Source organism: Chiloscyllium plagiosum, chromosome 28 (assembly GCF_004010195.1).
Source record: "Chiloscyllium plagiosum isolate BGI_BamShark_2017 chromosome 28, ASM401019v2, whole genome shotgun sequence".
Taxonomy (NCBI): Eukaryota; Metazoa; Chordata; class Chondrichthyes; order Orectolobiformes; family Hemiscylliidae; genus Chiloscyllium; species Chiloscyllium plagiosum.
The window spans coordinates 18,370,722-18,514,457 of NC_057737.1; the positions used below are offsets into that span (position 1 = coordinate 18,370,722).

General features: G+C 39.8%; 3 protein-coding genes across 7 annotated transcripts in view; 1 reads left to right on the plus strand and 2 right to left on the minus strand.

The window, feature by feature from the left end:
• nsrp1 (nuclear speckle splicing regulatory protein 1) overlaps window positions 1-17,525 on the plus strand; it is a 49,993-nt gene extending 32,468 nt beyond the window's left edge. The window contains exons 3-7 of the mRNA XM_043718423.1: window positions 2,750-2,806; window positions 5,421-5,549; window positions 9,343-9,550; window positions 11,572-11,683; window positions 16,314-17,525. Of these exons, the coding sequence (XP_043574358.1) occupies window positions 2,750-2,806; window positions 5,421-5,549; window positions 9,343-9,550; window positions 11,572-11,683; window positions 16,314-17,406 (1,599 nt within the window). The 3' untranslated portion in view covers window positions 17,407-17,525. The remainder of the gene's footprint in view (window positions 1-2,749; window positions 2,807-5,420; window positions 5,550-9,342; window positions 9,551-11,571; window positions 11,684-16,313) is intronic.
• Window positions 17,526-30,838: 13,313 nt separating this feature from the next.
• On the minus strand, window positions 30,839-89,249 carry LOC122564004 (sodium-dependent serotonin transporter-like). 5 transcript variants are annotated; one of them, XM_043718424.1, is made up of 15 exons: window positions 88,805-89,247; window positions 87,164-87,246; window positions 85,499-86,048; window positions 80,520-80,654; window positions 75,795-76,014; window positions 73,511-73,649; window positions 64,137-64,271; window positions 53,332-53,435; window positions 51,846-51,973; window positions 47,972-48,084; window positions 46,209-46,340; window positions 41,744-41,843; window positions 39,375-39,475; window positions 33,791-33,958; window positions 30,839-31,006 (listed from the first exon to the last, which is right to left on the minus strand). In XM_043718424.1, the coding sequence occupies exons 3-15, from the start codon at window positions 85,908-85,910 to the stop codon at window positions 30,929-30,931; spliced, it is 1,965 nt and encodes a 654-aa protein (XP_043574359.1). In that variant the 5' UTR covers window positions 85,911-86,048; window positions 87,164-87,246; window positions 88,805-89,247; the 3' UTR covers window positions 30,839-30,928. The 5 variants fall into 5 exon arrangements, 4 of the variants coding, with proteins under 4 accessions (XP_043574359.1, XP_043574361.1, XP_043574360.1 ...); XM_043718426.1 differs by lacking the exon at window positions 88,805-89,247 and adding an exon at window positions 88,284-88,792; XM_043718425.1 differs by lacking the exon at window positions 88,805-89,247 and adding an exon at window positions 88,097-88,792.
• Window positions 89,250-131,586: 42,337 nt separating this feature from the next.
• blmh (bleomycin hydrolase) overlaps window positions 131,587-143,736 on the minus strand; it is a 91,588-nt gene continuing 79,438 nt past the window's right edge. Inside the window, exon 12 of the mRNA XM_043718428.1 lies at window positions 131,587-134,774. Within this exon, the coding sequence (XP_043574363.1) occupies window positions 134,626-134,774 (149 nt within the window). The 3' untranslated portion in view covers window positions 131,587-134,625. The remainder of the gene's footprint in view (window positions 134,775-143,736) is intronic.

Below are 143,736 nucleotides of genomic sequence, written 5' to 3' on the forward strand. Positions count from 1 at the left end.
GTTGAAAGATTGGAGCGACTGGGCTTGTATACCCTTGAGTTTAGAAGACTGAGAGAGGATCTGATTGAGACATATAAGATTATTAAAGGATTGGACACTCTGGAGGCAGGAAACATATTTCCGCTGATGGGTGAGTGCCGAACCAGAGGACACAGCTTAAAAATACGAGGTAGACCATTTAGGACAGAGATGAGGAGAAACTTCTTCACCCAGAGAGTGGTGGCTGTGTGGAATGCTCTGCCCCAGAGTGCAGTCTAGGCCCTGTCTCTGGATTCATTTAAGAAAGAGTTGGATAGAGCTCTCAAAGATAGTGGAATCAAGGGTTATGGAGATAAGGCAGGAACAGGGTACTGATTAGGAATGATCAGCCATGATCATGTTGAATGGCGGTACAGACTCGAAGGGCTGAATGGCCTACTCCTGCACCTATTGTCTATTGTCTATTATAAGACAATTATGTCCAATAAACGCCACCCCCCAACATTATGCTGTTGTTTAGATTGAATGGTTAGTTTCATTGATATGAATCTAAGCATTATGAATAACCTGTTAGATTGGGCCTGATCTAATATCTGTATTCTTTGGGTGTCTGCAGAAATAATTATTGGCAAACTGTTTTAATCCCATGTTATGTTGTGACTAACAAGACAGAATTCATACATAAGCCATTATTATTTATTTCATTTTTGTCACAGCTTTGGGGTGATATGGCCAGCTAATTGACACAGAATACTAGGAAAAAGAATGCAGTTAACTAACAGCTTTTATCCTTTTGGGAAACTTTTGTGACTACTTTCTTCTTTTCCTTCCTTTGCTAAACACAGTGAGGTTTCTGGGGGTGGTAAGGGGGGAAGCGGTAAAGGTCCATAGGTGACAGTTTGAGTCACCTGGTTAATCTGTTTGTTCAATTGTACACTGAATGAGAATACTCAGCCAGTGGGAAACCTATTCAGAAATGGCTTCCAAGAATGACTTAAAACTGTTGGCATCTTACCATTGTCTGGTCAATTACGATTGAAGTGTAAACATATGGTTAAGTAGCACTTTAGTTCATTGTGCTTAAAGTTAAGTTTAGTTTATAGACATCCTGTATATGCCTCCAGCATGTGGATACTGAACTTGCCGTATGATTGAGTGCTTAGTCCCTGATACGTGTAAAACACTCTAATGTTTAGTGTGAGCCAGTGAAGGGTTTTATTAATTAATTGACTTACTTTGCTGAAATGATCATTGCAGAGTGCATGCAAGAAGCACATTGAAGTTGTGATAACTTTCCTGGTTTAGGAAAGTTATTTCATATTTTATAAAGCACTCATTGAAATTTTGCTCCGATCAATGCCAATTTTTCAGCCTACTTTAAAACTCCCTGGATTTTAAGATTTGCCCCCTCAAAAATTAGAACATTTGATTTTTCTTTTGGAAACAACTTTCTTCAAAGTAAATGAAATTTTTTTTAACCAGTTCCTCTTTTAAAAATAAGTCAATCATGTGAGATAAAGAAACGACCAGAGCTAACTATTAATCCAGCAAATCACCAAGAATTGTTTGACAGTATCTTCCAAGACCAACAGGTATATGGCAACATCACCACTTGCAAGTTCTGCTCCAAACCATAGATATCTATTCGCACTCTAATATAGAACTGTAACACTGTTGCTTGGTCAAAATTCTGGAACTTTTTTCCTTCCAGCACCTTTTGTGGGGCAATTGGGGTGGATGATAAATGCTATTCCCACCTACTTCATCCACATCCTTTGAAAAAGTTTTATTTTAAGAAGTCCAGTTAGGTAAAGTCCAAAAAATCAGAATGAGAATCAAATGTATTTGGTAAATTTATTCTCCAAACCTTTGATTACTATTTAGAATCCAAGTGGGATTTGAAACTTTTTATCAGAGGTTCAAACCTGTGATTATTCATACTGTTGGGAATTAAACTAATAGTAGGTAATTCTGTGAATTTGATATTGTTGACCTGTCCCACCCCACAGTAAAAATTCAGGGGTCAACTCAACTTCACTGAATTCTGACTTTTGGTTGCTGCATTCTGAGTAGAAATTATGCAGCAAATTGGCATTTCTTGAATGTGAGGGTGAATAACTTCAAGCTATCTTGTCTAGCTGCAGTTTAGAACTCAACAATATAGCTAAGGACTTGAAATATGTCCCTGTCTTCTGTGTGATTTGGGATAACCTAGATCCTGATGGACCATGCTTAATAAAATGGGATTTGTAATTCTGCTGATGTGTAAATTAAGTTGCTCCTTTATTATTTGCATAATTTGTTTGCCTGTTCTTTCAAATTGTGGTGTGGTGGCATGTGTCATGGAAAGGGTGCCACCTTAATGCTTGTTTTATGTTATGAAGTTTTAGCTGTATTTCTTCCTGAGAAAAAAAATCAATATTGAATCAATTTTGAGAAAGTATAGACCATGCATCTTCCTTGAAAAATATTTATTTTGTTGAAGTGTGTATTTAGATGAAGAAGTAAATCATCTTCACAATATTGACTTGATGCCATGTTTAAAATTGAGAAAGTCACATTATAGCCTAAGTAAAATGCAATTTTAGTGTAGAAATACTTAATATATTTGTGTGAAATTAATATTTTTATATCTCTCCATTGGATTAATTAATCTCCATATAAAAATTATAGTATGTGTTATTTATCTTTAAACTTAAAATAAATTATCCCATGTAGCTAAGACTACATTCAGGTGTTGTTCAGCACATTTTTCATTTTATGCTCGCAGACTTCAGTCAATGAAACCCTTCGAAAGGAGTCACTGAAGAAAACAATGATGAAGCAGGTATGTTTCTGTACAAACATTAAACTATTATTTTTAACCTATTGAAAAAAGTATTCATTTTAAATGAATCTAACTGTGACAAATACTAATGATTTTAGCAAATGCCACAGATGGTAAAGCCTCAGTGCGACTGGTGTAACATTGTGATTGACATTCAAATACTGTACAAGAAGATGAGTTTGTACATTTCATATGTAATTACAATAACTTGCATATGCCAGTTTCCTCAACCAAGGAGACATAATAGGGAAGGGAAAGGGTCTGGAATAACAAAGAAAAAAGTTCAGTTATAATGAAATTATATTAAAATGTGATGTTATAGTATTAAATCTGTATATTGCAAACGTGTCGCATCTTGGTAAAATCTGAAGCTACTGTGGTCATAATAGTGGCTCATCTCAAGTGGCTATACAACATTGTTGTTAATGACCAAGATATCCACTAGATTGAGTGCATGTTAAGCTCTCTTATGACCATATGCACATCATGTTGCACTACCCTTTTTTATTAATTTGAACTGCTGTTGATGGTACTACTGATTTTCACATTTTTCACTTTCTCTCTGATATGTATGCTACTTTCAACTCGTCAGCATATCTTCTAGTTAAAAGACGCTGGTAATTCAGTACCAAACAATTTGTTTTGAATGAATAGTCTAATATTTAGATGGGAAACTTGAAATGTCTTGTTGAAATACTAAGATGAATCACAATAAGGTCTTTGGGTTCAGCTTATTTGATTAATTACATTGCACAGTTATACTCTCTAATGCCAAATGCTTTCAATTTAGACTATTTGTGGTTAAATACTGGATTTGTATTTAAGTGACCAAACATGGATTTGTGCCATTCAATTTCAATGATATTTACAAATACAATTTTGATGTGCCTTTGTCAAAAGAAGGCTAGTCATTATTATGCTCATTGAGAAAAGTTAGTTTCCTAAAGTAATTAATCCAGAGAGAACATCTAATTACAATTGAATCTGAAATCGTACAGTAATTCATCCTGTCATAGCAATTGAATGATCAGTGCATGTGTATTGTGGGCATCTGTTTTAAAAAGTATGTAGTTTTGGATGTAGGTTTGCTCACTGAGCTTGAAGGTTCATCTCCAGACGTTTCATCACCCTACTGGGAAACATCTTCAGTGGGCCTCAGGCGAAGCATTGCTGAAAAATTCTTGATTTCTATTTATATGTTTGAGATTTTTTCTATAAATAGAAAGCAGGAATTTTTCAGCAGTGCTTCAGTTGAGGCCCACTGAAGACGTTACCTAGTAGGATGACGAAACATCTAGAAATTAACCTTCAAGCTCAGCGAGCAAACCTACATCAAAAACCTCAACCTGAGTTATAAATCTTCTCAAAACTGGCTAAGTATGTAGTTTTGGTTGTGCAGTTTTGATTCGGTAAAAATAATTTCCCAGGAAACTGCATGGATAAGACAGTCCAAGTAGCCATTTCAGTGCTAAACAAGGAAGGGAATTATTTAAGTAACATAAGGCATCTCAAAATTATTTGCACCTGATTGATTGTTTTGGTGAACAGTCACTTTCAAATGTTCAACTTCTTGAAGTTGCATTTTTATAGTGTTTTTCACAGCTCCAAGTTGCCAAAACTTACTTTCTGAAATGTTGTCATTTACATGAGGCAAGTTAGTGGTGATGGTGATTAAAAGATGGAAGTTTGCTATGATTGTAAGATCATTTTTAATGTTACCAAGTGATTCTAATGAAGCCTTAGACTAGACTATCGGTTTACAATGTGATCAAGCTATACTGTATAAAAACTGCCTTTTGTTTTCATTGGCAGAAAATCACTGACTAATTTTTTAAAGGACGAAGAGAGCAAACTGTAAAGATAGCTCCTGAGGGTCATCTAACCTTTGAAATAAGTCTCCAGAAAAGGTCTTAATTAAATGGCCTAGTGGAGGTGCCCTTCCTTGAATAGCCATGTAGAGACAAAATCATCTGTGGAATTTGCACTTTTTATTTTCTGTGGATCTGCCAAAACCCAAGATCCCTGGCTTCCAGCCTCATTGTGTTTCCAAACTGAAAACTGATCAGAGAGGTATGGTGAAACCAGTTCATCTTGAGTAGGTTTGAATAACCCCGTTGAGTAATAATGACTCTGAACTCTAAATCATACAGGTGGACAGTGGAAGTATTGATCAGATGATCATATGACCAAAACTGACTAGATTTTTAAAAATCCTTTCTTCAAAAAAGAAAGAAGAAACAAGCCAGGTTGGAAAGAGCAGCACACCTCTGTTGGGGAAGTGGGTCTTTCTCCATCTACTCTTACAGTACCATACTGGCTGTTTTTGACTAGCTATGTGGCATTGGCAAAGACATTTTTAAAGTGCTCAACCCAGCAATTATTGCTTCCAGAAGAACTGATAAATAAAGATATGCATCAGCAGAATAGACTTCACATTCTAGAAATGATATGCCTAAACCTTTTTGCCTATCCACCTCCCTCTTCTTTTTGAACATATTAGTATTTCTTTGAATTATGTCTGTGTATAGCACTGGTATAGTTTTAATGTTTCCTGTTTTATGAAGAAAGTCTTTTTCAATGATTAGCTACCAAACATAGACCTTTTTTTTAACAGACTAAGTTAGAAATACAGAAGGCACTGGAGGAAGATTCCACAGTCTATGAATATGACAGTATTTATGATGAACTTCAACAGAAGAAGTTGGAAAGCAGCACAAAGTTGTTGTCTGGTACCAATAAAAAGGTAGATTTTGATGTATGAAATTAACTTTTTTTTTATACAGCTGAGCTTCCCTGTTCTTAAAACAAAATTCCAACACACTTTCAATGCCCCAATCTTCTTCCTTAAACTTTCCATACCAAGGGTGTAAGAGAGCTGTTAGCGAAGCACGTCATTAGTCGTCTGACATACTGCTGTGAACAACCCATTAGGTGGTACATTAAACTAGAATGCAGTTTTATCCAGTGTTGTTTTGTCTTTCTGATCTTATAAATGTTGAATTGAATTGAATTTATTGTCACGTGTACTGAGGTGCAGTGAAAACTTTGTCTTGTGAGCAGTACAGGCAGATCACAGAGTTAAGTAGCATAGATAGTAAATAATAGGTAAACAGCGGCAAAAACAAAAACACAGGTACAGGTGAAAGTTAAGAGTTTGAGAGTCCATTCAGTATTCTAACAACATAGGGTAGAAACTGTTACGAAACTGGCTGGTGCGTGTGTTCAGGCTTCTGTACCTTCTCCCCGATGGTAAAGGTTGTAGAAAAACATTCTTAAAGATCCCTCCCAGGGTGGGATGGATCTTTAAGAATACTGACAGCCCTTCCTTGACAGCGGGCTTGGCAGATAGTTTCTGTAGATGGGAGGTTGGTCTTTGTGATTGTCTGTGTCGAGTTCACCACTCTCTGTAACCGTCTCTGATCTTGAATGGTACAGTTGCCATACCAGGTAGTGATACATCCAGACAGAATGCTCTTAATGGCGCACCTATAAAAATTAGCAAGAGTATTCACTGTCATGCCAAATTTCCTCAGCTGCCTGAGGAAGAAGGGACGTTGTTGGGTCATTATAACTAGTTTGTCCACATGAAAAATCCAAGAAAGCTTGTTGTGGATGATCACTCCCAGGAGATTGAAACTCTCCACTCATTCCACCTCTGTGCTGTTAATGTGTAGGGGGGCATGAGTAACATCCCACTGAAAATCAATAAGGAGTTCCTTGGTATATAAATGAGTGGACACCTGAAAACCTTAAGTTAAATCAAAACATATTCGGACGTAGCAAATTTAATGTGCAAAATATTTTGTTTCACGCAGTCTGGAGTGTCCTGACTGGAATCCTTTTCTTTAACTTTGTTCATGAGATGTGTCTGTTTCCATGCTGTACATCTCTATGACTATAACCACATTGCAATGCATCTGAAATCGCATGTAGGCTAGACTAGGTCAGAACATTGGTGAACCAGGTGGAGGCTTACAACAATTAGCAGTGGTTGTGTAGTTACCATTGGCTAGCTTTTTATTCCAGATTGTTATTAAATGCAAATTTCACAATCTGTCATGGTGGGATTCGAACCCATTCAAACCCATGTCTCCTGAACATTAGCCTGGTGTTCTTGATCACTAGTCCAGTGATGTTGCTGTTACACCATAGGTTCCTATTGAGACAGGTTCTGTTTAGATGTCCATGAGGGCATTGAATTCAAGTAATGTGCAAAAAAGGGGAAAATGCACAATGTTTAGATGCAAAATATTTGTAGGAAAGAAGTGCAGACACAACTGTCCAAATGACACTTCCTGTGCCATAACCATTCTGAGATATGCAGGAGATTAGACAAGACTTGTGGAGAGGGAAACAGGTTTAATGTTCAGAATTCTCTCAGGTTGACATGGCTGTCGTCTATTGGTCAGGTACCTGATTGGGAAGGCTTAACAGAATTGCGTGACTTTCCTAGCCATATATGGTCTTTTGCATGATTTAGGTCCATGACGTTGGAGGTCTTGTCATGGAGAGTTGCCAGTCGTTCAGAGACCAGTAATTCCTCATGCTAATTCCAGCAGTGGCAGCCAACAACATTGCACCTGCCAGTGACCCAGGATCATCATGCGATTTTAAGTTAAAGATATCTGAGGCTGGATGGGATTACATGAGGGGAAGGAACAGAGTTGAGGGGGCAGCACAGTTATCAACACCCAGGTCAAACTTGGGCCCGTCAATCAAGCCAGATTGCCTAATAATCCTGTTCCCCATCCCCAGAAGCCACTGGCAATCAGTAGGGCTTGCTGAATGGTTTTCCAAGGGTTCAGGAATCTATGAATCAGGACTCACTGAACTGCATGCGCTCAGGGTCAATTGACTTATTAATGAGCCTAATATTTCGGCAGTAGTAGCCAGGAATCTCACATCAGCTGTTGTCATGCTCCCACCAAATCAGTTATGTTTCACTGCCACTATAAGTGCATTGGGGCCCCTCTGGTTATTAAGTGCACTCAGCCGCCATGTTTCTCACTATGGGGCTACATTATATCCAGTAATCAGCCTGAAACATGAAGTCTGGTTCTCTCTTCACAAGTATTGTCTGACATGCTGAGTACTTCCACTGTTTTCTGTTATTTAATATTTGATCCTTGGCAGAGGAAGCTTGATATATATTAAACATATGTGTGAAAAATCCCATAACCTGCTGTGCAATTATAAGCATTATGCTGCCAGGGAGATGACTCTTTTTTTAAAATAAGATGAAGTAATCCATCTGTTAATGAAGTTAACCGACTCATTTTGCTAATGTCTTTAATTGGTGAAAAATAGACTGAAAGGCCATTTAAACTTTGGTTATTGAGGTGCTTTAAGCATGAAATATATTAGGAAGAATTGATAAATAGTAATAAAATGCTCTGTGAAATTACTATTGCTCAATAATTATTTTGTTTTGGATATTCGTATATAGTTAGAAATTTCTCAGAGAAAGTGATTGTGCGTGTAATTTGCTTGAGGTACAAAGTTTTACTGCTATTTATAATTTTATTTTTTTCCTAACTTTTGTTTCTGAGCATTGATGCAAGGCTGGGACATTCTCCATGGTAATAGTACCTCTACAAATCAGAATCCACTTGCCGGCCATCCACATTCTCCTCCTGTACAATATAAATGTTATTTAATAGCAAACCTTGGGAATTTTTGTGAATTGTCCTGATGCGTTCAAGACAGTTGTCTTTCAGCAATATTCAAGTTCTGTGTAGTTAAACGATTATTTAGTTTTCTTTCAAAAAAAACACTTGAAATTTGTTTTTAAATTGAAACTTATTTATAGATAGTTTAACTACTTTCCTTTTTGTCTAGATTACTTCGCGAAAATAAATGTTTATTTTTTGCACAATTGACCATTTAAGCTAAACTTAAAGCATTTGACCCAGATTTTAATGTAGTAATATCAATGCTGGTCCATTTCAAAACTATTAGTTATACTCTAGTATTCTGAAGTGAGAAAATGGGCAAGCATCTGGGTAATAAGTCTGAGCATTTCTGCAATGCTGCCTTTCTTTGAATAATATTCAGGAAATTATTATCTATTTTGTCCCCGAGACCAAACTGCAAACCATTACTGACGTTTATATAAACAGTATAATTGGGAGGCTAAAGCAAATTTGAAAAATAATAGCTCATATGTCACAAAACTATGCCTTCAATACCATCCTTTCGTTAAGAATGTCCGTTATGGAATGCAGATAATACTTTTATGTCCTGTTTTTCAATTGACCATCTTTTCACTTCAGGATGGGATTTTGGTCTCCTCCTTTGCAGCAATCTCTACCTGTAATATAACATTTTCATTGTAGTATCAGTTAATAACAAAGACACTAAGTATTCTGGGAATAGTTCATGCGTAATATGTGGCAGTTAGAAATAGACTTCAGACTAATAATTTAAGTTTTATCAATTTCTGTTCTTGGTGGTCTGTGTTCATATTTGTAAAATTTAAAACCCGATTTTAGTTCAAGACTAAGTTACAATTTCTATCCCCCACATTATCTTTAAAGCCCAAGTACATTGATAACTTACTAAAAGCTGTAGGAGAGCGCAAAAAAGAACAAGACAGAAGGATGGAACGAAAAATCCAAAAGGAAAGAGAGGCTGAAGGAGAGAAGTATATGGACAAAGATGCATTTGTCACTTCTGCATACAAAAAGAAACTCCAGGAGCAAGCAGAGGAGAAGGAACAAGAACGCAGAGAGGCAGAAAGAGAGGGTGAGCTATAATATCTGTACACAAAGAGTGCTCAGAAACACTGTTCCCAGCTTTTATAATCCAGGTATTTCAAACAGCGGGATATAACCAGTATTCAAAGTATGCTCAAGATTGCATTTGTTTTGAAAAGGGATAATCATCTTAAAATATTCTTTTCAGATAGTAGGTTCTGACTTAACGTTTTATGCTCCAGAAGAGTTACAACTTTGAGTGTATGTAATAGAGGACTAAACAGGAGTTTATTTGCCTAAAAATAACTTTCTGGTGATCTCTGCAAATGATTTGCGTGACCCCAGATCAGCAAGGTGCACCTAAAGAGGTAATACTGACCTTGGACCTTTTTGAGGGATGCATTGAATGTGCACCATATAACCTTGCAGGTGAGCTGTAACTCCTAAACAAAAACTCCACACAAAAACTAAAAAGGCCTCCTAAGAAGCAATCTATTTGGGCCTCCAAATGCAATCTTATAGCATTCCTTTCATTATTCATTGCATGTTATAGAGGTGTGCTAAGATTTCATTAAAACTAATGAGTTTATAGTTTTTAGCACAAGGATTTGCTTTACTTCGCTAACACAGAAGAAGCACTGATTGCAATTATAAGTAGCTACGTTAAATATCATCATAGCTATAAATACAATTAGGAATTTTCATTTGTTGTTTTTCTTTACATTGAAGGCTAGTACCAAGGCAACAAGTGGTGTGGCACAACAGAATAGGAAGAAAATGTCTGAAAAGTAAAACAACAGTTATAACAAGGCAATGCTAACAAGCAGAGGGCAGTGTAACTACACATATGTGCACAAAAACTGCAATGCCTGAGGAAAAGTACAGATAGAGAAAAATTGTGCAATGCTAAGGAAGTAGTGTATGCAATTTCTATACCTTTTACCACTGTAAAGCTACCCAGGCACGCCACCTAATTCAGACTTAAAGCTGATTTAGACAACGGAAGAATATGTTTGCTAAGTTTTGAAGTAAGACATGAGAAAAATATGCAATATGTTATGCAAATGCGATATCATTTTGGATTGTTTTTAACAACGTCATTAATGTAACACAGTGTTCTATGAATTGCAAACTTGTAGATAATTTCTGTGCTGAGAATGCAGGGCCAAGTGATTGGAGTCCTCTTAATTTTGTAATGTAAAGTTATATATTTATTTGAGAGATTTTTTTTCCCAAAAGGCTGTTTTGGCTGCCAAGAATATAGGAAGTCAGTAATACCTTGCCTGATTGTCATTGTGTATATACTTAGTTATAAATCAAATAAATCAAAAATTTTCAAGGATTTAATACCAATCATTCTTTCATTAAATTAGAAGGTATTGAAGCTGCTTGACACAATATATTTTAGTGGTTCTGTGCAAGTAGAAATGTTTGCTATTACAAACTGATCCACTATTTGAACTTTCGAATGTAAAAAGCAGCGAAGCAAATTGTTTTCAGATCTTAAAATTTTGTTGGCTGTATTCTAAATGCTGCATTTTAAGGAAATGTTAACACAGAAGATTATGTTTGAATATTTGCTAAAAATGTTCAAAAAAAGTGCAGAATTTGTTTGGTCCCATTATTTCACTTTTGAAATAAATATATGGAATTCGTTATTTTTCTTATCTATCTTTTTTCTAAGAAAAGTCAGTTTCCAATCATAACTGTTTGGCTACTTTATTGTAGTTTGAGCTTGAAGCCTAGAAATACACAACATTCTTGCCTTAAAATTAACTGTGAGACTGCAATTGACCTGGCATATTATTTGAGAGAAGTTAAGAATATGTGGCCTTTAGAGTAATCAAATTTAGTAACAGAATATTACTTGTGTGACACAATACAACCATACTAATTATAAAATCATGGCTTCCCATGAGTGGTATCACTGGAAATTTCCTGGTTTATTATTAAATTAGAAAGTATTGAAGCTGCTTTACGTGATATATTTTAGTGATTCTGTGCAAGTAGAAATGGCTATTACATACTGATGCATTATTTGACTCTAATATTTTATTTTATTCTTATTAGCTTCTTTGGATGTAACAAAACAGAAAGACCTCAGTGGTTTCTATCGGCACTTCTTGAATCAGAAAGTGGGTGAAGAGTCAATTCCAGAATGCAGCATTCGTGGAACCAAAGGGTAAGTTGTACAGTTTTACTGCAGTATTAGAGGAGAAAGTGAGGTCTGCAGATGCTGGAGATCAAAGTTGAAACTTTATTGCTGGAACAGCACAGCAGGTCAGAGCATTCGTGGAACCAAAGGGTAAGTTGTACAGTTTTACTGCAGTATTAGTCCATTCCTGAAGAAGGGCTTATGCCCAAAAAGTCGATTCTCCTGCTCCTTTGATGCTGTCTGACCTGCTGTGCTTTTCCAGCAGCACATTTTTAAACTCTGATCTCCAGCATCTGCAGTCCTCACTCTCTCCCTGCAGTTTTAGTCCATCCAAGCAAGTCTCCCAGAATTTATATGCTGAAAGCTAAAGGTATCAAATTACAACATAGGACTTGCATAAAATATTTGACCCCATAAAACTAAACCAAATATGGTATTTAGGTCATATTTAATTCTCACAAGCTATTTCCAGGAATATGAGAATTAATTCCATAATGCTTAATTGCATATCAATGTGTTTCATTAGATGCAGGTGAAGGACTTCCAATACTTTTGAGCGTCTGTGTGAAGGTTTAGCCTTACAATGTTTCATGTAAACAAGTGGAAGACTGGCTCCAGTATCATCCTTCTCCAGCTAGTTATCCAGATGAGAACAACACCTTTCCAAACCATCCATGAATTTCAATGATGAATATTAAAAGATTGATTTCTCAAAGTTTGAATAATTCATAACTACGAATTCCACTTTATCAACCCAAAAAATTGGTGATCCTGAGCTTTCTTTGTTTAATTTTTGTTTACTTAATGCATTGTCACAATTACTATAGATCTTGGCGTCTTAAGATGACTAAATCTTTCTTGCCCACTTAGCATGTAAGTTGATTTATTTTTCTCTCAACTCCTTTTAGCCATGGTCTGTATTATTAGTGGATCTCAATTTTTCACCCTGCAAAAGGATGTTTTACTTCCTAATATTTTTAAAATTGGGTCCAAATGGATCAAACAGGCAATATCAGCCTTGTCGCAAAGATGCAGGAGAGTTTTAAGATGCATCCACAAAGACCATATACTGTGCAGTGAACAACAAAATGGCATGCAACCACAATATTGTTTCATATATATATATATATATATTCAGCTTATAAATTGACCTGTTTTTATGAGGCTTTGATAGTAAATGTATACGCTGACATCTAGAGTATACTGATATCTTATGTGATTCCATGTAGCCCTTTCTGATCAGAATAGTGCAGATATCAGTTGTTGAATGGGTTTTTTGGAGAATAAGTTGAAGATAGAACTTTCTGTGCATTACCCAAACCCCAAAACTGCCTCAAATGATATTTCCAATTTCTACAAAAATTCAGAAATTTTGATTAGCCTAATTGTGATTGGTACTAGTGGAGACTGGCAGCAGCATCCTGCCAATAATTATCTCTTATTGGTATTATGCATTAAACCATGTTAGACACTAATACTTAACCACCAAGTTACAGTTAATAAAGTGAAAAGTCATGTTAACAGAACTGTTCACTAAATCTGACCTATTGAAAACATCCACTGTTGGTAAGAATAACTACTAAATCATTGTGAATGTTGATTTAACTATTCAGATACTGAGGTGTATAAATGTGATCCTATCTTTTACCACTTAGCAACTTTATGGGGAAAAGTTGATTATTCTATTGTCGAAACGTTTTCTTCATCATCCTGTTCAGACCTTTTTTGACATGTCTCTGGGATGGGCAGGACCTAAACATGGACCTTCTGACTGAGAGGTCAGGCATTATCATTGCATCACATGTCTTAAATACCAAACTTTATATTAATGTAGTATATTTACTGAATTAAGTCAAGGAAAACAAGAATTGTATCTTAATATAATTCATATCAAGTGCTAATCCGACCCACTCTAAGGAGCTAAAAATAGAAGAACCAGAAAATCGACTTGCAACTGTTGAAAGAATGGCAGAAATAATGCCCAAGATTAAGTCACCTTCATACCCCCTCAACCATGAGGCCATTATAGCATGGGAATGCCAGGTAGTGGAGAAAAGAAATAAATCAATTGAATATAATATTGATTTTAAAAATATGAACAGATTGGTTGAATACCAATCTATTGGTTTCTGGTCTCTAGTAAATTCTTCATTCTTGGCTTACTGCTACAGAATGGGGATTGAAAAGTGCTTTGTTGACCAGGAAGATCAACCTCTGTCGTCTTTGATGAGGTCGAGCAGCTAGTGGCTTCAGAGAAAGTTGGGGAGAAATGTTTTAAATATAGATGCAACTTATTTATTTCTTTAAATGATTTCTGATGAGAATAGTTCTCCAAAATGTATTGCTCAGAACAGATTAAGTCTGTACTTATCGGAAGTGTTACTTGATAAAAATTATGTGTTTGCAAATTTCTACAAAACTGCTTTTGTTCCAGTGGTCATATTTAATGGTTAGTCTGATTGATTTGACTCCTATGGTCTATCCCTGTAAGGTTCAGGGTGAAGCTATAAACTTACATACAGTATATAAATTAGAAAGTTGTGAACACTATTAAAACTGTCAGTATTCAATCTCAATTTTTTTCATGTTTTGTGTCAGTTTACTACTGAATTGCAGTGGGTTGAAATAAGCAGCCTGATGTGAGCCCATGTCACTTTGTGGCCAAGAAATAAAAATCCACATGTTTTGAGCAAAGAACTTCACCTCGCACATGAACTGAATTGGAGAATCTGAAACCATGAGCACTCAGAGAATTTTGTTTGCAATGTAACACACTCTAGTCTATTTCAAATAAGATTATTATGGGCCATCGATTGAGGGAAAAGTATTATTGGAGTGATTACTTTATTTAAAATAACCACCTGATCAATTAATATATTTCAGAGTCATGTGAAATCTTTTCCACAACAATTCTAGGCTGACGCGAATTTTTAAAATTGGTACTGCATTATTGGCTTGCAGAACAGAAAGCATTGATGCTTATCTTGTTGTGATTGGCAGTGTAACTATTTCTTATCCATTAAATGAAAAATGGTAGATAAAGTGGGTTCTGACCTACACCGTTGCCCAACACCCAAGTGAGGAATCAGCCCAATATCTGTTCAGCAAAGTCCCTGTGAGAGAACCCAGATTAAGTAATTTAATGAAGAACGAAAGCAAAATACTCCAGATTCTTGCAGTATAAAATAAAAACAGAAAGTGCTGGAAAGCACAAGCCTTACAGCATCTATGGAGAGACAAATTTAATTAACATTTTGAGTCTAATATTATTCCTTCTTAGAACTCTGTGAGAAGTAGCCTGTACATAACATTGAATGTACGTACATAGAGCTTTGATTTAACTGTCCAGTAGTAGTAACCTACTAGATTTATATCGCATTGTTCAGCATGGTGTTTGTCACACATCTAATGAAGCCTGAAATTTTAGAAATCAGACATGTGATCATGTTCAAATATCCGTGATTTAATGCTTAGCTTGATTAGTTTGTATAAATGCTGACAGTTACTGCTGAAACCTCTGTAGGATGAAGTAGATGAGCTCTGTTGCTGACCTCTCGAGAGAACTAGGTAGTTGTCCTATTTTGCCATCCTGTTCATTAATTTCTGTCCGCACGTTATGGACAATCCCATAACTGTCTAATGATTATTTGATTGGAGATTTGGGATAGAGGGAGAAGTGAGTAAGCAAGATCAAATTGGCTCCAAATGATATTGTTGGCAGTAGGAGATTGGAAGTGAGTGGTTCATTATTAAACTGAAAAATAAGATAATTAATTTAGCTCAAAGAACATACTGCAGTTTGGCAAGGGCTAAGCATCCGAAAACGTGTGAAGAACTGCTGGCTTTTAACTGATAAATAGGCTGATAAGTATTGCCTTAAGAGTACTGCTAAATTGGCTGGCTTATTTTTTAGTTTAATAATGATGAATCTCCTGTTGCCAATGATGTCACCTTGGAGTCAATGTGGCTGTTGTTTTGGAGTCTTTTACATCATGATGGATCTTTGCATGCGAAGCACATGCTTCACTAAGAGTGATATCATGTATGCATGTGCTGTTAGCAAGCTAGTCTCCAGGTGGATTTTTTTCCCATCTAGTGAAAATGAATTTGTTATTGTGTGTTAAGCAATTGATAAAGCTGACCTTAGAATAGTGGATGTCATTAATTTGACAGTTTAGTATGCTGTGAAGTTGTTGACAAAATTTAAATTTGATCTGGTTAAGGTCAGAAAGTTAAAACATGATCTGTTTTACAGCAATAACATTCTGTACCCTGAGAACACACAGGAATTAAAGCTGGAAATTGTGAAATCTAGCTGGCACCAGAGCAATTTCTTAACTTTTGTTCACATTGGATTTTGTGTCCTGTGATGCAGTTTCTCTGAATTAGAGTTGATTTCCTGAAAGAGAAAATTTCTTTATGTTTTGTTTAAATCATTTTTTATGTTTTCAAAATCTCAAGAAATGTTCTTATTTAATATATACACTAAAAGATTGAAGCTACATCACCTTCTGGAAAAAGCTTTTATCAGGTTCCTTTAATTCAATTGATTCTGATCATTTACTTAGTGAATAAAGAATATTTATAAGGTGGAAATTTTAAATACCTGACAGTGGTTTTATTTATTAGACCTAATTTTCTTTATTTGCCTCCTCAGTGTGAAGGAAGAACAATCTGTAAACTATCCTAATGAAAGTGACTGTCAAAATCCTGCTGTCATATCAAGGGGATCAATGTCTGTGAATGAACAAAACCCTGATGCAGACAGTGACTTTGAAATTGATAGTGAAGATGACAAAGCTAAAAATGGTCAGAGAAAATTGGCTTCCAAAACAAGAAATGATGACAGTTCTGATAATAATGAAGAAAAGGGAACAGCTCGTCAATACAGAAGGCATGTTGGGTCCTCTAGTGAGGAAGAACAAAGTCATCATCAACATATGAGTTATTCCCATAAAGAAGGAAAAAGTGAGAAAAGCAAGAGGCATTCTAAGAGCTATAGAGATAAGGAAAAAAGCTTCAGAAATAAGGAAAGTTCTGGTCATAAAGCGCACTCACATGTAAAGGGCAAGTATAAAGAAAAAGATCATCACAGAAAGGAGAGAGAACATGAAAGATACAAGGATGGCAAAGAACAGAAGAGAATCAAGGAGGAAAAATGTAAAGATAAGGACTACAACAGTGGAAGGGATGTGAGACACAGAGATTATGGAGAGAAGCATAAAGAAAGGGATGAGCAAACAGATGAAAAACTCCAAGAACGAGAGCGAAGCAAAATGGAAAAGTATGCAAAGAAAAATGACAGAAGAAAGGAAGAAAAGTACAGAGAACACAAAGAAGAGGGAAAATGGGACAAGATTATTAGTGAAAGGGAAAAAGAAAAAGACACCTTTGAAAGAACTGATAAGAAATATGGAAGCAGTGATATGAGGGAAGATAGCTCAGAGAAAGAAAAACATGGAAAACATGATCATAAGAGAGCACTATCTGAAGAGAAAAAAATTGAAGAACTGAGTGTGGAAACCAGAGATAATGAAGAAAAGGGAAAAAGTATGAATTTGCTGAGTGAGCAAAAACCAAAAGATGATACAGAAAAACAAATAGATGGAGCTGCGATGTCCCAACCAGTTAGTAAATTTGTGAAGCGCAGCAACCAAGAGACTATTACATCCGCAAAAGAGCGATACCTTGCAAGGCAGATGAACAGAGCTTTAACAAAGTCATATATCGAACCAGAAGAAACTGACTAATTTTATTAGGACTGCTAACTACAAAAAATCAGATTTTAAATATATAAAATAACCTTTTGAATGTTTTTGTGAAGTCTTGTATGAAACCATGGCAACTATTAAAAATGATTTTCACTTAATAGCAAGAGAAATTCATTGTGACTACACGAGTATAAAATAATTAACATGTCACTTTTGAATTGGAGGTGTCGGTGTTGGACTGGGATGGACAAAGTTAAAAATCACACAACACCAGGTTACAGTCCATATGGACCTATTGGACTATAACCTGGTGTTGTGTGGTTTTTAACTTTGATCAATTTTGAAACCTCATTTTACTGTATGTATATAAGAACATTTTAAGGCAAAGTATCTATTATTAATTGTCTAGTAACTGCAGAAGTATGCACTTTGGTGTTTAAACATATCCTACTAAACTTAGAACAAAACTTCTTAAAAATACTAGCAAAGATACTGCAGCAATTGCAGATGATTATAGATCAATGTGATTTTATATGCATCATCAAACTAAACCTGTGCAGTGGGAACCTGTTGTAGCTTAAATATTTTGAGTTTTCCCATGAGGTTGATATTCTTCAAAGTGGAAAAACTTTGTCACCTGGTGTTTTATGACGATAATAAAAAAATGCTCGAACCTCGATCTTCAGCTTGCTTCCTTAGCAGGCTGTGCACACACCATACAATTCATCGGTAGCAATATTTCTCTTGGTTGTGTTTGTGATGCTTCTGTTTCTAAAGAGTATTTTCAAGGTGCCAAGCACAACTTTATTGTTTTTTAATTGAAGCTGCAATAGTAAATGTTTGGTTTCATTTTGAGTAATGTGACAGATCTCTGTCTGAATAAATGAAAAAAGAATCCAAGAGTAGGAAAAGATGATGCAATCTGGACTCCCTTGTAGATTCCTACAGGCCAGCCTACTGCCTTCTGTGTCCTGGTTCCACACTTCCACATTGTCCTTATTTGGCAAACTGGCAGCCATCAATTAACACACCATGATGGAAGCACATCACTCTAAACCTCCAGTTGCTGTCAATGCAGTATTAAATGTACTTCCCACATGAATGGATATATTTCTTCAACTACACTTCCTTCATAGAGTCATACAGCACAGAAACAGACTCTTTATTACAATCGATCAGTGCTGACTGTAATCCCAAACTAAACTAGTCCCACCTGCCTGCACTTGCCCAACCATTTTTTATTCATGTACTTATTTAAGTATTTTATAAATGTTGTAACTGTGCCCACATCCACCATTTCCTCTGGAAGTTCATTCCACACGTGAACCATGCTCCATGTAAAGAAAAAAAATCCCCTCATAGCTTATGAAATCTTTTCCTCTCACCTTAAAAACATGCCTCCTAATTTTGCAAACCCTCATCCCAGGGAAAAAGACATCTGCTATTCTTTTTATCTTTTTCACTCATGATTTTATAACCCTCTGAGGTCACCCCCTAAACCTTCTTCGCTCCAGTGAAAGAAGCCCCAGCCTATTTAGCCTTTCACTATAACTCGAACCATCCATTCTTGGCAACATCTTGGTAAATCTCTTCTGAACTCTCTCTAACTTAATAATTATCATCTTATAACAGGATGACTAAAGCTGGACACAGAAATCCAAAAGAGGCCTCACCAGTGTCCTGTACAACTTCAACGTAATGTTCCAACTCCTTTAATCAAAGGTCTGAGCAATGAAGGGAAGTGTATTATGTTATGGACTAGGCAGACCACTCAAAACATTCTTAAGCAGGCAGCCCAGACCATAACTTTGCAATTTGTTTCGGTAAGTGCACAGTGAAAATTACTCAGAGTAAGTTAGCAAGGTTGACAACCAGGTTTTAAAACAGACAGAAATTTATTCACAAAATTACACAATGAAACACAAAGAACAGAATAAAGAACCCCTACAGTACTCAGTCTATCCAAACTATACTTAGTTATGCTGATCCGAATATATACAACAGTACCTTCTTGAAAGCAAACCGTCTTGAAAAACAATATAAATGGAACAAATGCTTACAGGTTGAAGTTAGAAGGGGAGAGAGAGAGTGAGTCTATTTTCACACAGCTCACTGTTGAACTCCTAATTAGTTCTGGACTGAACTATACTGCTGCTAGAGAGCTGACTACTCCCCTTTCATTATACAGGTCACTTCTAAAACATGACCACGTTGGGCTGAAGTCTTATCTATTTACATATAAACAAAAAGGCCTCTCAATACTCTTATCTGTGTACCAAACCAGTCTTATCGACATCAGGAGATGTTTACGACTTCTCTGAAAAAATCCAAGCACACGGTATCCTTGCGAAAAGGAACAGCTTTTAGAAAAAAAGGATCAGCTTTGTGACAACCCCACTAAAAAAAATGAACCATCTATATCAAAAGAAGGCTTAATTTTTAAAACCCTTCTAAAACAAACTGGTTAATCGTCTAAAACACACATACCCTATACTGACTATACACATGAAAACATGCAAAACCATATGCAAATTCAGGCCACAGCGCACCCACCATCAAACGCCCCCGTATCCCATTCGAGTCTTGATAGTGCATTGGCAATCGCGTTTTCATGACCTGCAACATGCACAATTGTCAAATTAAATGGCTGCAGCAACAAGCTCCATGTAAACGGTTTGGTATTTTTGTCCTTAAAATATTCCACAAATGTCAATGGGTTGGTTATGATCAGTGTGTATGATTGTCTCAGATGCATTGCTGGTAATATAAACACTGAAATGTTGCAATGACCAAGCTCAAAGTCTCTTTCTCCACTTTTGAATATTTCTATTGATGAACGTTCAACTTGCTGGAAAAATACCCAATGGGTCTTTCTATTCCCTTGTCATCATCCTGCAGGAGCAGCGCACTGAAACCCACATCGCTGGAATCGATAACCACCTTGAAAGGCATTGTGTAACCCGTTGTGGCTACTACTGGGGCAGTGGTTAACACAGTTTTTAGGCTGTCAAATGTTTTTTGACAGTCAGCTGTCCACTGAAACTTCTTGCCCTTTTTTAACAATTTGGTGAGTCGAGCAGCAACATTGCTAAAGTTTGGTACAAGCTTTTGGTAAAATTCATTCAATCCCAGGAACCGTAGTACTGTTTTTTTTGTCGATGGTGTGGGAAATTCCCCAATTACTTTAGTTTTTGCATTCCATGGGGCCATTTGTCCATGTCCAATAATATGGCCCAGGAAGGTGATTTGGGCTGTAGCAAATTCCCTTCTAGCTAGATTTACCACCAAGCCTGCCTTCCGAAGTCAATCGAACAAGTCCAATAAATGCTGTAAATGTTCCTTCCATTAGTGACTAAAAATCACTAGGTCATCTGTATATGCCACACAGTTGGGCAATCCAGCTATGACCTTATTAGTCAGTGTCTGAAATGTGGCTGGAGTGTTTTTCATACCAAATGGCATGACTTTGAATTGATATGGTCCATTTGGCATTAAAAAAAACAAAATTGCCTTTGCTCTCTCTGAGTAGCCTCTGACCAAGTCCAACTGAGGAATGTTAAGTTGTTTGTCCCACTTTTTTGGCACAGTTCTCCAACTGTGGAATTGGATAGGCATCGGTCTTTGTAATGGCATTGACTTTGCGATAGTCCACACATAGTCATTGGGTACCCTCTGGTTTTGGCACCATGACTATGGGTGAGCTCTAGTGTAACTCACTTTGATTATGCCATCTTGGAGCATGTGCTCTATCTCCTTCTGAGCCTGTGCCAACTTTAGAGGTTATGCCTATCAGGATGTTGCTTAATCAGCACACTATATCTCCTATACCTACATAATGCATAATTAGGTTAGTACTTCATGGTTTATTTCCGCACATCTCCCCATGTGATAGTAATAACTCTTTGTGGTCATTTTGATTTTCTTGTGGAAGGTATAATTTATCCCAATTGGAATAATTTATCCCAATTTTTGACAGCTTCCTCATTGTCCAATTTGATTTGAAGTGTGTCCACTTCAGAATCCCCTGAACTTGGATCTTCCTTCTGTGCTGTAATCTTTAACACCTTCTCCTCTTGCTTTCCTTCCCTATCAAAATACCTTTTGAGCATATTCACATGACACACTCTGTTAGATTTCTTCCTAGTTCACTTCACTCAGTTTCTTCTCAATTTGATAAGGCCCACTAAACCTTGCTTTTCAAGACTCACCTGTTACTGGAATTAACCTTATTCCCAATAGCAAAATTGCTAATTTGTGATTTCTTATCTGCCTCCTGTTTCATTGTATGCTGTGATACTTCTAAATGCTGTCCAGCCAATCTCCAGCTCTATTTAATTGTTCTCTAAAATTTGATATATCATCCAAATGGGTGGTTTCTGAATTCTGACTTATTAATTTCTCCTTAATCAATTTTAACAATCCTCTTACTTCATGACCAAAAATTAATGTAAGTGGACTGAATTTGGTCGATTCATTCGGTGCATCTCTGATTGCAAAAAGTACAAACAGAACTCCCTTATCCCAATCATCTGGATAATGCTGACCCTAAGCCCTCAACATGGTCTTTAGTGTTTGATGCCATCTCTCTCGCATTCCCTGTGATTCCGGATGGTACGCAGGAGATTTGAATTGCTTTATTCCCAAGTTATCCATAACGTCCTTGAATAGTTTGGATGTGACGTTTGATCCTTGGTCTGACTAGATCTCTATTGGCAGTCTGTATCTAGTCAAAAATTTAAGTAATTCTTCTACAATCCTTTTAGTTGTGATGTTGCGTAATGGGATTACCTCTGGAAATCTAGTCGATAGATCCTTTATTGTTAATAAATAACATCCATTATTCCCACTTTTTGTTTGAGATAGGGGACCTATGCAATCAATCAAGACTCTTGTGAAAGATTCCTCAAATACTGGAATAGGTATTAAAGGCGCAGGTTTTGTTACTGCCTGTGGTTTTCCGTTTAGCTGCTATGTATGACACATCAGTCAAAATTCAACTGCATCCTTGTGTAGTCCAGGCCAGTAAAAATGTCTTTGTATTTTAGCCTGTGTTTTCCTCACCCCTAAATGACCTCCAAGTGGTAACTCATGCGCCACTCGCAGCACCTCCTTTCTATACTCTACTGGCAAAACAATTTGATGAATCTCTGCCTATGTCTCATCTGCTTGAATGTGTGATGGTCTCAATTTCCTCATTAAGACATCATTTGTTAAGTAATAACACACAAGGATGCATTCACACTCCTCTGTAAATGCCTTTTGATATAACTTTTAAGTTCTCATCTTTCTGCTGTAACTCAATCAGCTTAGGAAAGCGAAAGATGACTGCATGCTTACCTATTTGCTCTTGCTGTGCCACTTTTCTGATCAAAAAAGGTTTCTGATAAAGCTGTGTCAAATTCCTTATCTGTGTCTTTTGATCTCTCTTGCTTCAACTTGTGCCTCTGTGATCTTGTAACCACACAATCAGGGAAAATTCCTGGAAAAACATCCTTCATTTCTTCAGTTACCTGCGTCTCCACTGACTTTTCAACTAGATTAGGCAGCACGCCTACCCAGTGAATCAGCTATATCATTTGCAAAGACAAATTGTATTCCTGGAGATGAGAGTTTGCCCAGTACTCCTACCACAAATTCTCCACTCTTCTCTGGAGTCTGTAGCCTTAATTTACACAATTGAGCACTTTTTGTCTCACCATGAATTCCTGTTACCAGTACCTTTTCTGACAGTAGTCCCTCAGGAGTACATATCTCCTCATCCCTCAGCACTATAGACTGAGAGGATCCTGTGTCCCTTAATATTGTAACCTCCTTACCTACTACTCCTGGCCTTTGTGAATAAACTTTATCCTTGCATGAATTTTTTTAAGCAAGTCGGGCACTTCCTCCTTAATCAACCTCTGATCGTCTTGTACACTCTGAGGCAGTTGTCTAACTTCCCTTGTGCCTTTTGTTACTAGTCCAACAAAACCTCCAGGCCTGTCTGGTTTTCCTACATCTGGCTTTCTCCAAGCCCGCCAGTACTGTGGCCCATTTTATTACAATGAAAACACCAGAGCTTTTTGACTTCTTTGTCCCTCTCAAGGGTTTCTTCTTTACTCTGTGGTAAATTATCCATATGATCTTCACTGGGATCTACCTTTCCCTTTCCACGTGAGGATTTCTCTTTGCCCCAATTTCTACCCCTCATGGACCGAAATTAATTCTGGAAGCCAAACCAAGTTTTGTGGACCAGTTCATAATCATCAGCCACTTCAGCTGCTAACCTTGCTGCTTCAACTCTCTGCTCTTCCACATGAGTTTGCACTAATTCAGAGAGTGAATTTTTGAATTCCTCCAAAATAATTACCTCTCTATATGTTTGCTCGATTTTTAAAGCTCTTATCCATCTATCGAAATTACTCTGTTTGATCCTTTCAATCTCAATATAGGTTTGACCAGGATCCTTCCTTAGATTCCTGAACAGTTGTCTATAGGCTTCTGGTACAAGCTCATATGCACTTAAAATGGCTTTATTTACTTCCTCGTACTTCCCAGATACCTCCTCTGATAATGATGCAAATACCTCACTAGCCCTACTTATACGTTTCATTTGGATCAACAAAACCCACATTGCCACTGGCCACTGCATTTGTTTAGCAACCTTCTCATCAACTTTAGGCTTGAACATACTTAACCAGTTTCTTATTAGGCTTCTGACTACCAGGGGCTTGCTCACCCTCACTCCCTTCCTCACAGAGCCTACCCTCACCCTTTATCCCCAGTCTTTTAAGCTGACTTTCCTTTTTAAGTGTAAGTTTTGAAGTTCAAAAGCTGTCTCTTTTTCTTTCTCTGCTCTCTTTTTCCCTCTCTTCTGCTGCTCTCCCTTTTTCTCTCTGTTCTGCTGCTCTCTCTTCTCTCTGTTCTGCTCTCTTCCCTCTCTTCTGCTTTTAACCATAACTCAAACTGTTTCATTTCTGCTGCCCTTTCCTTTTCTCTCCCCTCTAACTCAAGCTGCTTCATTTGCGATTGAATTCTTGCCGTCTCTATTGATTCTGATGATTTCCCCAGCAAGTTTAAATGCTGAGCCACTGCTATAATTCTCCTCACAGAAGCAGCCAGTTCCAATTCCAGCATCTCTGCTAATTCCTGCAGCTTGGTCTTATTCACCTTTTGCAAAATTTCTGAAGTCACGTATCCACATCCAGAAAACGTCTGGCAACTGCAAGACCCATTACTATCCCAAACTTTGTCTCCCAACCAAACCAACAACCGAAATAAAGACACTAGCACCTACCACTCGCTGTTTAAAATCCCAGACGAGCCCCCAGTCTGTTATGGACTAGGCCAGACTACTCAAAACATTCTTAAGCAGGTAGCCCAGACCATAACTTTGCAATTTGTTTCAGTAACTGTACAGTGAAAATTACCTGGAGTAAGTTTGCAAGGTTGACTACCAGGTTTTAAAATAGACAGAAATTTATTCACAAAATTACACAATGAAACATGAAGAACAGAATAAAGAAACCCTACAGAACTCAGTCTATCCAAGCTATACTTAATTATGCTGTTCCAAATATACAAAACATTCCCAATAAATAAACCCTCTTGAAAAACAGTATAAATGGAACAAATGCTTACAGGTTGAAGTTAGAAGGACAGGAGAGAGAGAGAGAGAGCCTGTTTTCACACCGTTCAATTTTGAACTCCTATTTCTGGACTGAACTGAAGTGCTGCTAGAGAGCTGACCACTCTCTTTTTCATTATACAGGTCACTTCTAAAATATGACCACTTTGGCCTGAAGTCTCATCTATTTACATATAAACAAAAAGTCTCTCGGTACCCTTTTATCTCTGTACCAAATAAGTCTAATCAACACCGAGAGATGTTTCCGACCCTCTGAAAAGTCCAAGGATACAGTATCCTTGAGAAAATGAACAGCTTTTAGAAAAAAGGGACCAGCTTTGTGACAATTAAAACGCTTTCTTATCCATTCGACCATTCTCAATCATTGCTGACAAAATATCTCTATATATAACACTATCTAGGATGATACTATGGCTTGAAGAGAGGTATTTTGTTCTTTTTTTTATGAAGCAAGGTTGAGAGAGAGGTGCTGAATGGTCTGCTTAAAGTCAATAAACAACTTGGGGAATTTCTTAAAAATTAGAACAAGCAGTTCGAATGGATGGAGTCAAGCTCCCACAATACCAGGAATTTTAGTTTTAGCTTTCTGTAGTTGCTGGAGTCTTGAAGCTGGATGTGCAAGCTCTTTTCCTCTCTCTCTCACAGCTATTAAGCTGGAATTTTTGCTGCTAGAATTGTATGTGAGACAATCTATTTTACTGAATTTGGCTTTGCCAATGGTGTGTTTATGGGATGTTACTATATAGTTAGTATATATTATTAAACATTTCAGTAGTTAGTTAAGCCAATTTTCTTTTTTTATTTTGTCTTTATTTTAACCGTAGTGTAACAATAAAGTATGTTTTGTTTAACGTTTAGTTTGACCAATCGAATTGCATCCAGAATACGTCTTATACTTACCTTGAAAATAACAAGAAGTTAGGCTCTGGGCTATCTTCTGAATATATTTTGAGGGGGTTTGGTCTGATCCACAGCACTATCCAAATGTGTACCAATGTATTAACAAACTAAACCACAATTGTAAACTTGGATTTTGCAAAATAACTTTCAAAAATGTAAATAGTGTAGTGTTTGGTTTGTGATTCTCCATCATATAGTAATACTTTTTATATAGAATAAAATATCAATTCTGAATTCATGATTGGTATCACATTCCAGTATATTAATGCTATTCTGGTAAGGACCATCAGTGAATTAATCACAGTGCAACTTGGAAATTTTCTGTTTTCCTTGCACAAGGGTATGATTTGTTTTGAAACGTGAAAATAGTGTGCAGCATCTTTTCTTCTGTTATTTTTTTGAACAACAGTCTACAAAATGAAAATAATTACTTTAAACAGCAGGATTTATTTCTTGTTCTATGCGGATGATGGTCTCTCTTATATATAGTAGAGAACTAAATCTGGTCAGCTCATAATGGAAGCTTTGTGGATTGAGCACTTGCCTTTTAGAGTAACTTATTGATATTTCTTTATCCTTGTCTTAGCAACAACATTGCTGTCTTCCTCAAAGGCTTGTCAGAGTATCAAAACTTCCATTTTGTCACAGGAAGAAATTGAAATTAACTTGGCCATTTTATAAGTCTCTCCAACTTGCAGGAAATTAAATTCACTTTTGAACAATGTTTTAAATAGGATATTTTAAATACTATTTATTTAGTCTGGTGTTTTCAAAAACAAGAAAAATTGCCACTTTCCATGATCCTACAAATGAATGTTGTGGTTGGGCAGGAAGCAATTAGATGTGCATGTAATATTTTTACCTCCATACAAATTTATTAAGTCATCATTCTAGTTAATGGAAATCATAAACTTTTATTTAATCATGTAAAATAATAGTAACTGTAGGCACACATTTGCAAGATATAATTACTACAACAATTTAGAAATATAATTTGCATACATACAAAAGCTAGACGAAGACATTAGACAGTAATATATAACTGACGCAGTCAATAAACGTACAGACTTGTGCAACAAATACAGAAGACATACAAAAATGGATTCATACACTGGCAGTTGCATAAGCAACCTCACAAATATGAAAATACTGTACTTAACAAAAATGAACGAAGCTGTGTGCACTGTAAAGAGCATTTAATGATCTCTTTAATGTGCAACATATCCCAAGTACATTTTATAAATGACTGGAATGCTGTGAAATCATAATCAGCACAAGATAATGTTATCTTAGTTTATCAGCCATCACTCTGACAATTTGATCTAAAGCCAGTTTATTAGTCCCAGTTTATACTCAGCTTTTCTATGTGTCTGGTTCTCATATTGTGCGAAGTTTTGTCGATAACCCAATATGAAGAAAAATTTTAATTAGCACTGGACAGTGCAAGCTATTCAATTACAGGCACTTATCCATGGGCTGACTAAGGGAATAATGGTTCATAGTCCCATTACTGATGGAAGGACATCAATATAAATGACAGACAAAAAAACCCCTCACATTTTAATGACAATAAAAAAGGCAAATATTATGATTCACAACTATCTTCTCATAGACATAGAGTTATACAACACAGAAATACACCCTTTGGTCCAACTCGTCCATGCCAACCAGATATCCTAAATTAATCCCATTTGCCAGCACTTGGCCCATGTCCTTCTAAATCTTTCCTATTCATATACCCATTCAGATGCCTTTTAAATGTTGGGGATGTTCACAGCTAGTTCACTTAAATGATAATATGTTGCTGTTGAGGGACTTTGGCTTTCTTTCCAAAATATGTTTGCTGCCTAACTTGTACGAGAATTTGGTTTGCAGGAAAAATTGACAATTCCAAAATTAACCACCCACTGCATTAAGCAATTTCTTATTAGCCATAAATACGATTGTGCCCCCGGCTGTTGACCCCACCCCTGCAATGGGAAAAGATCTGCTCCACCACTGTCATAAAGGAATTTGTGCCTTTTGTGTGGATAGATTGGTCTGGCTCGTTGTGCCCTGAATGGTGGAAGTGGTTAACCAAGTTGTCGAGGCAGATTTGGGCAACAGGAATAAGATCAATTGGAATTTAATTCAGCAGAAAGGGATTATTTAAACTTAACCAAGGTAGAAAGGGCAGAGGCAGTTTCATCACAATCATAGCAGAATGTTTTCAGGTGTTTTAACATTGAATTAATTCGCAGGCCACCAGATGGAGTGTTTTGGTGCACTGTATATAATATTTAGAATTTCTCAAATGTGCTTACAATCACAATATTCATCGTTATTGAATACTTTTGAGGAAGTGTTAGAAACATTCCTGACTAACAAGGGTGTCTAGTTATTAGTAGTAGGCTGGAATATAGAGTCAAGGCCACAAGCAGCTCAGCAATGATGTTATTGAATGCTAAAGCAGGCTACTGGAGCCGACTGACCCATTCCTATCCAAATCTGTGTGTTCTTATTCAGTTTATTGTTTTAGTGGGCTCATTCATCTTCTGGGTCTCAATTTAAGTAGATTTTAATTAGATTCTTAGCTAATGATTTTCAATTGAACAACACAATCCAGTGAATCATTTATTAAATGACAAAACCCCTCAACAAAAACATTTAAGGGAACAACTTCACTGATATAAATTCAAGATTTGGTCAATGTGGATCACTTTTGAGTGTCTTGTTTGATGCAAGATTGTTCTTTGTTTTAGTAAAAAAAATTCTATTTTAAAATATTTTTCATTTTACTGTGTATTAACTGGTTTCTTTTGGCAGAAGCAATACCAGGGGAGACTGTAGCCAAATTGTTCAATCCTCTCTGGCTGTACAATGAAATAATAAGCAGCTGAGAAGAAAAAGTCAAAATATTTGTTGCTGTTGGGAAATCAATCTGTTTTCCTTTGTTACAATCAATACTTTCAATTCATCTACCTCAGAACAAAATAATTTGGTCTGGTCATTTTTTTAAAAATGAAATTTTAAATATTTACATTTATAGCAGTTCACATTTGCCCGCGAATAGTGCTTTGATTAGAAGAAACTTAATCTGCATGGTCAGATGCAGCAGAAATGTGCCATCATTTTACGTAACTATAGGAAAATAACTGCGAATCGGTCTCACATGAGACCTGAGCAAACAACATCACAGAGAGTATAAAGACAAAAACTCTGATTCAAACAGTAGTCAATTAATGTCTTGTTAATTGATTGAATTATGTAGCAGTGGCTTTTTAAGAGAATTGTGATGAATGTTGCTAGAATAATTATGCGAATGACTGATGATGCCTTCTAAAATGTCTAGGTATAACACATTTTATTTCATGACCCAATGTAAAGTGATAACTGCAAGGTAAATGGTTTTGTAGGTTTCCTTTCTTTGCAGTAGAAATCTTCACCTAACATAGAATTGGACTTCTACATCAAAAGGGAAGTTTTTCTTTTGCATTGTGTAATTCGTCTCTCTTTCTACAATGTTTTGATGGAAAATTAAATTCATACATTACTCAACTACCATGGGCAACTTTATAAGCTCAGAACAACAGCTGTAGTATCATAGTCCTGAAAGAAGTAAGTAGGTTGGGTAAAAATGCCACACACATTGATGTGTATCAAACTTTAGCAGCTCAGTCATCAGATATGTGAAGACAAAGGATTATACTACCACCTGGATGTAGTTTGAATTACAACAATCTTGTCAGTGGATGTTCAATTAATTTTCAATGCTTTCAAGTTGCTACTTGACTACAATGCTGAAAATGTGTTGCTGGAGAAGCGCAGCAGGTCTGGCAGCATCCAGGGAACAGGAGAATCGACGTTTCGGGCATAAGCCCTTCTTCAGGAATCTTCGGGCTTATGCCCGATACGTCGATTCTCCTGTTCCCTGGATGCTGCCTGACCTGCTGCGCTTCTCCAGCAACACATTTTCAGCTCTGATCTCCAGCATCTGCAGACCTCACTTTCTCCACTTGACTACAATGTCCAGGGTAACCATCACATTAAGTTTGGACAACAGTAGAGCAGTGAAACAGACCAACTCATTCATGCCAACCAGATATCCTAACCTAATCTAGTCCCCTTTGCCAGCATTTGGTCCATATCCCTCTGAAACTTTCCTATTCTGACAGTCCAGGGAAAACAGCCCCAGCCTATTCAGCCTCTCCCTATAGTTCAAATCCTGGCAACATCCTTATACAGCTTTTCTGAACTTCCAATAGGAAGGAGACCAGAATTGCACACACTATTCCAAAAGTGGCCTAACCAATGTCCTGTACAGCTGCAACATGACCTTCTAACTCCTGTCACTCAATGCTCTTACGTGAGTACTTAACAGAGTCTTGAAGCTTCAAATATAAAAATGTATGTATGAAATGGTTTATAAAAATTACGATCAATATTTTAAATGATTTGTTTTGAATGTAGTATTACAAAAATCTGTTTTTGCTATTCCAGCTACCTCTTCCTTTTGGTCACTTTATTTCCCATTTATCTGCAGTTTTTTTTAAATATAAAAGCAATGATTAATATTGAAATACAGCATATAATGGATAAGGCACCCTGAACATAGATGTGAAGTCTTCCATCAAATACATCAAAAATCAGGTTCATGACTACACTTGGACTAAAAGTCAACAATTTACACTTTTGAACAAATACACAAGCCAATTACAATGACTTCATGTAACCTTTAACAACCAAACCAAACTCCATCTTATGTTAAAATTAAATTTCTAATTATCTTTGAAATGTTGCTTTGGCAGCTTGGTCATAAAAAATTCTGATGTTGTAATTCAACAATAAATTGCTTGACTATAATTACAATACCAATTGCTTCAAAATACACAAAATACATCATTTTAGGACATAGCAACAGTCTCCAGTCACTGGTACTCATTTATTATAAAAACAATGTGTAGCATAATAATTTGGGGTATGAGTTTGACCTCTCAAATATCATTGACTGATCTGAGCAGTCAGTCCAAGAAGGTAAGACCCATCATGGTTGTATCAAACAGAATTCAGGTGGATACCAGAATTAGGAGTTTCATTTTCGTCAACTTCTGGAGTGATACTTCTTAACAGTCGCTGTTAAAATACAAGTTTTAAGTATGTTATTACATATAATTTCTTTGGTATACAATTAAAAAGTCACTCTTTGAATCAACATTGTGTAAAATACATGAATTACTGACTCATACTTATAAAACAAAGAAAATCAGCTTTCTTATACTGTCATGAAATTATAATGGAATACAAGCTGTAATAGCACAATAATGTAATCTACAATAGTGCTGTTTTAACTTTACAGACGTGTCTGTCTGACAACAGTCCAATAAAAACTGCGACCATTCTGCACACACTAAACCTTTACAGGATGTGTTGCTATTCTAATGTGTCTGTTGCGTTGTTCACGAGCCAAAACATTTATTTCTCCATCATGAATATAGTTACAAATTGGTATGGTTCTCTGGGCCAAGTATGGACGGTCAATAAATGTAGTCATGTCTATAACCCTTGATTGAATATAAAAGAAAATATGCCTTGTCAAATTGCTTCAAAAACAATGTTTGTAACAAGTTTTCAGAATATAACCTAAAATTATTGGGTGTAATATACTGTACACACCAATTCTTCCCAACAGTGGAGAAATGAATAGCTATCTGTGATACTGAACCACACAGGTCAGAAATTTGCCTTAATCCTTGGAGAGTCAATTAGGTGCTTGAAATGACCTTCAAATTGTCCCCACAGGCATGGGGAGTTGAAAAAAGTTGATTGTAATCCAGTGGCAGTAGAATGTATGAGCTGTTTGCCACTGCTGGTTGAGGACAGAACTGAATAGACTGGTATTATATCTAGAATTAAACATATTAAAAGTAGACACTTCAGCATGGTATCTTAGGCACAGTACTTTCAGTGGAACATCACTAATGTCCATTAACTCCTTTTGAGGAAAAAGCATGATTGCTGTGAATGCTAAAGGAAAGAAGTGCAATCAATGATTCAGGAAAATTTAAAACAATCACTTACGATATTTACATATTTCATTTATCTAATGGGCATAACCATTTCATGACATGATCATTTTATTGACTATGAAGCTGAGTTCCTTGTATGTAACTATTAAACCATTAGTCTGAGTGGGATTTATTTGTCGAGGTGAACAATCAAATTGCTGCAGTTTTAACTGAAGGAGGAAAGCAAAAAATTGTCAAGCCAGACCATCACCAAGATTTTAGCTGACAGTCTTTGGACCCCATTGTCCAGCTCAAATGGGCATCAGATGCCTGCACTATGTGAGAAAGCTGATCAGCTGAGACTCTGTGCCAGGCTTATTATCCAAGTAAAGATGCTTGGAGGGTTCCCAAAGCAAACACTGATGAAGCAAACGATAGCCTCCAAAGATAAGAGACAGAGGGCAGGTAGACCTGTAATTTGTTCATATGCATCTGTGAAAATAGCCCAGTGATTGGATGAAATCAGGGATCCAGCATGCTAGTGGGCTTGTGAGGTTTCCTGGCTAGTTGCCTCTGTGCCTGCTTCAATTAAGGCTTAATAATTCGGTTCCATGTTATAAGGTCTGGAATGGGCCTTAAAACTGTAGTGATGAATCAAAGTCAGGAGTCTGGCAACTGGACTAAAACAACACCCAAGGTCTAGATTATAGTGGTGCTGGAAAAGCACAGCAGGTCAGGCAGCATCCGAGGAGCAGGAAAATCAATGTTTCGGGCAAAAGCCCTTCATCAGGGCTTTTACCTAAAACACCCAAGGCAAGTGGACAATACCAATCCCTCAGGATGTTCCCTACTTCAGTATTTGGTCTGTGCTAAGTTCATTCATCTCAGCCAGGATGTTGGTTCCGGTAGTTCAATTTTTGTTCCTGAGTTTCTTTATTCCTTCAGGGGATGCGGCTTTCACAGCTAAGGTCAGCATTTGTTACACATCCCTAATTTCCCTAAGCAGCTTCCAGGCCATTTCATAGGGCAGTTAAGAGTCAACCAAATTTCTGGGTGTCTAAGGTGTATTTTAGGCCAAACTGGATAAGAAAGACAGGTTTCTTTTCCTAAAGGAAATTAGCAAACCAAATGGGTTTTTATAACAACGATTGTTCGTGGTCACGGACATCATTACTGGGATTAACTTTATATTCCAGGTTTATTAATTGAATTGAAACAGCACCAGCTGCTGTGACAGTGTCTGAAATTGTCACTAAAGCATTAGCCTGGGCCTCCGCTGTCTCTCCCTCTTTCCCTGGAATGGAATAATTAGCTCATGTTTCTGCTTCTTAAAGCATTCCAGCCACTCTTTCCAAAATGATCTACACTATTTGAGTAACAGCAGGAATGGGTTCAAATTTTTACTTTGTACAAAACTTGGTGCCATGCAGCACTCCGGGCTTTGAACTTTTAACTTTATTTTTCAGTTACTACATTTGATTAGGTTCATACTGAAGTCCTGAAATTGTGAAGGACAGGCAATTCAGAGCTCCCACTGACTGAGTCTCTGTCTCACAATTATGGGGCTACCAAGAATGTAAAATGGGTAAGCTATTGCGAAGTGTTTAATGCCTGTGGAGCTTTTACCCCAGAATTTTAAAAATATATTCCACAAAGCAGATGAGAAAATTGGCAGAAAACGAACAGGAAGCTAGATATTAATTCCTTCTACACTTAAACAATGAGGAGATATCAAACACACTTCTGAAAATAAACAAATGAATCAGCAAGCAAGCATTTCAAACAGTCGGTCAATCTGTGACACTTGCATAGTTCCCTTGGAATAATCTGAACATTGTTTGCTTTCCAGGGTCTTGTCCCCACTAGTCACCAAAACTGAGTGTGAAGACTCACTTGAACATCTGCCACATACCTGTTTAAATGTTCCTGGAGTAATTATAATTTTGTAAACCATGTAGGACGGAACACAGATAAATGTTGAAGTACCAATGCAGTAGCCAACTACTGTAGTCCAATAAGGATATGAATAATTAAAGAGCTTAAGTTCTAGAGGGGTTGACAGGAAACTGCCAATGATGAACTGTTGAAAAATAGGACAGCTGTTGTTAACAGAAAGAGAGAAACAATCAAATACAGATTTACAACAATTTGTATCTATCCTTTTTCAGTGATGCCAAAGAGTCGTTTATTGAAAAGTTTGATAATGCTATGAAGTATTCCCACAGTTAGAGTTGAATAAAGTATCATCTGTTTAAATATGGCTACAGACACATTTAATTTGCATTTAATTCCCAGATCAGATATAACATGGGTTAGATGGTCACTTAGGACAGAGTTGCCCTAAGTCTTCCAATTTCTCCAAATTCAAAAGATACTTTGTCACAACAGTCCAGCAGTACACTAAATTTCCTTGTTCAACACTTCTCCCTTTTATTTATTTCCAAATTGAGTTTCTTTAATAAAACTCAGGAAGCTTGTACAATGTTCTGTTCTTTTTGAATACTTTGAGTAATGATTTGTAGTAAAGTATATTATACTTTAAAGAATATTTAACATCATTTCCTCTTTGTAATTATTTACATTTAGTGCCAATGTCATTCCACTATCAAGAATATGTCCTTGCTATGGACAAAAAATAACCACTAATTTTTCTGAAAGGAGATTGGCAATACAGAACTTGAATGTTGATTTAAAAAGACTTTTACCAAAGCTTTTCATTTAGCATGTTCCTTCAGATATTTATGATAGGCAGAATACAGATTGTACTCAACCAACCTAAGCTTGTTAAATCCAAAGAAAATACCATCTATTGGATATCATTCCATAAATAGGTAGCATATGGTAAATAATCTTAAGCGTGCATCAATGAACAATTTAGGATGATCAGTTGAGCTCAGTGTTGCTCATTTATTCTTGCTTGAAGCTTACACAAAGACCTGTTCTCTGCAAACAAAAGGAATATGTTCAAGTCTTGCACTTTTAAAAAATCTTACATGGGAGCACAGACAGCTGGTAACTTGTTGCCTCCTTTTGAGCAATAGTTAACTATTGTTTTCTCCTGTAGTATTTCTTTAATTTGTCCTGATAAGAACAAAATGAAAAGCTTCAGCAACATATCTCCATTTTCAGCAATAATTTTTTTTCCTCACAAGACCTCCTAAAAATGGTACAAGTGTCCATGACCATTACTCATTCAGGCATCAGTATGTTGGGTACAAATCACAGCAACAGTTCATATTAAATGGTGTAAGGATGGTATTGCTTGTTGCTCAGATTTATTGGAACCAATGCCCATTTGAACTGAAATATAAGTGTATGCACATATATATATACAATTTGCTTTGTTTCTATGAATATTAATTTGATAGGACTTCTATATTTCCACCCAATGGATGTAGCCTTTCATGAGCTATGAACTTTAGCAGACCTAACCTGTGTTACGCAATGAGTTAACTTCAACAAAATCTTTCGCAATGTAACACTGCAGTTACAAAAATAATGTATTTAGCTTAGCAGTAAATTAATTTTATTATGGTTGTGGTATTTAGATAATGAATTGATGGGACAGCTTGGGATCTAAAACCATTATCAACTGATTGTCAAGTGGCTTTATTTAATGGGTTCATTCAAGTTAAATATCTACTCTTGAGTCTGCCAAATAAATCTTGTTCTGAAATATTCCCTTCCAAGATATTTGACCTGATTTTTAAACATTTTCTTGCTCTTAATTTTATGCATTCACAGTTTAAATGAGAAAAAACTTGAGCCAACACATCTGCAATTCTGTAGGGTAATGTCCGTAAACGGCTATGAAAAGGATACTAAATTGGTTTAGTATATTCAGGCTAAGGTGGAGAGATCAATTGAAATAAAGTCAACTCAAACATAAGCTGCGATTTTGTTCCAAGTTGTAGTGCCATAGGTGTGGGTCTCTGAAGTAAAAATCAAGCTGTATTGAAATAGATACTTTCAATTCCAGTAGTTAAAGAGTGAGCATTTTCAACAAACCGTTTCTTTAAATGATGAATAGCAATAGCATCATTAAAGGAACATGTTGAGAGATTTTAATGAATTTAAGGATCCAAAGGCAGTTACTATATCAATTAATAATCAGTAACCCACAAGGATTAGCTTTGTGTGCAATTCGTCAAATCAGTTTTGCCCATGTTGCAAGGTGCTGGCATTCCTCCAAAGCTGTTTCACTGACGCTAATACTGGAGTTTAAATATATATATTAAAAAAATCACCAGGAAAAGATCCAAACAGAGATGCTGATAAAAATCTTTATTGGAAGATTTTATAAGTTTGCCATGAAAGTACCAATAACATTTTAACTTCCAATTTCTGCTTTCCACTTTTGTAATAAGTAAGAAAGATGGTCTTTGACACCTCTGTAAAGGAGAAGTTGCCATAGTTCCAGATAGCCATGAGGCTGCTCTCTCATTAGAGAGAATTTAACCTGACGGTCACCACACCTCAGGTGAGGGAACAGGTTAAGAAGGGGGTAACCTCGGCTGATGTGGGAATTGAATCCACACTGTTAATGTCACTCTGCAAAGCAAACCAGGTGTCCAGTCAAATGAACTAACTGACCACCAGCTTTGGGTGGGGTTACAGACTATAATGTACCCTTCTGATACTAATTAAATTTCTAACCAACCAAAATCACTGATGCACAGTTCCTAATGGAATATAGGGGAAAGCCACTGCTAATTTGTACTTAGAAAAGTGTGACAAACAAAAATGAGGTAAATGCTGAGAGAACCTGGCATGGGTCTGGTGTTGGCACAGTCAAAATTAGAGTGGTGCTGGAAAAGCACAGCAGGTCAGGCAGCATCTGAGGAGCAGGAAAGTCGACGTTTTGAGCAAAAGCCCTGGTTTGACACTGCTGGTTAAGGGGCAAATAGTGGCCTGGGAAAACTTCCTGCTCTCCTTTCAAATTATTACAGGTATCTTTAATGTCAGTTTGGTGCTATCATTAATAACATTCTCAATGCTCCATGAGAGGATTCGCATGGTAAAATCGGGCTGAGTCAGCACAGCTTTGTCAAGGGGTGGTAATGCCTGACAAATCTGTTAGAATTCTTTGGAGGGCATAACAAGCACATTAACAAAGGAGAGTCGGTGGTTGTGATCTATTGGTTTTCCAGAAGGCCTTTAACAAGGTGCCACACAGGAGGCTGCTAAATAAGGTATCAGCCTATGGCATTAGGGGCAAGATACTGGCAGGGATATAGGATTGGCTGACAGGCAGAATTCTTTTTCAGAATGGCAGCTGGTGACTAGTGGAGTTCCCAGGTGTCAGTGTTGAGACCATAACTAGTCATGTTATGGATTAACAACCCAGTTAAGGAACTGGAGACAATGTTGCCAAGTTTTCAGATGACACGTAGATAACTGGAGGGCCAGGTAGTTTGAGGAGGCTGCAGAAGGACTTGAACAGGCAAGGAGAGTGAGCAAAGAAGTGGCAGGTGGAATACATCGTGGGAAAAATGTAAGATTATGTACTTTGGTAGGAAAAATAGAGGTTTGGACTATTTTATAAATGGGGAAAGGCTTCAGAAATCTGAAGCACAAAGGTTCTTAGGAGTCCTAGTTCAGGATTCTCTTAAGGATAACATGCAGGTTTAGTTGGCAGTCAGGAAGGCAAATGCAAAGTTAGCATTCATTTCAAGAGGGCTAGAATACAAGAACAGAGATGACTTGCTGAGGCAGCATATTCAGACACATTCAGAATATTGAGAACAGTTTTGAGCACTGTATCTAATGAAGGATGTGCTGGCCTTTGAGAGGCTCCAGCAGAGAACGATCCCGGGGATGAAAGCTTGTTACGTGAGGAGCAGTTGAGGATTCTGGGTCAGTATTTGATGGAGGTTAGGAGGATGAGAGGGGGATCTGATTGAAACTTACACAACACTGACAGCCTTGGATAGAGTAGACATTTCCTCTAGTAGGAGAGACTCGGACCAGAGGGCACAACCTCAGAGTGAAGGGGCAACCCTTTAGAACTGGGATGTGGAGGAATTTCTTCAGCCAGAGAGCGATGAGTCTGTGGAACTCATTGCCACAAACGTTTGTGGAGGTCAGATCACTCAGTATATTTCAGGTAGAGATAGACAGGTTCGTGGTTAGTACGGGGATCAAGGGTTATGGGGTGAAGGCAGGAGAATGAGATTGAGAAACATATCAGCCATAACCAAATGGCAGAGCAGATTTGTTGGGCCAAATGATTTAATTCTGCTCCTACATTTTATGGCCTTGAGACCTTATTTTAATATACAAGTAAAAGTTAATAGTGTACCATAACTGAAGGGTGACACTTAAAATATTCTTTGACACTTTACAGGAAATCTATAATGCCATGGCTATCAATATAAAAGCTTTGATTCACAGTAATTAATTGCTTTACTTAATATACCTTTAATTAACAGAAAATTGATTGAGAAATTAATGAAGTCTAAATGCATGTGAATGCACAGAGTATAATAAATAAGATTGGGGAAATTACAGGTGCAGATTGCCATGTGAAAATATGATGTTATAGTGATAACACACATCTGACTCAAGGAACTGCAAGACTGGATGGTAATAAATTGAATAACTGGAATAAAATTAGTAATCACATGGGTTGATTAGGAAGGGCTAGCCTGGATTTCTAAAGGGGAAACTGAGTTTTTGAAGAGGTCAATAGAAAGGGTCAATGCTGTTGATATAAAATGTATGGACTCTCAAAGAGCACAAATGTGGCATGAGAGAAGACATTTTCACACAAGTGGTCCCAGTCTGGAATGCACTGCCTGGAAGTGTGGGGGAAAGCAAGCTTAATCGAAGCATTCAATAAGGTACTGGATGTTTATTTAGATAGAAACAATGTGCAAGGATATGGGGAAAAGGCAGATGAATGCTGTTCAGTCAGAATGCTGGTTGGAAAGTTAGTTCAAACGCAAAGCATGGCTTAATTCTGCACCCTAACAATTCTGAGATTTTGTGGCAAGGAACAGTGAGAAAATATTAAAAGCCTTCCAATCAAAGAGTTCTATCTTTGAGTATCTAAGCTCTCTAAAGGCTGTTTGATTTGCAAAGGTCAGTAAATTTCTTTACAGGGATTGTGTATTGAAGCACATTTTAACACAGATATTGCATCTTGGGTCCATCCAAAGGAGATGAAAGGGCCTTTATATCTTACATTAAATAAATCATTTCAATCCCAACGGATACACAGTAAACATCTGCTTTTACATTTACAAATCGGAATGTTTGTTCAATATGACAGAAGTGCGCAGAAACAGAAAGATCACCTTGATCAAGCACAGGGTATATTACTGAAGCTCAGAATTTGTGCTATTGCTTCAATGCTAATGCAAATGTTAATGTGATCGCTGTTACACCCATATTGTCAGTTTCCTGTGCCTTGAAATGAGTGCCCCATCTTTAATTAGTACTAGATATAAATCAGTAACAAGTTGTTGAAAAACTGCCGTCAAGGCTAATCTTACCAGTAGGAAAAGTGGACTAATCGCAAACCAGCATATCTGCCAGTACCAGCCAGGGCTAAAACCAAGCATTTCTTTAACATCCCTGCAGAAACGTTTCATTCCTAAAGTAGTAAGACCAGAATGGAAAATGAATAGGAATTAATTCAAACAAATGGAAGCTCTATATACAGCAGTTCTTTACTGACATGTTCCCTCTTGGTAATCCTATATGAGAGTGCAACAACTGATTTTTTTTATCAAAAGATCTTCCTAGTCCATCTCCTTATGGGGGTCAAAACCAAGTGAAGTTTTCAGGTGGAGATTATAGGATGGGGCACGTGCAAGTTATGCAAATGTAACTTGGTCACTAAACATATATAACTTTGATTCTACATTATTCTTCATAATTAATTATCAAAACATCCTGCATCATTCTCGCATTTAAAAAGTCCCAATTCAACAAAGGTGCGGGTAAGTAAAAAAGACACTGACATAAAGTTAATGTTGGCAGGGATGACCAAAACTTTGATCAAACTGATGGATTTTAACGTGGCTCTTGGAGGACAATGGAGTAGTTGGGAGGCTCGACTTTGTTTGGTGGATCATATAATAAATGTTTTCCTGATACCTGTGCTGAAGTTTATTTGTCATCAATTTCCACTTATTTAAAATAATCTGTGTTTAGCTTATCTAGAATATTTATTTTATGTTTCTAATTTAGCCATCTCCCTAACTCTTCTTTCAAGGCTGCATTGCTCAAGCTGTGATTTGGAGACACCTGATGAAGGAGCAGCGCTCCAAAAGCTAGTGCTTCCAAATAAACCTGTTGGATTATAACCTGGTGTTGTGAGATTTTTTTTAACTTTGCTCAAGCTGAAATGCAATTTACAGAACAGAAAGACATTTGGTCCAACTGGTCCAAACAGCACGGTGGCTCAGTGGTTAGCACTGCTGCCTCACAGCGGCAGGGACCTAGGTTCAATTCCTGCCCCGGGCAACTGTCAGTGTGGAGTTTGCACATTCTCCCCATGTCTGTGTGGGTTTCCTCCGGGTGCTCCGGTTTCCTCCCACAATCCAAAGATGCACAGGTTAGGTGAATTGGCCATGCTAAATTGCCCATAGTATTTGGTGTAGGGGAATGGGTCTGGGTGGGTTGCTCTTCGGAGGGTTGGTGTGGACTTGTTGGGCCAAAGGGCCTGTTTTCACACTGTAGGGGAATCTAATCTAAACTAGTATTTATACTTCACTCCTCCCACTCTTCATCAACCATCCCTATCAATATATCCTATAAACCTTTTTTCTTTAACTAGTTTCCTCCTAATGCATCTATGCTTTTTGCCTCAACTGCGATATACAAAGACAGGAACAGAAGTGAGCCATTCAAATGATCTGCCATGCTATCCTATATCATCGTAGATAATCAAACATTTTCAATGCATTTTACCCTTCCCAATTGCCATAATCCTCTCTATATGCCATTGGTCATCAGAAATCTATAAATCTCTACCTTAAACATACTCAAACACTGAGGTTCCACAGTCCTCTGGCATGAAGAAACCCAAAGGTTCACAGCCCTCTGAGTACAAAAAAAACTCCCATCTCGGGGTTAAGTGGCATCCCCTTTATTTTTAGGTTGTTCTGGATGTACAACTGGCAGAAACATCTTCCCTGAGTCTATCCAATTATGTATTTTGTAGGTTTCAATCTAATCATGTCTTATTCTTCAAAACCCTAAAGAATACATGCTAGACTTGCTCAATCTCTCTTCAAAGGACAATCCCGTCATCCCAAGAACAAGATTGATGAACCTCCATTGCAGTTCCTCTCTGCCAATAACATCTTTCTGGAGTTGAGGAGGCTAAAATTGCCCACATACTTCAGATGTAGGCTAACCAAGCTCCAATACAATTGAAGCATTACAAATATTCATTCTTAACACATTCTGGTTAAAGGAGTGTATCTTGAGGTCCTTTTTGGACTCCTTACTAATGATCATATATGTGCTTCCTAGTTTGGGATTCTTCATAAATAGTAACATCTTTGCTAAGGCTTCAGTCACAGTTCTTCACTATCACATCAATGTTATACCTGGGATTGCTCGTAACAGATTTTTCTATCAGATCCTTTATCACGGGAGTAGATCATTTTGTTACCTGGTTACCAAACTAATCATTTTAAGCATAATCTGATCAACATATTGTAAAATCTTAGCAAAAGAAACATGATGAAAGGATACATTTTTAAAAAGGACAATCCATTAAAGCCATTTAGGTTCTGAACATCCTGTGCTCCTCAAATGTATAATGATGAGAAATATGTTCAGCAATCTATCTTACTGAATTCAAGTTCCCCCAATGTTGCACACGATTCTTCAGTGTAAATTCACTTACCATAAAACCAAGACACTGCTATTGATTCTAGAAAAACAACAGCAATGATAGCAGCTCCAGTAGCATATTCTTCAAAAAATTTCACCACAAATGCCCCACCCTGAAATAGCAGAAATATATGACCATTATTCATCATTTCAAAACAATTATGAGATGTGGGCATCATTGGCAAGTCTTGCACTTGTTTCCCACTTCCAGTTACCCTTGAACAGAATAACTTACTCTGCCATTTCACAGGATGGTTAAGAGTCAATGTTGTGAGTCTAGAGTCTTAAATTGGGTTAGAATGGCAGGTTTTCTCCCCAGAGTAGTGAACCGAATTTTAACAACAACTTTGCTAAAACTAGCTTTCAATTCCAGATTTTACTAATTTAATTTAAATGTCACCAAGATGGTGTCCCCACAGCATTAACCTGGGCTTGGTTACTACATTATTCCCTAAATGTAAATGCATAACAGAGTCTTGAGGACCTGTCTCTATTGTGTTATTCACCTTCGCAATACAACTAACAAAAGCAACAGTTCATCAAAATACCATTGCATCAACGTTTTGTAGCTATAAGAAAGTGGATGGTACAGTGGTTAGCACTGCTGGCTCACAGCGCCAGGGACCCAGGTTCAATATCTGCCTCGGGCGACTGTCTGTGTGGAGTTTGCACATTCTCCCTGTGTCTGTGTGTGGGTGCTCTGGTGTCCTCCCACAGTCCAACAATGGGCAGGTTAGGTGGATTAGCCATGCTGAATTGTCTGTAGAGTCCTGGAATGGGCAGGTTAGGTGGATTAGCTATGCTGACTTGCCCGTAGAGTCCTAGGATGGGCAGGTTAGGTGGATTAGCCATGCTGAATTGCCCATAGTGTCCTGAGATGGGCAGGTTAAGTGAATTAGCCATGGGAAATGCAAGGTTATAGGGCAATATACAAGACACTTTCACAACAATTAAATCATTTCTTTCCATAATGCTATAATGACACCAAGGTGCCCCAATGTGCTTTACAGACAATTAAGAACTTTTGAAGCGCATAAGCATGGCAACTAATTTGTGTGCAGAAAAGTCCCACAAGGAGATAATGAATAGATAATTTGTTTGGATGACATTGGTGATGGGATAAATATTGGTTAGAACATTTGCAGGGTTATCAGATCCCTCATGTACAAAGTACAAAATCCAATGTACACAACCATTAAAAACAGGAGTTTGAAACTTTAGAATTGGAGAGATACACACATGTAAATGCAAAGGTGAGAGGTGGTTTGACTGATAGAGGTATTAATGAGAAGAATAATATGAATTCTCAGGGGTGTGCAGACAAAGCATGAATGATTTGACAAGATCACAGGTTACAGAGAACAGAGGCTCATTGTCAATTCATCATTTTATTTGATCGGTGGACCACCAGGAATTAAAATCCAGCTAAAAATTGGTATATTGTACAACAAATCAGGAAAGGTTTTTTGATTGCACAATTGTGATCTTGATATCTAAAAGCAGGATAATCCTACACTGCTAAAAAATATGGATAATATTGTCCATGTGGAGGGAGGTCTGGTTTATCCAGAATCAATAGTTTTCAACCAGTTAGTATGTAGGAATAACCCTCTTTAGTCCTCTGCTCATAGAATGATAGTGTCACAGAGATATACAACACGGAAATGGACTCTTCAGTCCAACTCGTCCATGCCAACCAGATATCCTATTTATATCAATTTAGTCCCATTTGCCAGCATTTGGCCTATATCTCTGTAAACCCCTCCTGTTTATATACCCATCCAGAGGTCTTTTAAATGGTGTAATTGTACCAGCCTCTACCACTTCCTCCGGCAGGTCATTCCATAGACGCACCACCTTCTGTGTGAAAAAAAATGCCCCTTAGGTCCCTTTTAAGTCTTTCCCATCTCACCCTGAACCTTGGCTCTCTAGTTTTGGACTCCCCCCACCCCAGGGAATTTTGCCTATTTACTCTGACCATGCCCCTCATGATTTTATAAATCTCCGATGCTGCAGGGAAAATAGCCCTAGTCTATTCAGCCTCTCGCTAGATCTCAAAATCTCTAATCCAAGCAACATCCCTGTAAATCTTTTCTGAACCCTTTCATGTTTCACAACATTCTTCCTATAGGAGGGAGACCAGAATTGCACACACTACTCCAAACGTGGCCGTACCAATGTCCTGTACAGTCGCAACATGACCCCCCAACTCCTGTACTGACCAACAAAGGGAAGCATATCAAATGTTCTTCACTATCCTATCTACCTGCAACTCCACTTTTGATGATCTATGAACCTCCACTCCAAGGTCTCTTTGTTCATTAACACTCCCAGGTCCTTACTATTAAGTGTATAAGTCCTGCCCTGATTTGCCTTTCCAAAATGCAGCACCTCACATTTATTGAAATTAAACTCCATCTGCCACTCCTTGGCCTATTGGCCCATCTGATCAAGATCCCATTGAACACATGCCAGGAAACAATGAGTCAAAATGATAAGCAAGTGTCATTTTGCTCAACAATTTAGAATTGACATCATTCCAGGCATTCCAATTACAGTTAAGTAATAAAGTGTTTGCCTCACATTATGAAGTGCAATAAAAGCAGTTGTGTAACACACTTTCCCAGAAAAAGAAATCTGAGTTGTTTAATGAATGGGGTGGTGAGAAGGATGAAGAAAATCGGCAAGGATTTGAATCTTGAGATTTACCCAAATATTACAAGTTTAAATGATCTGCTTATGATGGGAGCGGTTAAGTCAATGGAGGAGTCTACAGGTTAAACTGAGTCATTCCTCTAACCAAGGAAAGTAGCATGTAGCTGCAATGCACAATGTAGCTAAATGTTTAAATCAATCTGTTTGAATTGACATTCATCAGTGAAACAAAGCAAAATTATAAAGAAAACTTTCCATTTTGGTTACTTGCTGTTGTGAATGCAAAGCTTTCATTCTGTTTTCCCATGTCTTCAAAAGCCCTTTCTAAGACCCAGATCAGACAAGATGTGACCCACATATCTTCCCAGGATTTTTTCAGGTTCAACTTTGATGCAAGTACAATCCCAACAGTGACACTAAGCAAGTCATGCAGGCAGCAAAGGAATGGACCTTCATAGAAGCTACATGGCGATGGCTGCCATGTTTCAGTGAGGAAATACTGTTCAGAGATCCCAAAGTCATTTGAACACAACGGAGATGAGGTAGGTGTGTGAAGGAGGAGGGTGACAATTGGGTTAATGAGCGGGTGAGGATTTAAACAATGATTTGTCAAAGCATAGCCAACCAATAGCCCTCTCCTCTCCTGCAGCTTTAGCGCTGGTTTTGTCTCTCGGTTTGGTATTCTTGCAAATTTCTTTTGACGAGTGCAAGTTTCAAAGTGTCTCTTTTTTCAGCAATATTCAAATTGGCTACAGGTTAGAACAGGTTTTAATTCGTCAAACATTTTGTGGCTAACTATTAAGCTAACGAAGAACCCCTCTGAACTCTCCAACTCTAACTCAGAGTTGGGACTTTGTCAGAGTAGTCCAGACACTGGATCTTTGCCCATGGAAAGTGTAAACTTCCATGGTAATTACCACATAGTCTGTGCATCCAAACCTCCAGGTGGTTCTGGCACACATCTTTCAAGGGATGTCTAATCTCTGACTATTTGGAGACTGGAAGATCTGAGGGGAATTAGGAACTGGACAATACATGCTGCCAAAGCTATCCACACCCACAACGCACAAACAAATATAAGACACTATGTGGCTCATGGCTAACCAATCACATTTTGCATTATGAATTCACAACTGCTGACTTCACCAATTTTCAACTAATACAACAGCAAGAAAAGCTTTTTGTAAGCAATATTTCTGTTTAATAGATGTTTACGCTCTAGAAGGTGGTCATTCTGCCTACTGTATCTATGTTGGTATTCTGCTTTAGCAGTTCAAAGCTAATCCCCTGTCCCCTTCTCTTGTTGCTGCTCTCCAAATTCTTCTGCTTCAAATGTTTGCTTGTCTGGGGGATGAATTTTATGAAACGGTTTCAGCTTTTCCAAAAATGTGTGAAGAATCAAAGAAGCGTTTACAACACAGAAGAAGTCATTCAGCACATCACATCAGTGCTGGCTTCTTCCAACCTCAACTTACCCAGCTCCCCCCATCCTTGTCTTTTCCCTGCATGTTTATTTAAAAGTGGCCATAAAATTAGTGACACTAAAGCAAAGATATGAAATACTAAGTTGCCATAAGGTAAGGACCAGGTGAATCACCTCGTGTACCAATATTAGTAATTTTGCAAATGGTAAACGGCAAACAGGCAAAGTACACACTATGTTTACACATCTTGAATTTATTAAAACAAATGGCACCAAAGTAAATATAATCCAATATTAAACTGAAACTGAAGTTAACAGATATTAAGGAGGCTCTAGTGTAATTATAAGAGTGCAATTGGTATGCAGTTTACGATGATTAAGGTTAAACCTTTCAACTTACATATGTAAGGGTGCTCAAAGCTCCCAAATAGCAGACTATGAGCAGGCCAAGCACAAACCATTCACGATGTTTTCGAAGTAACTCTGAATATTCATCCAGTAGTGCCGTTATCACTCCTTCCAGGCCTGCAAACTGAGGAACAAAAGCAGAAGATCTGATCAAAACTCTTTTTATTTTACATGAACATCCATACTTAATGAATTTTCGAACTCACATGGAAACCATTCATGAATTGTTACTGTTTCTATTGCTGTTAATCCTGCATATATCATTGTAAATGGAAGATGATGATATACAATTCGTTAAAAATAGTGAAAACATCAGTATGGTTTGGAAGGAAGATTAGACACTTTTAAAATGGCTTGAGATCATGGAGGTTTTAGGGTAGTCAGTAGACTCAATTGGCACCTACCCCTTAATTTTGCTGGGGGGAGGGGAACGACTGATAGGGGAGGTGGCCAATCAGGGATCTGAATGGGCCTTCCACTCTACTTGCCCAATCAGTAGCCTGGCTACTCTGGAGCCATAGCATTGAGATTGGTGATCACCACTAAGGAAGTAGGGACAATGTGAGGGCACCTCCACCTTATAGGGACCTGCTGAAATGTGGGTATTAAATAATTTTTGACATGCGGGAAGCCGGCAGGGCCTGAAGTGTAAATGGGAAGCTCTTCCAGTGCCAGCAATGAGCTAGGGTGGGTGCAGGTGCTTGAGGATATCATTTGTAACTAGCAGCTCTCTTCCTGATCCATGGAGTCTTCATGTCAAATGACCCAAACAGGAAACTGCTAAGAGGGAAGCTCCTTGCAGCTAGGGGCCTCTCCACATGCTGAAGAGCTGAGTGGCCACCAAAGAATGCAAATTGCCAGGACAAAAGTGCTCTTCATAGGGCCAATGACCATTTAAATTCACTGCCCACCTCAGTTTGCCATCCAGCCATTCCTGCCTGCGAGAAATTTCACTCTCAGGGGGACGGTGTCAGGATGCTACCCAAATGCTGATTTCCAGCATTTCATCAATCTCCCTGGTCTCTACTCCTGCCATCCAAGGCCAATAAAACATCATCCTTTCTTTCAAAACAGTATATGTATTTATTTAATAAGATGTAATCTCAGAGTGATTCCATTAAACCAACTAAGTATTCAGACAAATGTTTAGGTCCTCTGCGGTAAGGTGGTAATGAGTGTGTTGCTGGAAAAGCACAGCAGGTCAGGCAGCATCCAAGGAGCAGGAAAATCAACATTTCAGGCTGGAGCCCTTCATCAGGAAGAGCTCTGGCCCGAAACGTCGGTTTTCCTGCACCTTAATGCTGCCTGACCTGCTGTGCTTTTCCAGCAACACACTCTCAACTCTGATCTCCAGCATCTGCAGACCTCACTGTCTCCCGTAAGGTGGTAATGTCCCTATCTCTGAGGCAGTAGATCGGGGTTTAAAGTCCCACCTGCTCCAGAGATGTGCCATAACATCCCTGAACAGGGTGACTGGAAAATATTTATCAACGAATGTTGAAGGGCCTGGTGGTGTAATGGTAATGTCTCTATCTCTGGGTCAGGAGGCACGAGTAGAAGTCATACCTACTCTAGAGGTGTCTCTTAACATCTCAGACATGTGATTAGCAATGATCCATAAACAAATTTTAAATACTTTCATATCAAATATCATGCTGTCTGCATGTTGAAATATGAAACAACTCAATACTAGTAAGGCAAAAAAAAAAAATTCAGCAGGTGACTAGTATCGAGGCTCTCTGATCTTTTGCTTACCGTGCTGTCCAAGCCTAATGTGATCAACATTAGGAAAAATATTATAGCGAAAAATGTGGATGCAGGCATATTGGTGATTGCCTCAGCATAAGTAATGAAAAGTAGACTGGGGCCTAGGAGGAGAAAAGCAGAAGCAGATATTATAAACCGATCAGAATAATAAACATACTTTCAATACTTTCTTCCTTTTTAAACCTTTGCATCCTAGCCTCTTGCTTGGAGTCTGCCTTTCTAAGGTACCGGACACATGTAAGGAAGCTCATAATTTCATCGTTCTTACTTTTCTACATGAATTAGTCAGTGAGGCTTGAAGATTAGACTGATAATCAGAAAATACTTTGAATAGCATTCACTCAGTTACTGCTGGAAATCACCAAACTCTGTGCATGCATTTGACTGGAACATTTAAATCAGTTACCACCGGGATTATAAACAATTTACAATCAAATTGTCAAACTATTTATTCAAACTCTTCGATTTGTCGTCCTTAAGGTGAATCCCATAAAGTATATTGCGATTAAATGAAGTTTTTAATTTAGAGGAGGAGACATAGAATTGTTATATATTAAAAATATTTTTAAATATTGTGACAGAAGCTTCAGGTCTCATTGTCAATGTTATTATTAAGACCTTTCATCCAGCTGAACTTCTTCTGTTGACTTGGCATAACATCTCCTCTGACAATTTGAAATAAAGTCCTGGAATTCAGTGGATCCATGATATTAGCAACAAATAACATTAATTAGGTAATTGTGCTGTCTGATACCCCACTGTTAAGTAATTTGAATACACCACAGTCAGGTAGATGGGAGAATTGGAAGCTGCATGGCCAATGGCCACTGTATAAAACCAATGAGATGTGAGGCTGCCTGGCACCAAAATTTACTGAAAATAGATGTTTTGTGATCATGCAGACAGGCAGACACTAGCACAAACCTAAACTGTGGTAATTTGATTTACCTCATGCACTGCCTTATGCTTGTTTAATTCATTAACAGTGACCCCTTCCATCCATTTCACTCCCCCATCCCAACCCCTGCCAAATTTCCTTTTGATGTTGTCTAAATAACATGGAAACTATAGACTTTAGGTCTTCAGTTTCTCAAGTAGTTTGCAATCCCTGTGTCAGTTTGATTTGCTACTAAAGGTGTAAATGGGCACTAACAGCCATAACGTCTAAGATTAACAACCTGCTTTGCATATAGAAAGTCACATTTGGATGTAGGTTAAGGCTAAATCAACCAACTTCGGCCATCTTTTGAGCTGACTTGTAAATGACCCTTGGCATTCACAAAACTTCCAAGATAAACATCAAAATGCACCCAATGAGGGCAACATGATTATTTCTCAATATTAGTAGTTACCTATGATTGACTGCAAAGATTTTAAGCTCAAGAGTGCCATTCAGCAATGGCTTAGGCGACTGTAGCATTCACAATGGCTTAAAGTCAACAACTTCAATCGTGTTGTTGATTTTAATGGGGGGGAGGAGCTATCAGAGTCAGTTTTTCAACTTTTCTGTTTGGGTCTGAAGAAATTATAGCATGTTGTATGTAATGGTTTCCAGGAGTTCTGCACCTGGGACATTATGCTCTAGTCCAACATCACTTCTTTGTTATTTTCTCAATCTTGGCGATTGAAAACGATTTTTGAGGAACTCTAGAACCATGTGGACTGCTGCTGTTCAAAGCGTCAGCTGGCCGTTTCCATCGCAAGGGCAATTAAAAATGGACACAAAATGCTGAGCTTGCCAGCGATGCCCTCATCCCATGAATGAGTTCAAAGAAATTCTGATATTGGCAACAAACCAAAGTCAATCATTTTTACTTGCTTGTTAGTGACTTATCTTGTAATATAAGTTGATTAAATTACTCTCCTGAAAATCAATCTCAGTTATCAATAGTTTATTTAATGTTAGATATTAAAGGAAATAATCATATCTATGAAAGCAATAGTTCTATAATTTCATTTACATTTAGAAATCTCTCTTAAATTTAAAGATTTAATTTTTAGCTACTATATTGTTATAGTCAGCAAATGTTTCAAATAAATGCACTGAAAGATCATGGTTCATAGGAATGGTTTATTTGTCTTTATGCTCCTCTGAGCAATCAGATCAGTGAAAATTAGCTGTTTTGTACAATGCATATGCTAGTATATTTTAGATGGGATCTCTATCTAGCTGAAAATATTAAAACATTATCTCAATAGATTTTTTTAATTAGTTCTGTGATATTAATTTTCATAAAACAAACTATAATTGCGAAAGCAGTTCACTGGTAGTGACCACGTTGTAAATAAATATATTATTTTCTGTATATGTCAGATGTAAGCATGTTGAGGGACCAGGAATCACAACTGTTCAAAATAATTGTCTGTCCTAACCATGAATGGGTTTACTTTGTGAACAGTCTATGGGTTAATCTTTCTCACACTAGGAAGACAGGTACATGGACCACAGGGATAGTAATCAAGGAGTCTCCATCCCTGCTATTTTCCAACAGTTACAAGGTTATCATGTCTGATAATTTTTAAAGAGTTCTTTATAGTATTTTAGTACAGATAGTGAAATTGGCTAATTAATAGAAGATAGCTAAAGGAGGCAAGCAGGGTAAGGCATTTTCAGGATGGCAGCCTATAACTAGTGGAGTGCCACAGGGACCAGTGCTAGAGCCACAATTATTTATGTTTATATTAATGATTTAATGATAGAAGTCAATGTATTATTACCAAGTGTGTGTATGAATCAAAAATAGGTGGGAAGCAATGACTAAGCATGATGCAAAGAGTCTACAGTGACAGACAGATCAGGTGATGGTATATAATGTGGGAAGATGCGAGGTGGTGTACTTTGGCAGGAAGATTGATAAGATGAATATTAATTTAATGGGGATTGACTGCAGAAAGCTGCAGCACAATATAATTTGGAAGTCCTTGTGCATAGGTCACAAAACACTAGCACCCAAGTTCAGCTGATAATAGGGACTGTTAAGTTGACTGATGATCTTTAGTTTAAAGAGAATGGAGTATAAAAATAGGGAGGTGTTGCTAAAACTAGACATAGCACTAGTCAAACCATACCTAGAAAACTGAACAGTTTTGGACTCCTTATCTAAGGAAAAACACCCTGCTACTGGAGGCAGTCCAGGTAAGGTTCACAAAATTGATTGAGTATGTTTGGACTTTCTTATGAAGAGAGATTGAGTAGGTTAGGCTTGTACTCATTGGAGTTTTGAAAAATGAGTGGAGACCGCATTGAAATGTAAGATTCTTAAGAACTTGACAGGGTAGATGCAGAAAGGGTTGAATCCACTTGTGGGAGAATCTAACACCAGAGGGCACTGTCTCAGAGTAAGAAGTTGTCCATTTAAAACAAAAATGAGAACTTTTCTTATCTTAAGACAGTAGTGAATCCGTGGAATTCTTTACTGCTTAGCACTGTGAAGGCTGGATCATTTAACAAATAAAGGCTAAGACAGACATATTTTTAATCAATGTAGGCACCTAGAGTAATTGGAATAGGCTAGGAACGTAGAGTTGAGGATTATCAAATCGGACATTAACTCAATGAATTGTGGAGCAACCTCAATTGGCCGAATGGCTCTGCCTGTTCATGCATCTTACCGTCTAATAAGTGGTGTTCATGTTATTCCTGAGAGACCACAAGCTTTTAGTGATTGGAAAGCAAATTATAAGTCGCCTCACCAATTACTTTCTCATCAGAACTCTCAATCTATTAAAAACTACCCTTCTGAATAATAAAAAGGTACACAGTGATTCGAATTGTACATTTTGAGAAACACACCATTGTCACTGGTTATGAACTTCTGGAACTGTCGGAAGTTTGCATTTTATTATTGCAATGTCATCCTACCGGTGTCTTTGGCCACATCTGCCACTTCTTCATTCCTCTTTTCTGCCATGTAGCCAAGGACAGTAAACATAACACAACCAGACATGAAACTGGTCAAGCAGTTCACAGCGCTGATAACCAAAGCATCCCTAAAGCAAGTAAACAAGAAATAGTCCATTGCCTGAATTCAATTTAGGTCACATTTTAATTTCTCACAAATTATTGTTGAGTAAACTTTTTGAATTTTGTTGTAAAATCATCTAATTATTATACAGAACACTCACTGCATGGTTTTAATGCATTCAGAGACCTTGTTAATTAAGCTGGGATGCTATTCAGTTTGCTCACTAAAATGGGTATCTGAGTTTTACTCAATGTCCCACATCACAAAATAAAATGCAATGGTTAAAATGTAAAGCAGGCATTCAGCTGCATTATACAAAGTTTTTTTTAGATACTAAAGGCTTCAAGAGTATTGTGAGAAAGCAGGAATACAGCACTGAGATAGAAGATCAGCTATGATCATAATGAATGGTGGAGCAGGCTCGAAGGGCTGAATGGCCTACTCCTGCTCCTGGTTTCAAAATGGAAATGGTTCTTTCATAATGTGTGCAACAGGTGCAGTTCCTGGATAGCCATCATTTATCATCTGCAAATCATTTTTTTCCAATCCTATTGACTCTCCTCCCTTATGCTTTAATGAAGCATGTTGATACTATAATCCTAAAATGAATAGTTAATCAGATGAGAATGTCACTGGATAGGAATGACTTAGCTTTTTGGTAAAACACCTACACATCCAAAAATAAGAACTGAAAATGCAAGAAACACTCAGCAGATCAGACAGTACCTGTGGAGAGAGTAAGACTCAGATCATTTATGAAAGGTCACCAACCGCATACATTTAACTCTACATTTCTCTCCACAGTGCTACTCATCATTCTGAGTATTTCGGGAATTTTTTGGTTTTACTTTAGAGTTCTAGCATTTGCAATATTTTATTTCATATATTCAATTTTGTAACTCGACTGAATGTTTTATCATTGTTATTTTTATTAGTCTGATACATTTTCTATCAAAACCTTCATAATGTTCCCAATTGATAGGAGCTGTGAGTTGGCATTATCCCATCGTCTGCCCAAATAGATGGAGTGAAAATCTCAATTTACTTTGCTACAGGAATGGCCCTGTATCCAAAGTCTTAGTCTATGTATTTTCCAATGATTGAAGACACACTCAATTTATCACAAAACTGGTGCAGTGTTATCCAGTGCACCTTTAAGTATAGGAAATGTTATTGGGGTTAAACTTGCTCATCTGCCTGGCCCTTATCATAATTGACTTTGATCTGAACAATGGGAACTAAAAGTGGATTTTGTTCTTCATTTGCCTGCATTGGCACACACAATCCTACCGGGAGCCAAGCTTCAATAATTGCAGTGATAAGTGCAAGCCTAAACAAGATAACTTTCTGAAAAGAACTCCATATATTGTTTAACAGACTGACTTGTAACAGTTGTTATTGAATTTGTTGTAGCTGGCGAATGCCAAGAGCACACCAAATCCCGGGCCAAGCGAAAAGAAAATCTGTGCAGCAGCATCCACCCACACCTGGAAACAAAAGAAGAGAAGCTATTCAAAACATTATTAAACTTTACAGCTATAAATCTCAGCATTATTACAATCATTATTAAACTTCACAGCTATAAATCTCGACAGTGCATCAGACCACCAAAAGATATATTAAACTTTTAATTCCAACATGCATTTTTTTTTAAACACCAAGAGGATTATGACAGCTGATTGCAGATGTAAATCCTGTGCAGATCTATGGCAAGGCACATAGGGGTGTCTCAAAAAGAAAGATTAAAAAGGTAGAGATGCAGGTCGTTCTGCTATAATGGCATGTTTCGTTAATGCAAATTTGCTGTAACGCGATTGATGAATTGGGAACATGGTTTCTAAAGCGTGAGCTTTTAAAATACGTGTTGGCTGTAATGCGATTACATCGCCAATACTTTAAGCGCTGTTTGGAAAGCACCATTGTTCTATATTGCAGGGTTGCACAAAGATACAACAATTGTGTTATAGAAGAACCACCTGTAATGAGAGGCTGATTCTAGTTTAGAGTGGTGCTGGAAAAGCACAGCAGGTCAGGCAGCATCCAAGCAGCAGGAAAATTGACATTTCAGGCAAAAGCCCTTCATCATGCCTGAAACATCGATTTTCCTGCTCCTCGGATGCTGCCTGACCTGCTGTGTTTTTCCAGCACCACTCTAATCTAAACTCTGATTTCCAGCATCTGCAGTCCTCACTTTCGCCTATGAGAGGCTGATTGCCTTGTCCCCTCAGCAGGGAGTGAGCTTTTGCAGACGTGTTTGTGTTCCTTTTCTGAAGAGGTTAAAAATATAATCCCTGGTCTATGTGCTAGTGGCCTGACATGCTAGTGTGTGGTCTGGCATATTGTGAAGGGCATAGCTTGAGAAAATCCATTAAAACACTCCTGCAAAGCATTACAAGAATAGGACACTTTCTTCCTTAACTACTGGCAATCAGTCACTATCAAAAGGAACCAGGACAAAAGAGTTTCAACAAAGCCAAAAATTTGAAAATCATCTACTCAACTACAAATACTGATACTACTGTATCATCCAATGTAACAGCCACAATATTATACAGTCCACTCTTCATGAATCACTCAGAAACTGACCTATATATTTTATTTTTTGCTTTCATCATTTCTTTGGACTCACGTTATTTTTGTTATCTGTTTGTGTGTGTGCAGAGTTATTATTTCTTCTTGTGTTCAGTAACAAATAAGCCCAATTTCTTTGTAAATTCAAGAATGTCTGGCTATTTGGTCCCTTTTAAAACATTAAATCATTTGCTCTGGGCGAAAGGGATCCTATTCAAATTAGCCTTGTTGCGACCAATGAGGGGTCAGGTAAAGAAAGAATGGGAGCCAGTTCAGTCCTTGTCAGCTGAGAGTTTAATGATTTGAGGTAACCCATGTGGAACCATAAGAAATGGAGAAACCTCTTCTGAAAACTGCATAAAATAACGGACAAAGATTTGCCCCATTATTTCAATCCTTAAATCCACAAAGATGTAAACTATTCCCTTCATATTGTCAGCACCTTCAGCAAATTGCCCTCAAAGTCTCTGCTTTTCTAAAGAAAAGAATATGGACTCAGCTATATTCCATAAAGGAGACGTGTTAAACTGTAAAGTAATCCTGTATAACAACATTTCATCAGTAATGAGGTGGTCATATCACTGTGCACTTCATGAATCAAAGATTTTTCATGTTTTTCCAATTAAGTCATCCCAATCATGGTACTCATTATTTAACAACTGTACTGACACCGATGATGGCAATACACTGCATAAAATAACTCATCGTTCTTTGACCCATCCAAAGACTTTTCAGTCTTTTGCATCAAACGGGGTCACTACTGCAGAGATAAAAATCCAAGTGTCATGGTATAACAGGTAAGAATTGAAGTGGGAAGTTAGGTGGTTAATCACTGTCAATAAATTACAATTTTAAACTGAGTGAGTCTGACAATCTCAAATCATAACCATGAAGGTTAATGACTGACACATTTTGCCTATTTCTGTGTGGGGTGTTGCAATGTTGCAAAGAGGCAATATTCAACTTCCACCATCAGGTGCTGCCACCTGAGCTTGTGCAGTTCAGAAAGATCAGTGATGTATAGATGAATCTATACCTGAGTATTACATTCGACATCCCTGATAGCCTAATGTAGTACCAATCTGGATAACAGATTCATTTGAAAAATAAGGCTCTCTTATCCTGTCACCATCAATCAGTTTGAATCCACAATTCGGGACACACCACCTTATGAATCTTTCACCTTCTAACTCTCTTTGAACAATATTGCCAATTCTACGCCCAAGAGTGGCTAATTATGGCTCAGCATTATTCATGCTAATGTCCTCAGATGATGGTTCAGATTACTCATTCTCCATTATTGTAGCACAACGTTGTAGTGTCCCTATCTCTGAGCTAAGAGGCCTGGGCTCATGTCCCACCTGCTCCAGAAGTGTGCAACAATGTCTCTGAATAGAAAATTACCTGTAAATCACAAAGAGGCAGAAAAACATCCTTCCTTGACTACAGACCTAAAGATAACACTGATTTAATCCACCATGTGGCCCAATTTTGGATTTGAATGTCAGCTAACTTTTAAAAGGTAAAAGGTAGAAGGCTAAGAGGATAGTTGAGGAGAAACATTATTCACTCAGAGAGCAGTGGGAGTCTGAAAGGATAAGTCAGATGCGACTCATAATATTTTAGTATTTAGCCATCCACCTGCATTGCCATAGCCTCTTGGGCTATGAGCCAAAAGCTAAACAGGATTAATATGGTCAGATCTCTGTTGACATGTACAGACGCAGAGGCTGTTTGACCTCCTGTGATGTAAATGTCTGTAGGTCCAAATGGGCAACCACTCAGTGTACGCAATCCACCTATTTTAACCAGGCAGTGAACAGCTCTACCAGCTGTACTCCAATGTACTCTTTTGGATGTATATCTCAGATCCAAGAGATTGTGAAAGGTGTTATAAAAATGCAAGTCCCTTCTTTCACTTGGTGTTATATTTCTTTAATATAATCCAAGATAACTAATGTTCCATTATAATACTTATTGAACGGTCAGTCAATCAGATAATAGTGTATGCTGAGATACTGAGTAAATTTAAGGAGGAGGCAGACAGATTTTTATCTAGTAACTGATTGATGGATTATGGGTAGCAGATGGAAGAGTGGAGTTGAGGCTGAGATGAGATCAATCAAGATCCTATCAAATGGTGGAACTACCTACTCCTGCTCCCAGGACTTCTATTCTTATGAGATCATTACAATTACCTGCCCTTCATAATCCTAGATTTCTGGCTTTGTGTGGATCCCCGGAGACAGGCAATGGTTTGTGATAAAACCAGAGATACAATCAATAAATTATAATATCCTGAAAACTGGGATTTCTGGAGAATTGACATAGTTACGCAAGTAATAAATAATAGTACCTTGTTTGTTTGCTGAGTCATTACTTGTCATTTTATATTGATATTGAACACAAACTGACAAATCCCATTTAATTAAAGCACAGATTAAATCGCCACTCCTGAGTTATTATGCATTTCCAAGTAACGCAGTGGGTTAATAATTCCATGGCCATATTTCCATTTGCTGTCTGGGATGCTATTTTTGAGAGACTGTTTTGTTTTTAAACAATAGCAACAATTAAACCACGTCAAAAATTACAATGAAGGTTTTCATACACAGGAAAGGCAGATAGCTACCCAGGAATTAAATCGTTTACACATCTAGTTATATAGACTTGCTGTACAAAGCTGATGCTGCAAATTTCTTTAAAATAAGGTCTGTGACATGATGAACTAAATCATAGACACCCTACAATGTGGAAGCAGGCCAATCAGCCCATCAAGTCCACACCAACTCTCTGAGAGCATCCCGCCCAAGCTCATAACCCTACTCTATCCCAGGCTAAACCATCTAGCATGCATATTGCAGGAGACTATGGGCAATTTAGCATGGCCATCCATTTAACCTGCATATCTTGGGACCGTGGGAGGAAACTGGAGCACACCGAGGAAATGCATGCAGAAACAGGGAGAATGTGCAAGCTCCAGTGACAGTCACCTGGGTCCCTGGGGATACAGTGAGGAAGCAGCATTAACCACTGAGCCACCATGCCACCTTCCACTGAGTCACCATATCAATAAGAGGGAGTGTGGAGTGGGGTAAATCTCTACTGCAAACACAAGGTGAGGTGAATCCCTTTAAATAATAACAATTCTTAACTTCTGTTCTAGTGGCAGATTTTCATATATAAGGCTTTACATGCTGTAAAATAGCTGTGTGTCTTGAGCATTCATTACTCAGAGCCCTAAAGCTTCACCATCACATTTCTCTCAATAAAAGGTAGTTTGAGAAATGACAACCAATTCTTACACTTTACATCTTCTTATCAATGATTGGAAGAAAGGAGATGCAATAAACAACCTTGGTGGAGATTAATATAAATACCCATCATTTACTCTTGATATTAGTAATATTGACACCAATTTTGGAAAAGTACAATAGTTTCCATCTCTTTTTTTGAAATACCACGCATGCAAAATAAAAACCAAGATCCAAAAAGTGCCTGGAGCTCACCTTTATATAGTGGGGAGGGATCCTACTAAGTAGATACCATGTCTAAGTGCTATGACAAATACAGGTTATTTCCTTTTTTGAAATTTGTAAGCAATGCTGACAAGGCAGTGTCTCTTACCCGTGTCAAGTTCTTCTGAGGATGTTATGAGTCAGCCACATCTTGTGGATTGTAGACTTCTGTAGCCAAGCTGGGTAAGGGTGACTGGCTGCCTTCCCACAAGGACATTAACGAACCAATTTGTTTTTATGGTGATCCAGTAACCATCATGGTCATCTTCTCTGGTGCCAAACCTCAAATTACCAGATTCGTTGAAATCAATTTTGTGACTTATTACTGTCTCTGGGTTGCTAATACAGTCCCTACCACTTATAATGATCCAATCATTCCATTATAAGCATTGGACAATGTATCGTCTTGACAGAGACTAAACTTTTCTCTCCAGCAGTCTAGTAACCACCTTCCCTTCCCCCCCCCCGCCCAGTGCATTTACCGCCTTCCTTAAATAAGATAAAAACTACATCAAGTTTTTGAAATGCTAGTTTCTCTAATGCCCTTTATGTCGAAAACAGAAAGATCCTTATTTTTATATTTAATTTCCCTCAATAATAAAAGACAACATTTCATTAGCCGTCTTAATTACTTGTAGTATCTGCAAACTAACTTTGTGACTCATCCACTAGATCCCTCTGTACCTCAGAATTCTACAGTTGTTCTTCATTTAAATAATGAACTTTTTTTACTGTTCCTGCCAAACAACTTCATATGTCATGTTATATTCATTGTGCCAGATTTTTACTCACTTACTCAACTTTTCTACATCCATCTGCAACTTTTGTCCTCTTTTTTTCACAACACGATCACTTTTCTACCTATTTTCACGTGATCTTAGCTACTGATCTTTGCTCCCTTCATTTAAGTCTTTGATATAAATTGTAAAAAGCTAAATGACCAGAACAGATGCCTGCAGGACTCTGCTTGTCACATCCTGCTAATCAGAAAAAGACTCATTTGTGTATACTCTGTTATCTGCCAGCCAGCTAATCAGCTATCCATGCTAATGTGTAATCCTTTAATAAAACTCAGAATCATGAGCATAGAATAGAAGGGATTTAAATACAAAGACAATATAGTAATGAGATAGGAAGACCTTCCGGAATTTCCAAAATGACCTAACTTCAATTCATGATTATCTAATCATTAGAAAGTGAACTAAAAAGGCAGCATGAAAGAACTTCCATCACTACGCCAACAATTTCTTTACATCCAATTAAGTACTTTTGGAATGTATTCACTGTTTTAATGGAGGGAAACATGCAATTCAATTTATGCACAAGTTCTTGTAAAGCAAAAATGAAGTAACCACCAACTATTCTACATTTAGGGACACCGCATGTGGAAAAAAGGTGTTTTGTAATGGTGGGACAGCTGAAGCTCTTAGATGCACTAAATAGCCTGCTTCTGTGCAGTTTTCACTCTAAGAGAAATAATTAAGCCATCTCAAGATACTGAACTGCTGTTTAGTAGTCAAACACAGTAGCCAATTTGCTGACAGCAAGGGAAATTGATCCTGATGCTGGGTCACCTCCCATTCTTTGAATCATGCTGTGGAATCTTTTACATTCACCCGAGCAAGCAGCCTCTGTTTGAAAAGTCACCCAAAGACAGCGCTTCTGACAGTGCAGCAGTTCACCCATACTTTATTGGGGTATTAACATTTCCTGGTACAGTCTCTACACAGTTAAATTGGAACCCACTGACCTCCTGACTCAAAGACAAGAACGTGATTCACTAATCCAAGGCCAATGCATAAAATTCATGATTGGATCATTTTCTAATATGCAGGGCTACCATGAGCCAAAATGCTGAAAAGTAATATTTCAGCTTGTGGTTTTATTCCTGGCCACTGAAAAATAAGGTTATCATTTGGGTGGTTATTTTGTTGAAAATGTGTTGCTGGAAAAGTACAGCAGGTCAGGCAGCATCCAAGGAGCAGGAGAATCGACGTTTCGGAAGAAGGGCTCATGCCCGAAACATCGATTCTCCTGCTCCTTGGATGCTGCCTGACCTGCTGCGCTTTTCCAGCAACACATTTTCAGCAATGGTTACAATGTTCTTTAGATGTGTTAGTGTACTCTTATTTTGCCTGTTACGGTTGCCTATCTTTCTGTTGTGCTCTGTTGTTGACTTTAAGCTCCAGTAGACAGTATGCTGGGCTGTAATCATTTGTTACCGGGTGATATCTCTTGCCCTGACTACTGACCCAAGACCAGACGAATGCTCCCACCTGGGCCAGTTAGGACTTGAACTGCTCAATTTTGAGCTGGAAATACAATTGTCAATTCAGTATCTGTTCACATCTAATAAGTGTGGAAAATGAACTATTAATCTTGAGTAGATAATAGCAGCAGTTAAGTAGCTGCCAGGTTTTGTTGAGTTAGAGGAAATGATAAACAGTTGTATTAAAAGTTAAGAACAAATGTTGTAAGGAACAAACAAATAAATAAACGTTGGTAGTTTCCTCTATAGCTCCATGACTGGATGAAACGGTCTTTAACTAATGGATATGGGTCTCATGTAAAGAGAAAACAATAGCTTCGGTGGATGGAATTACTCTTAACATCCACATCAAGTTCAGATTCACTCACTCAGACACTAGGCTGACACTTTAGTGCAGCACTGAATGAGTGCAGTGTTGCTCATATTTCTTACAGATGTGACATTCTGCGATCTAGTAATGAACTCCCCCTCAACAACAGAAATGGATGCTACATTGAACAGAATAAATAAAAGGAAGATATGACTGATACCATTGTATATTTTAGTGGAAGACATCAGCCAAGCTGTCACACAAAAGTCCATCATTTACTTATCTTTAAAAACTGCAGAGAAGGAAACATACTGAACTTCTTAGCAGAGTTTCATCTTCAGACACTGCTAATGATCTGGACACCAACTACAGAATTCCTACAGTCCAGAAAGAAGCCATTTGGCTCATCAAGTCTACATTAAACCTCCCACCCCATAATCCTGTATGGGTTTTTTAACCATGACGAACCCACCTAGCCTATACATCCCTGGACACCACAGGGCAATTTTTAGCATGTCCAATCCATGTAACCTACACATCTTTAGACTGTAGGAGGAAACTGAAGCACTCAGAGGAAAACATCTGTGGGGGGGGATCATGCAAACTTCACAAAGACAGTCACCTAAGGTTGGAATCAAACCCAGATCCCTGGTACTGTGAGCCACTAAACCACCCTAATGTTCCAAATTGTACCCATTTTGAGATGTTATTTTTCTTGTGTGTCCACTCAAACTCATTGACTTATCACTGACCACAAAAGCTGCCATGATCCATGAAATAAGAATTTTTTTTCAGAAATATTCCTCAATATCCTTACGGTAATCCGTAGCAGTTTGATTAATGAAGTTGAAATGGTGTGGTCACAAAAATACACATATTTAAATCAATCCACCACCACAACCTGATTCTAAAAGACCCTGAAAGAGATTTCAGAGTAAAGAGAACTGTATCCAAGTTACACTAGTCACTTTGTAAATTTCATAAAATGCAAACATTTTTACAAAGTTCTTATTGGCATCCTTGCATCCAAAAGAACCATTTATTTTTCTGCCTCTCCAAAGATGTGTGGATGAATGCCAGTAACAGAGACTCCCATTGTAGATTAATTCATTCTGGGAGCGTGGGCTGTTTTGTGGGAAGGGCTGGCTCCTAGCACAATGTTTTTTTGAAAATAATGCATGAGATTGTGGAAACCTGATTTGTGCCAAACCTTATTAGTGTTTAAGGTTCTTCAATCTTCAATGCAAGTTAGGTCAACTTTAATTAAGTTACTTGAGAAGAATCTAGCACAACCAAGTAGAAACGCTAAGCTGTAGTTTTCAGGACAGAAGATGAATTTAAATGCATGCTGATCAATAAACTGCAAATGCATACAGCTGTGGTTGAGTGTTGTATGGAATTTTAGAAATAATTTTACTTTAATGGCCTCGAGAGGCCTCTCTGGGTCTCAGTGCTAGAAGTTTTCTGAGTAATGTATGATCTTTGTGTACTGGGCCTAGGAGGTGCATGTTTCATACTGTTTTGGATCTTTATGTATTCACTTGGAAGGGCTGAATGTCATCTTTGTAAATATTCAAACCTTAGACATTTTAATTCTCTTCACTTACTTAATGTTCATTATTTCCTACAAGATGACCAGGCAAAGATCTAAAAAAAATTGATGGAAGAAATAAAGAGACATGCTATTGAGATTTTGATCTTGCATTTGTCAGGACAGGTGGAAGAAGGGAACAACTGCACATGCAACAGTGAGCTGATTGGGCGGCACTCTTAAAGATTCTTTCATGGGATGTAGATGTCATGGGCAAGGCCAGTATTTGATGCCTTTCTCTAATTGCCTTTGAACTGAGTTGCTAGCTTGTCCATTTCAGAAGGCAGTGAAGTGAATCTACAGTCATATATATCCCAGACCAGCTAAGGATAGTAATTTCCTTCTCTGAAGGATATTAGTGAACCACACAGGGTTTTACAACAAGTAATGGTAGATGACAGTCATCATCATTACAGAAACCAGCTTTCAATTCCAGATGTATGAAGTAAATTTAAATTGAGATTTGAACCCATATCCCCTAATCATTAGCCTACAGTGATGTTACCACAATTCCATCATCTTCTCTGATGGACCCTGACTGTTTGAGATGTTGTCAAGGCAATGCCTTGACAATCAGGGTTCACTTGCCAGCCAATCAGCAACCCATTTCTCATGCAAAAGTAGATGATTAAATGAATAAATTACTATTCTCTTTCAAATGTGGCATTCTTACAAATGTCTTGATGAGCGCATAATGTAAAGTTTCATTAGCTGTTTCTTTACTCAGTGATGTTCAAGTTCGGTAATATTAAGCAACTGTGGATAAAGATAAGGCATGTCCAAGGACACAATATTCCCTCAGTACCACACTAACTTGTTAGCCTAGAATTTTCACTCCAGCATTATCTATCCCCATGACTTGCTAACTCAGTGATCACATCCTCTACAGGCAAATTATCTCAAATTTCACATATGAGGTTTGATCATTTGCATGTGATACAGTGGGTAAAGAGACAGTGCCTTTGAAGTTGAACTGCAGATTCTTGTGGAGCGAAAGAAAATACAGAGGAAGAGATGGACGAGGCAAAGTAACTATGGGAGTGGCCATTTTACTTTATTCCCTTAATTGGGCAGGCTGCAATAATACCACCATTTCCTTTATTGGTCAGAGTATTGAGTACAGGAGTTGGGAGGTCATGTTGTGGCTCTACAAGACATGGGTTAGGCCACTTTTGGAATGTTGCGTGCAATTCTGGTCTCCTTCCTATTGGAAGGATTTTGTGAAACTTGAAAGAGTTCAGAAAAGATTTGCAAGGATGTTGCCAGGGTTGGAGGATTTGAGCTATAGGGAGAGGTTGAATAGGCTGGGGCTGTTTTCCCTGGAGTGTCGGAGGCTGAGGAGTGACCTTATAGAGGTTTATAACATTATGAGGGGCATGGATAGGATAAACAGACAAAGTCTCTTCCCTGGAGTGGGGGAATCCAGAACTAGAGGGCATAGGTTTAAGGTGAGAGAGGAACTTTTTCCTTGCAGAGGGTAGTACGTGTATGGAATGAGCTGCCAGAGGAAGTGGTGGAGGCCAGTACAATTGCAACATTTAAAAGGCATCTGGATGGGTATATGAATAGGAAAGATTTGGAGGGATATGGGCTGGATGCTGGAAGGTGGGACTAGAGTGGGTTGTGATATTTGGTCGGCATGGACCGAAAGGCCTGTTTCCAGGTTGTACATCTCTATGACTCTATAATTGATCCGGTGCACACTACATATGTTCCTTTCACTTAAACAAAACTTGGTACAATTCCCTTTCAGTGTCATGGTTCCAAAAAAGGTATTGTAAAAGTACTGTTTTGCAAATTTCAGAGCAGTTTGATAGCATTTAGAGTGCTAAATCTTAGACTGTGGCTGCCTGGTAGATCCCAGAGGATCTGAAATGCAGTAAGTCAACAGAATTAAATCAAAGGCCACTGTAGTTCTGGTTGACTCACCTCAGTGGTAAGCAGTTTGTTCCAATCAGGTTTAAGGTAGAAGAGCAGTCCTCGCCAGGCCCCAGGTAGAGTGGCACCCCGTATCAGGAGAATAAACAGTACAACGTAGGGGAAAGTGGCTGTTACCCACACAACCTGCACAAGAAATAACAACTTAGGCAGTTTTAAAAATGAAAACAAACACACATTCTGTGCGGTTCCGCGATATTTGCAATAAATAGACTAACTGCTGTGAAGGTTCCAAACTAATCAGAGTAATTTATGACATTATGATGTTAGTGCAGGTCAGTTTAAAAACTGCAATGGTGCTTTATTCTGCCGGGGAACAAGGTTCCGGAGATTCGGAGTTCTGTGATTGCAAGCTTCAGTGCAGATTCAGACTGCAATTTGTGAGAATGGAAGATGACTAGGGTAGCTCTGCATGACACAAGTTACTGGAGTGGTCTCATGAATCTGCCACAGCTGGCAGATATAAACATCAGGCTGTGGTCATCATCTCCTGGAAGGAAACTCTCCACCAGGGACCAGGTGAGGACACCAGTCACTGGCAAGGCAGTATGCCCTGTCCAGAGGCCCTGCCAGTGCCACTCTGAACTGGCTGCCAGGAAGAGGTGACTAACAAGGAAAAACCTACTGACTCAGCTTCATTCATCCATCCAGATAAACCCAACATTTCCATTCATTGTTATGACTAAATATTTAAGAAATGATTTCACAATACTGTATCCCCGCCCATTCAGTCCAAGAGTGGAAAGGACCTTATGTTACCAGGGCTTTCCACATTTGAATCCCCACTGTCTCCTTGTACAATTTGTACTGGTTAAATTAATAAGGTGTTTATGGTGCCACTGACTACCTAATATAATGTCGATGAATAGTCTGAGATGACTAATTTCCCAATTTCATTTTCCTCTAGTAATGGCAAAGGTGCTTGGGTTTTGGTGACTATCCATGACAAAGACTGGAGCTCAGGACCTCAGTAAACTGGAGATCAAATCTATATTTCATCATTGAGCCCCTTGCCCTCCACAGCACATCGGTGAACGGAAATTGTGCATCACACCACTTTCCTGGGTGCTCCTCACTTTCAAAGTGTCTTTAAAACAGTAATAGAAAACACAGCTCAAAATTAAATGTAAGTCTGGAATAATTGGGCTTGCAAATAGCCAACAATTCTCTAGAACCCTGTGTCTGGGAAAAGATAGCAAGGCGGCAAGTCTGAGAGACAGCAATCCCAGACCCATGGGCAAACTCTTGATTCGAATGCACGGAGACTGTGCATTCTGAGGCCCCGGGCTGATAGCATGCCCTTGGAGTAACATGACAACTGCTGCAGAGAGAAGCGATGGAACATCAGCAGAGCTTCCAGAGGTTATGCACATCCACCCAGAGTCTAGATCAGAATGGTGCCGGAAAAGCACAGGTCAGGCAGCATCTGAGGAGCAGGAAAATTGATGTTTCGGGCAAAGTCCTTCATCAGGAATGCAGACAGGGAGCCTCCAGGATGGAGAGATAAATGGGAGGGGGGTGGGGAGACTCACAGAGATTCTTGTGGAGAGAGGAAGAGGTAGGCATCCTTGCAAGAGGATTCGCAGCAAGGTTAAAATCAACTAGGCAAAAGTGAGGACTGCAGATGCTGGAAATCAGAAACCAATCAAGCTCTAAGTCAGGTGTGTACATATACACAATTTCCTCCTTCAAGAGCTTAGTGACAACAGCAAGGTAAGAGCTGCCTGAAGTCTTCACCAGCTAAGAGAAGCATATACCTTCACTTGGGGTCTACATTTATTTAGTATCTAAAAAGACTGAGCCTTGTTTCTATTATGTCTTTCACTCATTCTTACTTCTCCCCAACTAGCTGTTGCTGGAAGAGTTCTTACCTGCAGTCCAACCTTGCTCCAACAATGGCCTGGAAGGAATGGAATGTGGTGTGATCATCCAACTCCTCAGCTTTGTTATTATGCACCCAGAAACTGGGCAATGCAGAGCAAAATGAAGGATGCATCAGCAGAAGGGATGGCATGGTGGCTCAGTGGTTAGCACTGCCGCCTCACAGCACCAGGGACTCGGGCCCAATTCCAGCCTCAGGCGACTGTCTGTGTGGATTTTGCACATTCTCCCAGTGTCTGCGCGGGATTCCTCCAGGTGCTCCAGTTTCCTCCCACAGTCTAAAGATGTGTAGGTTAGGTTAATTTGCCATGCTAAATTGCCCAAAGTGTGCAAGGCTAGGTGGATTAGCCATTGGGAACTGCAGAGATAGGGTTGGGACAAGTGGGATGCTCTTCGGACAGTCAGTGTGGACTCAATAGGCTGAATGGCCTGCATCCACACTGTAGGGATTCTGCAAGTGAAAACAGGTAAGGCTTTATTGAAATCTTTCTGTAAAGGCAAAACAGGTCACAGGAACCAGCTGTGTGTTAAGATGTCCTGAAGTTGGTTTACACACATAGCTTACTGCACGTTGCCTCTGGACCAAAGATCCCTCATTCAGACTGGCCAGCTGCTCCTATATATGGTCAATGTCAGAGGTGCAATGGTGACGATGTTCCAAAGTTGTTCAGAACACAGCAGACCATCTTCATACATGAAACCTATACGGAGACATGAAGCATTCCAACTGATTGATCTAGGCTCCTGATTCATAACTTTAGAAGTCCCAAGGCCAGGTGACTGCTCGCTCAGGCTGATCCATGGTAGGTGTTGTGACAGTTTCCTCTGAATGGGACACACACCTGCTGGGGCAGACCAGTTCCTGGGATGGAAGTCCTTTCTGTTAATAAAGGCTCTGTCGGGTCCATGGGAGCTTTGATGGTCATGTGCATTCAGTCAATGACAACTTGCACTTGACAAGATCCAGCGACAGTCTCAAAGCCAACAGGCCTCTCTGCTTGACTTTCCAAATAGTTGCTGTATAGCACATCACCTTGAACACTGCAACAGTCACCTCCTTGATGTACCAATGGTCTGCAGACAGGAACGTTCCAAACAAAATCTCCAGTGCATTCTTAGAAACAGCTATAGATGTTGATAGCCACAGTGATCTTCAGAACCACTGCCACTGGATATCCACCAGATCCCATTGGTCTCAGCTTGTCCTCCAGCACAGCGTAGAGATTAGGAACAGCAGAGATCGGGGATGGAGATTAGGGTTGGCCTCCCTGGAGTGCAATCTTCACTGACCTCTACACATGGATATTTGGACAAAGTGCAGTCTCTGGGGAGTTGCACTCTTTCCTGGAAGTTGCCTTATCGGGGCTTGTACATTTTAAATATGCTCTTTGTCTCTGGCCTGCCCACCTGGAGGCATGTCCTCCTAGTGGTCCCTTTCCCATTCTACTTCCAAACTCGCTCTAATTACCCCCAAAATTGAAAGCCATGGTCACAAGGAGACCCTGGCTGTAGCGATTATAGAGTAAAGAATATTTTGAAAAGACAGGCAGAGTGGGAAAGGAGAAGTAACCCTAGTAGTAAATAATGGCATAAGGACATTAGAAGGAAAGGTTTTAGGCTCATAAGATAATAAAGTAGAATCAATATTCATGTTGAAATATAAAAAAAAATTGACTTTGAGGCCCCCCTAACATTAGTAACTGGTGAACTGTGCGTTAAGCAAGAAATAGCTGAAACTGTAACAAAAGCAATGGAACAATTGTGGGGTGTTTTAATTATAAGGGGCCCCAATCAAATTGGCAAAGATAGGCAGGTGTTTGGACTTGAAGAATGTTCTCGAGGACAATACATAATGGAATCAATTAGGAACAGAATCACTTTGGATCCAGTACTGCGCAGTGAGGCAGCGTTAATTAGCAAGCTCATAATAAAGGAGCTGCTGAGAAACATGATCAACATATAACTGATTTCCATTTTAAGTAGGACAGCACCATAACTCTGGTCCTAAGCAAAATTCTGAAACTTAAAGCAAAGTGGATTACGTAGTATAAGAAGGGAGCTGGTTAAGGTTGGTTGTTTAAATAAACTAAAATATATGGGGGTAAATAAACAGTGAGAAGTAGTTGAAGAGACAATGAAAAATGTTCAGCTAAAATATATTTCATTAAAAGCCAAAAAGAAAGCAAGAAATATCCACTTGCTAAGAAAGTTAAGGTAGCATTATATTGAATGCACAGGTTCAATGTTGCAAAGATCCATGTGAAGGAAGAAGATCCGGAGTCTATAAACCAGTGAAAATGAAGAAAGTAGAATGCAAGAGTAAGCTAGCCTGGAAAATGAGAACTCAATAAGAGCTCATCATAGACAATGAGGTTTAAAAAGAATAGTATTTTAAGAAAACACTGGTTTCTTAGAGGCAAAGACAGGAAGCATTTTGTGGAGGAAATGATGCAAGAGCTAAGACATACAACAAATGCATTCTGGGTAAAAACATGGACTGCAGATGCTGGAAATCTGAGTCTACATTAGAGTGGTGCTGGAAAAGCACAGCAGGTCAGGCAGCATCCAAGGAGCAGGAAAATTGACGTTTTGGGCAAAAGCCCTTCATCAGGAATAGAGGCAGGGTGCGTGCAGAGTGGAGAGATAAATGAGAGGGGGATGGGGATGGGGAGAAAGTAGCATAGAGTACATGGGGGTGGGGATAGTGGTGTTAGGTCAGAGAAGAGGGTGGAGTGGATAAGTAGAAAGGAAGATAGGCAGGTAGGACAGGTCATGAGGGCGGTGCTGAGCTGGAAGGTTAGAGCTGGGGTGACGTGGGGGAAGGGGAAATGAGGAAACTGGTGAAGACTGCATCGGGAGCAACAGATACAATAAATGACATTGGTGGATGTGCAGGTGAAACTTTGATGGATGTGGAAGGCTCCTTTGGGGCCTTGGATGGAAGTGAGGGAGGAGGTGTGGGCGCAGATTTTGCAATTCCTGCAGTGTCAGGGGAGAGTGCCGGGAAGGGAGGGTGTGTTGTTGGGGGGCATAGACCAGAGGTCAATCATCATGGAGCCTTAACTGTGTACTTAGAAAATAAGAATGTAAGAAACAGGTGTAGGAGTAGGACATCAGCCTGCTCTGCCAAGCAATAAGATCATGGCTGATCTTTTCATGAATTCAGCTGCACTTACCCATCCACTCACCATAAATCTTAATTCCTTTACTGTTCAAGAATCTATCTTCAACTTAATAACATTCAATGAGGCAGCCTCAACTGCTTCACAGGGCAGGGAATTCCACAGATTCACAATGCTTTGGGTAAAAAAGTTCCTCCTCAACTCAGTCTTAAATCTATTCCCCCTTATTTTGAGGCTATGCCCTCTCGTTCCAGTTTTACATGCTTCCTGCATCTATTTTATTTATTCTCTTCATAATTTTATATGTTTCTATAAGATCCCACCTCATTCTTCAAAGCATGATCAAACCAAGTAAGCAGTGTTAAGAGGGAGAAATTGTACTTGACAACTTTATTAAAGGTTTTGAGGATTTACTGGATAGAATAAGACAAAGGTGAACCAGTAGATGTATTATACTTGGATTTCGAAAAGCTAATCACTAAGGTCCGACACCAAAAGGTTACAGAGCAACCTGTATTATCTGGCACTCGATTATCCAAATATCCTGGATTATCTGGCAAGATTGCAAGGTCCCGATGCTTGGCTAAATTATGTTATTTGGCATTTGTTTGTCTAGAATTCAATTAACCAAATGAATAATCCCCACCTGTGTCCTTTGGATAATCGAGGTTTCTCTGTGTATATAAGTTATGAGCCCATGGAGTGGAGGGTAATACGTTATCATTGGATGGAGGATTAGTTAATGTAGAGGAAACAAAGAGTAGAGATAAATGAAACATTTTCAATTTATCAGCTTGTAATGACTGGAGTGTCAAAGACTTAGTGCTGGGTCTCATTTATTTACAATCTACCTTAATGACTTAGGCAAAGAAACTGAGAGTCATGTATCCAAGATTGTGAATGATGCAAAATTAGGTAGGAATGAATGCTGTGGGGAGGATGCAAAGAGGTTGTAAAGACAGATGGAGGAGTTAAATGAGTATGCAAGAGGGTGGCAAACAGGGTATGATTTTGGAAGTGTTAGGCTATTCACTTTGGTAGTGATAAAGAAAAGCAGAATGTCTTTTAATAAGTGAAACTTGTAAATGCTGATATCTGGAGAGACTTCAGTTTACTCATACTAGAAACATGGAAAATTAACATGCAGGTACAGCAGCAATTAGGAAGCAAAGAACAGATTGGCCTTTATTGCAGGGGGATTGGAGTACAATAAGAGGCCTTCCTGTAGTTATTATAATCTTTGATGAGACCTCAGCTGCATTACTGTGTGCCGTTTGGATTCCATTTTTAAGAAAAAAAATTTTGCCTTGTTGACAGCATAACAAGGATCAAAGAATCCCTACAATGCAGAAAGAGGCCATTCTACCATCAAATCTGCACCAACCTTCTGAAGAGCAGTCCCCCATCCCTACTCCTCCCCAGCCCTGTAACCTTGCATTTACAATGACCAATCCACTTAACCTGTGTATCCTTGGACGGCAACTGGAGCAACCCTGCAGTCACAGGGAGAATGTGCAAACTCCAGACAGTCACCCAAGGCTGGAATTGAACCAAGGCCCCTTGAATTGTTAGGAAGCAGTTCTAACCACTGAGCCACTGTGCCATCCACTGGCTCCACTACATTGGTGCCTGGATTAGGGGTTGACCTATGTTGAGGGGTTGAGTAAATTGGGCCTATATTCTCTGGAGCTTAAAAGAATCACAAATGTTGAATGCAAGAATCTGATTAAACATACAAGATTCTGAAACTATTAGACATTCTGCTGTTGATTGTCCTGGCTGGGGGAATGTATAACATGGGTGCACTCTCTCAGAACAAGGGACTGAATACCTTATACTGTAACGAGGAGGCATTTTCCGACCCAAAGGGTTGTGGGTCTTTGGAATTCTCTACCCCCAAGTGTTTTTGGATGCTCCATTGTTGAACGAACTAGGGACTGAGATGGACTGTTTTTTTTCAGGGAAACAAGGGAAGTGAGGAACAGCTAGGAAGGTGGAGTACAGGCAAAAGGTCAACTTTGATCAAACTGAGCAGTATAGCAAGTTGAAACGGACATATGGTTCACTCCTGCACCTACTGCTTATGTTGTCCACTGCTGGCAGCTTCTGAAATTGATGGGTTTCCTCATTATCCAATGAATTGTGGGAATTCATGCCACCAGGATAATACCTAGGGTCACCCATTATGTAAGCTTCACCAGAAATTAACAACAACATTTGTCACCAGAGACCATGGACTGGCTCCTTACAGCCACCCACACTTACACCTCTACTTAGAAAGATCAGAGCTCAGCTACACTCCTTCAGCAGAGACAATATCAATTTTCTATGACAGAAGTGAGCAATCACGTTCTTGGATCACATTCTAAGATGGATCCCATATTCATACTGCACAGCCTAGCTTCACTGCAACTGTTTCAGAGCCAGCAGATCTCCAGAGGTCGGAAATACTTGGTGTCATCTCTACCCCATCCTGGGTCAATGTCATTGTCTGGTGTAAACAGAAGCTTTTCACCCTCCTCCACTCACTGGTCAAGGGCAAGCACCAGGAAAATATCCTCAGTTTGAACAGCTTTTTAACACTTCTGCGTTTGAGAGAGTCTGGAGTGACACCATTGGAATCAAGGTATTATTTTCCCCTTTGTCAGTGTGTGAATCAGACTCTTTTAGTTGCTAAAATGTGAATCACAAGAACTCAAGTTTGTGATTAATAATATTTCGACAAAAAATACATAACGTACAGTACACACTTAGCCTCTTCAGTTCACATGAGAGATATTTGTGTCGCCAATGCAAGAGGTTTTTTTAATAGAACTGGAGAAACCCAAAGAAGTGAATGTAAAGTTGGAAATTTTGCAGTTTTTTAAATTACAATTACAAGCATAGTGATAAAATATTTTGAAACACAATTAAAAATAATTCAGAAGTTCAGTATTAAACATAATCGCTAATGGGGTGAATGCAAGCATCAAAAATATCAGCCTGTGGCAGGTACAAAAGAGAATGCCCCCATGACACAGTTCGAGTTAGGATTGGAAATTGGAGTGTTAAACTTGGGAAAGGGGATTTGGACCTTGACAATGGAAGTAAAGTGTAAGTTCTATCTTAAATGAGGTGAAGTAAACGGAGTTTTAATTTTTTTCAGGAGTTTCAACAGATGTATTAAATTACAATTGTCATGGGATCATTTGCACATGGTTACATTTTGTTCCTTTGGAAATAGAGCTCATGCTTTTGGCTAAAAACAGCCATTTCGAAGACAAAGACAAAGAGATAAGATTATTCAAAACGCAACCAAGATTGTTTTGGCCAAGAGCATAATCGTTGTGAACAGCCAAGATCCCTGGTCATTTGTAATCTTGACATGAATTTAGTGGAAGCCCAGTCAAATATGTTGTAGAACTGGGTCGGTGCATGATTTGATAAGTGACAAATGGCGACAGGAGTTGTCAGAGAATCAATGGAGGAATTGATCCCCTCAAAACAGTGTGACCATTACAAGTGCATTTTGGTCCTGTTCCAGAGAGATGCCACAACTGAAATTGTACATTTAGAATTAGACATTTAAGTCCTGATTCTATAAAAACCGGATTACAGGCAAAAATATGACACCACTGAGGTAGTAAGAAATATCTGCAAAAAGACAGATATGAGGGCATTCTGGCAGCAGTAAAAATAAGAACCTTTGAGGGAGTAGCCACAAATGTTCTCTCTCTCGGACGGAATTAGGTTTCATAAATGTTCTGAGTTTATTGAAAACAATAACTGCTTAATAACAATGTTTGTTTCATGTCCAGAGATGATATGCTCTAGGCAAATTTTGTTTCATTTGCTCCACTCAAGAAAGTTAATGACTTCTTTGATAAGTTTTAAAATCCACACAGAATTGGCTGTTCATGTTTACATCTGCTGTGTAACTCGTGCAAATTAAAATGTAGCTACTAACTGCAAAACTCTAGCTAAAATAAATTATTGGAATGGCCTACATAACTTTATCAAGAATCATCAACTCATTATAAACAATATTGATTTTCTTCAATTGCTAGTCCTGTGTCCAATTATTCTATCTAGTACTCTACATTTGATTTATAAACACAGTAATGGGTCCCATTTATTGCTTGACCAGTTTCCTTTCTGAACAACACAGTGGGTGCACGTGTATCAGATGGACTATAGCAGGTCAGCTCAGTACCAGCTTCTGAAGGATAATTAGTAATGTGCATTAACGCTAGCTTTTCAATGATACTTATAGCCCATTATATTACAAAATTATACAGAATATTACAAAAAAGCAAACTCGGGATGCGATATTGACAGGCACACACCCACAGTATTCTTTTCATATGATTTAGGTTCACTTACCTTTCCAGACGTCTTTACACCTTTCCAAATACTAAAATACACCACAACAAATATAAGGAACAGACAAAGTGCTAACTGCCAGCAGATGCCACCCAGGTCATCCAATCCGCTTGATTTGTTAACCTGAAGTACTTGGCGACTGCAATGAAAAGAAATGTCACAGATTACAATTAATGTTTCAGATGTAAATTTGCAATCAAAATGCATCATTCATTTCTTTTAGTCCCGTGCTCGCAGACTGAGTTTGTTTTCTCACAATCTCTCATTCCCCTTCTTCCATGAGGTAATTAAACTTGGGCAACAAATGTTGACTTTGCAAGTGATGAAGGAAACTTTACCAAAGTGACAGAAGGCTACAGGGCTGCTCTCTCATTAAACTATTAATGAGTTTAACCTGAGGGTCACCATGCCTCAGGTGAGAGCCAAGGTTAAGAATGTAGGACCTTTAGCTAGTGCAGGAATTGAACCTATGCTGTATGGCATTGTTGTGTTGCAAACCAGTCATCTAACCAACTAGGCTAAAATGGTAAGGTTTGCATTAAGTAAAACCTGGAATTAAAAGATGGCCTAATGGTATCTATCATTGTAAAAATCCACCTGATTCACTAATGTCCTTCGAGAAGCAACTATCATTGGAACAGGAAATCAGGTGAAGTGTAAACCAGATTTCAAAGTGCTTTCTTTGTGTTGTTGCTTAAGATGAATTTCAGCACCAACTAGATTTTTAGCTGATTTTTTTTGGCGGAACCCTAACACGAATCCCTTCCATTTTTCCTATGTTTTTTTTAAAATACAGGGTAAGATCTGTGATGGAAGTGTCCACACCACACTCCAATGGCTCTCTGTCCTCTAATGAGTTGCTTTCAAATTTCTTGTTCTTGTTTTGAAATATCACCATGACCATAGCACCACTCCCCCTTCTCCCCCCCCCCCCCACCAACAAACCTTCCCCAGCTCTATGTTCTAACTCAGGTTGTTCTAAATCTGGCCTTCTCAGTATCCCTTCCTACTTTTGCTGCTCTGTTGACTTGGTTAATGGTTTTAACAAAAAAATCCTCTTTTGAGTGTTTATAATAAAATATATCCACATATTTCATCAAATTAGACTTTTCTAGGCACAAATATGACTGAATAGATAAGTGCAGTAACATCTTTTCACAGCCAGAATCCAACATATCTTCTCAACTTTACACAGTGGCTTGTTTTCTCAACATTACAGAATGGAAAATGCTTTTAGTTAAGCTGCAGTATGTTGTGGAATGCAGAAAGAGAATAATGTTGTTGCCACTTGTTAGTGTGAGAAAGTGGTAGAAGAGAGGAGGAGAAACCTTCCTTACTGACGGCAGCACAGATTTATGTATAACTATTCACATGAGAGATTGAAAAATCAATAAACAACATCACTATTGTACAAAAAACTGTAATCGGATGAAGCCAAACCAGTGCCAAAGCAAAGTAATATGAAGGCTAGAGCTGGGCAAGAGCCAAAAGGGCATATGAAAGCAATTCTGACCAAGTAGATGTCGACAATTAATCACCTACAAAAATATCTTCTTATAATTAACTGAAGCATTTAATGCTTCAATGATGATTTTATGAGATTTCCCATTTACCATATACAAACTTGTGGATTTCTCGATGAAATACATCCCAATCGTACATCGTACTGTGTGAACAATGTATTGACAGTTTATGAAGAAGCTGATGATGATTGTAAAGATCAGCTGTGATGGGGTCGGACTGTAGATTGCAATAAAATACGCATTCAAAGTAATCTGACAGGATGCACTTAATGATACTGGCTCTGCTGTTCCTTGATTGAAGGAGACAATGGCTCACAGCTTCTTTCTCAACTGCAGCAAATGCTGACTTCTGCTGCTATGAAAAAAGTTCAGGCAAAAAGGTGGTATCCCAAAACACTCTAGTCCCACTACGTGCTACTATAAATTATCACGGAAGTGCTACTCTCTGTCTATTGGGATAGACTCAGAACAGTACCACCCAGAAGGAGGCCATTGAGCCCATCATGACTGAGCTGACAATGATGGAAATCAAAATGGATTGACAACAGTACCTTAGTCAAGCTCTGACAAATGGATTTTGCTGTTTTGCTTTTAAAGTGACAATGATTTGGGCTGACTCTGCCAAGGGTCAATGGATGGCATAACGTTGGAAGCATTTTTTCTATCTACACTCCAGCTTCCTGAAATAGACTGGCAAGCCAGGTCCTTAACTTGGCTGAGTTATCTTGCACAAAGCGCAGCGTCGAGTTACATGCACTTACATATAAAACTCTTCTGCAGGAGAAGTGGAGTACTTGTTCCAGGTGACGTTATCTTTTAGAAAGTAGTTGGTGCAGTTCTGAGTATTCCATTTATTGTTACAGTTGGTCCATGGGAGCTCAGAAGTAAATGATGAGTAGAGGTAGTACACAGCCCAGGCGATAATGGTATTGTAGTAAAAGGAAACATATAGAGCTACTATACAGATTGAATATCCAATCCCTACAGAGAATGAAAGGGGATAATATTTGAAAGAAAGTAGAAAAAGCAGAGACTGAAGAACCATTATAATAGTTATATATTCTACTTACAAAAAAATCAACCATGGTCTCAGTTATTACCTGACCTCCAAAGCTTGGCAACTGAAGAGCAGAATAATAAAATGGTTATACAGCTCTAATGAAGCAGGGTTTAACTTGCACTCAATATTGTGTTTTAATGCTACTTTCTATGAGGCAAATATTTTACAGTGAGATTCTCAGCAAGTACGTTTGCAATGTTCAAGTGTGACTTTTGCTGCTGTTTAAAGATAATATGATAATTTCATTTATCATAACCAGACAGCAATGGCTAAAGGTCCAAAGTGAGTTATTGAGCCTGATTTTTGTTATCTTTAATGGAGTGGGTTTTGGGTGGGTTAAATTCAAGCCAATCATCACTTGCATCCCAATTACAGTAGGAGCAGAACATGACTTAACCTGCGATTCTAAGTCTGTGTTTATTGTAACTAGCATATCTTCATGCACGAGTGACAAATTAGATATTCTTTAGCTTTGCATCAGCAATGTGTATAATAATATTGATGGTCAGAGGCAACTTTAAAGCTTACTTATCAAATAAAAACCTTGTAAACCGCACCAAGCTTCTCTAGAGGGATGATACACAATTTGTTAGAACGGGGAAATGGAGAATCCGTTGGACGATCCACGGTGGGAACACATCTCAGAGTAAAACCAGGAGAAGATTTAAAATAGAGGATAAACATTTTGAATTCTAGTTGTTGGTGTAATGGAAGTAACGTAGAATATTGAGAAGAGAGGTGACAAGTTTGGTGCTAGATAGGATATGGAGAACAGAGATTGCTGGAAAAGCTCAGCAGGTCTAGAAGCATTTGTGGACAGAAATCAGAGTTCACATTTCGGGTCAAGTGCCCCTTCCTCAGTTCTCTTTCCTCAGATGCTGCCAAACTTGCTGAGCATTACCAGAAATTTCTGTTTTTGTTTCTGATTTATAACAATTGCAGTTCTTTCGGTTTTTAAGAAGAACAGAATTCAGGAGGAACTAAAATTTAGAGAACATACATAAAATTCAACATCTGTGCCTAGGTGTATGAAGTATGAACCTTTATCCTATAAAAATATACTTTTGACATTTCTTTTGTGCAACCAACATACAGTGTAATCTGATCTAACCTAGTGAATGGTAGAGGATAAGTAGAACTGTTGAGGCGGCTTCACAAATATCCTCAATAACAAGACAGCCCGGCACTCCAGTGCAATAGTCAAGGCCAATACGTTTGCATCCATCTTCAGCCAGAAATGCTGACTGGATGATCCAACTCAGCCTTCTCCTGAGGTTTTAATAGTTCAATTCATTCCACACAATATCAATAAAGTTTAAATACACTGGATACTGAAAAGATTATGCATTTTGACAACATTCAGGCAATCATGCTGGTGACGTGTGCTCTATTACTAGCCACGTCACTAGTCAAGTTGTTTTAGAATGGTTACAACGCTGGCAGGTACCCGACAATGTGGAAAATTGCCCAGGTAAGTCCTGTCCACAAAGAAACAGGACACATCTAACCAACCACTTACTGTTCTACCAGTCCACCCATAATCAATAGCAAAGTATTGGAAAGGGTTGGCAACAGTGACATCAAACAGCACTCGCTCAGCGACACTCAGTTTGGATTCTGCCAGGATCAGTCAGCTCCTGACCTCTTTACAGTCTTTGTCTAACCAAGGACAAAACTGCTGAACTTCAGAGGTGTGGTGAGAGTGACTGTCCTTGATGCCAAGACTGAATTTGACCAAGTAGGGCATCAAGGAGCTCTGGCAAAACTAGGATCAATGGGAATTGGGGAAACTCTACACTGTTTACAGTCATACCTAGCACAACAGAAGATGGTTCTGGCTGTTGGAGGTCAATCACCTCAGTTCCAGGACATTTCTGCAGGAGTTCCACATGATAGTGTTCTAAGCCCAGCCATCTTTAACTGCTTCAATGACCTTCACTCTATCATTAGGGCAGATCTGGGAATGTTTGCTGATGACTGCACAATACTCAGCACCATTCGCTACTCTTCAGCTACCGAAGCAGCTTGTGTTCATATGCAGCACAACCTGGACAGCAGTCAGGCCTTGGCTGAGAAGTGGCAAGTAGTATTTAGAACAAAGAACAATACAGCATAGAACAGGCCCTTCAGCCCTCAATCTTGCGCCGATCTGTGAACTATTCTCAGCTCGTTCCCCTACACTATCCCATCATCATCCACGTGATTATCTAAGGATTGTTTAAATCTCCCTAATGTGGCTGCATTAACTACATTGGCAGGTAGGGCATTCCACACCCTACCACTCTGCGTAAAAAACCTGCCTCTGACATCTGTCTTAAATCTATCACCCCTCAATTTGTAGTTATGCCCCCTCGTACAAACTGACATCAACATCCTAGGAAAAAGACTTTCATTGTCTACCCTATCTAATCCTCTGGTCATCTTGTATTTCTCTATCAAATCCCCTTAACCTTCTTCTTGCCAATGGAGAACAGATCCAAGTCTCTCAGCTTTTCCTCATAAGACCTTCCCTCCAGACTAGGCAACATCCTGGTAAATCTCCCCTGCACCTTTTCCAATGCTTCCACATCCTCCCCGAAATATGATGACCAGAACTGTATACAATATTCCAAGTGTGGTTGCACTAGTGTTTTGTATACTTGCAGCATGATGTTACGGTTCCAGAACTCAATCTCTCTACCAATGAAACCTAACACACCGTATGCCTTCTTAACAACACTATCAACTTGGGTGGGGCAACTTTCAGTGATTTATGTCCATGGGCTCCAAGATCCCTCTGCACATCCATTGACCCAGTACTCTGCCTTCCTGTTATTCTTCCCAAGTGCATCACCTCACATTTAGCTGCATTGAACTTTATTTGCCACCTCTCAGCCCAATTCTGCAGTTTATCCAAGACCCCCACAAGCACCACATAAGTGACGACTAATTGAAACAAAAATAATCTAACCATTGTCACTTGTTGGTCAATAGCAATACTTTTGATGAATCTTTCACTAACAGCATCTTGGAGGATTACCATTGATGAGAAAATAAACCGGACTGGCTACATAAATGTGGTGGGAATGTAAATAGGTCAGAAACTGGAACTTATGTGGTGAGTAAGTCCCTGGTGCCTGTCAAAGGAACAAATCAGGAGTGTGATGAAATTCTCTCCATTTGCTTAAATGGGTACAGCTCCAACAACACTCAAGAAGGTCAATGCAATCCAGAACAAAGCAGTCCACTTAACTGGCATCCTATTCACCACCTTCCACATTTACTCTCCACACCACCAACCAGAGTAGCAGACTGTAGCGTTTACAAGGTACACTGCAGTACCTCACCCAGGCTCTTTTCACAGCATTTTCCAAATCTGTGACCTTCACCACCTACAAAGACAAGGGCAGCAAATGCATGGGAACACCAGCACCTCCAAGCCACACACCATCCTGATTTGTAACTACATAGCCACTCTGCATTGTCACTGGGTCAGAATCCTGAAATTTCCCCTGGCAGCACTGTGGTAACCCCTAAAAGGCCCATGGAGAATCATTAATTAATCTTCACGTGAAGCTTGTTGAGTATGTGTTTCCTGGTAGGAGGCAATGGCCTGCTAACAGGAACTCATCACCTGAGCCCTTTAAAAAACAGGTTGTCAGGCTCTTGTAACACATTGTCTGAACCAAGAGGCCTGGGTTCAAGACCCATCTCTTCCAGAGGTGTGTAATAACATTGATGAGCAGGTTGATAAGAAAAACACTTAATAAAGCAGGTCTGAAGGGCTCATGTGGCACACAGGTAGTGTCCCAAACTCTGGGCTGGGAGGTATAGGTTCAGGTCTCACTTGCTGCAGTGGTGAATAGTAATATCTCTGAACAGATCGATTAGGAAATATAAATGTAAGTAGGCCTGTCCCTCTCTTGTTGCTGATAGTTTGCATTGTCCATAAGGGGATTTGCACTTAAAATATTCAGTTAGAAACAAATGTAATTTACTAGTGGTGGTTAATTGAAGGGATGAAAAAGTCATTTAGTGATGGCAAAAAAAATTATGTTGTGTAAGATAACACTTCCAGATATTAAAAATATGAAAGCAGGTCAGCAGGAACTGTCTCTCTTGGTCAGGGTCTAGCCTACATATGCCATGTGTGGTGGTTCTATTTTGATGTTGAACAATAAACACTGTTCCTTTCCAGTCAGGTTATTACATACCCACATACCAAGTACTAGATGGTACAAGAGGGCACCTACTACCACCTTCTCAAGGGCACTTACGGATGCGCAATAACAGCTCGCTTTGCAAATGATGCCCAAATCCACAATTCCCAAAACCCATTTATGAACTATTATTCAAACTACATTTTGCTTAAAATGACACCTATGAACAGGAAAAAGTTTGAAACAAGCATGAATCATTTCAGTGCCAGTAAGACAATTGCCCTTACCTTTGAAAATTGGGCATATTTTCCTCCATATAGAAATTGCTCCATTTTTGTGATACTGTCCCAATGCCAACTCCATATAAAAGAGTGGGATGCCTCCAAATACTGCCATCAGGACATAGGGAAGGAGAAAGGCTCCTGAAATTTAGAAAATGTGAAGATATCTTAGGCATTTCAAAGACAATTAATACACTCCAGGATGTGATGATTTTAGCCCTGGCCTTTGGAATTTGTGTTAAAATGGCCAGATAGCTATCAAATTTTAGTAAATCGTCCAGATAACTGTTAGGATCAAGTATATTTGGCTGTAGTCCAGAGGTCAATAATTCAGAATCTTTTATGAATAATTTAATGAACACAAGCCCAAGTCCCAGCATGGTTGCCTGAAAATTTTAATTTAGTTTTAAGTACTAGAAATGGTTTTATAGCAAAGCACAAAACTTCAAAGTAGAGAACCCAAGTTTAAACCACAACTGTAGGTAGCAATAAAAGATAAATCTTGTTTGGAGTCACACTCAGAATGGATAGTGGAGGAAAAAAAGCAATGAACAAGTATGACCACCAGGAAAGAAAAGGATGTTTGATTTTAATAGGCTTGGAAATGTGTTGTGAACCTCAAGGTGGAGCTCACTTTAAGGCAGTAATATGCCTGCATCAAATCCGAATGAGCAAAAATCAATGAAATTATCTTGCTTTGGTTTTCTTGACATTTCTTGATTTTACATTCATAAAATGAAGTATTTGTATAATCCTTACCTAAAAGATGCTAATTTCATGATGATCGTAGTGCAATATCCAAAAGTGTAAATCAGCCAAGGACCTGATTCTGCCCTTTACGTTATACATCATTGAAGTTAATTTCATTTTAAGTCTTGGATGAGTATTAGATCATAGTAACCATCAGGTGGCTGAGTGGTTAGCACTACAGGGATCTGGGTTCGACTCAGCCTTGGGCAACCATCTGTGAGGGTTTCCTCTGGGTACTCGGTTTTTCTTCCACAATTCAGTGATGTGCAGGTTAGGTGGATTGGCTGAACTAAACTGACTACGATATGCAGGTTAGGTGGGTTAGCCATGGGGAATGTTGGGTTACAGGATAGGATTGGGTCTGGGTGGGATGCTCTTCAAAGAGGCAGTGTGGACTTGATGGGCTGAATGGCCTGCTTTCACACTGCAGGGAGTCTATAATTATAAAAACTTGGTAATGTGGAAAATAAAAATAAGAATTGGCCCTTCAGCCACTCACGTCTGCTCTGCTATTCAGTATGATCACGGCCTATCATCCCACTCAGTACCCTGTTCCTGCACTCTCTCCATATCCGTTGATCCCTTTAGCCCAAGAATATACCTAGCTCCGTCTGGAAATCATTCAGTATTTTGGCCTTAGCTACAAGAAGACTCAGCATGATACATGATACATTATACATAATTTAAAGAACAGATACAAGTACAGATCACATAATTTATCTTTTTAATAAACTGCCTTTGTAATAAAAGTTCATATTTAATAGCTTAGTATTCTATTTAATTACCAGGCTTTTTGTAGAACTAATGTCTGGCTGCAGGTAGACACCTCTCTGAAACAACTTTGAGATGATTATAAGCAGAAGGGAGGTGTTGGGAATGCTTCCTACCACTTAGTGACTGATCACAAATACTTGAGGAACAGTTACATCTCAGAATCCTTCAGAAAAAAATTTACTTCATCTAATTTTAGAATACAATCAAAGCTCAACATATTGTAACAAGGAAAAATGTAACAATTCTTAACATGTTTTGCTTTACCCAACAACTACTCAAATTCTTTATTGGTACCACGGTTTAATAGGTCCAAATGTAAGATTCAAGTGGGAATCATCTTACATATTGATGCCTAGTGCGATGCTGTTTCTGATGTGAATTATTTGAATACATATTCTGACAGAAAATAAATATGACTTAGAAATAGCCATTGTCAATGGAGATGTGACATTCTCCATATAACTCAATTAAGATGGTCAATAATATAATGGTTTAAAAATCCAGACACGCCTGCAGGGAATGCGAAACAAATGTAACCAAGATTAATAATTAGCCTGTGTGTGCCGTTTCTACTCGCAGAAAGGTTGGTAACCAGAACACACAATCAAATTAATTGGTAAAAGAACCAAAGGGGAGATAAAACTGTATTTAAGCAGTGATCTGCTGAAAGGATGGTGGAAATGGATTCAATAGTAAGGTTGGAAAGGGCTATGGGTATGTAATTAAAAATCTGCAGCACTATGGGGAAAGAGTAGGGAAGTTGAGTGAATTGGTTAACACTGCCAAGAAGCTGGACAGGCTTATGGGGCCAAATGGCTTCAGTCTATGCACTATGAGTCGATAATAAGCAACAGTCAATTGTAAAATTGGCTATGTTTGATCATTAGTTAGTTTCTACAGCAGTAGGTGAGATTAAAAAAACTCCTTGGATGAAGATTTGTTTTCCTTACTTTTACTTTCTTTTTAAAAATGATATGTGGAAAAATGATATAACAATCACATAATTTAAGGTGCCAAGGATGCAAATCACACTTATCAGTATTTTTTTAATTTCTCATTTTGTAACCTGTCTGTAGTATATTGTCACATTGATTATTACAGTCCTGGCTAGTTTTCTGATATAAAACTGAAATCTCTATTGATACATATAATTCTAATAAAATACACAATCATAAATACTGAAAGAAACAAAGTCTAAATACATTGCTTCGCCAAATGTAATTAATCCATTGCTAAACTTCATCAGTGCAGTAGCCTATTTAGTAGTCTGGTCAATTTGAGTGACATGTATTATTTTGGTTTTTCTATTTTATGCCATGTAAATTGCTGATTGTATGATCAAAATGGCTTTCAATGTAAAATTTTTGTCTTTCTATCCTTGGCTTGTGCAATATTTAATTCTCAGCATGGTCATGATTCTAACATAGCAGTTCCTGCCAAGTACTGCAGTGTGCTTAATCAAGGTTAATGATAACATGAATGTTTCAAGAGAATTAAAAACACATAGGTCATCAACAAATTATATTTATATAGTGCCCTTACAAAATGCAGAGAGCTTTCTTTTTTCCCTAAGTGGGACAGCAACAGCAACTTGACTCCATAAAACGAAATTTTGCATGTACTTCCTTTGGTTTTCTCTCTACTCTCCGAAAGATATCAATTGTTGCTGGGCTACAGCTCCATGTGCACTAGAAGTTTTCCAGAAGCTCACACAGATGACCAGTTTTAATGAGAGCTCAAATATAAACGTACTATTACTGAGAGAATGAGAGATAAAGAAACATCGCCATTATCAAGGCTGACCTTGTTACATCCTAAACAGGAATCACTGGATAATAATTAATAGTGCAAATTCCAACAAGCTATCTTTTCTCTGCTTCTCCAGCTTGAGAAAGGAAAACAACATTTGTGTGGACTCTGCACAGATTAACTTCAAACGATGTAAAATTGGCCTTGAACCTTTGTGGTCTGTCTGATTCAGCACCGTGTAGGGCAGTGTATTGACCTATCCACTCGCTGAAACAGCTTTGGCAGACTGGTCATTCTTAGAATATGATTATATCTACACTTTCTACACAGTGGGATAAACTAAGTGAACACTAAGTGAGTTAACCAGCTAAAGTTTAATCTAGAATTCCCATTGTAAGATAAGATCACCAACATTTATTGACAACAGGAGTGGGAAAGTGATATTTATTATTATGGGATAAGTATTATTTATTAATGTCACCATTTATTATGGAAAATTTGTGAGCTGATTAGTTACTTGTGGTGGGGGAGGCATTCCACACCACGCTATGCACTTTTGTTTAGATAATATTTATAGGTGTATTAATATTGATAAATACTAAATAGTAACATTCATAAGGGAAGCAAAAGGCAGATCAAAGTCAGTTGCTGGAAAATGTAAGATAAAATATATTATTGTCGCAAAAAATCAGAACTGGGTATTCACAGTAATGTCTAGGGTGAGACTTTTGACAAGAAAATAATGTTTAATCTAGCTACCATTTGACAAACATGGAAATCTAGAGATGAACATTTGTAAAAATTGAAAGAACTGCTGATGCTGGAAATCAGAAACAAAAACAGAAATTGCTGGAAAGGTTCAGCAGGTCTGGCAGCATCAGAATTAACGTTTCAGGTCCAGTGACCCATCTTCAGATGATAGTTTGAGTAAAGTTTCTTTTGAAAGCCCCGCAACCTGTTTGAAAGGGCTCACTGACCTTATTTTTACAAAAGTCTTTTATCACATGTGCCAAACAACACAAGATTGGTGAAAATGTTAGAGAATCATAGAATCCTGACAGACTGGAAGCAGGCTATTCAGCCCATCAATGAGCATCTGACCCAGACATACCCCATAACTCTGCATTTCCTATGGCTAATCCACTTCTCCTACACATTTCTGGACACTATGCACAATTCACTTAATCTGCACATCTTTAGATTGTAGGCAGAAACCAGAACATTCAGAGGAAACCCACACAGACACAAGGAGAATATCCAAACTCCAAACAGACAGTCACCCAAGGGTAGACTTGAACCCAGATCTCTGGCACTGTGAGGCAGCAGTGCTATCCACTGAACCACTGTGCCATCCTATCACTGAGCCACTCTAAAGCAGCATTTTAACAATGTTCAAAATCATGAAAGGTTTGGATGGAGTAATTTGACCCAATTTGGGTTTAGGGTTAGGGTTAGGCTTTTCCAGTGACATAGATGACAAACAGTAACCACAGGATACGGATTGAAGATAACTGGCAAAAGAACATGAGGTACGAAGAGGAGAATCGTTTTAAAGGGACTTTGCTAATTTACTGTCTAACAGGATTGTGGAAATAGATTCAATAGTAATTTTCAAAATAAATACTTAGAGTCGTACAGCCCCGAAACGTTAACCCTGCACAGAGCTGCCGGGCTTTCCCAGCAGCTCCCGTTGCTGTTATTCGAGCACTTACCGCCTCCGTTCTGGTACGCGATGTAAGGGAAACGCCAGACATTGCCCAGGTCCACCGCGTAGCCGATCACCGAGAACAAAAAGTCCGCTTTTTTGCTCCAGGTTTCCCGGCTCGCGGCCGGCGCCTGCAGCGGAGCCGAGGCCACGGGAGCAGCTGGGTCCCCGTCGCCGGGGCGGTCCTGTCCCCCCGGGTTCTGCACAGCCGAGTACCCATTGAACATACGGCCCGTGTCCCCTTTCTCCAAGCTGCCGGAGGGAGCCTTCTCGCCGTCTTCCGAAAGTTTGTGCCCGGAAATGGAGTTCTTAATCAACGCGCCATTCTCTTTGTAATCCTCCTCTTTACTTGGCTCCGACGCCTCTTTTTCGGAGTTGAGGGGAGAGATCTCGTTGTTTCGGGGGAGAATCACCGCCATGCCTCTGCTTTAAGGGACCTCTCTGATGTCCATTGGCAGCAAGACCTCTCCTTGCTTGGACTGGTCAAGCCGCCCTGGGTGGTACCCTAGTCTCGGGTTAAAGTTGCTGCACTGTTCTGCCTGGATTTCCGTGCTCACCTGGACATGGTATACACACACACAAAAAAGTGTCAACATGAATTAAACAAGCAACAAGCATCTGCTCTTGCACAGAAAGTTAAGGCGTTTCCTATATCAACAAGGCGAAGCAGTGTTTGTGTGACACGATAACACCGTACGACACATGTAGATAAACGAGAGGAATTGGTACTTTTTTTAAAAAAACGTTCGCACCGGATAATAGCCTGTCTCGCCTACGCTTTTTTAAAAATACTCTTAAGTTTGCCAACATACGCGGTGTAAACTCAATTGGGACCAATGCGTTGTTTGTGCGAGAGAACTGTAAGTGACCACTGTTCGCTCATCTCCTGAGAAAGAAACGTTTATCTACGTGTATTTTAGGTTGCTCGACCCCTTCTGAAACTCTCGTCTTAAAACTGCTGGGACTGACAACTTTCTGAATATGAAACTGTCCACTGTGGAGTGATCTGTACGGAAACGCCAACTTTGTAACAACACAAACCAGACGTAACTGAGCAGATGGCTGTGGCCGATCTTGTTAAACATCATTAAAATGACTGGGGACCCAAGAGTCTAACAACACGTTCAAAACGTCCAATTTTTAAATTATGAATAACAGCCCTGCAAGAGGACTACTTGATAAATTGTCAGGGTGATACAGGAAATTCCTAACTGTGCTAACAGAAGTTCATTGAATCAATTCCGTGGGTCTTTTTGTTTAATTCTTTCTAGGATTGATCGAAAAGTGCGATAGGGAAGGCAGCCGCCCTGTTTCCTTTAAAGATCCCGTTTTCCGAGTCATATCTATCACTGCAAACTCAATCAAGACGGATTTGAGGCTGGTCGTTAAATTTCACACCATCCTTGGAAGACCAATGTCATTGTTATTGATCCGAGGTTGCTAAAATGTCTGGGGGTAACATTACATTATCCCCATCCAACACTTTAATGTAAATGCAGTCGTTTCGTTTAGTTTTGGTGCTGATCGGTCGATGAGAAATGGTGTTCTGAAAAAAAAACCACGAATCCCAAATATATTTCGCATTTGCAAGACTTAACCTAATGTCCAGCCACTGTTTTATGTTCGATCGTTTTAGGTATTAGACTCTGATTTAGATCTGGATTATCGATACCTGTTTTAAGATTCCGCTTTAGCTGATGGATCTCTTCCAGATACTAACGGGCAGTCACAGCTGACAAGTTGAATCTGGGTGTCCTGAAATGTTATCAAAACATAAAAGTACAGGTTGTACAAGCAAACTCTCTAACTGGTCGGCTCGAATATAGCAATAACTGCCTTCACATCTGGACTGCCTAACAATATAGCTGAAAATGTGTTGCTGGAAAGGCGCAGCAGGTCACGCAGCATCCAATCAACGTTTCGGGCATGAGCCCTTTTTCAGGAATCTTCCTGAAGAAGGGCTTATGCCCGAAACGTCGATTCTCCTGCTCCTTGGATGCTGCCTGACCTGCTGCGCTTTTCCAGCAACATATTTTCAGCTCTGATCTCCAGCATCTGCAGCCCTCACTTTCTCCTGCCTAACAATATAAACAAGCAATGTCAGACAGAGTTCAGGCGCAATCGCAAACAACCCCCCCCCCCCCCCCACCAGGCAGTGCAAAGGGCTACGAAATACCGTCATCCCGTCCGCAGAGGTGACCGACATAATAGCGAAATTAGAAATTCAGAAATAAAATCAACAGATCATTTCACGTCTTGTAAACCACCGCCGGTCAATTCGGATTTATTTTCAACAGCAGAAGGAAAATTCTGCAGATGCTGGAAATCTGAAACAAACACAGAGAACACCTAAGAAACACGGCTGGTCTGGCATGATCTGTGGAGGAAGAAACAGTGTCAACTTTCCCAGTCCATTATGGCATCTTCAGGACTATTTGCATTGATGTTTCGTTTTCTAACAGTTGAATTTCCACTAAGTACGAAATCAAAACGGGGAGAAGTCCAGGAGTGTTGATTATCAATCGCTGCTGATTTATCTTGGCTTTCCTCGCCCAGAACATTCCTTAAAAACCATCCACTTTAACCAAAATGTTCAACAGCTCACCCAAGAACTCCTTATTGTAGCTCGGTCCCAATTTAAAAAAAAAAATCCTGTAAAAGGTGTTTCATTATATTAAAGTTGGATTATAGGTTGTAGGGTTCCAGCTCAGCTACTGCGGCTGAACAAAACTGGAAGTGAAACAACACACCCAGTCCTTTATTAGGTTTGAAAAGCCCGTGCTTGTACTCACATTTATTGCTAGAACCGTGACAGCTAAAGTCATTAGCAGCGCAATTTAAATCCGCATTCGCCCAGGACTGCAAGAATTGCATTTACTGAGTGCACCGTGTATTTTACGACCTCAGAGGCGTTTTACATCTGACTAAGCGTTTTTTAAAAGATATTATCACTGTTACAACGTAGATGAACACAATCCTTTTCAACTGCATTCGTTCAATGCCCTCAATTAACATTTTGCAATAAATTGCCTTGTACTGGTAATCACGCACTTACCTTGAAGATATAATGAGTTAAGCATTTTTCAATGTATTGGTAAGAAGTCGCCTTTACTGTGAAGCCTCACCATGTCCAGTCACTTCCCTGCACTTGGAAGGCAATTTCTTTCAACTGTAACCGAGCCATGGGGACAAGACTCGGGCGCAATAATTGCGAACAGCAGACTTCTTTACTTACCGCGTTTTCCCAAAGCAGCTCGCAAAACAAAAAAAATGCTATCCAGAGGTTGGTTACTCTAAACACAAACACACTTACCTCTCGCTGGGTATGGACAATGAGGTAGAAGTTTGCTCCTGAACTTGTGCTGATTTCGGGCTGTGGGCGACCTGAGTTCGGCCGGTCAACACCTCCCAGGAAATATGGGCAATCCAACATATTTCAGAGCTTTTGTAGACGAGCTGTCTCACATGGTTTGATTTTCAGATAATCTGGCTGCCAAAGAGCTCTTTAGCGCGTTATTCACGTCACATTAACTCAGGCAAAGTTTATGTTTTACACACAACGCTCGACACTTTGGCAAACGAGGACGGTTGTTGATTTTTTTTTCGGTCTCTGTCTCTGTCTCTCCGTGAGCTGGTTCACAAGGGTCCAATGTTAGACACTGTCGCCAGCCAAGAGCGATCCTATTATTTGCATAAACTTGGTTGAAGTTAGGTTAGTAATCCGTGCCTTTATCTAGGGAGTGCTGCAATTTAAACAATGGCTGCATGTTCTGAACCAAATAAAGATTTGAAGGTTTAAAAGTCTGTGCGTATCTTGGTTGCGTTTGAATGGCTTCGAGTTGGACGTTTTAACTTGTACAGGTAAGTTAGGAAAGTGCTGAATCATGCATCTTTAACCATCACTCAACTCTTTATTCATTTAACTATAACAAAAATAATGTTTATCTAAACAGAAGTTTGTAGCTTCACAGAGGTGAGGAAACAAGATGCGCAGAGCACGTCATTTATTAAAAGTTAAATAATTCGCAGTATCGTTCTACCATAGGGGCTGATATAATGATGATACATTTGAAATATTCTGTTGTTCCTGCAATGTGAAACCTGCTAACAGCACTCTCACTCTCTGCAGTCATACAGTTATTTATTGTGGAAAAGTCGCCACCCTTCAAGAGGTTGAGGTATTACAGACAGTTCAAACAGCTGTAATCCCATGTGAAACCTTTCAGCATGGCATAGCCGGAGAAAGTCTTTTGCTGCAATTAAGTGATAATTTACATGTGTGTGCGTGTTTTCTGCAACTTTGAACTTCAAATGAACTTTGGCCAAAACAGATGGCTTTCGTTTTGTAGCACTTGTCTCAATGATTTCTCGAATGTGTACAAACTCAATATACCAGAGCAAAACTAAATGCTTATTGGAGCGTGCAGCATTTGCAAGTGTTAAAGCTGCCTCTAAAGGAGCAACGAGAATACTACCAGAAATCAAACTGTCGCGCCCTTTCTTAAAATAGAGTGATTCTGCAGGTGAATTAAAGGTGGCTCTTGCAGAGCGTTGCCTTAAAAAAACAAGAATAACTGCCTACATGTAGCTCACTCATTTTTAGGATGTACCTGTCAGAAAAAGCTGGCAATTCTAGCTCATCCCTAGCTACCTTGAGCTGCCAATTAAAGCACCATGTGATGCAGATACCCCCACATGCTGTTGGATAGGCAGTGCCAGGATTTTGACCCAAGGATAGTGGAGGAAAGCAGTATATTACCATATGGATGGTGGTGGTTCAAGAAGATGGCACAACAACATCTTCTCAATGATAATTAGGCACAGCCACCAAAGCTGGCCTAACCAAGGGTGCCCACTTATTGTTAAAAAGAATCAGGAATCTTATCCTGAGAGTGAACATGGATGATTTGGTATATTCATGCATGTGTCATCCTAGTCTTTCCAGGTGGATGGAGGTCTCCAGTTTGGAAAGCACTGCCAAGACAGCCTTGCTAACTTGTCACAGTATATCCTGTAGACTAGGTGTACTGAAGTTAAGGTATGCAAATATTACAGCGCATGCCTCTTTAATGCATGTATTGGATTCCATAACACACCTGACTTGTGAATAGATACATTGGGGAGTCAGAAAGTGAGCCATTTGTCATAGGATATCTAGTTTCAGACCAGCTTCAGATCTATTCCAGTAGCCACAGCCTCCTCCTTTACATGAGCTTTTGTCAATGATAATGAGCAGCCACTGTATATATGTAGCTGTTCTAGTTGGATTTCTAATCAATAACAATAGGAGCAGTACCAGACATAATTAAAAATGAAGTGTCAACCTGGTGGAGCAACCAAACATGACTCTTTGCTTGCTAAACAGCATAAGCAACAAGTGATTGACAGAGATAAGCAATCCTAGAATCAATGGGCCAGATCTAAGTTCTATAGTCTCTGCCACATCCAGTTGTGAATGTTGGTGGACAATTAATCAGCTCACTGGAAGAGAAGACTCCACAAATATCCCCATCCTCAATAATGGAAGAGACCAACACATCAGTCCAAAGTATAAGGCTGAAGCATTTGCAGCAATCATCATCCAGACGTGCCAACTGGATGATTGATCTTGGCATCCTTCAGTGGTCCCCAGCACTACATTTGACCAAGTGTGGCATCAAGGAGCCCTAGCAAAACTGAAATCAATGAATATCAGGGAGCAATCCCTGCACTGGTTGGGGTCAAACCCGGCACATAGGAAGGTAGTTGTGGTTGTTGGAGGCCAGTCATCTCAGCTCCGGACATTTCTACATGAGTTTCTCATAAAATGTCCCAGGCACAACCCACGTGCTTTATTAATGATCTTCCTTCCATAAAAACATCAAAAGTGGGGGTGTTTGCTGATAATTGCACAATGTTCACCACCATTTGTGACTCCTCAGATTCTGAAACACTCCATGTTCGAATGGAACAAGATCTGGACAATATCCAGGCTTAGGCTGACAAATGGCATGTAGCATTCACGCCAAACAAATGGCAAGCAATTGAGGAGCAGGAGAGTCAATGTTTCGGGCAAAAGCCCTTCATTAGGAGTAAGGCTGTGAGATGAGGGAGTGGTGAGATAAATGGGAGGAGGGTGGGGCTGGGGGAAGCTGGCTGAGAGTGCGTTAGGTAAATGAAGGTGGGGGGAATGGTAATAGGTTGGAGAGGAGGGTGGAGCAGATAGGTGGGAAGGAAAATGGACAGTTGGGACGGGTCATGAGGATGGTGCTGAGCTGGAAGTTTGGATCTGGGATAAGGTGGGGGAAGGGGAAATGACGAAACTGGTGAAATCCACATTGATGCTATGGGGTTGGAGGGTCCCGAAGCGAAGATAAAGCTTTCTTCCTCCATGCATCAGTTGGTTAGGGAGTGGCGATTGAGGAGGCCCAATACCTGCATGTCCTTGGAGGAGTTGGAGGGGGAGTTGAAGTGTTCGGCCACGAGGCGGTGGGGTTGGTTGGTGCAGATGTCCCGGAAATGTTCTCTGAAGTGTTCTGTGAGTAGGCTTCCTGTTTCCCCAATGTAGAGGAGATCGCATTGGAAGCAACAGATACAGTAAATGACATGTGTGGAAGTGCAGGTGAAAACTTGATGGATGTGGAAGGCTCTTCTGGGGCCTTGCACAGAGTGAGGGGGGAGGTGTGGGCACAGGTTTTGCAATTCCTGTGGTGGCAGGCAAAGGTGCAGGGAGGGGAGTGGGTTGGTGGGGGATGTGGGCCTGACGAGAGAGTTGCAGAGGGAATGGTCTTTATGGAAAGCAAATGGGATGTTGAGGGAAATATACCTCTGTGGTCGGGTCGGTTTGTACATGGCAGAGGATGATGTGATGTATACGGAGGTTAGTGGAGTGGAAGGTGGGGACCAGGGGGTTCTGTCCTTGTTGTGGTTGGAGGGATAGGGTTCAAGGGAGAAGGTGCAGAAAGTGGATACGATGAGCTGGAGGGCATCATCAACCATGTGGGAGGGGGAAATTGTGGTCTTGAAAGAAAGAGGCCATCTGGTGTGTTCTGTGGTGGAACTGGTCCTCCTGGGAGCACATGCGGCAGAGGAGGAGGAATTTGGAATGCATGATAGCATTTTTACAGGAGGCAGGGTGGGAGGAGGTGTAGTCCAGGCAGCTGTGGGAGTCGTGGGTTTGCAGAAGATGTCAGTGTTGAATTGGTCACTGTTGATGGAGATGGAGAGATCCAGGAAGGGGAGGGAGGTGTCTGAGATGGTCCAGATGAATTTTAGGTAGGGTGCCCCCTCCTGGCACCTTCCCCTGCCAATCCCAGGAATTGCAAAACGTGAGCCCACACCTCTCCCCTCACCTCTGTCCAAGGCCCCAAAAGAACCTTCCACATCCATTAAAGTTTTACTGCACTTGCAAACAAATCACTTACTGTATCCGCTGCTCCCAATGCGGTCTCCTCTACATTGGGGAGACAGGACTCTTATGCGGAGAGCTTCAGAGAACATGTTCAGGACAGCCACACCAACCAACCCCACTGTCTTGTGGCCGAACATTTCAGCTCCCCCTCCCACTCTGCCAAGGACATGCAGGTCCTGGGTCTCCTCCATTGCCACTCCTTAATCCCCCAATGCATGGAGGAAGTATGCCTCATCTTCCGCCTCGGGAACCTCCAACCCCATGGCATCATGGATTTCACCAGTTTCCTCATTCCCCCTCCCCCCACCTTAAGCCAAATCCAACCTTCCAACTTGGCACCACCCTCATGTTCTACCTGTCCATCTTCCTTCCCACCTATCCGCTCCACCCTCCTCTCCAACCTATCATCATTACCCCTATTTACCTATTGCACTCTCAGCTCCCTTCTCCTCAGCCTCACCCTCCTCCTATTTTTCTCACCACTCCCTCGGCTCACATCATTATTCCTGATGAAGGGTTTTTGCCCGAATCGTCGACTCTTCTGCTCCTCAGATGCTGCCTGATCTGCTGAGCTTTTCCAGCACCACACTCTCAGCTCTGATCTCCAGCACCTACAGTCATCACTTTCACCTAAATGCCAAGCAATGGCCATCTCCAACAGGAGACACTGACCTTTGACAGTCAATCGTGTTACCACCACTGAGCTCCCCCACTATCAACATCCTGGAGTTAACATTCACCTGAAAATCAACTGGACTCGCCATATAATACATTGGCTGCAAGAGCAGATCAGAGGCTAGGAATACTGCAGTGAGTAACTCACCTCCTGACTCCTCAAAGCCTGTTCACCATCTACAAGGCACAAGTCAGGAGTGTGATGGCATACTCCCCACTTGACTGGATGGATACAACACCAACAATACTCAAGAGGCTTGCCACTATTCAGGACAAAGCAGCCCACTTAATTGGCATCCACAAGTATCCACGCTCTCCAGCACTGTGCCTCAGTAACCCCAGTGAGTACTATCTACAAGATGCACTGCAGAAATTCACCCAAAATCCTTCAACAACACCTTCTAAACTCACGACCGTTTCCATCTAGAAGGTCAAGGGCAGCAGATATATGAGAACTCAACCACCTTCAAGTTCCCCTCCAAGCTACTCACCAACATGACTTGGAAATATATCACTGTTCCTTCAGTGTTGCTAGGTCAAAATTTTGGAATTCCCTCCCTCAGAACATTATAGGTCTGCCCACAACATATTAACTGCAGCGGTTCAAGAAAGCAGTTCACCACCACTTTCTCAAGGGTAATTAAGAGATGGAATAAATTCTGACCAGCCAGAAAGGCCCACATCCCACAAGTGAATTAAAAAAAAAATCCACAAGATATATTTCAAGATATAAATATTTCTTGTTTATAGAATATGCAGATTGCTGGCTATTGCAATGGTGAACTCCATTTTGAATTGCTGCTGTCTATAGGGGAGTAGATACATTCACAATGCTGTAAGGGAGGGAGTTCCAGGATTTGACCCAACAACAGTGAAGGATTAGCAGTATCATTCCAAATCAGAATGGTTGGGACATGGAAGAACCTTGCATATGGTGGTGCTGTCATACGCTTATTTCTCTTGTTCTTTCAGTTGATAGAATTTGTGCATTTGGAAAGTGATATTGAAGGAGCCTTGTGATGCAACTGTGGCTGCTACACACTGCTGTCGCTGTGTGTTGTGGAGGGAGTGAATGTTAAAAAGTGATGGATAGGGTTTCAATCGATGGTGACTACTTTTTTCCTGGAAGGTGTCAGGCTTCTTAAGTGCTGTAGGACCATCACTCAATCAGGCACGTGGAGAGTCTAATGTGTGCCTTATAGTTGGTGGATATGAGAAAGCTGGTCGCCTTACACATCTGCTACAGGATATGTGGGAGGCATTTGTTCAGAAGAATCAAGGACATCTGTTTTTAGTGTCAATGGGTCAGGGTAAATAAGGTAGCATTTGTTCACTTGTGGCAGTACTTCCTTCTCATCCCAAGAGCTGGAAGGTGCTCATATTTCACATTGGATGTTGGATAACTGAATTTCTGGTTTATATGGAAGACTCTTAACAAAAGTCATACTCAATAGGAAAAGAACTTGTAATTTAATAGACTGAGTGGAATATGCATGTAATAGAACAATCCTGATACATTTTCATGTATATCACACTGAGCAGATTTTAATTTATGAAGCTCAGCTCTCTAATCTTGACTGTTCCAGAATATGAATGTCTCATTACCCTTACAAGCTAGGAAACCACAAAAGGCTAAAACTGAAATAGTAAGAGAGTTGCAAGATGTTCATACATGAGAGAGCGAGAAAACATTTTTCTGTAAATTACCTTCACTGACCTAAGGGTTCAAGAGACATTGAGAGAGAGAGGGAGAGACAAGACCAAAGCTGGTGGAAAGGTGAACTCTTTGTGGTCTGATTTGAGTGTACACTTGCGTTATCATGGATTGAATGTTTGTGTGTTGTTCCCTGGAGCTTGAGATCTGGGAATGTTATGAATTTAATTTGCATTTTGAGAATCTAAGATGATTTTAAAAGAAAGATCAATTTTGTAGGACAACGGTATGACCATGTTAGCTGAGCAAGGTTACCTCATGATGTATATGTAGCCTAATTAGTCAAGCATACTCAGACCTGGCAATTAGTTTACCTTCCTCTGTAAACATTTGCCATTTTATTACTGCTTGTCTGTTTTTGTAGTTCTAATAGTTCCTATATAAACACAGCTTGTTTGCAGCAATAAGGGGAGTAGCCTGAAAGAGCTCTTAGGGATAAGAGCTGCAGCTGTTAATCTGCTAATTATTCAAAACCTTAGCTCAAGCCTGGCTTGTAGGTAACTATATTAGAGTGCAACATTGATGCCATTGGTAAATAAAGGTAATAATTTAAACTAAACTGTCTAGAAGGGTTTTATATTCCAGACTGTCGCAAAGTGCCATCTCCAGGATGAACCAAAAGAGGCTTACAGGTTGAGTCCGTTAGGGATTCCCTGAGCCACCTTGAATAGGTACTTTAACAACTTGGCGCTGCGAGCATGTTTCCAACAAGGCATACATGTGAGTGAAACTGGAGAAGAGGAGCTTCATCTAAAGGTCGGACTCAAGACCAATGGGCCCACAAGGTAAGGTTATACCTTGGTTGCTCTCTGCCTGCATTTTTGTGTTCCACTTCCCCATTCCTCTCTCATATACCCTGATGGAACCACAAATGAGATCATTTAAGTAGGCACAAAAATAGAGACCTTGCAAAGGTAAGAGACAACAGTAAGAATTTTGTGAAGGTATACAATAGATAAAATAAATGTGGGTGTGACCCTAGATAAGATAAAGGGCAAATGTCCCTTAACAGAGATAGTGAGTATGCTTTCTAATTATGAGACACAATTAAGGGGAATATCGGGTGCAGCTGCCCGTCAGAATAAGGACTGGCCTCTGGGAAGCACGCATGATTTAAATTTACTTATGAAAGTTAAACAAGAGTAATGGAAAAAAGGTTATGAAAGTAAAAAGAAAGAAGCCATATCCATGTGGAAAAGTGTAGCGAAAGAAAAATGGGGAAAATCCATGCAGTCGTCATGAAGGCAAAACTGTATTAAAAGAGGTATCAGTCCATTAACTAAGGAAGGATTTGAATTAGATTGGCAGAACTAAAATGCAAATATGAAGCGCATGATTTAGAAACAGAATTGGAGTTGGCGAGAGAAAGACTAGCAAAAAATAAAGAAGGCAGAGAACCACAACTTAATCTGAAATTTTAGGGGTCCCAAAGAAAATGGAAACCGGTAAATAACAAACAGACTGCAGCTGCAGCCGCGCGGGACCAGACAGAGAACGAGGATAACTCCTTATACCTCACCTATCCAAAGACCCATTATTAGAGGATAATGATTCTCCTGCAAGTGAGGAGCTTGAATTGGATTCAGAGGAGGAGATGTTTTGTTACGCCTCCCTCCTGTTAACCGACGTCTTCTGGTTCCCCAACAGGGACTTCCTCGAAACCCACCTGTAGTATGATCAAAGCGACAATGCGCTATGAAACGAAAGCACCTGAACTCCCCTTCCTATTCTTTGGACGAACATGCCAAGGCCCATACTCTTTTTTTTCCTCATTTGTCTCTCCTGTCCAGGATAATGAGAATTTGGATGATCGAGGTTACCATCTTCCCATTGCCACCTGCACTAGGAATCAATTAAGATTAAGACATGAAAGGAACCCAGAGGGCACCTTTGAGTGCCACAGCCCCACCACAAATGAATCCTGAAGACATTAATGAATTACAATCAAAGTTTAGGGACCTTACTGTTAGTCCTCGCACTCATCCTGATATGAAATGGCCAAAGGGAAATTTCCCAAATAGAAGAGTCCCTAACCCACTTGCCCAGAATCAGGAACGAAATCCATTTGTTAATCTTCATCAACCTTGGAAGCCTCATGACTCTCTAGCATAATCAACAAGGCTCCAGACTATGGAAAGAATCCCGAAGGATTCACTAATTATGTTAATAGGACTAGGACCATGTACAAAGCAGCCTCCCAAGACTTACTTAACCTCTTAGAATGTGCTCTTTCCCCTGAAAAATGGACTAAGTTCTTAGAAATTTTACAATGTATAATCATACCCAACTTGTGTTTATGCATCCCGGTGAACCTAATAGGTCAGATTGGATTACTACCTGCCTCTGTCAAGCAGTGCACCATGTAATCGGCATGAGTAAGGTCCTCACATATAAACCTTGCTCAAGCGAAGGAGCTGAGGATTTCCTTGTCCGCTTTAAGGACTACTATGGTGCTTACTCTGGTGATGCTCAGTACCCACAAGGACACTTGCCCCAATTTAATGCCTTATGTATGACTGTTCTTCCTGACCAGGTACAGAAAGCTATTATAACCCAAAATATGCACTGGCAAGATGCCGATGTTGAACAATTCAGCTGAGAAGTATGTTATTTCTGGGAACTAAAGGACCCTGACAGTAAGGCTTCAATAGTTAAGGTCAAGACCGAATTTGCTCAAACTGCAGGGGCTAGACCTAAAACAGAACTCCAAATAGACCTTCCTACCCGCAAGGCCAGCTGGGCTATCGAATGGAACCATCATACTGTCATCCAGTATGGCAAGACAATAGGATTGGTACCATATATCAACAACATCCCAATGGACCTTGGGGTCCTTCTATGTACCCTCCCCAACAGTTCATGATGCCCCTTACTTCCTATACATCCTCGCACTATTCCTCTCTGCCTCACCCACTCCCAAACAACCAGACATTTGTTTCAACTGTAATCAACCAGGACAGTGGTCCAAGAATTGCCCTTTCCCAAGGCAGCCCCCTGTTGATCATCGGAATGGAAGAAGCCAGCACCTTCTGATCCCTCTCCCCAGGGACCCCAGCACAGAATTTTACTGCACAGAATCCTCTCTGAACCTGACTCACTGAAATAGGTCATCATCCTCCCTTGAATCTTCCCGTGGTTACTTCTCACCCTGTGGATGTACCTATGCTAACCCTTAATGTTAATGGTCATGATATTGAATTCATGGACGACATAGGAGCCACTATTTCATCGCTTCCCACTAATCTTGTAAATGCCTTCGGCTTTCAAATCTCAGATGCTGTTGAAGGTTTTGGTGGTTCCTCTACACTGTCTCTCTCAGAGTGGTGTGGAAAAATTGTATTTTGCTTTTTTTTTTGCTTTGTTGTTACTGATAGGTTACATATCCCTCTATGCGCTAGAGATCTCCTCTGTCTTCTACATATTACTATTGAATGTCATGACAAAGGTATCCTAATTCAGGATCCACCTCATTTTGTTCAGTGCGTCAACACCAAACCAATGCCCCCTCAAAGGTGGTATCATGATTTGGATCCTACATCCCTTTTAATCCTACATAATGTCCTGCATCCCCACACTTCTTTATGACCCCTCTGGAACTGAGCACAGCTTTGAACAATACTTTGATCCCTTGCTGGGTACCACTCAACATGCTTGGGTGATTGGTGAAATCACTTCAGCTGCTGGCAGTGCCTTCCTCATGTCAGTTCCTCCTCATATTTGGAAAGCTGGCCCTCCTATTTTCCCTCATGTCACCACTCATGTGAACCCAGAACACAAAGGCAAAGAACTAGGCTTTGTTGCTAAGATTCTTTTTGATCAAGCTGATCAAACCTCCCATAATATTCAGATGCTTGCTCAATGTTCGATCTTACTTTACGCTCAACTTTATTCAATTCACAGCAACCTTCATCATCATCATGCCCACCCCCACTTGCAGGACATCCTGAAGTCTGGGCAGCCTCTAAAATAGAAGTGGGCCTTGCTAGAATCCCACCCATCCCTATTCCACTCTTCCCTCTATACCCTAATACCCTCTGAAGCCAGAAGCTGAAATTGGCATTCAACCTGTTATTCACTCTTTCTTCTCGTAAGGTATCCTAGTCCCATGCCATTTTCCTGTCAAATACCCATTTTTCCGATTTCTAAAGCTGGACATCCTGAATGGCGACTTGTTCAAGATCTTTGTGAAGTAAAAAAAATCGTTGAGCCCCTTCACCCTCTCTTGCTAATCCTGCTACTACCCTCAGCCAAGTCCCAGCTAATGCCAAGACTTTTACTATTGTTGAACTCCAACATGCATTTATTTCATTCTGTTGCATCCAGATAGCCAGTACATTTTTGCCTTCACTTTTAAGGGCTATCAATGTGTGAGGACCCGTCCATCTCGAGGTTTTGTTCATTTGCCCACACTTTTCTCGGAGACCCTTCACACCCAACTTGAATCACTTGGATTTCCTGGAAGCTCTACCCTAATTCGATGACCTCCTTCTTGCTAGCCCTGATGAACCTTCAAATCAAACTGCCTCCATTACCTTACTGAGCCATTTCTATGAATGTGGCTGTGCTGTGCACCCCAGTAAGGTTAAGACGAATAAGAAAGAAGTCAAATTCCTAGGTACTCTCATCTCTGAATCTGATCGATGCTTGACACCTGAACATATTGATCCTATTCTTTGTATTGTTCCTCCAACCACTCCCAAACAGATGAGGTCATTTCTAGGTCTTGTCAATTATTGCCGACAATGGATTGCCAATTGTGCCCTTCTAATTCAGAAATTATCTCCCTTGTCCTCATCCATTGTCCCTCAACAGTATGATCTCACCCCGAACAACTACATGCCTTTACGGATCTTAAAACTATCCTCTCTTCAGCTCCGACATTTGGTCGACCTTTGTATGATCACCACTTCCACCTCTATGTTGCCATCCGTGAAAACTGTGCTACAGCTTTTCTTGCCCAGGAACATGGCTCCCCATGGTGCCCTGTTGCCTATTATTCCATTAAACTTGACCCTGTTGCTCAAGGTATGCCTTTATGCGTCCAGATTCTCCCAGCCATCCATACCATGGTATTGGCTGCCTCTCATGTAACTTTACATTAAACTGTGGAAGTCTGTACCTCCCATTCTGCGGTGTCTTTGCTTACCTCTAAATGTACTCAACATCTCACTGTGGTCTGTCTTAGTCGCCAAGAGATTTCATTGCTTTCAGAATCTGATTTCTCTTTAAAATACTGTTCCAATGTTAACCCTGCCTCATTCTTGCAGGACGAACCTCTTGAACTGCCCGATGACGGTGTTGTTATAAATGACCTTGTTACTAGGCCATGTCCTGATCTTACAGATCAGGCTCTTGTTAACCCAGATTTTATACTTTTTGTTGGTGGCTCTTCTTCTATCTCTCCAGAGGGTAAACACATGTCAGGATATGCGATTGTCACTTTGTCTCAAATGATAGAAGCTTATTCCGTCGATCCACCCTGTTCTACCCAATGAGCCAAGCTCATTGCTCTTACCCATGTCTGCATACTTGCTGAAGGGAAGTCAGCTAAAATCGACACTGACTCCTGCTATGCCTACAGATGTGCCCATGATTTTGGTCAACTCTGGCAATAGCGTGGCTTTCTTATCTCATCAGGAACTCTATCCTCAATGCTGCTTATGTTACTAACCTCCTCCACGCTATTCAACTTCCCTCTCAATTGGCAATTACTAAATGTTCCACTCACTCCTCCAATACTTCTGATGTCACTAAAGGCAACCATGCCGCTGATGTGGCCACTAAGAAGGCAGCTTTTGAACAAAGAGATATGGTCACTCAAATGACCAACAGGAAACCAAAGGAAAATCCTCCTTTTTCCTCTTCTGATACCCCAACCATGCTGACCAAGCATAAATACGGACCCATTAAGGGACGCCTCTGATGAGGAATAACAAAGCTGGATGAACCATGTTTGTTATGTAAATAGTTACAATAAGCTGTGGGTTATGCTGGTAGGACAGACGTGCCTGCCCGATTCGCTTTTACCTATTCTAATTGATAATGTTCATGCACATACGCATGTAGTTAAGGAGGCAATGGTGGACACAGGAAAAAAGAAGAAAGAGCTTCAACATTTAAAGGTATCAACCCTGGTGACTATGTACTATTGAAAGACTTTAATCGAGAAAAACTGGGCCCTTATTGGAAAGGTCCTTATCAAGTTCTTCTGACAACTGAAACTGCAGTAAAACTATAAGGACGTTCAACATGGGTCTACAAAGGATATTCCAAGCTTGTTTTACCCTCACAATTCCAGTGTTAGCACGAGTGCAATCATCCGATGAAAACCCAACCCAAGTACATGCGCCCAGATATAATCCGCCCATTGTAATATCTCCAACTGACTAAATCTGACTGTATGAACGGAATTTGTGTCAATGCCAGTGAAATCAAATAGAGAAGTGACTAAGGTGGTGTGCACATTTAATTTTATCAATCTAAATGACACTTTGGAGGATGCCATATGCCGAAACAATGAGACCTTTAGATTCCCATCGATGACAATTCCCCCTACACCGATGATTATATCATCACTTACCACCATCACTATCACCGACATCGTTACTACCACTCATGACAAAACAACTATGATGACCACGAAACAGCAGAAATTAAAAACACTAACTCTGCTAACCACTACCCATTTTGCTACCCCTGTTGCGACTCCGAATACTACCCTTGATACCATGCGAACACTAATGTGTCCCACTTGTCACCCCAATGCCGCTTACCGAAACAAAACCAACCATTTATGTGTAGGATGTAATCATGGCTACACTGACAATGGCACTGGTTCTTCGGGGTACTCCGATGACAATGAATGTATTATTTTCTCCACTGTTCTCCCTGAAGATAGGATTTGTCAGCTCCATGAAACTTGTATCAATACTGTTGGAAACAATGAATGCGGCTGCCCAGCTGAAACTCATCTAAGCGATTCACATTGCACATCCAAACATCACTTTCGACATTATTGTCACCCTCACCACACATCGATGCCAGTTGTCATGAGATGGCATGATTCCATAACTTTGTCCACTCCATCAGCTGAAAACTGTTACTTTGAAATGTTTGTCTGTTTCCCTCCCAAAATGGACTGTATGAATTGCAGTATTGAACACATAGTACCGAAATCACAAAATCCGAAGGCATCTATTGCCCTGAGACCGGCAACCTATACCTTCTCGACGGAACCTTCTCATATCCGACCTACCGCTACTGACAGAAATGCCTTTATTCAGTTTCTGCAATCAGTAACTACCGTAGTTAACAAGACAAGCTGGAAAGGTGAAGAAAGACCAAAAATACTATGCACCCCCTTCTGTTACCAATGGGGTTTCTTTATTCAAGCTAAACACCCTGATCCATGTGTTGTCTGCTCACTCTTCCATCATTCTGATGTAGAATGTATGAATAAGTCTCACCCACTATGCAACCCCTCACCTGCAATGACAAAACCCATTCAGTAGAAGAAGCGCATTGCTGTGTGACGTGCACTAACAAATCTAAAGGATTGAACATTAACATTGTTCCACTATTAGAATGATGCATTGAAAGAACTCCCGGTACCCACGATATGGGGCAAGTGAATTAAGTATTGTATAAAAATGTTATAAAAGACACTAGTTGTACTCCTACTGTCATTCCAGTAATGCATTTGGATAACTGAACGTTTGATAACACCCACTGTTTACAAGATTCAGTCCTCGCTCTGAGTGGACTCGCCATTCACTCACAGAAGTGCACCCTTGGAAGTCCATTTAGCCTTCATTGGCTACGTGAAAACAAGATCTATCCATACTTACCCAATGACTGATATGGACGTTGTGCTTTAGTGCACACCTTACCATTTTTTACCCTCCACCATTAAATACCTAAGGTCAATGACGGATGGAAAGCCCACCAATTTGTGAATCACTATGGAACAAACATTAGAGGAAAAACAAAGCTAGATTTCCATTAACAAACACTGGTGGTTTAGGTTAATGGGAGGCCTTATTTCTGGCTGGGATGTTGAGATCAGATAGGTGATCTTGCATACAATGTCAAAAAACTTGCCCACTCGTTAATACTAATGAATAAAGAACTACAGGAGACCCAGATGATAACACTTCATAATCAATTTGTGCTAGATTCCCTCCTTGCTAAAGAAAGAAGTGCTTGTTCTGTCATTGGCCCACAATGTTGCACCTACATAGACGACTTCTCTAAAGACATTGTATATGACATGGATGTCATCAACAAAGTGGGTCAAGGCACAGGGAAGATACCTGCCTTACCATCATCTGACTCATGTGGGTGGACTCCTACCTACTGGCTATGATCACTGTGTGGATGGTTTGTGTGGGACACGCTGATAATCTTTAGTTTCATGCTAGGAATATACAATGTTGTCTGCTTATACATGAAGTGGACAATGCATTGCTTCTTGCCTAAGCCAAAGAAGAATTCTTGTTAGTCGACCTTTGTTCACTCCTGTACCTCCATGTATGAAATTTTATGCCAAAATCAGGTATCTTTCCGACTCTGCTCCTCCAGACAGTGACTCACCAGAAGAGGTGCTCGACTTGTTGAAAACACAAATGGACTGAATGGATTAATTGTACTTGTATATGCTGAATTGTTATCATGAAATGATAAAAGGAGGGAATGAGAAAGTTGGTAGCCTTACACATCTGCTACAGGATATGCAGGAAAGCGCTTGATCACATTTGGGGGGGGGATGGGGTGGGGACGGAGGGAGGGCCTATTTATTCAGAAGCATTACGGATATCTGTTCATAGTGTCAATGGATTGGTGTAAATAAGGTGATAACATTTGTTCACTTGTGGAATGTGTGGAAGCGGCCCGTATTTCACATTGGATGTTGGATAACTGGATTTCTGGTTTATATTGAAGACTCTTAACAAAACTCATACTCAAAAGGAAAAGAACTTGTAATTTATTAAGCTGAGTGGAATATGCATGTAATAGAGCATTCGTTATCAGAGCATTCCCAGGTACTGAAGCAGTCCATACTCACATACTGCAAGCACTTGAGAGACTTCCAGAGTTGAGTACATATATGGCTGGTAAGAGAGGTTTCAAAGGAGGCAAAAATCATGATTAGATTCCCTATGGTGTAGAAACAGGCCCTTCGGCCCAACAAATCCACACTGACCCTCCAAAGAGTAACCCACCCAGGCCCATTTCCCTCTGACTAACACACTTAACCTATGGGCAATTTAGAATGGCCAATTCACCTAACCTACACATCTTTGGACTGTGGGAGGAAACCGGAGCACACCTACGCAGACTCCGCAACATTCACCTGAGGCTGGAATCAAACCTGGGACCCTGGTACTGTGAGGCAGCAGTGCTAACCATTGTGCCACCATATCAAAGGCAGTCAGACAGTCACTCATCACTGCAATTCAGCTCCTGTATCCATGCTTGGAGCAGTTAATGTTCAGCAATTGGTAAATGGCAGATACATTTTAATTTGAATAAAGATATTATCATCTCTCTGCTAACATTAACAAAGTTCCCGGGTCTCTGAGCACTTGGTTGGATGTCCTACGGCTGACTGAATTGGTCTGTCAGATGTGAAACTGGTGTGTGAAACTACTGTATGAAACTACTGTATCTCCCTGAGATAGTTTTCCACTATCTGACTAAGCTTAATTTGTGAAATAGTTTTATTTGATACAAAATGTGTATTTCAACCAGCTCATTCACTCCATCTCAGGCTAGTTGAGATGAGAATCCCAAAGAAGGAAAGTTACTAAATCAGGAGATGCCTTTGATGGGATGTGAGTATGAGATTTTACCTAATACCAATTTTATCTTAAATGTAGTCGCTGAGGCATTGTTGCACAGTTCTGACCACAGGTATCAAGGTCATTTCAATGTTATCACATAAAAATTCACAATATAAATCAATCCTGTGTGTAGAATTGTGTACAATCCTGCAGCTCTTGCTGCCTTAGAGAAGCTGACTTATCGTTCTGAAATTATTATCTGAAATCCTTCATGTATAATCATTTGCAGAGGCTTTCATAGCAGGATATGAAAAGTGGTATAACTAAGGCATGAGATTAAATTTATTAATCCCTTTTCAAATTTTCACTTCACCCAATCACATGCAATTGTTCCATTATTGAGTATCACCAAGGCTCAGGGTCAAAAGGTACTGGGTTCACATCCAGTTCGAGAGAATTGACCCAAGATCTGGTTATGCACTCCAATGTAGCCCTGAGGAAGTACAGTATTTCAAATGAGACATTAAGCCAAAGCAACATTCATCCTCTCAGGTAAGTGGCTCCATGGATCCACTGTTCTTGTCACTGTTCTTCCCAATATTTATGCCTCAACCAAGAAAACTGAAAACATATAGCATTCTCTGAAACATACACTTATTACTGTTTTTAGGAGCTTGATGTCTCAAATTGGCAACATCTAATTAATTCGAAGTGAACTTCCAAAATATTTCATTTGGTATAAAGACTTTTTAGACAACTTAATGTTGTTAAAGATTTTCTACCTCCCTTGGTCCTGTGATTTCAATGGCTTCAGCACTTGTAGTATTTAAGCAATTGACTAAAATGAATTTGACTTAAGTAGACCATGGGTGAATAGTTACAGACCCAAGCCAGCCAACAACCTGTTGATTTATTCTGTGAGCTACATTTCGTTGACATTAGATGGCTGGGCTGTAACATAGTTCTTCATATAGTCCTCATTCAAATCCTCTTCAAAGTACTCACTTGGGATGGATGATTGCTCTTGCCTTCTTACCTATCCAGTCCCAGCCATAAAATCACTGGCAATCATTTATTTTCCTTCTCATGCACTGTAATCTAACTTAATTTAGATTTGACTAAATTTAATGTTGAATACAATAATTAAGTAGATCCTTAGAATGTCTTGAGGATGGCAGGTGATGTGTCAAAGCTAACGCTGATGGGAGTTGCTGGAAATAGTTTGATCCAGAGCAAACACATCTGTAGTTAAGTGTTTGAAGTTTGAGCAGTTTCAGCTCAGACTTTACGAGTTGAAGGCTGAACTGCACAAACCATAATACATCAGGGAAAGGGGAACTTAACTGGATTCTTTGTGCCAAGAGGTCTGTTTTGGTTTGTGTTCAGTGACACAAGAATGTGACTGTGGGTAAAGCAGGCAAGGGGACCAAGCGGACAAGTTTTGCAGCCTTTGCAGTTGTCCAACTGCTTTCAGGTTAATTCAACTTGTCTAAATGTGAATGAGGGCTGCAGGGAGAATGAGCTAACTGATGTTGGTAGTATGGTAAAGGACCTCTGCAAAAGGGGGAATTAAGAAGGAATGTAGTTGCAGTAAGGGACAGTACAGTGAGCGGGATCATTCTTTGCAGCAAAGAGCATGCATCCAGCCAATTGTGTTGCTTGTCCAATGGCGAGATTCAACACATCTGCTCAGGGCTGGAGAAGAACATAGGACATCTTAATCTACATTTTGACTGAGAAAGTCAAAGAAAAGATAGCATAGGTAAACAGTTCATTGGATGTTTACAGGATAGTTTATTAGAACAGCACATTCTGAAGCCAACCAGCATGCAAGCTGTACAAATCTGTGAAATGAAATGAAATAAAATAGGATTAATTAGTGATCTAATCATGAAGTTGTTCCTGGGTAGTGACCATAATAAGACAGAATTTTGCATTAGTTTGAGGGAGAGAAAAGTGGGTCTGAGGCTATTTTTTCAGTTAAAAGCAGTTATGAGTATACAGAAGCAGATCTGGCGAAAGTGAATTGGCAAATTAGGTTAAAGGATAGGTCAATAGAGATGTCATGGCAGAGATTTAAGGGGATACTTTAGAATATTCAGGATAGATTCATCACAACAAGTCAGCCAAATTGCAAGGGATGGAACCAGCATCCACAGTTAGCTAGAAATATTAAAGATAACATCAAACTTAAAAATAATTCTGCAAAGACAGGTGCAGGTCAGAAAATTGAGCCTAATATAAAAGAAAATTAAAGAATAACCAAAAACTTAATAAAGATGGAGAATTAAAGTACATGAGTAAACTAGCCAGAAATATGAAAACAATAATAAGAATTTCTATAAATATGTAAAGGAAAAGAGAGTTAGCGAAGTGAATGTTGATTGCATAGAACATCAGATTGGAGAATTAATAATGGAAAATAAGGAAATGGCAGATGAATTTAACAGTTTTTTTGCATCAGTCTTCACTGCAGAGGATATAAGTAATATCTAAAATAAATCTGGAAAAGGGATAAAGCGAGGAATTCAGGAAAATCCAACCAACAGAGAAGTGGTGCTGTCTGTACTGGGGTGGCATGGTGGCTCAGTGGTTAGCACTGCTGCCTCACAGTGCCAGGGATTTGGGTTTGATCCCAGCCTAGGGCGACTGTCTGTGTGGCGTTTGCATTTTCTCCTCTGGGTGCTCCAGTTTCCTCCCACAATCCGAAGACGCGCAGGTTAGGTGAACTGTCCATGCTATATTGCTTATTATGTAGGTTATTGGTTAGGGGAATGGGTCAGGGTGGGCTACTCTTCAGAGGATTGGTGTTGATTTGTTGGTCTGAAGGGCCTGCTTTCACACTGAAGGGATTCTAATTCTAAATTGTTGGAGCTGGGAGCTAACAAATGCCCAGGTTCTGATGGACTTTATCTGAGGGTCTTAAAAGAAATGACTGATGAGGTATTTGGTGCATTGATCCATTTCTCCAAAACTCTCATTAGATGAGAAGATGCTGAAAGTAACTCCTTTATTCAAGATGGAAAGGAGACAGAAAGCAGGAAGCCAGTTAATTTACCATCTGTCATAAGGAAGATGTTAGAAACAGTAGTGTTGTGTTTAAAAATGATATCTTCAAACTAGACAATGAAGGACAAAGTCAGAAATTGCTGGAAAATCTCAGCAACTATGGCAGCACCTATGGAGAGATAGCAGAGTTAACCAGTGATCTTTCTTTTATATCTGGAAGTGTTATTACAGACAACCCAAAGACTTTCACTGGCTCTGCTTTACTTTTTCTTTTTTCCTCTTTTCTATACCCACATCTGCTATCACACACAACCGAACAACTTGTCTACTGCCAACTCACTGTGATATTGTGTCTGCCTTTTTAAAAAAAAAACTAACCTAATTTTTTTTCTCATCAACCTGTTCAGAGATGTTATTACACACCTTTGGAACAGATGGGACTTGAACCCAAGCCTCTTGATCTGGGGGAAGGGATGCTATCACTGAGCTACAAGAGCCCTCTGTATCTGCTTTATAAAGGGTTCAGATGATGAGTTCCAGCTGAGCAGGCCACTCCATGGTTACCAAGGGAGCCCCTACCCAATGATAGAGATTAACTATGCTTCAGTTATACAGGGAAGTGGTGAGACCACATCTATGCACAGTATTAGTGAACCCATTTCAGGAAGAATGTAAATGCATTGGAGACTGTTCAGGGAAGATTTCCTGGACAAGTACTTGAATGAGCAGGTTGTTTTATGAGAGAGGTTTGTATCTGTTAGAGGTTAGAAGAGTAAGAGGTGACTTCATTGAAACATATGAGATCCTGATGAAGAGCTTGGCATGTAGATTTGGGGGGTTGTTTCCTCTTATGGGAGAATGTAGAACCAGGTTCATTCTTTAAAAATCAGGAGTTGCCCATTTAAAACAGAAATGAGACGATTCTTTTTGGAAGTTCATGCACCTTTGGAACTCTCTTCCTGAAAAGGTGGTGGAAAAAGAACCCTTGGCTATTTTTAAAGCAGAGGCTGATAGATCTTTTAAAGCAAACATAGGAAATGCTATCATGAGCAGGTGGGAATACATGTTTAAGATTGGATTCAGATCAGCCATGTTTAAACAATGTTGTGCAATATAGTATCTTCTCAGGATGTACAAGTGTGAGGCATTCACATAAATTTGAATTAAACACTAGAATTAAGCAAGTATCATGGTTTTCATACATCACTGTGCCCCACCCTGAAATATTAAGAACATTCAATAATGGATTCATGCAGCAATTCCAAATCACATGATTTTCTAAAGTTGCATAATTGAGGTTTTTGCTGATTATAAAATTGTTATGACAGAAGCGGTGAATTCTATCATCCACTTTTTGACTCTGATCTCCAGCATCTGCAGTCCTCACTTTCTCCACAGGAAAGTAAGATGTTGAGTGAGTGATTAGTAGAATCATTTGTGCAAGGAGTGTAGCTGTAGAGGTGATTCCAGGATGATATGTTATGCCCTAGTGCTCAGGTTAAGGATGTTACTTTTGCCACTGCAGGACATTATTCTGGGAAGAGTGAAAAACTTAGCCAACAGAGTTAGGAAGGGAAATCTGGTACTCCAGATGGAATTTAGAAGGCTAGGTACCATACCCACCAACATCCATTCCCTCCACCACCACTGTTCTGTAGCAGCAGTGTGTATTTACAAGATGCACTGCAGAAATTCACCCTTTGTCAGCACCTTCCATGCCCATGAACACTTCCATCTGGAAGGACAAAGGCAGCAGATACATGGGGAATCCACCCTTACCTTCCTGACTTGGAAATATTTTGCTGTTCCTTGACTGTTACTGGGTCAAAATCCTGGAATTCTCTCCCTATGGGTCTACCTACAGCACACGGACTCTAGTGGTTCAAGATGGCAGCTCACCACCACCTTTTCATCTAGGGATGGACAATAAAGTCTGGCCAGCCAGCAAATGCACACATCCCACAAGAGAATTTTAAAAGAGGCAGAAAATTAGCAAATAGGATTTCCAAAGTAGTAATCTCTGGACAAACTGCCTATATCACAAGCAAGTTGGAGTCGAATTGGAATGAGAGAAATTGAGACATTCTAAACCCTGGTTACAGTGTTTGTGAATATATGTGAATGCACAAAGCATAGTAGACAAGATTAATAGGTTACAGCTGCAAGTTGCCAATAGAGTTATGATTTTGTGGCTATAACAGAGACATTGCTCAAGGAGGAGCAGGATTGAGTGATATATATATATATATATCTCAATGCATGGTGTCCTGCAAAGGAAGAAAAGAGGAGGTATGGCAGTATTGGTTAATAATAGCATTGCAATATTGGAGAAAAAAGAATGTCCCAAGGGTTCAAGGGTAGAATTAATTTGGCTCGAACTAAGGAGCAAAGACATTTTCAATTACTTTTCTTGATGTCGTCTTTATGCCAACAACTTGTAGTAAGGTTGTAGAGAATCAAATCTGCAAGGAAGTTATGGAGAATTGCAAACATTATAGAATAGTTAGAGTGGGAACTTTAATTATCGAAATGTAGACTTAGATGGTGGTACTAGAAAGAGCAGAGTGCACAAGTGTTTCTAGATTATATTCAGGATATATTCAGGGTGGCATGATGGCTCAGTAGTTAGCACTGTTGCCTCATAGCACCAGGGACCCAGGTTTGATTCACGCCTTGGATGATTGTTTGTGTGGAGTGCACATTCTTCCCATGTGTATGTGGGTTTCCTCTTGTTGCTCCAGTTTCCTCCCACAGTCCAAAGTTAGGTAAATTGGTCTGTAGTGTACAGGCAAGGTTGGTTAACTATGATAAATACGGGTGGGATGGGAGGTGAGATAATCTTCAGAGGGCACAGTGGCTTCCATCGACACTGCAGGGATTCTATGACTTGGACTGTCCCTTCACTCTATGACCTATAATTTTCTACAGCAGTATGTATCCACTCCAATGGCGAAGGGGACACTGTTAGACCTAGTTCTTGGGAATGAGATGGACCAAGTAGATCAAATGTCATTGGGATAACATATGGGGGACAGTAGTCATTATATTGTAAGGCATAGCCTAATGATAGAAATGAACAATGAACAATCCAGAATAAGAATATTTAACAGGGGAGAGCTGACTTCAGTAGGTCTCATAGGCTGGATCCAAAGTTTGACAGCAAATAGTGTTAAATAATGGAGTACCTTTTAATTCTGTAGAATTTCAAAGACTGAAAGGTGATCTAATTGACACTTACAATTCTTACAAGATGTAACACGGTGGATGTAGGTAGGTTGTTTCCATTAGCTGATGAGTCAGTAATCAAGTAACATTGTCTCAGAATTGTCTGCCTAATGGTATTGTGGGTCTGTCTACTGCATATGGACTGCAGCAGTTCAATAAGGCAGCTCACTACCACCTTCTCAAAAGCAACCAGAGACGGGCATGAAATGCTGGCCAGCCAGCGATGCCCACATCCCATGAGATTGGGTAGGCCATTTAAACTGAGATGAAGAGGAATATTTTCGTTGAGAAAGCAATGGGTCTTTGGCACTGTCCACCCCAGAGGGCTAAGAAAGTTCAATCATTGTGCATGTTCAAGACAGAAATCAATAGGTTTCTAGAGAAAAATGACACCAAGGGATTTGAGATACTTTGGGAAAGCGACATTGAGGTAGGTGATGAGCCATGACCTAACTGAATGGCAGAGGTGGCTTGACAGACGGAATGGTCTACCCTTGCTCTTATGTTCTTCCCTTCCTTGACTAAGTGGACGAATCTTATTATGAATCTTCAACTAGTACATTTTCATCTTTCAATCACTAACTTACAATGTCTCTGTATTTAATATTAATAGACAAATAATCTGCAAGTTTCTGTACACTATTTGGTTGTATTTTTGTTCTTACAAATAAATAAACTTATTATCTGATTTACAACACGATAGTAAATTTAACTTTTATTCTGTTAAATTATTTTCCTGGTCAAAAATGACATTAACTTATCAAACTAAAGGCCACATATATGCCAGTCCATTGCTAGTCAATTAACATTTCTCCTCCTTATCAATTTTTCTGGAAGAGATGGCTGAGTAACAAGTAATTTGTGGAAAGTGGTAAGCATATTTGGGCAAGTTATCTGGATTCAGCACTGATCTAAAGACTTTTTCTCAGCAAAATGAGTTTTAAAATGTGTATTTATGTTTTAGCTGATAAGTTACGGTGGTCCAGAGGTTATGGCATTGGAAACAGACTTGTCTTCATGAATTTAAGAAACAGGGGACTTGGGTTCAAGTCCTACAATGACCAGAGGTGCGTGGATTTGGTCGGTATGGACAAGTTGGACCGAAGGGTCTGTTTCCATGCTGTATGACTGATGACAATTACTCTATAACATGCTGATTAAAAGTATATACCCTCTAATGATCTCTGAAGCTGTCCATTCAGATGTGAAACATCCACTTCAAAACACAGTTAGCAAAGATCCAGGTGTCTGATCAGATCAAGATAGGATTCATGACATTCCAGCATATTTGACTCTGCATTGTCCTAACCCAACTATTTGTATCAAAGTTGTGTGAATGGTGGTACAAATCAGTCAAGCAACAGCCCGACAGATTCCTACTTAAAGAATCAGAAGTCAGCCTCACATTCCCATTCCTAAATATGTCCTGTCCCACCAGCATGTGCATTGGTATATATTCAACTAAAAGCAAAGTGCTGTGAATGCTGGAGATCTGAAACAAAAATAGTAAATGCTGGAGAAGCTCAGCAGGCCTTGCAGCATTTGTGGAGAGAGAAACAAAGTTAATGTTTTAAGGTCAATCTGATGTTTTTTTTCAGAACTGAAGATGACAACCTACTACACAATTGGAATGACCAGTCTCTGTAAATCCTTAAAATTGATTTAACATTGAACATCAGGGCTACAGGTTAGAGACAATTAAGGAATTCTTTCCCTCCCCCTTTTAATAGGAATTTCCTATGTAAACTGATCCTGAACACTACTATTGAAGGTAGGTGTCTCTAGGTGGTGCTGTCGCTCCACAATACAATGGATTATTATCTCCACTGCAGTACCATGAGCAATGGCACAGAAGGTGTTCTAGCAATTAAAACAAAGCCAAAGTGGAATAAATGGAAGACAATCATGAACAGCAAATAGTGGCTGATTATTACTAATGCCACTGGATTATGAATCGAGACACCTCTAATATCCATTTAGAGGCAGCAATGGTATAGAATTATAGCCACTGGTCTATTAATCCAGAGACCCAGGAAATGTTCCAGGGCACTGGGTTTGAATCCTATCATGGCAGATGGTGGAATTTGAATTCAATAAAGATCTGAAATTAAAAATCTGGTGATGACAATGCAACCATTTTTGATATTTGTAAAAATCTACCTAGCTCACGAATGTGCTTTAGGGAAGGAAATGTGGCATCTATACCTGGCTTGGCCTACAAGCGACTCCAGATCCACAGTAATGGGGCTAATTCTTAATTGCACTCTGAAATCGCCTAGCAATCTACTCACTTGTATCAACTGCTAGGAAATCTCTGAACAGGAATGAAACCAGACGGATTACCTAGCATCGACTAAGGTTCCGCATATGATAATGGCACACGCAGCCCTATTGACCTTGTAAAGTCCTCCTTACTAACATATTCCCAAAATTGGCGGAGTTGACCATAGTCTAGTCAAGCCTGATGTAGTCATACTCATGGAATCATACCTTGCAGATAATGTCTCACCACTATCACCATCCCTGGATATTTCCTGGACTATGGGTAGAGTGGACAAAGCAGAGGTGGAGACACAGTGGCAAGTAGTCGGGAGGGATTTGCTCTGGGAGTCCTTGACATTGATTTCAAATATCATGACACCATATCATGACATCTGGTCAAACATGGACAATAAAACTTCCTGCTCATTACCATGTACTGTCTTCCCTCGGCTGATGAGTAAATACAACTTTATGATGAACAGCACTTGGAGGAAACGTTGAGGGTGGCACAGACAAGGAATATACTCTGGATGGGACTTTTAAGGTCCACCACCAAGAATAACTTGGCAATGCCATTACTGATTAAACTGGCCAAGTAGTAAAAGACATTGCTGCTAGACTGGATCTATGGCAAGTGGTGGGGGAACAAACAAGAGGGAAAGCCAAATTTCACCTTATCCTCAAGGAGCTACACAAAATATCCTCATCCTCAATGGTTGAGGAGACAAGCACATCAGTGCAAAAGATTAGTATTCATTGCATCTTCAGCCAGGAATCCTGAGTGGGTGATCCATCTCAAACTCTTCCAGAGGTCCCCATATCACATATGCCAGTCATCAGACAATTTGATTCACTCCACGTGATATCCTTGAATTTTTGATTTCCTACTCGTTTCCTCTTATCAAATAATTGTATTTTGTTAGCTAGTTGTCCTTTTAATTCAGGAGTCTGAATTCATGCCCATTTATAGCTATATGAGTGGAATGCATTAATCAACATGTGGCACTTCATCTTTGATTTGACACTTGAATAGTAGTTAGTATACCAGTCCAAAATAACCACATGCTACTTCAGGTCTTTATGGTCAGCTATGTCACAAGACAATATGCAATTAGCCACCCTGAAAGAATCAATTAAATGCTGGATGTAGACCAAGGTCATAATTACCTCATGCTTCAAGTCTTGTAGTATTTTTAGTACATTTATCATTTTTGTCAATTTTAGCTGCAAGTTGCCATCACTTGCAAAGCAAATGAGAGAGTCAGAGAGTTAGAGAGTCAGAGTTCTCACAACGTGGCATGCAAGGCTATTTTTTCTAATCCCTTTTCCAGCACTTGGCCATGAGCCTGCATGCCAACGTGTTTCAAATGTTCATCTAAATACTTCTTACATGTCTTGAGGTTTCTGCCTCTACTATCCTTTTAGGCAGTGAGTTCTAGATACCCACTACCCTCTGGGTGAGAGAGTATTTTCTCAAATCCTTCTGAACCTTCTGCACCTGAAAACTGTGCCAGGAGGAGAAAGGCTTCTCCTTTTCTAGCCTGCCTATGCCATCTCAGAACTTAACACACCTCAATAGATCCCCTTCAATTTTCTGTGCTCTATTGGACAACCCCACCCAACAAGTCTCTATTCATAGTTGACTGGCTGAGAGTTGAGTAACTAAAGATAGATACCAGCTTTCTATGGTGATCCTTTTATAGCCAATTCTCATTATGATATTCAAGTTTTCTCATCAAGCAAGGTATAAATTAATATAAGCAATTAAATTCAGTCAAATGTGTTTGACAGCCATCAATACATGAGAACAGCAACTATGCATGAAACAATCTTCCTTGCTTTGAAATAATGCTTGTTTTCAAGACATTAATTCTGTTGATGTATTTCAAGACATCATGACATGATAAATGGCTGAATGAATGCAAGTATTTTTACGAATTTAAATCTGAAACCAGTTTGTAGATGTTCATCACCTCTTAAAGTATAGAACAAGCCAATCATCATGGATTGAACTATGGAAATTGATCAATACCTTTTTTTGTTTTTTATGAATAATTTAAGTGATTGCCTATTCCAAGTTTGTCAGGACCTACATCCATGAGAAATAAAGATCTGAAAGTTTAGCACCCTTGCTAAAGCTTCTACATCTTTCCTATAATGAGGCAACCAGAACTGAACACAATATTCAAGTCTGACCAGGACTCTATAGAGCTGCAGCATAATCTTGTGGCTCTTAACTCAATCCCCCTGCTAATGAAAGTCAACATACCATGCGCCTTCTTAACAACCCTATCAACTTGGGTGGCAACTTTAAGGGATATATCGACATGGATCCCAAGATCCCTCTGTTCCTCCATACTGCCAAGAATCCTGCCCTTTAACCCTGTATTCTGCATTCAAATTCAACCTTCCAAAGTGAATGAGTTCACACTTCTCCATGTAGAACTCCATCAGCCACTCATCAGCCCAGTTCTGCATCCTGTCAATGTCTCGTTATAACCTACAAGAGCCCTCCACATTATCCACAACACCACCAACGTTTGTCATCAGCAAACTTACTAACCCAGCCTTTCACTTCCTCATCTAAGTAATTTATAAAAATCACAAAGAACAGAGATCCCAGAACAGATCCCTGCGGAACACCACTGGTCACTGAGCTCCAGGCTGAAAACTTTTCATCTACTACCACCCTCTGTCTTGTAGGACCAACTAATTCTGTATCCGGACAGACAGGTTTCCCTGCATTCCATGTCTCCTTACTTTCTGAATGAGCCTACCATAGGGAACCTTATCAAATGCCTTGCTAAAACCTATGTATACCACATCCACTGCTCTACCTTCATCAAAATGTTTTGTCACATCCTCAAAGAATTCAGTAAGGTTTGTGAGGAATGAGCTGCCCTTCACAAAGCCATGCTATCTCTAACCAAACTATGGTGTTCCAAGTAATCAAAAATCCTGTCTCTCAGAATCCTCTCCAATACTTTGCCCACCACAGACGTAAGACTGACTGATCTGTAATTCCCAGGATTATCCCTATTTCCTTTTTTGAATAAGGGAATAACACTTGCCACTCTCCAATCATCTGGTACTTCTCCAGTGGATAGTGAGGATGAGAAGATCATCATCAAAGGCACAGCAATCTCTTCCCTCACGTCCTATAGTAATGTAGGTAATATCCCGCCCGGCTCAGGGGCTTTATCTATGTTGTGGTTCTGTTCGCCGAGCTGGAAGTTTTTGTTGCAAGCGTTTCGTCCCATGGCTAGGCGACATCATCAGTGCTTAGGAGCCTCCTGTGAAGCGCTTCTTTGATGTTTCCTCTGGTGTTTATAGTGGTCTGTCCCTGCCGCTTCCGGTTGTCAGTTTCAGCTGTCCACTGTAGTGGTTGGTATATTGGGTCCAGGTCGATGTATTTGTTGATGGAGTTTGTGGATGAATGCCATGCGTATATTCAGCACAAAAACACAGGACAAATACAAACACATCGACCTGGACCCAATATACCAGCCACTACAGTGGACAGCTGAAACTGATAACCGGAAGCGGCAGGGACAGACCACTATAAACATCGGAGGAAACATCAAAGAAGCGCTTCGCAGGAGGCTCCCAAGCACTGATGATGTCGCCTAGCCAGGGGACGAAACGTTTGCAACAAAAACTTCCAGCTCGGCGAACAGAACCACAACAATGAGCACCCGAGCTACAAATCTTCGCTTTATCTATCCTTATGTTTTTCAACATTTTCAGCACATCTTCCTTCCTAACATCAACCTGTTCTGGCATATCAGTCTGTTTCACGCTGCCCTCAGAAACATCAAGGTCCCTCTCAATAGTGAATACTGAAGCAAAGTATTCATTAAGGACCTCCCCTATTTCCTCCGATTCCAGGTGCAAGGTCTCTCCACTATTCCTGATTGATCCTACCCTCATTCTGGCCATCTTCTTGTTCCTCACCTAAGTTGAGAATGCCTTGGGGTTTTCCTTAATCCTACCTAGTAAAGCTTTTTCATGCCTACTTCTAGCTCTCCTAAGTCTATTCATTAGTTCCTTCCTTGCTACCTTGTAACCCTATAAAGCCCTGTCTGATCCTTGCCTCTTCAACCTTAAGTAAGCTTTTGTCTTCATCTTGACTCAATGGTTCCACATCCCTTGTGACCCAAGGTTCTTTCAACCTTCCTTGCCTCTGTGGGAGAGACCTGTCCAGTACTATCACCAGTTGCTTCCTAAACAACTTCCACATTTTTGTTGTACATTTCCCTGAGAACATATGTTCCCAATTTAGGCACCCCAGTTCCTGCCTAATAGCATTGTAATTCCCCTTCCTCCAATTAACTACTTTCCCATACCATCTGCTCCTATCCTTCTCCATGACTATAGTAAAGGTCATGGAGTTGTGATCACTATCACTGAAATGACCTCCCACCAAGAGATGTGACACCTAGCATGGTTCACTGCCAAGCACCATACCAATATGGCCTCCCTTCTAATTGGCCTATCTACATATTGCAGCAGGAACCCTTCCTGGACACACTTAACAAAAACTGCTCCATTCAAACAATTTGAATTAAATCGGTTCCAATCAATGTTAGGGAAGTTAAAGTTACTCATGACAACAACCCTGTTACATTTGCACATTTTCAAACTCTGCCTCCCAATCTGCTCCTCCTGTTAATATTGGGGGGGCCTGTAGAAGCCCCCAATAAAGTGACTGCTCCTTTCCTGTTTCTGATTTTCACCCATACTGACTCTGTAGACAAATCCTCCTGGACGATCTCCCTTTTTGCAGCTCTGATACTATCCCTGATTAGCAATGCCGCTCCTCCACCTCTTTTACCTTCCCCTTATTCCTTTTGAAACACCTAAGCCCTGGAACATCCAACAGCCACTCCTGCTCCTGTGATATCCAAGTCTCTGTAATGGCCACAACATCATAGTTCCAAGTACAGATCTATGCTGTAAGTTCATCACCTTTATTCCTGATACTTCTTGCATTAAAATAGACACACTTCAACCCCTCACACTGACTGCAGCTTTTCCCTATCAAGTGCGTATTCCTTCTCACCAACTCTCTGCACGCTGTATCTGGCTGTTCACTACTTACTCCATCATAAGATCTGTAGCTCAAGTTCCAACCCCTTGCTAGTCTAGTATAAACCCTCCCAAAGAGCTGTAGCAAACCTCCCACCCAAGATATTGGTGCCCTTCCAGTTCAGGTGCAACTTATTGCCTCAAGGGCCACCCACATCTTTCTAAAAAAAAGGACACATTGTGTTTCTGCAACAAATTTGTAATTATTTATCTTTCTGTAAACAGTGCATACATAATACTCTTCAAACGTATGCCTTGTAAACTCTAAAAGCTTCCAGATCTTTGAAATCCAAGCTAAATTCTGTTTCTTCTTTATTGATCTTACAATGGGGTTGTTTGTTTCAAACTTAACTTCCTGGGATTCCACTTTTGCTTAAAACTGTTCTGTTTCTTAATACTGAACTTGTTTCTTAACTCTTTTCAATGCAATTGCATTACAAATGTGTTTCTAATCTGACAATAATGTTTCTTGTCAAGAAGTAAAGGTATTATTTCATATGCAATTAAAACTTAACTAGGCAACATATTTGTGACTGGAAATGAAGGAGTTAAACTCAATGCTCAGTTCCACAGAAAGGAGTTTATAAAGTCATTTACTGCTTTGAAGCTTATTCCTTCAACTGACGCATGCCAACAGCTCAGTTAAAAAGCTTAGTTTGTGTTTGAAGATCGAAAAGGCTTTTTCATCAAAAAGATGTGTACAATGAAGAAACTACTGGCACCTTTGATCAGAAAGGGGTACATTTAACTTTTATGCTCACTCAGCTTGGCACATGACTTTGATAGGATGTTTGAGTACTTCAGACTCATGTTTTATTAATTATACCTGAACAACACCAACATGAGTGTTCTTGCTGTCAAGTGCCCATTTTGTTCAAAAGGCATGTTTAAGATTAGTAAAACATTTTCACTAATAAAACAGACAATATATTTGCAAACTTATTGCCTCAAGGGCCATCCATACCTTTCTAAAAAAAGTATATTTCTGCAACAAATTTGATGCTTCTTTCAAGGTGTCAGTGGGTCTCTGTCCCAGCACCTCTCATAGGGAGTCTGACTTATCATGTTGATAAGGCACATTTCATTTCACCGATAATATGAAAATTGAAGGCTATAATCCAATGCTTTGTCTCAGATCAATTTAATCCATTCTGATAGTGGAGAGCTTTAGTAAAGCCCTCATAAACAAGTTTTTTATTTACAGAAAATCATTCTTAGATGAATATACCAACTGTCAGATGGCTCTGTGTAAAATACTTGACCAGAAGACAGTCAAGAACTTTCTGGATGGCTCCTTGTGTGTTTAAATCTCAATTTTCAACTCCACTTGAATAATGATGTCATTCTCAACCGCAGCCAAAGTATTCTCTGACTTAAACAGTAATACCTTACTTGATCCGCGCAGACAGCTGTTGTAAAGCCACAAACCCACTTGCCTGGCACAATCAACATTATCATTCTTCTTTCAATAGACAGGCAGGTCATATCTTTAGTGTTCTGCTTTATGGTTCTTTGGTTGATATGAGTAGAATATACAAGAATCTAAAGGTTTCCACATATGTTCTGATACAAATAGCATCCTCTGGCCAAGGCAGTTAGTGGAGTTTGAGCAATATTTCATGGAAAGTGAGAGTGGACAAAAAAAAAGATGGGCGGAATCTTCTAGCGCTCTGATGATGGGGACTTTTGTGAGAATTCTGAGAGAATTACGTGAAAATTTAAGTCAGCACTTTCTTGACATTGGGAGCAAGTAACTGCATTTTCCGACATTAAGACAAGAGTACTCACTAGGGAGCAGTGAGATGGCTGTTAATGGGGATCATTCCTCATTCTCACCAAATATCGCCTAACTAAATCTAACTTCTTCTCACAGCATAGAACAGATAGAAACTAGACATGAAGGTTAGAGCAAGCAGTTGGCAACACTAGCGCGCTGACTACTTGTCTGGACCTCTATCGTGGATATCCAATGTAACCCTCTCAGGGTACGCTCCTGGGCATGTCGACAAACCTTGGCATCTGACAAATGACAGCCTCTATGTGCCATTATAGCACATCTCCGCTCCAGATGTAGTACACATTTGCACTCCATTACTTCACTTTGGAGAACATAAGATCTAGGAGCCGGAGTAGGCCATCTGGCCTAACAAGCCTGCTCTGCCATTCAATAAGATCATGGTTGATCTTTTTGTGGACTCAACTGCACCAACCAGCCCGCTCACAATAATCCTTAGTTCCTTTACTGTTCACCAAACTGACTCTGGTCAGTCATTCACCAGACTGTCCATCAAAGATGGTCAAAGTCGAATAGGGACCAGTCCATCCTGGGGCAGGGAGGAGACTATTAATGGAAAGTCAGGGCAGAAGGAAAGGTGGTTGTGTAGTGAGAGGGAAGAGGGGTGAATCAAGGTTGGGGAAGCGAGGCAGAGTCGAAGAGTGTGGTGCTGCAAAAGCATAGACAGTCAGGGAACATCTGAGGAGCAGGAGAATCGACATTTTGAGCATAAGCCCTTCATCAGGCAGAAACCTGAGTTGTGGAGGTGTCAAGGATATTGCTGGTCATAGAGTCATACACATGTCCAGCACAGAAACAGACCATTCAGTCCAGCCCGTCCATGCTGAACAGATATCCCAACCCAATCAAGTCCCACCTGCCAGCATCTGGCCCATATCCCTCCAAACCCTTCCTATTCATATACCCATCCTAATGCCTTTTTAATGTTGCAATTATACTAGCCTCCACTACTTCCTCTGGCAGCTCACTCCATATACGTACCACCCTCTGTGTGAAAAAACTGCCCCTTAGGTCTCTTTTATATCTTTCCCCTCTCACCCTAAACCTATGTCCTCTAGTTCTGGACTCCCTGAACCCAGGGAAAAGACTTTGTCTATTTATCCTATCCATGCTCCTCATAATTTTGTAAACCTCTATAAGGTCACCCCTCAGCCTCCAACGCTCCAGGGAAAACAACCCCAGCCTGTTCAGCCTCTCCCTATAGCTCAAATCCTCCAACCCTGGCAACATCTTTTCTGAATCCATTCAAGTTTCACAATATCTTTCCGATAGGAAAGAGACCAGAATTGCACGCAATGTTCCAATAGTGGCCTAACCAATGTCCTGTACAGCCGCAACATGACCTCCCAACTCCTGTACTCAATACTCTGACTGATAAAGGAAAGCATACCAAACGCCGCCTTCACTATCATATCTTCCTGCGACTCCACTTTCAAGGAGCTATGACCCTGCACTCCAAGGTCTCTTTGTTCAGCAACACTCCCTAGGACCTTACCATTAAGTGTATAAGTTCTGCTAAGTATTGCTTTCCCAAAATGCAGTACCTCCCATTTATCTGAAATAAACTCCATCTGCAACTTCTCAGCCCATTGGCCCATCTGATTAAGATCCTGTTGTAATCTGAAGTAACCCTTTTTGCTGACCACTACAATTTTGGTGTCATCTGTATACTTACTAACTATACCTCTTATGCTCACATCCAAATCATTTATATAAATGACAAAAAGTAGAGGACCCAGAACCGATCCTTGTGGTGCTCCACTGATCACAGGTCTCCAGTCTGAAAAATAACCCTACACCACCACCCTCTCTCTTCTACCTTTGAGCTAGTTCTGTATCCAAATAGCTCATTCTCCCTCTATTCCATGAGATGTAACCTTGTTAAACAGTCTCCCATGGGGAACCTTGTCGAATGCCTTACTGAAGTCCATATAGATCACAGCTACCGCTCTGCCCTCATCAATCCTCTGTTACTTCTTCAAAAAACTCAATCAAGTTTGTGAGACATGTTTTCCCACGCACAAAGCCATGGTGATTATCCCGAATCAGTCCTTGCCTTTCCAAATACATGTACATCCTGTCCCTCAGGATTCCCTCCAAAAACTTGCCCACCACTGAGGTCAGGCTCACCAGTCTATAGTTCCCTATCTTGTCCTTACCACTCTTCTTAAACAGAGACATCACGTTAGCCAACCTCCAGTCTTCCGGCACCTCACCTGTCATTATCAATTATACAATTATCTCAGCAAGAGGCCCAGCACTTCCCTCCCTTCCCACAGAGTTCTAGGGTACACCTGATCAGATCCTGGGGATTTATCCACCTTCATGGGTTTCAAGACATCCAGCATTTCCTCCTCTGTAATATGGACATTTTTCAAGATGTCATCATCTATTTCCCTACATTCTATATCTTCCATATCCTTTTCCACAGTAAATACTGATGCAAAATACTCGTTTAGTATCTCCCCCATTTTCTGCGGCTTTACACAAAGGCCGCCTTGCTGATCTTTGAGGGGTCTATTCTCTCCCTAGTTACCCTTTTGTCCTTAATGTATTTGTAAAAACCCTTTGGATTCTCCTTCACACTATTTGCCAAAGCTATCTTATGTCCCCTTCTTGTCCTCCTGATTTGCCTCTCACTTATACTCCTACTGCCTTTATACTCTTCTAAGGATCAATCTGTCCTGTCTATACCTGACATATGCTTTCTTCTTTGTCTAAACCAAATCCTCAATTACTTTAGTCATCCAGCATTCCCTATACCTACCAGCCTTTCCTTTCACCCCAACAGGAATATACTTTCTCTGGATTCTTGTTATCTCATTTCTGAAGGATTCCCATTTTCCAGCCATCCCTTTACCTGCGAACATTTGTGCCTAATCAGCTTTCGAAAGTTATTGCCTAACACCGTCGAAAGTGGCCTTTCTCCAATTTAGAACTTCAACTTTTAGATCTGGTCTATCCTTTTCCATCACTATTTTAAATCTAATAGAATTATGGTCAGTGCTCCCCCACTGACACCTCAGTCACCCTGTCTTATTTCCCAAGAGCAGGTCAGGTTTTGCACCTTCTATAGTAGATACGTCCACATACTGAATCAGAAAGTTTTCTTGTACACACTTAACAAATTCCCTCCATCTAAACCCTTAATACTATGGCAGTCCCAGTCTATGTTTGGAAAGTTAAAATCCCCTACCATACCCACCAATTATTGCTGAGATCTTACAAATTTGTTTCTCAATTTCCCTCTGACTATTAGGGCGTGGATAATACAATCCCATAAGGTTATCATCCCTTTCTTATTTCTCAGTTCCACCCAAATAACTTCCCTGGATGTATTTCAGAGAACATTCCTCCCTCAGTACAGCTGTAATGCTATCCCTAATCAAAAAGGCCACTTCCCCTCCTATCTTGCCTCCTTTTCTATCCTTCCTTTAGCATTTGTATCCTGGAACATTAAGCTGCCAGTCCTGCCCATCCCTGAGCCATGTTTCCGTAATTGCTATGATATCCCAGTCCCATGTTCCTAACCATGCCCTGAGTTTATCTGCATTCCCTGTTAGGTCCCTTGCATTGAAGTAAATGCAGTTTAGTTTATTAGTCCTACCTTGTCCCTGCCTACCCTGGTTGATTGACTCGCTTCTGTCCTCAGCTGTAGCAGTCTCAGATTGATCTCTTTCCTCACTATCTCCCTGGGTCCCATCTCCCACCTTACTAGTTTAAACCATCCCCAGCAGCTCTAGCAAATCTCTCTGTCTCTCCTTCCAATTTAGGTGCAATCCGTCCTTCTACCCCAAAAGAGATTCCAATGATCCAAAAATGTGAATCCTTATCCCATACACCAGCTCCTCAGCCATGCATTCATCTACTCTGTCCTCCTATTCCTGCCCTCACTAGCTCGTAGCACTGGGAGTAACTGAATGGAAGAGCATGACTCCTTCAGAGTCACAACAGCAGTATCTCTGTCAGCCAGGGCTCCCTGGTTGGACCTGATTTACAGCCCAATCGGGGAACTCATATTCTATGAGGTCTACCTGACTGACCTCATTACAATCAGAAACAGTGGGGCTGAAACAGAGGGCGAGAAACAGAGGGGCTGAAACAGAGGGGCTGAAACTACAACCCTCCTCCTCTGACATACACCAGTCCTTTTTCCTTAGAGAGCTTCCTGAGATGTTTTAGCATTGAGTTGGGCTCCTCTGACTTGGCGTCGTGTAGTGGGTAACGCACAGGAGCACCTTTTGGTAGAATTTTACTATCTTCTTCCAGCGGCAAAGGCACCAAGGCAGCTACATCCATCATATCCATCGCTGATTACAAAGACTCGTCAACACTTGATGGAGAGGGTGCTGGTAGCTTTCCGGCTGTTCCAAGGAGTAGGGCACATTTTTCTCCCACACTCTTAGTGAATTCACAGCGTTCATATGGTCCACATGCTTGTTCAGGACCATTATACAATTCTGGTCCTGACCTTGTGTTGACCATACCTCTTACCCATGTGCGACCACTTCCACCAATCTTTGTCACCCCCCCACCACCATCAAACCATCTTTCTCGCTTGGCGGAGCCTTGTATCCAGCATTGGTGTTCCTAATATTGTTTCACCTTCCCCCCCTTCCACCGGCAGAGCTAGGAAGATCAGACTTAACCTAGTGCAGAGTCTTCTACCCACTAGTAATTCTACTGGAGCTATCCATGTAGTTGCCTGAGGGGTGGTCCTCTAACTGAATTGGAACTGGAACAATTTGGTTTCTGTGGGCTGTTTCTTCAAGACAGCCTTCAAAGTTTTGACTCCTCTTTCTGCCAGACAATTTGATGTTGAGTGATATGGAACTGTCCTTATATGTTGAACCCCATTCAACTTTAGGAAACACCAAATTCCCTGTTGGTAAATAATGGCCCGTTATCTGTGACCAGCACTTCTGGGACTTTGTGTATTGAAACAGATACATGCAGTTTTTCTGTCATGTGTTTGATGAATGGACCCTATGCACCTCCAACCACTTTGAATGGGCATCCACAATGACTAAGATTGAACCTATGAAAGGACCTGTGTGGTTGATGTATAACCCAATCCAAAGCTTACCCAGCCATTCCCAACAATGTGGGGAAGCTGCTGGTGGTGTTTTTTGTCCTTGTTGGCATGCTGGACACTGCCGCATCAACACGACCACATTTGCATCCAGGCCACATGACATAATATCCTCGCTAGCATTTGCGTTTTGGAGACCACTGGGTGGCAGCAGTGGAGTTCAGTCAGTATCCGGTGACAACCTTTGCTCAGGACAATCGCTCTTGGTCTTCATAATAATATGCTGTCCTCAACTGTAAGTTGGTCTCTCGAGTCCAAACAGGTTTTGGTGAAACCTTTGACTCCAAATACGATTGTCAATCCTTCTTTCTCTGCCTGGGTGTATTTGCATCAGCCAAGTCCAGGATGCATACACTGTTGGGCCGCTTATGAGCTAACTCTACCCCGATGCCAAATGGGAAGGCATTGCACATCAATACCAAATCTTTCTTGGGGTTGTAGTGTGCCAACACCTTAGAGGATGATAGCTGTTTCTTTACTTCAATGAAAGCTAGGGCTTCTCTATGCAACTATTTCAAAGCCTGACCTTTTTTTTAGGAGTTGATACAAAAGTGATTACAGGCCAGGTGGAGGCCAGATTATATATGAACTTTCCATAATAATGCACCAGCCCAAGGAAAGACCTGAGCTCATGGACAGATGTGAGAGCCAGGGCACCTTTGATTGTCCTAATTTTATCTTTTAACAGGTGTCACCTGGTCTTGTCAACTCTTTAACCCAAGTAGGTCACTTGGTGGGGGAGCCTGGAACAAATATTTTCCAAGGCATACGACCATTGGGGTCGGTGCCAATCAGCCTATGAGGGTAAAATCAGAAACGAAGCACTTCCTCAGTAATGTGCAGAAACGAAGCACTTCCTCAGCAGTCACAGCACCCACAAAAATAACATTTGAACAGAATTCTTCAAACATTGGCACATGGTAATTCCTGTAATGGAGGCCAATGGAATGTCTCTGTATGGATTATATCTATCATTGTCCTGATCCAGCTGCCAATTCAAGCTTTTTGAACATACAGTAGCAGATTGTGCATGTGGGAGCAATAATGAGAACCTCTCACCCAAACTCCCACAGTACCCAGGAAAGGCATCATTGTGCAGGGGTGAAAGGTGTGAGTGTTTTATGATCCCAGAAGAGAGGTGGGCATCTCCTGCAGACTGTGGAACCTGGGAAAATGATTGCTACATTCACGATGAAGGTGAATCTTTCTATCCCTCAAGACATTGCATGTAGGATTAATTTGTAATGTTGAGTGAGGTAGTCAAGAGTGCTTGAGGGCAAGATGTTTAACTAATTCTGTAAGTTGATGCATGAGGTTCAAAGACAGCATTCTGTGATAACAGATGCCCTTCATCTTTACTGGGTGGGTGTCTATTTAATGCTATTTCCCGTTGAAGGGCCTCAAATTGCAGAAAGTAGACCCCTGTCTTTCAGAAAAAGAAACACACTCTTCCCATTCCCGATGTGGTGGCAGACCATTCTCATTTTTATGGCTCATTTTGTGATTAGGATGAAGATGAATGACAACACCATTGTGTTTGACAGAGTGAATTTCAGGCTCAGCCTCTCAGGCTACACGTCCCTCTCCTCCCCAAACCTCCATGTAGCTTTCTTCCTTGCCCCACTGTTTGATCTTCCCAAGTTCTCACCCAACATATTTACTTAACTTCTCATCTTGCTATTCACTATTAGAGCCCTGGGTATAAAACTTAGTCATGTGCCACTCCAACCCCTCCCCCACCCTACCCCACCACAACGAAGCCAGGGTAGTGGTGACAATCAATGACTTCTCCTGCTGTAACTTCTGTCATCCCATGATCTGTCATCACCCTCCTGTACATGTTGGGTTTCCTTCACCTTCGCAATTATTATTCCCTCTGCAGCCTAGCTTTCTGCCCCCAATTTGCACAAGTGAGTTCTCCAATGTCCCCAGTGTAGCAGTGAATCCTGTGAACCCCCTAGGGTTTCAACTCCCTGGATCAAGTGGGGCTCAGCCCAGCTCACCATCTGGGAAAGACAGCCTCAGCTAGTGACTGAACAGACCTGTACCACTAATCCAGACTGGTTGAACTGGACATGCAGGACTGGCTGTGGACTACCCCCGGGACTGTAAACATTCAAACTCTGACTTTGAATGCCCCAATTAGCCAAGTGACCATGTCCAAGCTTTGGGCTGAGATCAGTCAATGTCTTTGATGTACTGTGCCATTACTGTTGACTAAAGGCAGTTACCCATGACCTGACTGAAGACTGCTCCTCCGACACTTTGAGACATGGCCATTTGGTTGAAACACATTCTCAGTGTGTACTTGTCACATACACTGCTGGCACATGCTGGAGGTGTGACATTGACGTAGCGTAGAGCCATACAGTAACATGTTCACTCTTTTGACTACTGATAACTATAACACGCTGCCTGGCTTTGTGTCTGTGTTAAAAGGCAAGTGAAACGGTAGGAATGCAAGCCTGTAAGTTCCAATTGAGGCAACAAAGCGCAAGACAAGACAAGAGATGCTGTGAGCATCCAAGTCACAGCTAAGTGAGTGAGCACTAAGAGAGGATACTTGAGATGAACCTCAGTCATATTCATGAAACAGATGTCTCTCCCCGTGCACAAAGTTGTTTGACAGCAGCATTACAGTGAATGGTGCTGGTGCAGCATTACTGCAAATGATAATATTGAAGTGGAGAACACCTGAGTGAGTTAGAGATATGCCATTAGGATGTAAATCAGGTACCCTCCCTGGTTTCCATTTGGAAATTGTGGCTGTCAAGATTCTGTCTGACAGGAGAGAGAATAGTGATTAGGAGAGATTAGGTATGAATAGCAATCACATGCATGCAAATAAGCCTTTCACTAGTCAGGTAGGTCCCCTTATCCGGAAGTACAGCATTTCCAGGAAACATTTCGTAAGCCGGAAATGGTGTAAAGTGAAGATGCATGATTTATAGGGGGAAAAGTATTGCCGTTTTTCATAAAAGCGAAAATCCTCTTCAGATTTGCGAAAACAGGTGTTAATGTAGGTCTTTCAAAAAAGTGAAATTGCATAAAGCCAACGTTCGAAAAGTGGGGGATACCTGTACTGAGATTCACATTTCACCATTTAAACCTTGGCAACACAATCATATGTTATTTTCCTCGAGAATCTTATTTTCCCAAATTTCACAAAATTTTGCTATCTGACTCACCATCACACATGTTGCTCAGAGATGGACAAAGTTAAGCGTTGTATCTTATTTTATTGAAGGTAAAAAAAAAGCCACTTCTTGAAAGTTTGAGAAACCTTGCAAGCATTTCATACAGGTCGTTAAGCACTTTACAAAATTTTTTTTCCATTCCCGCTAACCTAATGCAGAAAAGGATGCGATAACGTGCTCTTTGACAAACAGGTCTCTTCATTTTGTTTTTACAACTTTTAATTATGAACCTGTAATTCAGCAGCAGGCTGTACCTGCTGGTACCATGGTGCAGAGGCAAAGCTGATCAATAATAGATGCTGTCGGTGTATTTTTATTGCTTTGAATCACCTTGGCCACTTTGAAGAGCAAGCAACTTATTGCTTTCTTTTTCTCTGAAATGTAAAGAAAGTGTTGTTTGTAGTTTGGCTTCTTGTGTTTAACATTGTGCATGTTTCAATAGCTCATTTCTATGGAAGAGGTTTTATGAAAGTGACTTAATACTGGCACAGATAGGTGGAGTGGAACTCTTAAATTAAAAGCATGAGCTGGCACCCTTCCAAACATAAAAATAAGTCTTACATTTTACATTGCACCTTTCATGACCTCAAGACACCACTTTTATTTTAAATCCAGAAATGCTCTTACACACAAGTGAACTGTTTATTCCCACCACCAAATCACTGTGACCTAAAGCACTTGATCTTTTTACTATTTTTGGTTTTTGTACTGTTTATAACCAGAAGTGTTCTTACACACAGCTGAATTTTTTTTTGGCCCCAGCATTGTGCTTCTTGTTTTTACTATTAACCATTGCCAGTCAATTAAATACTTACATGCAAAGCCTGTTACAGGCAATGCAAACCATGAAAGGTGAGGGGGAAATTATCTTCCATTCTCTCCTTGTGTGCAAGGAAAAATATCTTAGTAATTGGGTAGCTAAGGGCCCTCCAGGACTTTCGATTTGGCATAGGTTAATCACGGAATGTATTCCCCTCAACTTCCTTACAAATATGGTACACCAAAAAACTGAATTATTCTATGAAATATGGCTGTCAAGGGCTTTTATCTAGTTGTGGTAGTGGTTCTGGCTGGTCCGGGGGCCCCCGGGAGGAGGAATCCCGTATGAATACGGGTTTTATTATGACTTGACTTTAATTCATTCTGAGCATGTACTTCATTTTTTAATTACTATGTTTTTTTAGAGTAATGTAAGATATTCTATTATATGCTTTGGTTATTTGTAGGTTAGATTAGTACTTAGTTGAGTTTTTTTGTGGCTGTTGTGTTTTGGCTGTTACTTATTTAATAGTATATTAGTGTTTATATTTGTGTTATTTTGTAAGTTTGTAAAAAAATGTTAAAAACATTTCCTTTTTCTCCAATATCTATATAAAAAAAGGTGAGGGGGAAGTGGGGAGAGACTAAATCAAAATGGAGTTGGAAGGAGAAATAAATCACTGAACCCCCATGGTGCCCAGCTCTAAAGGGATCGAGACCTCAATGGACACCGCACGCTCCCTCTCCCTCTGGCATGAACATAATTATGGAAGAGAAGCAGACAGTCCCAAAAGCATGTTCTTTCTTTCCTTCATACCCAAATGCATTTTACAGGTAGGATTGTAACATGTTAAACCTGGCAGCCGTTTTGCCCAGATCAGTGTCCCACAAAGAGCAAATGATATAATAACCAAAACGTCTGGTTAATTGATGGTGGTTTGGTCTAACAATTGGCCAGGACACCATTGGCAACTTGTGCCTATTTTGTTGCCATGGGAACCTTTCATCCACCTGAGAGCACAGCATGGGGTTTGCTTTAAAAGCGCATTCAAAAGTGGTTACGCAGACAACCTGTATTTTTCATCTATTTAATTGTCCTTTACCTTGTAAGTTGTAGCACATCTTAAATTAAAAATGTTTTTTCAGTATATTGTTGACCTCTATAATTTAATTTGAAAACTGGCTAATTGTGATTTTTAACATTGCATTTCTCTCAACAATAAATGATCGAATGCTCTTTTTCAACTTGCTCCATTTGTAAATTTAATTCAGCAAACTTGCAATTGAACAGTTGAAGCATGATAACAAAATAATCCATGGGTTCTTGTGGTGCAATTGTAGTGTCCCTCTCTCTGAGCCAGGATCGCCAAGTTCAAGTCCTATTGCTCAAGGGGTATGTTTTCACATTTCTGAACAAGACATTATAACATGGGATCTGTGCAGCTCATAACAGAATCACACAAATTTGATTTTAAAAAAATTTAGGGGTTCATGTGAGGCAGTCCCAGGTTCCAATCCCACCTGCCCCTGAGATGTGTAATCATCTCTACACAGGTTAATATATCTAAATACCTAACCATATAACCACAAGGCAGCTATCTTGTCAGGTGGTGAGCGTTGGTTAAAAAAAAAATTTTGCACACAAGGTCAATTCAGTTATTACAGTACAGCCAACCTTGTTTTAATAGGCACCTTAATGAACTGGCACTCTCGATAAAGTGGCAAAACATAGAACTGTGATGTTTACTGTTTCGTCGTCATCTCCACGAAGTTCAAATAGTCAGCTGAGAGTGCGATTGAGAAAGCTCTCTGCCACTAAGTTTTATTTAAGACAGAGTTGCATTATTATTTAAGTGATATAGCTGTAAATAAACAGTGATTGTATGACCGCTGCATTACATTTCTATTACTGTTTTACATTGATTATATGGGCTCTTGACCAACTGGAATATTGGATCAATTGGCCTACTCCTGGATCTTGGATGTGCCAAGAGACTTAAGAGTTTAAGGCAAAGAGAAGAATTCCTTGTGAATAGTTAATGCTTTAGAAGAAGGCTTGCAGTTTTAAATGGCAACAAAATACCAAATAAAAACAGGAAGAAGTTGCTATGCCTAGCTTTCATCTTTATTCTAGTACTTCAATAGCAATGTCATGCTTCTCATCTTTGTCTCTACACACTCTAAACAGCACCAACATTTACACAAGCATGCACAGTATGGAACTTGTTAGTGTGGCAATCTGATTGTCAGATTTCCTCTCTTGTTTCCCCAAACTCAGTTTCTAAGAATGGACTTTTATTTGTATCACGTTAAAAGTAAACAAAGAATGACACTCTGCAATCCATTGGGACAACAAATAATTCCAATTCCCATGTTGCGAGTTCCAGAATTCCTGTTGCACACTTCAAAGAGGATGTCAGGTAGAGGTAGGTAAGGAATTTGAAGGTGCATCATACATGATCATTTGTACCCATCCTAGCAATTGGCTTAATTGCGGCCTTAGCAGTGACCAGGAACAAGATTTCTCACCCTCCCTTGGAGCGGAGAGTCATTGCCCTTGGAAGATTCAAGGAGAGGGGAAAGAACAATGATCAAAGAATGAATGAATGGTGAAAATTGGTAGAAAATGGTTGGTTCTTTTTAAAAAAAAACACGTTTGACGGATTGGAACAAATTCTTTTGTTACAAGTTCAGACCAGGAGCAATGGAAAATGTGAATGTGATGAGATGAGATATGAAACAGCATGGATGTGGGGGATTGCCAGTCAACTAGAGAGTAGGAACAGCAGTTGGCTCTCCAGGGAATGTCCACTAGTATTATATATGCTACTCAGGCAATTAGGAGACCTCTACTGGAAGACGCTCCCAGGGCAGAAAGTGCTGTTGACAGGGAGCTGCCAGTCAATCAGAGGCCAGCAGCTTTTTGTGCTCAGCATTGTCAATGGGGGAGGCGTTCACGATGGTCGACAAAAGCCCAGAGCCATCCAGATCAGAGGTGAGTGATAGTGAGAGGGATTTTGCAGACTGGGGGTTGTGGAAGGTGCGGGGTTGTGTCCGCAGTAAGGTGTAGCATTCAGCAGGCCTTCTTCACTTATAGATCCCTTGAGCAGGCAGCGAGTATCGTTTGCACAAAGGACTTCTTAACTGCACCCAGGAGGAGGCCAGAAGCAGACTGCAACGGCTTGCTTCTTGTCCTCTCTGTCACTGGGTTAATACTAATAGTGGCAAGGTGAGGTCTTTAAGTGGTCGGTAAGTGCCCATTTATAGGCCTCACTTTGGCTGCAAGATAGGAAGTTGTCCATGGGTCTTCTCACCCAGACTTAATTTTGGCAGAGGTGGGAAGACAACAGAATGTTGCTATGCTGCCCTCCCACCTCATAACATGTCCTTCCAGCTACAGACACACCACAGAGGGGATAATGTTCCTCACCATGCACATTCTCCTTCAGGAATATGTACCAGAATGCAGTTACAAAAAAAACAGGGATTTAAAAACGTCTTTTGCTAACAGACAGTACTTTACATAGTCATTACCTGACATAGACTTTTCTCATGATTTAGAATAGAGAAACACCAACTCAGAGACATAAAATGGCAGCTTTCACTGCATCTGCCTCACATTACACTTGATCAGAGATGACTTGATGCAGTCGCTGGGTGTTTGTTCTGAAACATCTTTGTTCCTTCTCTTGAGAAACATAACAAATCTAATTAACAAGCAAATAATACACTTGAGGCATATTTACTGAAAATATTGACCAGGTTTTGTCAAAGTTGTAAAAGGACGCAATCTATTGAATGACATTAAACATTAGGACAACAAAACAGGAATACAAATAGTCATTTGGTGGTATGGAATTTGAGAAAAAAATACACATTTTGTCAAAGTCTTTCATTTTGCACTCGTTAGGACCATTCACAAGAAATAACTGTGGAAAGCGAAAACAAGATTTAAACTTTAGGAGTGTGCTAACTGATTGACAAGGGGATTGGTACTTCCATGGGCAATGCACCAGTTAATGGTGACTAACAGCCAACTGCCAAGCTTTGTTTATATTTTACACAAAGAGGCTGTGTCTGACTGGTCAAGACACTGACAAGGAAACATAGAAACTCAGACCATTTGGCCCTTCAAGTCTGTTCTCCCATTCAATAGTGCCATGGCTAATCTTCTATCTCAATGCCATATTCTTATTTTCTCACTTCATGCCTTTAGAATCCAAACATTTATTGATCTCTTTCTTAAATATATCTGAGAATTGTTCCAGAGAATAGCTGCTATTTTTTTGAGTTGAAACAAGTGAATCATATGCACATGTTGTTACTGTCTGCAAAGTGCAGATCCGTATACATTAATATTTGTAGCTTTCAGCATGTAGCAACTACATTGCAGATCTGACTGACCATCCTAAATTTTAGGATTAATTCTTGCACACGCAATTATTTCATAAATGTTATCCAATCATATCTAGCATTGGAAACTGTTTTGGGGTTTTTGTAAGCACATGCTGGTCGGATGTGGACAGTAGTTTGCTGGCAGTGAATGGCTGAAGGGTAGAGCTGCTCTGTTGCAACAGGCAAGGAACAATCGAGGATTGTCAATTAATTGTGCAGCATGGTGCACTTGCGCAGACTGAAACATAGGTATATTAATATACCTATTTTGAATGTATACATACATTGCATCTGTATCAAATCAACAAATAGGTGACAGCCATTCTCTGGTTTATTTCTCTTGTTGAGTCAATGCCTTATCAGAGTAAACTTTCTTGGTTTAAAATGTAAATAAAGCTTGGCAGTTAACTGTCAGTCATTATCAAAATAGTGCAATCCCCATGCTGTACAGTCAGAGTCCACTTGCCAATCTATCAGCATTCTCCTCTCAAACAGTATATTGATTTCCCTTTGCATTGGTATTTCTTGTAAATGATGCTGATGATTGTGAGATTAAGTAGTTTAGGCAAAATGTGTCTTTTTTCTGAGGAATGCTTCTGTGAAAAGTCAACCATTTTGTTTCTTCCAACGATCGTTCACAATAGTGAGAAGAAAGTTCCAGCTAAGTGTAAGAATGAATATATTTTTCTTCGTAACTTTAAAAGATTTGCTTGTGTAATGTAAAATCATCCTTGTACAGCATCTTGGGTGTTCAAGCCAGAGCGCCCATTGGATCCCAGGCTGGAAGAACTTTGGGTTCCTGCTCCATTATTTTCAAAACCTCTGCTGATACGTATTTTTTGTCCACAACCACTTCGAAGACGTAGTCAGTGAACCAATCGTCCAATAAAACCAAGTAACCTTTCAAAACAAAAACAACTTAATCAATCATCTGGCATGAGAACTATTTGCTGTTGTGAGACAGCAGAGATTGTTGAAACTCATCTCATCATGTACACATCACGTTTACATATTATGGAATTTATTGACTGTTTCTTCTTGCTGTCTGATTTTCTGTTGTTACTTCTTGATTAATACTTTTTCACCTGAGATACCACTTATCAATTGCTCGTTTATATAAATTCTTTTAATTAAAAACCTTAAGCATGTGCATATTCTGTTGCTCTCATGTCATTACCCAGAATTAATTAGGAGGCAATAGTGTGGAAATTACTGTGACTGAAGTTTGGTGCCCCTGGACTTGATAATCTACATCCCGGGGGGGGGGTGAATGAATTGGCACACGACAGTGGATGTATTGGTGGTCATCTTCCAAAATTCAACAGATGTTGCAATGGTTCCTGAAGATTGGAAGGATACACATGGATACACTATTTTTGAAAGAAAGCAGAAAGCAAACTGGGTTGACAGTTCAATAACCCTGACATCAATGACAGGGAAAGTGCCTGAATCTCAATATTTCTATGTTGAGATGTGTTGTGATACACATATGGAGCAAGTAGGACTTGAACCAAAGCTTCCTGGTTCAGGGCTAAGGACACTATCAATGCACCACAAGAGCTCTTACATATCAAAATCTATTACAAAGCATGTGATAACTGGACATTTTTTAAAAATGACAAAATTCAGCAGGGTCAATATGGATGAATGGAAAGAAATCCTGTTTAATAGACATTGGAGTTTGATGGATTTGTAACTAGTGGCATAGATAAGGGGGAGTCAGTGGATATGGCATGTTAGGATTTTCAGAATGCTTTTGTTAGGGCCCACACAACTGAAGCATGATATTAGGCGTACATACTTGCATGGATTGAGAATTGCTTAATGGACGGCAAGTGCAAGAATAAATGGGTAATATCTAAATTCACAGAGAGCCCCAGCATTTTGCAGTCAATAACAATGACTTATTGGAATGTGGGAACCAACTGTAATATTTCCAAGTTTGTTGACAACACAATACTGGGTGGGAATGTGAGTTGTGTGGAGGATGCAAAGATGCTTCAAGCGGATTTACACAGACTAATTGCGCAAAATCAAGACACCCTGATTCATGAGATATGAAAAGACAACACTAAAGTACAGTAAACAGTTAGGAAAGGAAGTGGTATATTGCTCTTTATTGTTAGAAGATTTGAGAACAGGAGTAATAGTGTTTTGCTGCAGTTGGATCAAGCCTTGGTGAGACTGCAGCTGGATTAGATTCTTACAGTGTGGAAACAGCCCCTTCAGCCCAACAAGTCCACACCAATCCTCCGAAGAGTAAACCACCCAGACCCAACTACCTCTGACTAATGCACCTAGCACTGTGGACCATTTAGCATGGCCAATCTACCTAACCTGCACATCTTTGGATTGTGGGAGGAAACCGGAGCAAACCCACACAGACACAGGGAGAATGTACAAACTCCACGCAGACAGTCACCCGAGGCTGGAATTGAACCCGGGTCCCTGGTGCTGTGAGGCAGCTGTGCTAACCACTGAGCCACCGTGCCACCCACAGTTATTGTGTCCACTTTTGTTCTCCTTGCCTAAAGGAGGAGATAATTGCCATAGAGGAATTGCAACAAAAGTTCATGAGACTGACTGACTTCTGATTCTATTTAATAAGTTTGCAGGTTTCAATGAGGTCACCTTCCATTCTTCAATACTTTAAGAGGATACAGGTCCAGTTTACCCAATTTCTCTTTATAGGATATTCTCACCATCCTGGGAAAAGGTCTGGTGAAAATTTGTTGCACTCGCTCTATGGCAATATCTTTTCTGAGATAAAGAGACCAAAACTGCACACAGTGCTCCAGAAGTGATCTAATCAAGCTCCTATATAACTGAAGTAAGACTTCACTACTCATACTCAAATCTTCTCTCAAGCAAAGCTACCATCCCATTAGCCTTCTTAATACTGTGCTGCATCTCTTTTTTTAGCCTTCAATGAATTACTGACAAGGACACTTAGGTCCTTTGTACATCTACACTTGCCAGCCTCTTACCATTTAGGAAATACTTTGTGCATCTGCTTCTCTTATCAGAGTGGATACCCTCACATTTTTTCCACATAATATGCTATGTTCTTGCTCCACTAAACATGCCCAAATCTACCCGAAGCCAGTTCACATCTTCCTCACAACTAATATTCCCACTTAGCTTTAGGTCATCTACGCATTTGACACACTACATTTGGTCCCTATCTCCAACTCACTGCTATAGATAAATGAATGAATTTAATGGGAAATTTAATACGGTTTCTCTTTTGTAAAAGGCATTGCAATCCTCAAAAATAAAAAGGAGAATTTTAATTTTTAATACCACATTCACATGCTGTAGAATTTAATATTACCTCCTAAAGGCAGGCTGCAGTCTTTTGTCATGTTTTATAGTTTTTCATCAGAAACACAAATTATCAATTGCCTATTGACCACTGTGCTTTAAAACTGATGTAAAAAACTACCTTCTAGTTTTGGACTCCCCTATCATTGGAAAATACCTTGGGCTATTCACCTTATGTATGCCACTCATGATTTTATAAACCTGTATAAGGTCACCCCTTAGCCTCCTACATCCAGGGAAAAAAGTCCCAACCTATCCAGCCTCTCCTTAGGACTCAAACTTTCCAGTCCAGGTGACATCCTTGTAAATCTTTTTTTGCACCCTTTAACACCCTTCCTATATTATTCTATTAGTGAAGAAAATAACTTTGCATTCTACATGAATATTTCTAAAATCAATTTTTAAAAAGTGACCATCTGAGCAGCCATTTTAAAATAGGAAAATAATTTTTATCAAAACTTAACGGCAGTTCATTATTAGCAAACTAATAGTTTGCTATATTAGCAGAGTTAAGATTTTTACACGACAGAGAAAATGTAATTTTGAGAGTTTCTAAAAACAGAGTAGTTCTCATCTGGGCTTGGTTTTTGTTGTCAATTCCTATGTAGGTTTGCCAAAAATTGAAAACAGGGCCAGTTGTGATACCGAAGTCAACATTCCTGCATCTGTTCTCTCAGTTAATATTCCAGCTATGTTAACGGCACACATTTATTATACAACAGGTGTCAGCTTTTACAGTGCAATGTGAACAAAATGTATTATATATTGTTAAATAAAATCTTCCAGTTTTCCAGCAGTTACAGTTTATTCACACACAACTACTACTGTATCATGGAATCCATTCAGAACAGCTTCTGTTGGCTCCATGTATTTATTTTACTGTGTTTTTTCTACTCAGAACACTCTTGACTGCAAAAGGAATATTTTAAAATATTGCATATTTTCAAAACTTTGTTCCAGCACCTGTTTAGAATCTAATTCAATATCATTTTTACTGCTAATTATCAAATCACTTTACAAAAAATAATTAAACAGTGCCTGTTTGCAAATCTGTAGAGCCTATTTTTCAATTACAAGACTGATTTGTTTCTCATTTGTTTTATGCTTTTGATATTATCGGTGAAATAAAACTCAGAATACATTTAGATTGTACAGTTAGAAGTGTTCTGAACAATACTTGAGTAAGAAAATAAAATTTCCCACAACATCATGGGTATGCATATGTTTGCAGAGAAAGTAGTTAATTGAAGCATAATCACACCTTTGAAAAGAAGTCGGATTGGTAGCTATTTAGAGAGATTTGGAGAAGAAAATTAGCATTCCCTTAAGTATGAGATCAATATTAAAAAAATCTTCCATTTTACATACCTTTCATAAGTACAGCCAGTAGAACAGTTTGAAGTGTAGTCAATGCTGTAATGTAGGAAATGCAGCAGCCAATTTGCACATAGCAAAGTCCCACAAACAGCAATGTGTTAATGGTCAAGCTGTTTTTGAATAATATTAATTCATGTTGAAATAGTAGCCAAGCAACTAAGAATAACTTCTCTTCTTTAAAGTGATGCAATGGGACTGCGCTGAAAGATAACATCGCCAGTGTACTTTGATTCTTGTGTTCAAATTCTAGAGTGGGATTTGAAGTCTTGACTTTCCTTGCTCAGAGCGCTGAGAAAATTATCAACTGAGCTACAGCAAGCACCTGATTAAATCACAAACACTGAGAGCCCATGATAGCATAATCTGGCACTGGCTAGAGAGGTCTTTGTAGATTAAATGGGCTTTTTGCACGACTGATGTTAGAGCTGGAAAATGCACCATTTTAAATGTAAACATTACCTATTGACTCTAAGCTGTAATATTCTTGAGTCAAAAGGAGTGCAAAGCACTGGATTCAAAGAGTCCAACTGAGACACTTGCAAAACCTTTTGGATTTTTATAATATTATTTTAAACAAAATACTTGTTAGTTATCATTTTTAACTGATGTTCAAAACTTAATTTGAAGTCTACTTGGAAGTAACAGTTCTATTTTTGCTAGGACTGCGAACAATGATCCTGGCAAAAGTTATTTATGGAAAAAAGCAAGAGTTTTTGCATAAATTCTCCAGCATTTGGATTTCCTCCATATTGTAATTAGATAACTTAATGGAGGAACATTTATCAAGTTTGACAGTAATGATTCACTCTACTCCAACATACAAATAAACTAATTCCCAGACTAAACAATTGACTATCTACTGTTTAAGATCTAGCTTCTCCATGATGCAACAGAATATGAACCTAATGAAGAAAATGTCAGAAAATGACAAATTGGTTATAAATCATAACTGTTACCACTGATCTGATATCATTGTCAACAATTGTATTTGGTGATATTTATGTACTTGGGGAGCTGAAATAATCAATGCAACAATGAAATAATGCAACCTGGTGTCAGATACTTCAGCCATTTATTATGATTGGAGAATTGTTTTTTTTTGCAGTGGGTCAGTATTGAATAGTGCAAACAATTTCAACGCACTCAATATTATTTTCTTTGGAGCAGCGGCCCCATCTATTATTGCTAGCAACACCATATCCCATTGGGACATGTGGAAGTCCTGGTGCAGCTATGTCGCTATGCAGCTGACTCTGTGCAAATCTCCTGAGAAGTTGAAACTTGCTGATGGGTGATTCTATGCCATCAGGAACCATCTTGAAGTAGTTCCCAACTCTGGAGATATTGTAAAGTTCTGATTTACTTCCCTTAAAGGGTGCTTCTGAGGGATTACTTTTAATCTGAAAATTTCCCTCACTGCTTGTAGAAACTATCAAACATTTATTAATTGTTTCAGGACTGCGTCCCTATCCTGGCGCTTGGTAATCTAATGTCAGATTCCCTGATAAGGTTCATGTCTGAGCTGGTCGTGGGGGTGATGTATTGGTTTCAGGATTCTGTGGTGATCTTTGGGCCTCTTCTGTTCCTTGGGAAACTGAGCTGCAAGTTTTAGGCAGGAATAGGAGCAGACAAGAGCCTGGAGGTGGGGCTGGTGGCTGGAGGGGAGGGATTTGGGATCTGTGTTTAATTCAGAGGTACTTACGCTTGAACTGTACTAGTGGCAGTTATAGAGTCATACAGCATGGAGACAGACCTTTTGGTCCAAATATTCCATGCTGACCATAATCCCAAACCAAACTGGTCCCACTTGCGGCCCCATCCCTCCAAACCTTTCCTATCTATGTACTGATCCAAATATCTTCCTAAATGTTGTAACAGTACCTGCATCCACCAGCAGTTCATTCCACATACAAACCACTCTACGTAAAAAAAAGTTGCGTCTCATGTCCTTTTTCAAATCTTTCTCCTCTCAACTTAAAAAATATGCATCATAGTTTTGGACTTACCCACCCTAGGGAAAAGAACTAGGAAAACATTGTTGGTGTGGCTGAACCTCAGTACAGCTAACTTTCTATTTCCTGTGGCTTTGAAGAGAAATTAGGACACTACTGCCCTCATGTGACTGTTCTGTCCCTGTTGTACTCCATTACAGGTTTTCAACCAAGTTAGGCATCTCTCACTCTCACCTTGTCTGTGTGAATGTTCTGGTTACCTTGACTCCTCACTGGGCCATTAAGGGAATGGGCTTCTTTTCATCCACAATCCTTTGCCTGTTTTGGGAACTTCCTGCTGCATCCCTTCCTATTTCTGGAGAGTTGTCTGCTGACCATATTTTGGCTGCATCTTTTTTCACTGGGTGGTGGATCATTCACCATCAGCCCAACCCCAGGACTCCCATTCAACTCGGTTATGAAGGGGTCTGTTAATTCAACTTCAGCTTTACTTCCTTCAATCTTTACTTCCCAGGACCCCTTCCATTGCTTACAGATGGGTTCGGAGGGCTTAACCAGGGTTATCCCAATCTTTTTTGGATCTACTGCTCTCTGCAGGACGTAAATCTTGTCCAGTTTTCTGCACCTTCACAGAATCTTGCGGTAAAGTGGTTCAGCATTTCTTTCCCAGGAGCCAGGCAGCACCCTGTACAGCTCAGCTTTTTTTTCTCCTGTGGATCCTCTATGACCCTATTTACTTTGGCAGGCTTTAGCTTGGCCTCCTTCAATTCATGTAGCTCTTCATTTTTCCTTATGAACTATCTACTGGGGTCACTACGATCTGGTTGCTGACCAAGCTATTCCTTAATAGGAAGTCTGACTCTGAACTGGGAGTTCCGAAATGACATCTCCGGTTAAAGGGCCTGAGAACAAACCACGCTGTCAGTGAACTTGATGGAGGGGAACAGCCGGGTGCCCCTATCCACTCTCCTGATCTAGGCCTTAGGAGCTAGAGTTCTTTTTCAATATTCATTAGGTATGGGCTAGGCTGGCATTTATTGTTCATAGTCTGTTAGGAGTCAACCATGTTGTTGTGGGTCTGGAGTCACATGTCAGCCAGACTGGGTCAGCAAAGTTAAAAATCACACAACATCAAGTTATAGTCCAACAGGTTTAATTGGAAACACAAGCTTTCAGAGCACAGCTCCTTCATCAGGTCGTTGTGGAGGAGCAGCGCTCCGAAAGCTAGTGCTTTCAATTAAACCTGTTGGACTATAATCTAGTGTTGCGTGATTTTTAACTTTGTACACCCCAGTCCAACACCGACATCTCCAAATCCAGACTGGGTCAGGACAGCTAACCTAAAGAATGTTAGTGAACCAGATGGATTTTGACAACAATCAACAATGTTCACATTGACATCATCAGGATTCCACAGTGTGTTAAGAGTTCTGCATACCCCCTCCATTGAAATAATATGCTGCTTTTCTATTTTATTTTACTTACATTATACTACAAGCTTTTACCCACTCTTAACATATCAGATACCTTTAGATTCCTTATGTCCTCTTCATAAGCTACGTTCCTACTTCTCTTTGTGTCATTAGCAAACTTAGCAAGAATACATTTAGTCCCTTCATCCAAGTCATTAACGTGAATTGTAGATAATTCTGGTTCTCTGGCACTCCACCAGTAGCAGCTTGCCAACCCAAAACTAATCCCTTTATGTTTACTCTCTTTTTCCTGACAGCTAACTAAGTCTCCATCCACAGCATTATGTTATCAATTACAGCATCAACTTATTTTACATAGTAACCTTTATGTGGTACTGTATCAAATACTTCCTGGAAATCTAAGTACAGCAAATCCATAAGTTCCCACTGCCCACACTGCTTGTTAATTCCTCAAAAAGTAAAACTTCAGTAAGTTCATCAAATTTCACAAAACCATCAAAGCAAAACAAAATCAGATGCTGCCACATTACATTAAGATTTTCCAAGTGTCCTGCTATATCCTCATTAATAAAAGATTCCAGTATTTTCCCTAGGACAGAGCTTGAGCCAATTGACCTGTGTTTTTCTGATTTCTGTCTCCCTCCTTCATGAAAGAGGAGCTGTATTTGCTATTTTCCAAAATGTAAGACTTTTACAGAATATAGAACATTTTGAAAAATTCAAACCAATGCATCCACCTATTTTATAAACTGCGATTGAAGCCCATCAAGGCCTGGGAATTTATAGTTCGAATAATCTTCCTCAGCAGTGGCAAATAGGGTTTAATGCAGAAAAGTGTGAGGTGATTCACTTTGAAAGAAGTAACAGGAATACAGAGCACTGGGCTAATGGTAAGATTCTTGGTAGCATGGATAAGTAGAGAGATCTTGGTGTCCATGTACATAGATCCCTGAAAGTTGCCACCCAGGTTGATAATGTTGTTAAGAAGGCAGATGGTGTGTTGGTTTTATTGGTAGAAGGATTGAGTTTCAGAGCCATGAGGTCATGTTGCAGCTGTACAAATCTGTGGTGCAGCCACATTTGAAGAATTGCATAGAGTTTGGTCGTCGCATTATAGGAAGGATATGGAAACATTGGAAAGACTGCAGGGGTGATTTAAGACCATAAGACATAGGAGTGGAAGTAAGGCCATTCGGCCCATCGAGTCCACTCTGCCATTTAATCATGGCTGATGAGCATTTCAACTCCACTTACCCGCATTCTCCCCGTAGCCCTTAATTCCTTGTGACATCAAGAATTTATCAATTTTGGCCTTGAAGCCATTTAGCGTCCCGGCCTCCACTGCACTCCGCGGCAATGAATTCCACAGGCCCACCGCTATCTGGCTGAAGAAATGTCTCTGCATTTCTGTTCTGAATTTACCCCCTCTAATTCTAAGGCTGTGCCCACGGGTCCTAGTCTCCCCGCCTAATGGAAACAATTTCTTAGTGGCCACCCTTTCCAAGCCATGTATTATCTTGTAAGTTTCTATTAGATCTCCCCTAAACTCCAACGAATACAATCCCAGGATCCTCAGCTGTTCCTTGTATGTTAGACCTGCCGTTCCAGGGATCATCCGTGTGAATCTCCGCTGGACACGCTCCAATGCCAGTATGTCCCTCCTGAGGTGTGGGGCCCAAAACTGGACACAGTACTCCAAATGGGGCCTAACCAGAGCTTTATAAAGGCTCAGTAGCACATCGCTACTTTTATATTCCAACCCTCTTGAGATAAATG

What these genes read in the sequence shown, in the direction of transcription:
- LOC122564004 (XM_043718424.1), bottom strand. Translation starts at nt 85,910, where the DNA reads ATGGCGGTGATTCTCCCCCGAAACAACGAGATCTCTCCCCTCAACTCC. An exon ending in AGCAGTGTCTTGGTTTTATG is followed by an intron (nt 39,476 to 41,743) that starts GTAAGTGAATTT and finishes TTACTACTTTAG; the next exon opens with GAATGAAACGTTTCTGCAGG. An exon ending in CTCCAGGAACATTTAAACAG is followed by an intron (nt 31,007 to 33,790) that starts GTATGTGGCAGA and finishes GTATTTTAACAG; the next exon opens with CGACTGTTAAGAAGTATCAC.